The sequence below is a fragment of the Meles meles genome, chromosome 19, assembly GCF_922984935.1.
Source record: "Meles meles chromosome 19, mMelMel3.1 paternal haplotype, whole genome shotgun sequence".
Classification (NCBI taxonomy): Eukaryota; Metazoa; Chordata; class Mammalia; order Carnivora; family Mustelidae; genus Meles; species Meles meles.
Genome location: NC_060084.1, coordinates 45,491,399 through 45,611,424, shown reverse-complemented (window position 1 = coordinate 45,611,424; position 120,026 = coordinate 45,491,399). Strand labels below are relative to the sequence as shown.

The window sequence follows — 120,026 nt, the reverse complement described above, 5'->3', positions numbered from 1 at the left end:
CTTGTCCTCTAGGGGTGGGATTAGGTTAGAAGACACCTGTGCCATGCTGTGTCCCCTCCTCATAGAGGAGAGAGGAGGGAGTCTCTGAGAGGGAGAACAGGACCAGATGGGGGTCCCCACACCCTAGGAGGCCAGAGATTTCAGGCTTTAGATCTTATCTTCCTCCTTCTCTCCTCTTCCCCTTGGCTCCTTGGACTGCACATGAAGTCCTCTGGCCTAGAAAGAGAAGGCTTAGGACTAGAAGCTGGGGCTAGAGACCACGTCCTCTCCCCCTCTCTCCAACAAGCCTCTCCAGCAGCAGTACCAGGCAGTCTGTGTCCTCCCAGACTCATGCTGAGGGAGCACATGCCCCCTGTAATAACTCCAAGAGCTTGGCCAGAAAGAGAGGGACAGGTCTCTGGGGATGTCCTTCGCAGGGTGGACAAGGGCCCTGGCCAGTCACCCACAGCCGGGACCCCAGTGCATCCAGCAGACGCTGTAGCCGGAACACGGCAATCCCCAGGGATGGGCCCTCTTCAAACTGGATCACAGACAGCTCCAGACGGAAGCACCCTAGAGTCTCAGCAGGACACACCTGTGGGGACAGAGTGACTTGGTGTCTCTGGGCAAGGGTCTGATCCCAAATCCCCAGTTTTGAACTATGGCCTGGGATAATCAACCCCCTCATCTCTTTGGCCCTCAGTTTTCTCCTTTGTAAAAGGGAACTCTGAAGAATTCCTACCTTCAGGGCTGATGCCCGCCTATACCTAGGAAATGACACTTCTTTCTTAAAACACTTGGAAGTGCTGATTTTGTTAGAACAAGATAGATTACCGCTCCCTACCAGAAACTGACGAGCATATCCAGGGTATGGATACTGCTCTTGTGGACGCGCGACCCTTGTGCAGTGTGCACTCTTCGCATCCCTATGTGGTGTCCCTAATAAATAAGCTAATATACTTAGAGCATTTAGACCAGTACCTGGCAGAACCATCACTATCTAAATGTAGCTGTCATCATCACCACCATCACCATTGCTTGTTGCTATGTGCCAGTCGCTGTTCTAGTAGGTGTTGGGGACAGCATGGGCACCTAGTTGGCCGTCAGGCATCCAGCTCTTGGTTTTACCTCAGAGTCATGGGATCGAATCCTGCGTCGGGGCTCCCCACTGAGTGGGCAATCTGCTTGGGATACTCTCCCCACTGCTCAAGGGCATGCGTGCATGCTCTCTCTCTCCTTTTCTTTTTTTTTTTTTTTTTAAATATTTTATTTATTTATTTGACAGAGATCACGAGTAGGCAGAGAGGCAGGCAGAGAGAGAGAGAGGGAAGCAGGCTCCCCGCTGAGCAGAGAGCCCGATGTGGGGTTCGATCCCAGGACCCTGGGATCATGACCTGAGCTGAAGGCAGAGGCTTTAACCCACTGAGCCACCCAGGCACCCTCTCTTTCCTTTTCAAATAAATAAATCTTTAAAAAATAGGTGTTGGAGACAGCAGTGAACCAAATGTATCTGTGAAGGCTGGGAGTTGGGTCAGAGCAGCTGGACAGCCAGAACACCACACCCCTGCCTCCTGCCCCCAACATGTGTTCTGAGCCTAGTGGATTCTCCCTAAACTTCCAAGGTCCAGTAAGGAGCTAATGAGATACTCACCGAGAGGTCATCTGGTGTGTAGAGAGTGCCATCATTTTTGTTTCCCTATAATATGGGGTAGGGAGAAGAATCAGATCTTGGAGGGGGGAGCCTGACCCTTCCTCGAGCATGCCCCCCACGCCCTCCCTGCCTGTCTCCAGTCTTTCCCCTCCCTGCTCCTCACCAGCATCTTCATGATGGCAACAAGGAAGTAGAAAGGCTCCCGAGGACAGAGGGGTGATCCTAGGCCTCCCAAGGGTCGTACCAGCAGGAGGATGGTCCAGAGAGGCCACATGGGCACCCTGCCCACCGCCCAGGCTTTCTCTGGTCCCAGCCCAGCATCCTGGAAGCAAGAAGTACAGAGAGACAGAGCAAGTTAGAAGACTAAAATCCTGGAGGGTATCTGTGTGGCTCAGTGGGTTAAGCCTCTGCCTTCAACTCAGGTCATGATCTCAGGGTCCTGGGATCGAGCCCCACATGGGGCTCCCTGCTCACTGGGGAGCCTTCTTCCCCCTCTCTCTCTGCCTGCCTCATTGCCTACTTGTGATCTTTCTCTGTCAAATAAATAAATAAAATCTTTAAAAAAAAAAAAAAAGACTAAAATCCTGACTTCCTGCCCAGCTCCACTCTACCCAGATACTCAGGGAATGTTCTCCAACAGCCCCGCGGGAAGATGGTCATCCTATAGCAGGGAGGGTCCAGGTCAGAGGGTTCCCTGACACCTCTCCCCCAACCCCCACAGGAAGATACGAGACTCAGCAAAGGTGGAAGTTATCAGCCCAGAGAGACTGGAGGATTTGGGGAAGTCCCATCCCAACCCCCTCCCCAACAGGTCCATAAGGCAGTACCGAGTGTGTGAGAGTGCTTGAATCCTGCCGCCTGTCTTCTCATTGGAAAACACCCCTGCTAGGCTCTATCTGTGTTTGCAGGTGCATATTTGGAGGTCTTTGCTCTCCTTTCTAATTCTGTACCAAGTATTCCATATTTCAAATATCTTGGAATCTCCATGCTTCCATGTACCTGTCTGTCTTCTTTCTCTGAGAGCTGGCCTCTCTGCCTCCGAATCGCCGTCACTTGTGTTTTCTGGGTCATTCTGTAATTGACCCTGTGTCTATCTTCTTTCTCCTCTTCTCCACTGGCCCCTTCTTTGTCTTTTTCCTTCATGTGTGCCTGTCTCTCTTGTGCTGTGTATCTGTCTGTATGCTCCCCCCCCCCAAGTCAGCCTCTCGGGGCCCCCTCCCTCCACTTCTCCCCTCTCTTACCCTTTTGGAGCTAGACTCTGGGCTGGAGGATCCTCCCTCCTGCCACAGACTCACCCACCAACCTCCACCCCATCTCCACCTTCCAGGCACAAGGTGAGTCACCACGGCCCCTTGAACTTTGGACCTCTGACTCAGGGCTGCCCGAGAAGCTGAAGAAACTGTGGGCTCTCTACAGGTCTGAGAGAGAAACCTTTTGGCTGGGACCCTAAGGAGTATCCTGAGTGTGGGGGAGCAAAGGGGCAACTCAATCCTGAGGTTCCACAGATGGGATCGGGGGATGCTGGGGATGGAGAACTCTGTGGGGGAGAAGCCTCAAGAGTAGGATGATTTGCAGGGAGAGGGAATGAAGAAATGATTTTTTAAAGACCCTGGAGAAAGAGGGATTCTAGGGTAGGGACCCTCAAGGGGGGCATTCTGGAGGGTGGGATTCTAAGGAGTGGAAAATCCAGCTGCTGGCAAGAGGAGGCTCTGAAGGGAAAGGAATTCTTAGGAAATGTAGATTTTGAAGGAGGGGGCTCTGAAAGCGAGAGAGATTTTGTGAAAAGGGGATTCTAACGGGGCTGTTCTGGGAAAGGTGGATTGCGGGCAGAAGTAGATTCTGGGGCTCTTGAATGGAGAAAGATCCAGGGAAAGAGGAAGTCTGGGTGAGGGTTCTGAAGAGTGGGATTTTGGGAGAAGACTTAAAAGGAAGGAAATTCTGGTGAAAGGTGGATTGTGAGGGGCGCTAAAAGGAAAGATTCTGGGAGAGGATTCTGGGTGGAGTTGGTTCTGAATCCCGAATTTGTAAATCCTGACTTCCTGCTGTGGGTTCTGACAGAGAAGGACTTGGGGAGAAGGGTGTCCAGAGGGCAGGATGGGGTTCACAGGAGAATATGATAACCAGTGCTAGGGGGTAAAAGGAGCCTCTTTAGACGAGGGTGAGAATCGATTTTATGGCGGAAGGAGATTATCAAAGAGCCGGAATGCAAAAGAACCGGCGACGGCCAGCGAGGGCCGAGAATGTGAAGAACAGGCCGCCCTCACCCTTCGTCCGAGATTGCACCTCGCACACGTCAGGTCCCGCCTCCTCCGGTCCTGGGACCCACCTTGTCGCCACTATTCAGAAGTCCCGCCCTCTGGCCGCAATATGAACCGTAAAGCGCTCTCCCGTCGCGACACCGCCCACAGCGCCTGCGCAGACCCTGAAAAGCGGCCAGGGAGACCCCACATTTTCCTTTTCCGGTTGTGGCGCCTCGCGGTGAGGACCTGTGGCCTACGTTCCAGCCATGCCGTCCAAGGGTCCTCTGCAGTCCGTGCAGGTCTTCGGACGCAAGGTAGGCCGGGTGCCTGATAAGAGGGGCGGAGGGAGGCCGGGGTTGGCCGGGGCCTACGGGCAGGTTCTGGGGTCCACATAGGAGCTGGGGACCGAAGCTCACGTGGCTCCGCTGTTTCTCCCTCGCTTTCCGCAGAAGACGGCCACAGCCGTGGCGCACTGCAAACGGGGCAACGGCCTCATCAAGGTGAATGGGCGGCCCCTGGAGATGATCGAACCCCGCACGCTACAATACAAGGTGCTGGCACCGAGGGTGGGCTTTCGGGTTGAGTGGAGGGCTCTAGAGAGAGATCTTTAAATAAATGGGTTCTTGGAATTCATTGGTCTGGGAAGCTGAGGGATCTGGTATCAACAATGGGATGTTTAGAAGCTGGGGACAGAAAAATGGTCACTTGGGGGGGTGCCTGGGTGGCTCAGTCATTAAGTGTCTGCCTTCAGCTCAGGTCATGATCCCAGGCTCCTGGGATCAAGCCCCGCATGGGGCTGTCTGCTCGGCGGGAAGCCTGCTTCTCCCTCTCCCACTCCCCCTGCTTGTGTTCCCTCTCTCGCTGTGTCTCTCTCTGTCAAATAAAGTCTTTTTTAAATATTTTTATTTATTTATTTGGCAGAGAGAGAGATCACAAGTAGGCAGAGAGGCAGGCAGAGAGAGAGGAGGAAGCAGGCTCCCTGAGGAGCAGAGAGCCCCATGCGGGGCTCGATCCCAGGACCCTGAGATCATGACCTGAGCCGAAGGCAGCGGCTTAATCCACTGAGCCACCCAGGTGCCCCCAAATAAAGTCTTTAAAAAGGAAAAAGGGGGGCGCCTGGGTGGCTCAGTGGATTAACCCGCTGCCTTCGGCTCAGGTCATGATCTCAGCGTCCTGGGATAGAGCCCCGCGTCGGGCTCTCTGCTCCGCAGGGAGCCTGCTTCTTTCTCTCTCTCTGCCTGCCTCTCTGCCTACTTGTGATCTCTTTGTCTGTCTGCCAAATAAATAAATAAAATCTTTAAAAGAAAGAAAAAGGGGGGCATTTGGAGATGGAGTTGGATTTTCGGGGGGTTCAGATATTGTGATTAAACTGAACAGTGAAAACTTGGAGATTAAAAGGGTGACTTCAAAAATGGGACATTTGGGGTGCCTGGGTGGCTCAGTGGGTTAAGCCTCTGCTCAGGACTTGATCTCAGGGTCCTGGGGTCGACCCCCGTCCCCGACCCCCGTCCCCCGCTCTCTGCTCAGCAGGGAGCCTGCTTCCCTCTCTTTCTGCCTGCTTCTGCCTACTTTTGATCTCTGTCAAATAAATCAGTCTTTAGAAGAAAAAAAAAACTGGGATATTTGGAATCCCACTCATTTGAGGACTGCAGGGTAAGGGGTTTGTGCGGTCTGGTTTCGTATAGTATATAGTAAATTAATGGCGGATGTATGTCGTGTTTACAATCTAACGTCTCTTTTCCCTGTTAGAGCACATACTCAGGACGGAAATCGGTTGCTTTCTTAAGACATTTTGTTTTTATTCATTTATTTTTTTTTAAGATTTTATTTATTTATTTGACACAGATCACAAGTAGGCAGAGAGGCAGGCAGAGAGAGAGGGGGGAAGCAGGCTCCCCACTGAACAGAGAGCCCGATGTGGGGCTCGATCCCAGGACCCTGACCTGAGCTGAAGGCAGAGGCTTAACCCACTGAGCCACCCAGGCACCCAAGACATTTTGTTTTTAAAAGTAGAGTTTGGTAGTAGTTAAGTATTGGAAGAACAGGAGGAGAATTTGGGTTTGTTGTTCTTTGCTGTGAAAAGGGTTCCTCCCTTGCCTATTTTGGCTTTAGTTTCTTGAGCTCAGAATGGAAAGAGCAGAATCTGTGGTTTTTTTTTTTTTTTTGGTTTTTTTTTTTTTTGCGTCTTTTAACCTGTGTTGTTATTTGAGTCGATTAACTTTCTCTCTCGGGTTCATTTATAAAAGGGATAATTTCTACCTCCAAGGACTGTTGTGAAGATAGAGTAGTTTGTCGGTATAAGCTTCTTGGTGTGTGTGAGAACTCATATGTTTTTTCAGAGTGTGTTGCTTTTACTTTATTAGTTCTGATTATTTTTTAATTTTAGTGATGTTGAAATGCAACGTTAGTTTCTGGTGTGCAAGGTAGTAATAAAAGTCCACGTCATTTCTTTCTTTCTTTTTTTTTTTTTAAAGATTTTATTTATTTATTTGACAGACAGATCACAGGTAGGCAGAGGCAGGCAGAGAGAGAGGAGGAAGCAGGCTCCCCACTGAGCAGGAAGCCTGATGCGGGGCTCGATCCCAGGACCTTGGGATCATGACCTGAGCCGAAGGCAGAGGCTTAACCCACTGAGCCACCCAGGCACCCCAGTCCGTCATTTCTTCTTTTTTTTTTTTTTTTTTTTTTTTTTGAAGATTTTATTTATTTATTTGTCAGAGAGAGAGAGAGTGAGAGAGCAAGCACAGGCAGACAGAGTGGCAGGCAGAGGCAGAGGGAGAAGCAGGCTCCCTGCCGAGCAAGGAGCCCAATGCGGAACTCGATCCCAGGACGCTGGGATCATGACCTGAGCTGAAGGCAGCTGCCTAACCAACTGAGCCACCCAGGCGTCCCCAGTCCGTCATTTCTAATTCTGAAAAATAACATTTGTGTTGCAGGTTTAGTTAGAATTTAATATGCTGAGATCCCTTTGTATTGTGGTTTGCTCTTAACCAATTGCTGGTTATACAAAGGTTTTGTTTGTGTGGCCTGTGTTGAGTGCTGGGGACACAGCCTTGATCAGGTAGCCCCAGGCACTGCCCTCACAGAGCTCCTAGTCCAGTGGAGGAGGAAGACTGGACTCTGTACTAGACCCTGCTCCAACATAGTCTGGTTGAGATGGGGGAGCCCAGAGAGGGGTTCTGCCTGGGTAGAAGGATTGGGACAGGCTTGGGGAAGATGAAGGTGGGGATCTGTGAGCTGAGACCTAAAGCAGGTAAAACAAAAGCATTCAGGCACCTACAAAAATCTAGAGCTGGAAGGGGAGAGCGTGGCACAGGTTGTTGTAGTACTGTAGTAATTTGGGAATGGGATGCTCGGAGGGCTGGGTGGAGTGCTCAAGGGGGGAAATCAGAAAAAACACTGGACGGGGGGGCTTTTCATGGTTTCCGGCAGCCTTGGTGGCTGGAGAGGTTGGCCTTGTTGAACCAAAGTACCAGCACTCTTAAGAACCAGTGCTAGAGATGGGGATTCTGAGGCCCCAGAGGGACACAGATGGGAGGGCCCAGCTCAGGTTGCCTTCAGCAGTCTCTCCTTAGGCTTCAAATCCTCCCTGCTCCCCTGCCTATGCAGAGGGGTCTGCAGTGACAGCCTCCTCCTCGTCCACAAATGCTCTTACATCAGCCGTGGTAGAAGTTAACTTGGAGAGAGAGGAGTTGGGTGCTCAGTGAGGTGGCACTCAGCTGTCCCAGTTGTCATCTAAAATCCTGTCATGTCCCTTGCCCCTCTAGCTGCTGGAACCTGTTCTGCTTCTGGGCAAGGAGCGATTTGCTGGGGTGGACATCCGAGTCCGAGTGAAGGGTGGTGGTCACGTGGCCCAGATTTATGGTGAGTTCCAGGAACTGCAGGCACGGTGGTGGAGAGGTGGCTCTGAGAGCAAGGCCCTATTCTTGGGCCTTTGCAAAGCTGACAACACTCTCTCGTGCATGTATTTCCCTCACAGCTATCCGCCAATCCATCTCCAAAGCCCTGGTGGCCTATTACCAGAAATGTGAGTGAGCATGGCTCCTTCCCAACGGTTGGGTGGGTGGCAAGTAGGGGACCAGCTCCCCCTCCCCCCTGCCCAATCTTTAGCCCCAGAGACTTGGAGGGCACTTCCATGGCTATCTCAGTCCTCACTCTCTTTTCCAGACGTGGATGAGGCTTCCAAGAAGGAGATCAAAGACATCCTCATCCAGTATGACCGGACCCTGTTGGTAGCTGATCCCCGGCGCTGCGAATCCAAAAAGTTTGGTGGTCCTGGTGCCCGTGCTCGCTACCAGAAATCCTACCGATAAGCCTGTCGTGAGGATGATGGTTCATCTTTATAATAAACAATTGTTACGGGACTTAAGGTTTCAAAGACTGCTTTGGTTGTTTTTGGTGGGTCTTGGACTATAAGAAATGCAAAAACTCCCCAGCCTGGATTGTAAACTTTTCTAGAAGACAGCACTCTAGGGTCAGTGTGAATGGGTGGGAGAGGCAGGTGGGCCCAGTCTCCCTGTACCTCCAGCAGAGTCCAGTGTGGGGAGTTCTAGGCTATTGGTTGTGTGGGGTGTCCTTGTGAGTTTGTCCTTTTTCAGTCCATTTGCCACTGTCAAAACGGCATGTCAAGGAGGAGTGGTAGAAAGTGTAAGATCAGTGAACTAGAATACGGAGACAGGAGAAACCTGGGTGCATTCTGAAGTCAACCACTAAGGGCCAAGCCGGATTAGAAAGCAATTTACCCTCACGCCAACCTGGTAGGGAGACAGGCTTGGGATGGGGGGGTGGATTTCCCCCTGACTGGGTTCATGTTTCAGGATGGCAATACTCACTCCTGGGGAAAGCTTCCCAGTTAAATTCATTGTGGTGATTGTCTTTACAGGGCTCAGAACGTGTCTGAGAACTTAGCTGTAGTACTCGCCAGGTAGTAAGAGTCAACACCCAATGGACTCTCGGTTGCCACTCCTGGGCTACACAGGACATTTCCATTGTCAAAGTTCTGTGGGACAGTACTGGTGTATGTATAGGGAAGTGAAATGTTGCTTGTGGATTCAGTTACTTTGTGCGCCCCCCCCCCCCATCTTTGCAGGAAGCCAGTGACTGTCATTGAGGGGAGTGGAACGTGCATCTCCACCCACATTAGCCTTGAGCCAACCTAGCTACCTCAGCCATCTGTCCCCAGGCGAGGGCCCACCTCTCCTCCCCCTGCTGCCGGGGTCCTGGCAAGAATACTGGATATGGACGGAGGAAGGAAAACCTTATAAATTTTTTTTTTGTAAAAGATGGAACTTGAAATTTACTGTCCAGTTGCCCCTTTTGTCTCTGCCCAGTCAGTATAGTAGGCCTGTGTGGCTGCCATGGCTGGGCTGCAGACAAAAGAACGTGTCCATCGTGAGGCCAGTTCTGTAGGACGGCACGGATCTACGGGGAGCGTACAGGGATAGTGCTGCTTACAGATGGACAGTGGGCTTGATTAGCTGGGCTGGCACCAACTAGGTGCCCAGTAAGCATTGTACTTGTGAAGTTGGTGGCAGGCAGATGTTAGCTAAGAAAGTTAGCCTAGTGGCCACGTAACTACAGCTCACCAGGCTTTTCATGGGCGATGTTGGTTAATGGGTTAATGGTTTGGCTGGCATTAACTTAAATGTCCCAAAGAGGGCAGCAGGGCACTACCCCCCCCCCCCACTTTTGAGCTGATTGAACTGTGGCTCTAAGGACAGCTAGGCTGACGTAACAGTGGGCAGACTAGTGGACCAGCAAGGAGTGCACCCCAAGGTGCTGTCAGCTAGGACTGTGAAGGGGAAAGCTAGGAGCCTGGCAGGTGTCAGGAGTCCAGGGGTAGGGAACTGGAGGGGCCAAAGCAAGCCTGGTGTCCCTGGTTTTCCTCCAGGGTTTGGAGACCCCCTTCCGAGGCTCCTGGCTCCCTGCCAGAGGCACAGCTGGGATGCATCTTGTATCTGGAAAGGCGGAGGGGGCTCACCTCTCCTTCCCCACTTGAGGCTTTGGAGTAGACTGCCCCTTTCTCTCCCAGCCGCCTCCTCAAATACCGGGAATTCCGGCGCCACTGGGAGCCGAGGCCAGGCTGAGAACTTTCCTTCAGCTGGGAATGTGCAGCTGGGGGCGGAGGAGGGGAGGGCGGCTGCTGGGCCCAGGCTGAGGAGGCCAGCTCAGCCCTAGCCCTGCCGTATAGACCAGTAACCATCCAATAAGTGACTAGAAGCCAGCAGCTGACATTTACTGAACCAGGCCTTGTTTCTGCTGCCTTACTCAGCTAAGGATCACTTAGGGCCCTTCAGGCACTAGGCTGTAAGCCTTATCCCAGAGGGAAGTGGTTCCTTGAATCCTGTAGGGCATAAGATAGACAGTTAACAGTAGGGACTCAAGCTAGGCTGTGTGGATCTGAGTTCCAGCTCTGCCTCTGCCTAGCTATGTGACAGGGCAGACCCCCTTACTCTATTCTGTTTGCTCATCTCTTGAGGATCAGAAACCATCCTCGTGTCTTTTAGGGACACTGAGAGGATTCAAAGTGAGTGAGTTCACATAAAGTGACTAATGCTGTTGCTATGCAGTTAGTACTCAATAAATCGCCACTTTTTTTTCTTTCCGTTCACTGTTCAAACTTCAGATTCCTAGGCTCCCACCCTGGAGGTTCTGACTCCATAAGATGGAACCGGATCCTGGACCCTGGGGGATCTCTGGTAGTCAAACAGTGCCCCGGGAAGTGAGGCCATGCTCACTGAATTTACCATGATCTTACAAGGCAGGTACTGCTCTAGTTTCTCGGCTGGCCCAGTTGAGAAAACCAGACTCGGAGGTTGTACACCAACTAAAAAAGTCAGGATTTGAACTCAGCTTTGACACTGGTACCTCAGGGAATTCCAGGGAAAATGAAATAAAACAAGGTGCTAAGTACAAGAGGTTTAGCATTCAATGAATGAAGCTAGTATTACCAAAGAAACTGCTTAAGTTACGCTGCTTGCCCCGCATAACACTGCTGGGAGGGGGCAGAATGATTCTAACATAAAAGCCTTTGTCTCCGACCTGAATTTCTCTTAGGGGTGGGGGCACTTGAGAGGTCCCAAACTCAAGTGAGGGGGTAAAAAGATCCAGTGTGTGTAGGTGGGCACAAGAATTAGAACATTCATGTGTTGGGGAGTGAGAAATCAGATGTGGAACGGACTTTGCAGAATCCCAAACCCAGTTCACTCTGGTGTCAGTATAATAGAATCTCTGAAATTTTGTAGTACCAAGACTCAGAAGAATCTGATTAAAGAGGGATGGATGAGGAGAGATCAGAAGGGTTGGATGCGTGGTAGGGAACGTAAGGACGGCACTGATGGATTAGATGGTCGCACGAGAGGTAGGGATGGGTAAAGGGGGAGTATGGAGGAACAGAGGGATGAATGGAGAGGGCCGGCTGGACAAAATGGGCAGGTGAGATAATGGAGGAATGGGTACGAGAAAGGGGGTAGGATGATGGATGAATAGGGCAGAGTTGACTAAATCATGGCATCGGGACTGGAAGGTGGGACAGGGAGGTGGGGAGGAGATGGGACAGCCAGCGGATGGATATACACAGAGATGGCTGAACAGATAAGATGCTAGCAGACGTGAACTGGGTAAACTTCTAAGTCAACCTGGACCCAAGCTGCTTAACTGAGTTTTCCTGGATGGCATCAAGCAGTCCATAAACTATCTAAACGCAAGCACCAAACTAATGGGCGGTCGTCAGTAATTCTCCAACAAGTTTGAGATGCCTCCTGTTTTCAGAACCACTGATTCATGCTGTGTCAGACCTTCACATTCATTGTCTTGTTATCCACCCACTGCCTCCATAATGGGAAAATATACATAACTTCATAATATTAACAAAATATTAATGACATCCCCCCTTCCCCATCCCTGCTGAGTTAGTCAAGGTAAGTAAAAAGGACCATTCGCCAGAGCAGCTCCCAGGAGTTGGAAAGCTGCAGCAATTTCTAGACCTGTGCTCAGTGTCTGGACTTCTGGGTGAAGTTCTGAGGGTCTGTGGCATCCAGCTGAAGTCCTTGCTTTTCAAAAAGCCCGATATCTGGGCTCACATGTGGTAAGGGGCATCAGGAGCTCCCTGGGCCCTGCGAAGGCCCACAGATTCCTGGGTGGGGGCCAAGAGAGCAGGGTGGTTCAACCTGACCTGGGCCTTGGCTGGCCGGAGCCGCCCGCCACCCCCAACCTGGATGTTGACCGTGGTGGCATAGCTGAGCCTCCGGGCTGGGGGCGGCGCGGGCTGGGGCTGGGGTGGGGGTGAAGGGGCCCGCGATGCGGGGGCAGAGGAGGACCAGGGACCCCGGGAGGCCGAGGGGGCTTCTCCTCCAGACCCTTGCCGCCGAGCCAGGCTCTGGCTGATGTATGAGGCTGCCAAGTACCTTGAGAGAGCAGCTGCGTTGGGGCCCAGGAGCTGCCGGGTTGGAGGAGGGGGGCTATGGGGTGGGGTCAACTCTGAAGACTCTGACCTGGTGACAGGAGAGGCCAAGTAGTGTCCTGGTTTGGACAGAACCATGGTGGTCTGAGCCGGGGTGGAAAACAGGCCCTGAGAGTCCCGAGAGCCTCTCTGCTCAGGCAAGAGTGTTAGGGCCGGGCCATGGACGTCGGGGAGGCTCCTCTGCTCCAACAACGGCGAACGTTTTTGGACCTGAAGGTCTGTGAAGCTTTGTTCCTGAAGCAAAGGTGCAGCAGATGGACCCTGGGTGTCAGGGAGGCCTCCCTGCTTGGGCAGAGGTGGGAGGACCTGGACTTGGGTGTCCGGGAGACCTGGTCGCTGGGGCAGAGGTGCAGCAGCGGGAACATTCGAGTTCTGGGGCAAAGACAGTGGGGTGCTGGCTGGGAACTGATGGTCTAGGCAGCTTTCGTGTGCAGGCAAGGATGAGGTGCCCAGAAGCTGAATGTCTGAGGGGTCTTGGGGCAAAGACAGCGCAGCGCTGGCTGGGATCTCATGGCTTGGGGAGCCTTCCCAGGCAGCTAGAGGTGAAGCACCCAGAACCGGAATGTCTGGGAGGTCGTGTTGCAAGGGCAGTGCAGCGTTGCCTGCGATCGGACGGTCCAGGCTGCTTCCAAGTGTAAGCGAGGCGTTGACAGCTTGGTCGCCAACACCGGCCGGAAATGGAACATCCCTGGGACCTCCTTGTCTGGTTAACGGGGTATTGCTCGGGCTCTGGCTATGAAGAGGGCCTTCTTGCTTGGGCACAGTGGCAGTGGCTAAAACCGTGACGTCAGAACGGCATCTCTGCCCAGGCAGGGCCGGGCTGGTTGGAACTTGGGTGTCCATATGGCCTCTATGCTGAGGCAGAGGGGTGGTAGTTGGACACTGGACTTCCAGGTGGCCTCCTGGGTCAGGCAGAGCTGTAGCCGGCACCTGCGCATCTGGGGGGTCTTCCTGCGGGGGCAAGGCTGTTGTGGCTGCAGCCATGCTCTGTGTGTTCTGGGGGCCTCCTTGCTCAGGCAGATGGCTAGCAGCTGGTACCCGGATGCCCAGATGGTCTTGCTCAGGCAAACTGGAAACACAGAGACCCCGGCCACCCAGGCAGCCTCCCTGCTTAGACAAAGGTGTGGCAGCTTGAACCCGGGTGGCAGGACCCAGAGGGACAGACTCCTGGGCACAGGTCAGCGGGAAGGCCAGTTCACACACCAGCACGTGTCCAAAGGCAGGCAGAGACCCTGTGTGCACAGAAAGAATGGAGTCAGGACTGAGGTCTCCATGGGGACCATCTCTGCCAACCACACACCTGGACCTCACCTGGCTCAGCATGCTCTTGGGGCAGGCAGGGGGACAACTGGGGCTGGGCCAGAGCGCGAGGCCGGCGGCGGGGGGCGTTGGCCGACGCCCGTGTCTCGGCCCGCTGCATCTGCTGGATCCGCTCGCTGTAGAGCCGGGCTAACTCTCGCACCCGGGAAGCTGCCCTCTCCGAACTTGGGGCTCCTGCCTTCCCGCTCCCGCTGCCTCCGCCCAGATCCGAATCTTCCAGGATCAGCAGTGGCTCCGGGAAACCCGGCCGGGCCAGCTGCCCCTGCTCCAGGGCCCGCCAGGCGCTGCGGATTTCTGAACAAGAACGGAATTCCAGCTCATCTGGGAATCCCTGATCTTGGGGGACATCCTGGGGCTGGAAGTCTGGGAACGATTCCCCTTCTTCAGCCTCCTCCTGCCCTGCCCTGCCATCTGAGGAGGGTTCCCCCAGTTTTGCCGAGCTGCCTCCGGGGAACAGTTCTCTCCTGATGGCTACAGCCTCATCGGGCCCTTGCAGAGGTCCCTGGAGCCATGAGTCACAGGGAAGGGCGGGAGCACTGGCGAGACTAGGAATGTCCGGGACATTAGGTATGGCTGGAAGGCAGGGCATTTCAAAAACACTGGAAATGTCAGAGAGGCTGGGAAGGTGGGGAATCTTGGGAATTTCAGACAGGCCGGGAATTTCAGGGAGGCCGGGTGCGTCTGGACTTTTGCTAAGGCCGGAAACGTCGGGAGTTTCAGCTGCAGTGGAACTTTCGAGCCCTTCCAGGACGTGGAGTGGGGAAGGCCCCCGTTCGTCCATCTCTAGCTCCTCCTCCTCCTCCTCTTCTGAAGAGTCCCGGCTCGGCAGGGCTTGGAATGTCAGGGTTTCACTGTCGCCTGGCACCTGGGAGTCTCCAGGGAACTTGGGAATGTCGTGGGGGGATGGCGGCAGTGGGCACTGGGGAAGAGGCCAAAGATGTCAGGGCAGGCTGGGCCCGCTGACCCCATGGGGCTATTCCCCTCCCAGCTGAGAGCCCCAAGGACACCAGGATGTGATGCCCAGCTCACCCCTGGATCCCGGAGGCCTCTTTGGTTCAACAGTTCCAGAATCTCTTCAGTGATGGAGGTCCCAGAGGGCTCCAGCGTGGGGGGTCCAGTGTCCTCCAGGTCCTCAGGGGGTCCGGAAGTTGGAACTGGTGGCTGAGGCTCTAAGGGGGGGTAGAGCTCCCCCTCACTGCCAGCATGCTGCGAGCAAGGAGAGAGGATGGAGGGCTGGAGTGGAGGGCCCCATCCCTTTCTCCCAGGCCCAGGAGTACAGGTCCTCAGACCCTGTCCTAGGGTGTTTCTTACCTTGAGTCTAGGCTTAGCTGGGGATGGAGAGATGATAAAGAGAAAAGAATGAGATGCAGGAACAAGGTCATTCCTTATAGCTGATGAGCTGCCCATCACCCCGCACCCATGCCCAGGGGACATCCCCTGGAAAGAGACAGATAGATAGACAGATGGGGCTGGACCCAGCTGGGCTGGGGTGGTCACTTACCGTTTGGTGGAAACATAACATACGGGTCCTTTACTGGCTCTGGGGAGAGAACACAGTGATGTCAAGGGCTCAGCTCCCACCGCATTCTCTAGTCAACTTTTAGGTGGAGGACACTCACCAGACTGTCTGCGGCCACGGCGGGTAGCAGAGGGTCCTGGAGATGGAGCTGGGGGACAGGGAGATTAGAAGCCCATGAGGGGCCCAGCTCCAGGCTCCCGAAGGAGAAGAAGGCTGGGGGTACAGTTCCTGGGGGAGAAGTGGGGGGGGGAGCTCAGGGTTCCATCTTTACCTGTGTTCCTTCGTCCAGGGGTGAAACTTCTAGCATCTCGAGGTCGGGGAGACCCAAGTGGGGGTGTCAGGGGCTCTGGGATAGGCTTACTTTTAGGAGCACCTATGGGGAGAAATTTGGAACCTGATAATTGCCTTTTCGTCGGGAGTCATGCCTCTACTCCCACATAATCCCAAGACCCCAACTCACAGTGCAGGCTGTTTTCAAGGAGAACCTGTTTGGCCTGAAAGAGACAAGGGTGGGAGTTGCATGGCAGAGCACCTGTCTCTGAGCGCCCCGGTCACAGTCTCTTTCATGGGTGCTGTACGCATGAGCCACCTCACATGACTTATGACTGTCAGTAATCCCCCCAACTCTGTGGGGTTGGTGCTGATTCCTCCAGGTGAGGAAACAGGGATCAGAGAGGTTGCCCTACTTGCCCAAAGTCACACAGCAGAGACATGGTGGAGCTGGGCTTTAAACCCAGGCAACCTAACTCTGCAATTTATGGGTCATGGTCTAAGAGAGTCCCCCTGCCCTCAGGGTTTTGTGGAGCTATGGTCGGGGGAGGTCCTCCAGCGCGCTCAAGGCCCACGGACATAGCAGGAGCTGTACCTTGGCAGGGATGGAGGCAGGGTGGTTTTCAAAGAAGAGACGCTGGAGACAGTGAATCCACAGCCTCTTCTCTTCTTGGTTCTTGGCCTGGGGGTGGGACGGGCGGAGTCAGGAGCCGGGTGTAAGGTCTAGAGGCAGAGGGGAGCCCTGACCGCCCAGCCTCACCTTGAACCCACCTGGAGAAGGTGCCTGTGTTTGGGAATGGTCAGATCGGACACCTTGAACCCTAGAGGGTCTCGAGGACTCTCGCTCACACTCAAGTTGCAGCACTAGATGTGGTGGGACAGAAAGGGGCAGTAAGCTCAAATCCAGGCCTCCCTGCTCCCCAGGCCCTCACCGGCATCCTGCTGGCCTCGCCCCTCATTAAACCTCACCCCTATCCTCAGACTCAAGAAAACGTGGTCATTTTAAGCTGGGTGGTCCCTCCTTTGCAGACCCTGCCACCGGCCCTCCCTGTAGGTACGCAGCTACAGGTATAGGTGATAAACCTTGCCGGGGACATTCTGGCCTTGCCCCCAACCCTGAACTCACGAAGATATGGCCCTTGTAGGTGTACTCCGGGCCCCGGCGCTTGGCCACGAGCAGCATCCGTGAGAATAGAAAAAGCAGCCTCTCGCCCCCTCGAAGTCGGGGGCCACCCCCTCCGCCACCTCGGAATGCGCCCTCCAGCACCAGCTCCCCGAAAGCGCTGAGCTCCGGGCCAGTCCAGCCGCCCAGCCGCCGTTGCACTTCCTGCTGGGACCCCGTCAGGTGCAAAAGGCACAGAAGTGCACATGCACCGAGACAGGAAGTGTACACACAACAAGACGGGGGCGTCAGCCACAGGGCTGTGCTGTCCCAGCCGGCGCTCGGAGGCCGCTCACCCCCACCAGAGGCCCTCCTACCCGCTGCCCCCATCCAGCAGCCCCGGCACCCCCCCACCCCCGTCCTCCGGGGCTCACCTGGAGGCGCGCCGCATGCTCCTGCTTCCGTTTCATGTCATTGATGTACCAGGCAACCGCGGTCATGGACACAATGGCCTCTTCCACCATCTCGCGGCCCCCGGCGCCTGGGCCCTCCGCCCAGTGCTTGCCTAGCTCCTGCCAGGCAGTCCCCAGGCACCCAGGGAGGGGACAGAGATGAGAGAGAACGGTAACGACAAAGAGGGACAGAAACAGAAAGATAGGGGCAGAGACGGTGACCCAGTGAAGGACAGAGAGACACAGGCAGAGACAGAAAGTGGGATCAGCTGGCACCAGTCCCCACCAGCCATGAGGCCCTGCCCCAACTGCTGTCCCAGCTTCTAGGGACTTGTCCTGGGTCCACCCTCCAGATGTCCCACCAGGGGGTCGCCGGACAGGACCTTGCCCTTGCCCTCCCCGGGCAGCCCCCCGGGGCCACAGCCCACCTGCAGCAACAGATGGTACTTGAGGATCCGCTGAACAGGCTTTAGCAGGAAGCTCTGCAGGGGCAGTGAGTGGCGGAGCTGGGCCTGGCGCTCCTGCAGCCACAGGGCTGCGGGCGGGGACAGCGACAGCTCCCGGAGCAGGGCTAGGGAGCTGGGGGCACAGCACAGGTCATGGTGGTGGGGGGGCTTGCAGCCCCGGGTGGGGGGTGCTGGGAGGGGGTGGGGAGTGGCCAGGGTTTCAGGGGCTGGCAGGTGGGGCTGGGGGCGGTCAAGGGCAGCTTAGGGAGAGGTCAGTTACTGTCCTGGTCTGGTAGGGGTTGGAGCTGGATGGGTCGAGGTGGAGGGAGGCCGGCTGACACAGCAACTCAGGGGGCAAGGCCTGGGGCCTGGCAGGAGCTCCTCACCCCTCACCTTGGATAGTTCATGCAGTACAATGTGTAGATGTCAAAATCCTCACTCTGCAGGTGACACAAGAATCAGGGAGACCCAAGGTCCCAAATCCTGAGGGCCTCCCTCCTGCCTAGCCCAGGCCTGCTCCCTCCGTCCCCCGCCTCCCGCCCCGCCCCATCCCAGGCCCCATCCCAGACTGAGCGTCCTGACCCCGACTCACCCTCTGCACAAAGCACTCAGCAATGCCCCCGGCGCTGCTGCTGCCCTCCAGGTCCTCCAGGAGCTCACTGTGAGGGAGAGAGGGCGGTGAGGAGCTGCCCCATCCCCGACCCCCTCTGTGGGAGGACTCCAAGAGGCTGGGGCCGTGGCGGTGGCCAGGGTCTCTCAAGGGGCCACCACGCCCAAAGGAAGTCTTCTTGCTGTGACCTGGGAGATTCCAAGCTGCTCAGACTTTGTCCACGGACAGCATCCTATTCCTCTGCTCGAAACGTTGTCACAGCTGGCATGAGCCTGGGGTGAGGGTGGGGATCTTGTGATATGACCCAGGGAGAGGGGTGTCATGACCCTCAGGGCTGTGATGAGCTTAAGATCCTGTTGCGATCCTGAGATCTTGGCATGCCTTCTCAGATCTCCTGCAATCATCCGCAGATCTCACGAAGACACTCAGAGGGGTCAGGATCCTTGGACCCCAGCATCCTCCTTCCTGGGTCCCGGCCAACCATCTGGTTTATCTGGGGCCGAGGGGGTTCCCAGGCTGAGACGGTCGCACGAATGCTCACACTGGCATGATCTTCGGGCTCCACGTGAACCCTGGATTCATCGCGATCCCACATCTGACACAGCACTGAGACACATCCCAGGACTGAGCATCTACCTCACCCGCCATCACTCTGGTTCCTTGCTCCCCATCATGATTCCTGCCCCAAGTCACCACACCCCAGGTACCAGCCTGGACAAGGCATTATGGGGCTCCAAGGTCTGGGTTAGGATACAGCCCACCATCCCTGACCCTACCCGCTGGTACCCCGGCCCATCCCTCCCGCCTCTGACCTGCTGAACTCGTAGATGTCCTCGATGTTGGCAAATAGCATGCCCACCTGCTCCGTACTCAGCCCTAGGACCCCACCATCCAGCAGAGGGGCCAGGTAGTCCTGCGGGGATGACTGGGGTTATGGGTGCGGAGGGCTGGCCTGGGTTCCCACTGTGCTCAGGTGCCAGCTGGCCTCACCTCCACAATGCTACGAAGGTCCCGGACATAGGCCCGTTCTGTCTCCACGATCTCTCGCACCACTCGCTCCAGCCTTGAGGGTTTGGCCGAACCCGGGGTTCCCATGGGTGACAGATGCAGGCGGATGGGGGGCCCTGGAAGGGGCTCTGGCCTGGATGCTGAGCAGACTGGGGTGGGCCCTGGAGCCGGGTCTCCCTCAGAGCCCACCGTGCTCAGGGATGTGGAGCTCCCAGAACCTCGGGGGGAGGCCATGGCAGGAGTTGCAGGGCCTGCTGGGGGTGTGGAGCAGGAGATCAGGGGGTGTCCCCACCTGAGTGAGTACTCTCAGCCCTACACTCATCCACACCACATCACAATCTTTCCCCGGGGCTCCGGTCTCCTCTCCCCATTGCGCTGCCCTAGTCCTGGCCAGTCCTCTCCCATGAGGGTCTCCTCAGGGCTTCGGCTTTCACTCTTCTAATCCACCTCCATGTATCAGCCTGGGAGATCTTTATTAATCTGCCCATTTGACCCTGTCACTCCAAGTGCTCGTCCTTCACGTCCTCGGGATAAAAGTCCAAACTCCTCGGATCCACAGGGCCCTATGCAACGTGGCCATTTGAGACCTTTCCATTCTGCTTTCTTCCCATAGCCATACACTTCTCACACTCCGGACTCCAGTCCTATTTGCCTACTTTCAGTTTCTTAAGAAAAACCAGCCCCTCTTGCCTCTGCACACACTGTCCCCTCAGCATGGAATACTCTTCCTTGCTTTTTCCAACTCATTTCTCCTCATCTTTCAGTTCTGTTTAGATGTCCCCTCCTCCATGAAGCCTGTCCCCTCCTCCATGAAGCTGAACCAGACTGGGCTTCCACATTGAGGGGATGGGGCTTTTCCACTGCTCCCCACAACCCTATCCCAGCCCTGACCATTCTACCGCAGGTTTCCCCCTCTGGACTATCAGCATCTGGGGATGGTTCCATCTGCCCTAGGCGACCTGGAGCTCTGTGTAGGCAGGGCTGGGACTGTCTTGATCACTTGTGTTGCCAGCACTGCCCAGCACCGAGGCCAGCCATAGAGGCCCTCACAGTGCCTGGACTAAAGGACCCAATGCCCAGCAGACCCCACCCTCCCTTGCACGCTCACCTGTCTGGCTCTCACACACAGCTGCGCAGTCACACACTTCACCTGTGGGGACACGGCCAAGGCTAGGGCTGGGTTTGGACAGGCTCGGTCCACGGGCTCCCTCCGGCATGGCTGAGTGGCTCAGCGGCTGCTGCAGAGAGATCCCCTTCTTGGCTATCAGGACCCCATCAGCCTCCCCCCACTGGCCACACTCACAGATTAGGCCAGAGAATTGGGAACCCGGTCTAAACCCAGGAGGGACCCCCTAAGAGTAACTACGGAGGCAGACGGAAGCACGGCGATAGAAACAGGGGCACAAGGGGTGATAACACAGAGAAAAAGATGGAAAGGTTGAGACAAAGAAGACTGAAGCTGGGAGTCTGGTCTGTCTGGGGTTGGAGGCTCAGGGATCCTGGGAACGTTTGTCTGGAGCCGAGGGCGAGGGGCAGGGCTGGGAAAAGCCGTGGGCGGGAGGCCGCGGGGTCCCAGGGGAGGGCGGAGGAGGCTGGGGGACCGGATGCCAGGGTCCTGCAGACGGCTCCCTCCCCCGCCCAGGGCTGCGAGTTGGGGCGCTGGCCCTGAGCCTTCAACACACCTCCCCTCAACCCCCCAGCCAGTTCCCTCCGCGATCCGCTTACTGTCCCCACCGCCGCGCCGGGTCCCCAGCGCCTTCCCACACCCCTCCAGACCCAAACTCCCGCCGGCGCCTCCGCTCGCCCCCCGCGGGCACGCCCCCTCATTGTTCAGCGGCTGCGGCGCCGCCCCCTCCCCCAGCCCGTCGGGGCCCCTCGCCTCCCTCCCTCACCTCCCAGGGAGTCTCCAGCCCAGAACCGAGGTTGCTCGATTCTTATTCGACCCTAGTACGGTCCTCGGGGAGGCGCAAGGCCGGACTCCTGGGTCTCTGCAAGTCAGGGGCGTGAACTTCGGGTTCTCAGGCTCCGGGAACCACAATCCGGGGTCTCTCGGAGAAAGGGATGTAGCAGTCCAAATTTCTTGGTCCTCTAAATGAGGGATGCTGGGAGTCCCGACACTTGGATCTCAGATGGGGCGCTGGAGACCCAAACTCCTGAGTCTTCTAGATAGGGCCGTGGGGCGACCGGATTCCTGAGTTCCCCTAACTCTTGGAGCAGATATTAAACCATCTCCAGGCGGGAGCGCAGGGGAGTCCCAAATTCCTGGGTCCCCTTGAAGTGGTGGCGTTTCAGCCCCAAACAAACTGGCTGGGGCGCTAGGAGTCCGTATGCCAAGTTCGGATATCTGGGCTCGAATATCTGGGAACGCTTGGAGGTAATCACCAGTCTGGGATCCTAAGTTCTTTAAACCGGGGTGCAGGAAGCTCGGCCTCAAGGATCGCGCGGAGTGATGTCCCGGACTCCCGGCTCCTCCAGGAGGGGGCGCTGGGCACCTGGATATTTGGGTTCCTTTAGCCTGCGCTTTGGGGTCTCTCAGGGCGCGGTGCAGACTCGCGACTCCGGAGTCCACGACTTTGGACCCCTCAAGGCTCTGGGATGAGTACCGCTGGGCTCTGGCGACGGTGGTGCCACATCTGTGGCGGGAGAGTCCGGTACCAGCTGTGAGGCGGGGGGCGGTCGCCTGGGCCTTCCCCTCCCCCTCCCCCTCCCCCTCCCAGCCGCCCGGGCTCATATCCTGTTCCCGCCCGCGGGGGGGAGGGGCTGCCTTCCGGCCAGGCAGCCGTTAAAGGGTTAAGCCCCCCCCCCTTCCCTCATATCTGAATATTCATGAGAAGGCGAGTCCCGGGTTGGCTACGCCTCCACATTCCAAACGTCTCTGAGACTTTTCCCTTTTACAGCAAGGGCCTTCGGGCCGTGAGAATCCGGAACTGGAAGCGCACTCTCTCCCATTGGTCAACCAAAAGACTCTTATTTGCATATGCAGCAAAAGGCGGGGCTGTCCAGCTAGGTCACGTGGCCAAGAGCAACTGAAGGACCTCACAACGCGAGGGTGCGGCCGAAGCTCCAGTGGCGCAATCGGTTAGCGCGCGGTACTTATACGACAGTGCGAGCGGAGCGATGCCGAGGTTGTGAGTTCGATCCTCACCTGGAGCATCTTTTTCCTCTTAACCTCTTTTTACGAATTTATACATCTTATATATCAACCAAAACATCTACATCACCACTTAGAAGAATGAACGTTTCGATATTAGGAGTTTTCGGGTATGAACTCCTGGAACTCTCACAACCTCCCAGGAGTGTTGTGTGGAGGTGCCGTTTTCATCCTGGCCACCAGAGGGTGGTATCGCCTCTTAAATGCGTGAGCTTTTACTTGGGTTGCAAATCTCAGTTTAAGACTTTCTTAGATGTGTCGGGTCCTCCGCAAACTGGCACTGCCTCTTTCTCCATCTTCCTGTATTGGACTTTTTTCCAGCTATAACCGCCATAGAACACCGTACTAGTCCAAGACATACAACATGGTTCGATATATGTATAAATTGTGAAATGATTATTATAAGTTAACATCAATCACATCACATAGTTAACCGTTTTTTTCTCCAGTGTTTTGAGGCTTTTTACTCTTTTCCTCCCTTTTTCTGAATTGATTTGTTTGTTTGTTTTTAAACAAATGCTAAACAGCACTATGTGACTGACTCCTGTTTAGGGTTTAGGAATGAGTGATACAGCAAAGACAAGACAAAGTCCTGGCCCCTGAGGATTTGACACTCTAGTGGGACAGGCAGGTTTCTATAAGCATGAAAACTACATATTATATGCCTGGTAGTGGTGAATGTCACAGAGAAAGTAGAGTTGGGAGGATGAGGGTGTCAGAGCTTCAGTGTGGATTGTAATAATAGTAGTCAAATACCATTTCACTGAGGAGACATCTGAGCAGAGACCTAAAGGAGGGGAGTAAGCCATGAGGATACCTGGGGGAATATTCCAGGCAGAGATAGAAGCCAGTGCAAAGGCCCTGGGGCTGAAGCAGCAGGTCAGGTATATTGGTGAGCAGCCAGGAAGCCAGTGTGACTAGAGCAATAGTGGCCAAAGAGCCAGGCCATGTAAGCTGGTGAGGACTTAGGACTTTGCCTTTTATGTGATGCTACGGACTCAAGTGTTAGGACCAGTTCCTTGTGGTTGTCTTGTTGGGGAGTGGGGAGAGACTGAGTATAGGTCCTGAGCCAGTAAAACCGGGAAGGGGGTGTTAGGAAGGTGCAGGTGGAAGATGGTGCTGGGTAGGACCAGGGTGGCAACCGCAGGAGGCAGGTAGATCTATGGAGAGGGTGAATCAGACAGAATTGCTGCTGGGCTGGGGTGTGGGTTTGACAAGGAGGAGTCAAGGGGACTCCGGGTGTTTGGCACTGATAGCTGGGGGTAGGGGTCATTTTCTCAAATGAGGTTTTTGTTCTTAGAAGGGGCAGAAAATCTCTTTTTGCTAAGGGAAGGACCAGAGATGTCAGTTTCTTGTTCTTTCAGTGTCTGTCAATGTCTCTGCATGGCATGTTCTTGCTTTCTGCCTCCCCAATGTCTTTGGGTCTCCGTGTTTCTTTTACTCCAACCCTTTCCCCTAAGTCTGGGGATCTGAAACCTTTCCCCAAAGTGAGGGGAGGAAGGGCAGTTTCCGGGAAGAGGAGATCAATGGTCAGGGCCTGCCAGTGGGCAAGGAGAGAGAGCCAAAGAAGAGAGGGCAAGGAGGCAGGAGGAAGCAAGGGGAGAAGGCAGAGGAGGGGAAGGGGTTGGAGAGGAAGAACACCAACAGGAGGGAGCAGAGGGGTGGGGAGGAGAGGTGGAACCGAGGAGACAATGACTGAGCGAGAGGCAGGGAGGAAAAGGGTGGAGAGGGGAGGAAGAGGGAGGAGAAGGGAGAGGAAGAGGGGAACTGAAGAAAAGAGAGGAGGGGGTAAGAGACAGGGTGGTGGAGGCTGGAAAGGGAACATGTTAAAAAGGGGAAAGGGAGAGGACTACTGGGGGAAGGGAAGAGTTAAGAGATGGTGAGGGGAAGACCGGCGCAGGAGGGTAGGGGAGGAGGAACTGGCAGGGGGGAGGGTGGGGAGAGGAGAGGGAAGTGGGGGAGAGAAGAAAAAGAAGGGGGGGAAAGGGGTAGAGGGGGGCGGAGGCGGCGGAAGGGGGGCGGGGCGCCAGCGCTGACGCGGGGCGGCTTCCGGGCGCGGGGCGGCTGGCTCCCCCGCCCCAGGGTGGTTCCCGCCGCCTGTTGCCTTGTATGGTCCGAGGACGCCGCAGTACCCGGAGCCCCGCCCGACGCGGCCCCAACCCACAGTCGGACCAGGCGGGCCCGACCCCCACCCCGGCCCCTCCTTGGGGCGCGAGCGCTCTAGCTTCCAAGACCCCCAAAGGCCGAGATCCCGCAATGCCGGACTTCTCGAGTCCCGATGGGCCAAGACTCTGCAGTTCCGAGGTTCTGGGGGCCCGGCAAGCCAGAATGCTGCGTTTTGCTGCCCCTGTAAGTTTTCGGAGACACCGAGGAGCTAGAATTCTAGGTCGCCGAGACTACCTCGAGATTCTGGAATCAGGCTTTCAAGCCGCCTCCCGGGGTTCCAAAAGCCTGAGTCCCCCGGGCTTTCACGTCCTGGAACGCCGGGTGGTAGGACCCCGGGACGCCCCGACTTTCGGGATGCCCCCTCCCCCACCCGCCGCGCCGCCCCCGTCTGTCCTGGGCTCGCGCCCCGGCACATTCCGTCCTCTCCGCCCCGCCCCGCCCTCCTCCCTCGGGCCCGTGGGGACGGAAACATGCCGTCCCCGCCCGCGCCCGGCCGCGAGCTGGGTCAAGGAGCGCGGCTGGACGGGAGCGCCCGCGCCCCCACGCCCCGGGAACTGGCTCTCCGAGTTCCTAGGGTGACCTCACCTGGGCCCCGCCCTCTCAGGTGAACGGTCGGGCCGGGTGACGTCACTTCCTGCCAGGTAAGGGCCGCGGGCGGCTCTGTCTGCGCGGAGGGTTTGGAAGAGAGATCGGTCTTCCGCACCTATCCCGCTTCTGAGAGCCCACGCCACCCTCCCCGCTCTTCACTGCTTCTAGACCGCGGAAAACCCGGGATTCCAGTTTACACAGATTCCTTTTATTTAAAAATTCCAAAACCACAAAAATAAACTTTGAACAATATATTACTTAATATATTATTATAGTATACTTATAACAATAATTATTCCATCGTTTCCAATATTACAAAAAGGAGGAAGAAAAATACAAGGGAAGCAGACGACCCATATATATAAATACTATAAAATCTAATAGAATAAATAAAGTCGTCATAAATAAGGGGCCCAATGGGTGGGGTGGGGGCGTTTGGCAATGGCTTTGGCTACTTGCTTTTGGAGGGAAATTTGAGCACCAGGATTCCCCCTCAGGGGGAGGCTCCAGTCACCACCAGGCACCGGAACCTCAGGGTCTAGGAGAAATTGGAAGGGGGCAGTGGGAGCCTACTATTCACAGCATTGGGAAAGGGACGGTGGGTAGAGAGCTCACTGCCTTCCTCAAATCTGCTACATTTTTTTTTTTTTAAAAACAAGACCCCAGAAAACACTCCTTCCCCCAACACCATGAACACAGAGCTTGCACACTGGGGACCTGCCCCAGCGTGGGGTCAGGGGAGTAGGTTAATGCACTTCGGAAGGTGGGGGGAGGTTATTTGAGTCCCCCGGTTCCCCGGAACCCCCAGCAAAAGAGAAATGGCCCCCTTGAGATCCAGCTGATCTGTACCGGGTGGGGCACTTGTCACTCAGACACCGAAATACGGTTGAAGATGGGAAGTCGCCGGGGGGCTGCAGCTGCAGGCAGCTGGGGGGGCCCAAAAACCCCAGCCTCGAAGACAGGTGAGTCGGATCCCCCCAGGCTGCTGCCACTGCTGGCGTATTCATCAGGATCAGATCCCAGGGAGTGTGCAGAGGGGCTCCGAGCCAGGCCACCCAAGGGCCCCCAGACGCTACTAGTGGTAGCCCTTCGACAGGAGGGGCAACAGGCTGGGGTGGGGTCCCTTCGGGCCACTGGGGTCCCAGGGGCAGCAGAGAAGGCAGAGGGTGAAAGTGGAAGGTCCCCAGGTGGTGGTGGTGGGGAGCTGGAGGGAGAGAAGGAGCAGGAGGACAGGGAAGGGCCTGCCAGGCCTGCCGGTGGTGGTGATGTCCGGCGGCCCGAGGGCAGGCCTGAGAAGCTGATGCTTTGGCGCAGCACAGGGGGGTGGCCCGGGGCAGCCAGATCTTCATTGAGGTTGTGGATGAAGTGGCAGCGGGAGCCGTAGGGGCAGCGGCCCTGGAGGTAGAACTTGTGGCAGAGTTCGGTCTTGTACTTGGGGTGGCGGCTGGCCTGGCGCAGCTCCCCCAGACCATGGGCAAACTGGCACTTGGCCCCATAGCGGCAGCGCCCGCTCTCCGAGAAGGTCCGACAGAGTTCAGTCTTGTACCGGGATGAGGTGGTGGGGGTTGCAGTAGGTGAGGTGGGTGAGGGCGACAGTTCAGGGCCCGGGCGGGGAGCCAGGGGGGCGAAACCCGGGGGTGGCGGCACCCAGCCACAGCTTCGACCCTCCACAAGGCTGGTGGAGCGGCCAGGCAGGCGGGCACCCACCCCAGCCGGGTTGTTGTCGGATGAGCTGAGGCTCCAGAGTCCGGAGGAGGCCCAGCTTGGGCTGGACTCGTTCTCTCCGTGGTCAGATAGCAGGTCAGTGCTCACCGACAGGAGGCTCTGTGGGAACAGGGATTGGTTAAGACACCGAAAATGCTGGGTGACGCCCCACCACAGCTGCAGGGCACCTAAGAGCTTGCCAGTCCGGTTTGTGGGCTCCCGGCCTGAGCCCCACCTGCGCACATTAAAATACGGGTGCCGAATGGCAGGGATCCCGATTTGGACGTTAGAGTTTACTCGCGACAGAAGCCTATCCCGAGGGACCCAGGCACCCCGGCTCCCCGACTTGATCCCTGACTGGATCAAGAGGAGAACCCCAGAGTCAGGCAACACCACTGTCCTCCCAGTTTCGAGCCTCTGAGCCCCTCGGGATCTGACCCCGCGCATGGGGTTCTCCAGTTTCACAACCCGAGAAGCAGACAAACTTAACTCCGGAATCGGGATCTCTTCGGTTTTAGAGTTCCCACAGTTCCCCGCTGGGTCAAGGGGTGGAGAGACAGAAGTCGGCTTCCCCTTACCCCGAGACTCCAACCCCAGAAACGCCTCCGCGCAAAACCGCGCCCTGAGCAACTACTAGGGGGTAAGCCAGGTGTGGGGCCATTTCCGCCTCCAGACAGCCCGGGTGTGAAAAAAGTCCTCCAGCTTCCTATCTCCAAGGCCACCCCACCAGTGCTGGGGCGGAGACCCGAAAGTCGCGAGCTCCGACTGCACGTCCCGAGACGCGAACTGGTCTGAGAAGGGAGGCAGGGACCCCGGGCCGGAGCGTGCGACTCTCCCGAGCTGCAGTTTGAGAAGGGAGCCAGAGGTCCCGGTCCGGGACTTTTCTGCGCTAGCGAGCCCTAGTTTAAGAAGGGAGTCAGGCCAGAGGGCCCCAGGGATGTCGGTCGGCGGAGGCTCACCTCATAGATGGCGGAGAGATCCATGGCGGCGCGAACGGCCGATAGGCTGAGGTTTCGGCCCAAAGTGGGAGCGCTGAAGTCAGGCTGCGGTTGGCCGGCGGAGCGGTGTTTTTATAGAGGCGGTGGGAGGAGGCGTGGCCACCGGGGCTGGCCCGGGTGGGTGGAGCCAGCAGGGGCGCTTCCCGGACGCGCGCCCCAGCAAGGCCCGCCCGGCCCCCCGGCCCCGGGCCGAGACGTACCCGAGCCTGGCCCGCGCGCGGCCCCGACCCAGCGGGGAGTGTCCAGGGGTGGGGAGGGTGGTGGTGGTGTCGGCCCAGTTTTCAGGGCTGGAGACCGAGGCGCGGAGAATCGAACTGCGCCGTGTTGGGGGGCAGGGCTCCCGGGGGAATTGACACGGGCAGAGGCCAAGAGGGCGTGCGCCGGAGAGGCGGACGGGGGCGGAGAGAGAAAGAGACAGAAATGGAGAGACCCAAAGAGAAAAACACAGAGAGACAGAGGTGGCGAGAGAGAGACACGCAGGGAGATGTAGACACGGAGGGTGAGACAGGGCAGGGGGAGGAGAAGTTGGGAGACAGAAAGGACATACTAGAGATAGTTCCCGAGAGACAAACCCGAAGCGGGAAGCGAGAAGCGAGAAGGACCTTCACATCAACAGAAAGTGGGCGGGGGAGGGACAAACACCTACAAACAAATCCTTAGGAGCCGCACGGAGAGGAGACTAACAGGCCAGGTGGAGAATTCTGAGCGCTGCCTGCCTGGCCCGGTCTCAGCCCCAAACAACCCGGATCCGGAGAACTTTGATCGCCATCGCCCTTCCCTGATTCGCGGGGGGACTCTTGGGGACGGGGGACGGGGGGGGGGGTCCCAGATACCTGCGAGGCAGGAAAGGAGCCTCTCCTGCTCACGCGGATAATAATCGTTTGCTCTGGGCTAAGCACTGTTCTTTGAAAGTGCTTTACAGACGTTAACTCTAGGAGGTATTATGCCCATTTTACAAACCCGGAAGCCCAGGCACAGAAAGGCCAAGTTACTGTGCTGGTGCCTGTTACTAAGAGTTGGCCCTCTGAGAAAACTCAAGATTGGAAAGGGGGAAGTCTTATTGTGGTGGAGGGTTGCCTTGATGGAAAGTCGTTTGGAGGTGGAAGAAATGGGTCATGCCCCCAACTGATGGTCGCATGGGTGTCTTTTGAAGGGGTGAACCTCGAGAGAACTCTTTAACTTGCCGGGGTGGCTCCCCACGCTGGCAAGTCTGTTACTGTCAAGGGGTGCCCTGAGTGACACTCTGTTACAGGGACCTGGGAAGAAAGTTTACTTTTAAGGGGATCTTGGTGAGCTGGCTGCCCTGAGTGAAAACCCGGGGGTAGAAGTCATTGCCACAAAGTGCAGTTACAAAGGTGGAAAGTTTGTTTTTGCAAGCTGCGACAGCGGGCTCATATTGAGGTGGGAAGAGTCCGCCAGGCACACCGAGTTGCCTCGTCGGACAGAATTCGGGGGAATCCCTGGTGCGGCGCTTTCTGGGGCTCAGGGGCCTTCCCGGCTAGTCCCGTGAGCTGGGCGGCTGCAGGCGGCTTTGGCACGGTTGCAGCCTCCCGCTCGCCTGTGACTCATTCGCAAGGGGCGGGGGAGGGGGGCTTCCTGGAAGCCGTGACGAGGAGATTCGACCCGGACGCCCGGGTTCCTCTCCTGTAACCAGGGCTTGTGTCGCCTGTAAACAACAGCCTCGAGGACAACGGGGGGAAAAAGGGAAAAGGGAGGTGCCGGGTACCCGCCTCCCGGCTGGGCTCCAAATCCTTGTGCCGCTAGTAGGACTAAGGCGGCGGGAAAACCAGAGGTGGGGGGACACCCCGGGGTCTCCGGGGTCTGGCTCGGCTCCGGCTGCGATGCTGGGGGACTTTCGATTCCCTAAAGACTGGGAGCATTTCCCATCCCTGAGTCAGGGTGACCCCCTCCCCTGTCCTATCTGCTTAGTCATCTGCCCCAGAGCCAGGACGCTTGGGATTGGGCGACGCTCGAAGAGGTTGGAGAGGGAGCTTTGCGGGGGGAAGGGCCGACCCTCCACCGAAACGCAGACGGGTGGGGCCCCGGGCCCTGGCCCCTTTTAGTATATCGACGGGTCCGGGTCTCCAAACCACCTCTCTGCTCAGATCCAGGAGACCGAGCCTCCAGTCCCTCCTACGTCAGATCCCCCCAAGTCCGGGCGCCCAGCCCCCTTTCTCTCTCTCTAGTCCAAGTCCGAGCCCCCAGCCTCTCCCCAGTCCCGTCTAGGAGCCTAGCTCCCATCCCCCTGCCCACCTCGTCCAGGCCCCAGACGCCTGCCCCGGGAGGAAGTTCAGGGCAGGACTCCTCCCCGCTCCCCACGTAGCCAGCGGGAAAATCCGTGGCCCAAGTGGCGGCCGGGAATCCCCTCTGGAATGACGGTGGGGAAGGGGATGGCCGGGGTCCCCCGCGGGGTGCGGCTGCGGGGAAGGGGGGGTAGCTCCTGGGCGGGCCGAGCGAGGAGGAAAGGGGCGGAAACCCGAGCGGCTAAAAATACGGCGGGCACTTCCGGCCTAGGGGGAGGGGAACGGAGAGCAGAGTTTCCAGAAAAACAAGAGGGGACGGGAAACGCGGGGGTGTGAGAGTCGGTGCGAGTGCGCGGGCGAGCGGGGGAGCGTGTACTCGCGGCACGTGTGCGCGCCTGGCGTGCCTGGGCGCGAGCGGGCGCGGCCGGGTGTGCAACTGCGGGGCCAGCCTGGGGGGGGGGGGTGGCGTGCCAGACGTTGTGTGGCGGGTGTGTGTGTGTGTATGTGTACTGCAGGTGCGAACGTGTGGGGGGGGCGTGCCCGACGGTTATGTGGCGTGTGTGTGTGTGTGTGTGTGTGTGTGTGTGTGTACCGTAGGTGCGAACGTGTGTGCCCTGGTGTGGCTGGGTGCAATTGGGACAAGTAGGTGAGGGACACCAGGATGCGTGCCCCGTTTCCGGTGTGAGGGCTGTGTCCTTACAGTCCTGCCCGCCATGGCTGTGTGAACACGTGTGAAACCACCTGCGCCTATGTGGTTGACTCTAGTGTTTACTTTAGCCATCTCCGGGTGTGGGAGCGTGTACTCAACTGCAGCTGTCTTCCGGGTGGCCATCGCTTGTGACTTACATATCTAGTTGCACATCTGTGGCACTCAGAGCCACTATGGGATCTGGAGAGACTAAGAGTAGGGAACTCCTTGAGGAGCCCCCCCCACCCGTGCGGGTCTGGCCGGCCCGGGCCTTCTGGCCTGAGGAGGAGCTGTGTGCAAGCATCTCTGTGGCTGTAGCAAGCAGTGGCTGCGTGTGTAGCGAAGTGTTTCCAAGTGTCTGTGTCCTTATTTGGGGTGAGGCTGAGAACACCAGAGGCCAGAATCTGGATGCAGTTCCTTGGAGGCCCAGTCACACGGCAGTGAAACTGGTGAACTTCGGTTCCTGACGTCTGCGATGCACATGATGGGGAGGGCGGTGGGTCACCGTTCGCCGCCACCATAAGCAGAGCCAAGGCACACACGCACACACTTGTACCTAAGAAACATTATCTGTCCCCAGCTAAGGCTGCTTTCAGTAATGTTGAGCTGTGGGTTAGGGCTGAGTCAGCCTGTGATGGGCAAAGTCTGCGATGGGGTGAAAGATAGTGGGTTAAGTGGTGATTAGAGAGTTGTTTGTATATTCATGCGGTTGGATTGTTCCTTTTAGAGTCTGTGGGACTGTCTGTCACTGGGCCAGAGAACCTGGGGACACCATGATTGTAGGGTGGTGGGCTATGCTATTCTCTGCTGAGGAAGTGGGGGCATGTGCACCTGTGTCCCCATGGTCTATTGTGCCCCCTGTGGCTGTGGTTCTCATGTACACCTTTTCCTGGAGTGTGTGGTTATGCACTAGGCCGTATAATCCCCCTCTGGGTCTAATAATTTGGTAAAAATCTCACTAAGGACCTTCATGACATGCATCAATTCTTCTAACCCTGTCCCTGCACTGTGGTCCAGGCCTCCACATTGTCCCATAAACACATCAGCACATTCCTGCCTCAGGGCCTTTGCACTTGCCACTCTTTTTTCTGGGATGCTTTCTCCAAATGCCCGCATGCCTATTTCCTCTCCTTCGAGTCTGTTCCAGTACTCCCTTCGTGACCTCTGCCAAAGACTTTTTCCCCCCAAAAATAAATCTTAACCACCTATTTAACAAGTAATTAGACCATGATAATAATGAATCCCCACAGACCACTACCCAACTTAAGCTCCCAGACTTTTTTTTTTTTTAACAAAGTAACATAATTCTTCAACTACACCTGCATTTGTGTCAGACTTACTCCTGTGGACAGCATCTTCAGCTAGTGCCTGAGAGTGGTCTGTTGCCCTTCCTGGGGGCCTGCCCTATATGCCTGGTTCTTTAGGAAAGAAAATTCCTGGGATGTGTGTACACACACACACACACACACAGGGCTGGCCATTTCCCAGGACTCCAGTGTGGGGACTTGAGCTCTGGGTGAGTCACAGATCTCTGTAGTTCCAGGCTTTCCTTGCAGATGTGGGGTCCAGGACAGGACGCCTCTGGGTGGTAAGATGGCAACCAGGGCAGAGAAGGTGTTGGGTGGGGCAGTCCCCGCAACCAGGCTGACTCACTAGAGCCTTTCATACCCCAACAGCTGGGCCTGGGCTGGTAGCTCCGCCTTACACTTGCCCAGGCCTGAAAGCCATGGCGGAGCTCCCGAAGCTTGCTCTCAGGGAAGAGGGGAGCCTGGTGGGCCATTCCTTCCCTGAAGCCCCCTCCCCAAAGCCTGCTTCCTGGAGCTGGGGCCCAGGCGCCTGGGTTCTTCCCCAGGACTGATGATTCACCCCTGCTAGGATCTTTTCACTTCTCCTTTAGGGCTAAAAATACAGGGACCCAGGCATCCAGCTGGGCTAGGCTTTACCACGGATTGCACAATGCCCCTCGTTTGAGTGCTGCTGACGCAGACTCTGGGTTCGGGTGGGGGAGTGAGTTGCTCTCAGACCAGGCATGCTGAGGTCAGGGCCTAGAACCCCTTCACTTCCCCTTTCCTAGGCTGAGGACCTGGGGGCTGGGCTGACATGGGAGGTGCTGGGGATCCGTGGACTTGGCTGTGGACCCTGGAAATGAAACTTCTTCCCCGGGCCCCAGGTAACCGAGAGGTCTGGCTCCCAGAATCCAGCCCCCTTCAGAACAGAGGCCCAGCTAGGAACCGGGGGCAGAAGGGAACAAAAGAGGACTAAAACAGAGATGGTCAGAGACAGGACCACAGAGGCAGAGAGACAGAGACAAAAAGAGATCAAATGACAGATAACTGACCCATGCCTTAGAAATACACTAGAGACAGCTAGAAAAAGCAGCAAACACAGAGACCCCACCCCCAACGGACAAAATCAGGAAGGACTGAAGGAGAGAGGCAGGTCTGGGCTCTCTGCCCAGGCCAGGCTCGGGGAGAGCCCTAGTAAGAGGTCATCCACAGACAGTCCAAAGTGCATCCTGGGCTAGGCAGGAGAGCAGGCTGCCTGGAGGCCGCGAGGCCCCGCCCTGCATGCTCCCTGCTGGCCTCTGCTGCCCCCTGCTGGCTTGGGCCACAGGGCTCAGGCGGGAAGAAAAGGCAGAGACTGAGGCTGCTTTCAGGTCACTCTTCATTTCCTCCAGGTCCCCTTCCCCCCACCGCGGCCCGCCCCACCCCCAGCCCTGCCAGCTCACAGGGTGCCCCCAGGGCCAGTAGGTGGTGCAGGCGTCTTGCCTGTAACCTTGTTGGCGCAGTCCAGCAGAGCGGTGTGAATATCCTTGGCACAGGCAATCTGGGCTTTGATGACTGCCAGGTACTGCGGGTAGGGCAGGCTGTCAGGCTGCACTGCATCCGGTTTGGTGGCCGTGGGCACCAGAGTGGGAGAGTGCTTGGCGCTGTCGCAACTCTGGGACAGGCACTCGTGGGCCAGGCGCTGTGGACGGGTAGGCAAGGTGCGGCTTCAGTGTCACTCCTGGTGCTGCCACCCCCACCCCAAGGGCCAGCCTGGGGTAGCCTGCTTGGTCCTCTGGACTCCCCCGGGCTTGGGAGTCAGAGCCTGGCCCTGTCGACCACATGCTCGGTGACCCTGAGGCACGCAGCTGCTTCTGAGTCTGTTTCCTCCTTTGCAAAACAGAATGGGTTTAACAACTGCCTTTGCTACCTTGTCAGGTGAGAACAGGGAGACCAGTGTGTGAGACAGCCACAGTCCCAGCACATCATGCAGCTGCCATTACTGGGGCTGTCCTGACTCCAGCCTGGACACTGGCAGTGGCTTCTCTGATGGCACCTGCCCCTGGTTTTCCTCCTCCTTCTCTGGCTGCGCTGTCTAGGTATGGCTTACTCAGCCCAAGCCCTAAGTGGGGCAGTTCTCAGGTCCCAGCTGCTCTTGTTCTCATGCCTCTCACGGCTGTCCCATCCACATGCACTACTCAGTTGCCACCTCCGCGGTGACACCGCCACACCTGTGTCCCCGGTCTCCCCTGAAATTCCAGAGTTCTCCTACCCTTCCCACCAAACTGTTCCTCTTCCTGGGTGCCTGTCTCAGGAAGGCCACTGCCATTCCAGCTTGAGCTCTGGACCTCATCCTGGAGACAGCTCCTCCTACAGTCCGGGGCAGCCCTATGGCTGTACGCAGAGCCTTCGGAGTAGCTTTCCCATCTGCTCTTCCTGGATTCCTCAGGGTGGTGGTGTAGCCTAGCCCACCTGAGTTCTGTCATGGTTGCCTCCTTGGGCTCCCAGCCTCTACTCTTGGCTCCTCTGACCCATCCTTCACTTGGCAGCCACAGGTATATTCCTAATAAAGCCAGCAGGTCCACGTTCTTCCTCCATGGCTCCCCAGCACCCTCGGGGCTATATTCAAAATCCAACAAGCTTGGGGCACCTGGGGGGCTCAGTCGCTTAAGCATCTGACTTCTGCTCAGGGGATGATTTCATCAGGGTGCTGGGATGGAGCCCCACGTCGGACTTCGTGCTCAGCAGGGAGCCTGCTTCTCTCTCTCCCCCTCTGCCCCTCCCCCCTGCTCCTGCATGCAATCTCACTCTCAAATAAATACATCTTTTTTTTTTAAAATTTATTTATTTGACAGAGAGAGAGAGAGAGAGCGAGCTAGAGAGGGAACACAAGCAGGAGGAGTGGGAGAGGGAGAAGCAGGCTCCCTGCAGAGCAGGGAGTCGGTTGCAGGACTCGATCCCAGGACCCTGGGATCATGACCTGAGCCAAAGGCAGATGCTTAATCGACTGATCCAACCAGGTGCCCATAAGTAAGAAATCTTAAAAAAAAAAATTCCAACAAGCCCTGATGCTTACTATACCTCAGCTAAACTGAATCTGTGACATTCTAAAAGGGAAATTAAAGCAGAAGCTATTCCTTCTGGTTGGAACACCTTTCTACTACCACCAGGCATCTCAAATTCTGACTTTGGCTTCAAACCCCAGTTTACAATGATGATGATGATGATGATACTACAGGGAATGTTTGTCATGTGCTTAGTACCGTGTTACGCTTTCTACATACATGATCTTGCCATCTTTCCCTAAAATCTACTTCTCAAAGGAAAAACCTGAAACTTGCAGGTAGAGATTGGTGGTCCATGCAGATTCCAGAGGCCTGTGCTCTTGGCCACCCGCCCTCCTCAAAACTCCTGCCCATCTTCCATTTTTGTTCCAGCCTCAGCTCAGATGCACTCTCTACCAGTAAACTTCCCTGAGTCACCGTCCCCCTCCCTGACCCACGCTAGGCAGAGTCAGGTGCCTTTTCTGAGCTTCAACAATCCCCAAGCTTCCCTCATTTTAATCCTGACCTCCCCACCACCCAGCGCCTCCCCCATCACAACCCCGACTTCTGTGGCCTGGGCTTTTCCTATCACAGCCCTGACCACTCGGAGCTATCACTATTTGGGGATGTATGTCACCCCCACTGAACTGGAAACTTAGTGAAGGCAAGGACTGGAGCAACACTGTGTCCCCAGCCTCAAGTGCAAAGCGTAAGTGTGGCCCCTAGGAGGTGTGCCCAGTGTGTCGACTGACTGAATGAAGGTTCCTGAAGACCTGAGGGCAGAGGCAGGGCTGTGATCACCCGCTATCTAGGAGGCCACTTACCAGGCACAGCTCCAGCTGGTCACAGAGTGCGTAGAACTCTTCCAGACACTTGTCAAAGCGCTGTATGGGTCCATCACTGCTCTTTCTATAGCCCAGGGGAAGAAGGTGACTGGGGAATGGATTTCCAATCTCTGGAACTTCAGTGGCTACCCAACCAAGTATCCATCAGGAAACCAAGTTTAGGCCCAGAAGCCCCCAAGGCAGGGCCTAAGGGACTGTTTTAAGAGGCAAAAGAGCAAGGCGGGTCACTAAGGAGTGGAGCTGGGAAATAGAAGGAAGGGGCATAGGTGGGTGGGGATCTGGGTATGAGGTTCTAAGACGAGGGGAAGGGGACTATACTCACTGTCCGTTGTCAATGTTAGTGTTCTGAATCAAGTTCTGGGCTGCAACCTTCATCAAGGTCTATTTTTAAAAAAATGCAGGAAATAGAGAAACAGAAGGGGCACTTTTGGTAGATCTACACTCTTAAGATCTATTCAATTTCTCGACGCCTGGGTGGCTCTGTCGGTTGAGGGTCTGCCTTTGGCTTGGGTCATGATCCCGGGGTCCTGGGATCCCACCTCCGCCGCGCTCCCTCGGTAGGGAGTCTGCTTCTCTCTCTGCCCCTCCCCCACTCCCCCTCATGCTTGCTCTCTCTGAAATAAATATATTTTTAAAAAATCTACTCAATTTTAAGCCTCCTCTTCACTTGGCATCTCTCCTCCTGTCAATCCAGATTAGCAGCCGTATTTCCGCAGAGGCCCGCTCTCACCTAGGGTTCTCCGGGTAATCTCTTCGACAGATCTTACAGTCCTCCCTCACCCACCAATCACAGGCAGAATCTCTGTACAGGCCAGACCTTTACTCAGGCTTTAACAACCAGGGCCTTGTTTTTCCTTTAAACTCCCTCCCACTCAAGTTGCGGCCATTCCCAGGCCCAACATTCGTGCCGATCCCGCTCACAGGGCAATCCGCAGTCCTTCGCTCTGGCCTCATCAAGAGGACCAAACGCCATTCCACTTCCCTGCCTAACGCCCCTCTGCCTTCCCGCTTGGAACAAGAGAGCCAAATCCCGCTAGCTTCTCGCAGCTCTCGGCCAATCACCTGTAGACTCTCCTTCAACTGCGGGATGAGCATCTTATAACGCTGCACCGGATCGAAGTCCTGTTGCTGTTGCTGCAAAAGCCCGCTCTGGGCAGGCCCCACCAGCTGTGCTGGTGGTTGAGGCTGCTGTTGCGGACCCGGGCCGCCAGACGAACCTGGACCCGATACGCCCGCAGCAGACGAAGCAGCTGCAGCCTGCTGCTGGGACGCAGCCATCTTCCTCAGTTTAGCGCGCCGGAAGTGCGTCACAAGCTGTTTTCTCCCTGTTTCTTTTGAGCGTCTCGGTCTCCAGGCCCCGCTTGCTAGTTAGCCCCGCCTCCCAAACAACTCGGCCAATGGGAGGAAAGAATGACCGCCTCCCGCACTTGACTCTCAAATAAGACGTCCAGACTGAGACCCCGATTCGCCAATCACAAGAGGCTCTTTCTCCCTCGCTCCGCCCTGTACCCAGCCGTTTGCCAATCCGGGTGTGGGTGTAATCCGGACTCTATTTCCCAGAAGGCCTCGCGGCCTGAGGCGCCCTGTCGGGTCCTTAGCGTCTTGGCGGCAGTTGGTGGAGCCGGAGCTGCGAGGCCGTCTTTGGCGCTGCCTGCGCGTTTAGCTGAGTCTCCACTGGAAGTCTTCACCAGCCCACCTCATTCCGACCCTACCCCGGCGGAGAGCGGCGCCAACCTGAGCCCTCCCTCGGATTAGGCGTCCGCCAACGTCGGTGCACCCCTCCGCGTCTCCCCGCGGCTCAGCAAGGACCCCGTCCGGGCTTCCTTCGCCTTGTCGCCATGGCGCCCACCATCCAGACCCAGGCCCAGCGGGAGGATGGCCACAGGTAGGCGCCACGCCGCCTGGCTGTATCGTTTTCGTTTAGGTCTGTCCAGGTTTCGGCGAGGCGGGGGGTCGGGCGCGGGTGTCTTCCTACGACGTCACCAGCCCCCCAGTGATGTCAGACCTTTGCCGCGAACGCCGTGGCGTCACGGAGCGCTCACTTTGACAGACAGGGGTGGGTTTCTTCAAGGATGGGGTGTTGCCCCCACCTTCCTGCCATGGAATTCAGGGATTAAGCTCTTGGAAGACTATCTAGACGGACTGTGCGTTTATTACTCCAGTCAAGCATTTGGAGAATTCCTTTGCTAAAAGCAGTTGAGCACGTTGTTCTATTAGAGTACTTGAAGACGTCCCCTCCAAAAGGGATTGAGCAGTTGATTTCATTCATGAAAGCGTTTGGAGACACTTTCTCTAAAAGGAGTTGAATCTTAGGCTCTTTCCGTTAAAGTACTTGGAGCACCCTCCCACAGGGATTACCATTTGCCACTCCCTCCTTCCCTTTTTTAAAAGCTTGGAGAAACCCCCCTCACTCTTCTGTCAATCGCGTTCTCCATCTTTCCTTCAATGTCTCGCTCTCTCTTACCTACCAGGCCCAATTCTCACCGGACTCTGCCTGAGAGGTGAGCCCCATTGGGTTTTCCCAGAAGGGGTGGGCCAGTGGGGACTGGGAGCAGAGTGGGGGGGCAGCAGGGGACCGGTTTTGAACCACTGTATTCCCAGGTCTGGAGTGGTCTGCCGAGTCAAGTACTGCAATAGCCTCCCTGACATCCCCTTCGACCCCAAATTCATCACCTACCCCTTTGACCAGAACAGGTGAGACTGAGTTGGAGGAGGGCAAAACAACTCACTTAGATCATGAGTTCCGTAAGGGCAAGGATTGCTTCTCTTGTTGACTGCTTTCTTTCTAGAGCCTAGAACAGTACCTAGCAATATGGTAGTAGGTGCTCCATAAATATTTGTTGATGAATGAAACAAGCAGTGTTCCATTCTTTTCCCACTGAAGAGCCAGCCTTGTAACTCCAACATGGGGGATACTCCCATTTTGAGTTCCTCCCTGGAAAAGCTTAGGCTCTGGGAAGCAGGAATATGAGGGTAAAGCTGGAAATCAGGAAACCATAATGGGTATGTTTCCCCACCCAGGTTTGTCCAGTACAAAGCCACTTCCTTGGAAAAACAGCACAAACACGACCTCCTCACTGAGCCAGACCTGGGGGTCACCATTGACCTCATCAACCCGGATACCTACCGCATCGACCCCAATGGTGTGTGGGAAGGCAGGGAGGGTCTGCTCTAGGCCAGAAAAGGCCAGGCCCTCCCTCACAGCCCTCCTGCCCCCTTGTTCTCCTCTAGTACTTCTAGATCCAGCTGACGAGAAGCTTTTGGAAGAGGAGATTCAGGCCCCTACAAGCTCCAAGAGGTGTGTGTGTGTGCTGAGGACTGGATATGTGGAGGGAATCTAATGGGAGGAGGGTGGTGGATCCTAGGTGCCTAACACTCTACCCCCAGATCCCAGCAGCATGCGAAAGTGGTGCCATGGATGCGGAAGACTGAGTACATCTCCACTGAGTTCAATCGTTATGGCATCTCTAATGAGAAGCCTGAGGTCAAGTAAGTTGTGGCGGGTAGAGAGGGAAGGTGATTTCAGGTGTGTCCAGTGACCCCTAAAGTCTTCTCTCTCTACTCCTAGGATTGGAGTTTCTGTGAAGCAGCAGTTCACAGAGGAAGAAATATACAAAGACAGGGATAGCCAGATCACAGCCATTGAGAAAACTTTTGAGGATGCCCAGAAATCGGTAATTGAGGGATGGGGATGGGGTGGGATAGGGGTTGAGGGCGGACCAACGAGCAGCTCCAGAGCTCCATATCCTCCTCACCTACCCTGTTTTTGCGCCCACCAGATCTCCCAGCATTACAGCAAGCCCCGAGTGACACCGGTGGAGGTCATGCCTGTCTTCCCAGACTTTAAGGTCAGATCCAGGGCAGGAGGCAGTGAGGCAGAGCCTGGTGTCTCTGCTTGTCCCAGTCTAATACCAGTGCTCTTGCCCCTAGATGTGGATCAACCCGTGTGCTCAGGTAATTTTTGACTCAGACCCAGCCCCCAAGGACACGAGTGGTGCAGCTGCTTTGGAGATGATGTCTCAGGCCATGATCAGGTAAGTGGCCCCACTGCCCACTTTGGCCTGTTCCTCATTGCCCCTTTGTCCTTACTCTTCTCTCTTCTCCCATCCAGAGGCATGATGGATGAGGAAGGGAACCAGTTTGTGGCCTATTTCCTGCCTGTGGAAGAGACGCTGAAGAAGCGAAAGCGGGACCAGGAGGAGGAGATGGACTATGCACCAGATGACGTGTGCGTGGGTCGGGTTAGGTTTGGGGAGTGGAGGACCGGGTCTCTCCCTTTTATCCCTTGTAAGAAAGAAGTGGGGCTGCTGACCTTGTTCCTCTCATCCTCATCAGATACGACTACAAGATTGCTCGGGAGTACAACTGGAACGTGAAGAACAAAGCCAGCAAGGGCTATGAGGAGAACTACTTCTTCATCTTCCGGGAGGGCGATGGGGTTTACTACAACGAACTGGAGACCAGGTACTTGGTATACTCCTACCTCAGACTAGTCTGGGGCTGTGCTTCAGAATCCTGATCTGGGGTATGTGGGAGCTAGCTTGGAGGTCATTTGTACATATGGATTCATGTTTCAAACAAGAGTAGCAGAAGATTGCTTGACCATGTGAGCTGGACCTAGTTCTAACACACGAACCCAGGAAAAAAATCTCGAGATTGAGGTTTCTTGTAGTGTAGATAGCCAGGTTCTCTCTGACGTAGTAAGAGATTTCATGTGAAAGTCAGCACAGGCAAAATACGGAGTAATAACATCAAATTAGCATCAGTATTTTAAATGAAATCCTGGATACCCACAAACCTCCTGAGAGCTACAAGTTTATTCCTGTGCTAGGGACCTTGGTGTAATGTAAGGGTTGGGAAAGAAAGTGGGACCTTGAGTCTGTTTAAAGCAGAGATCACAACCTCTGATCCCATGTAAAAGGCAGCACAGTGGCCTTGTGGGCTCTGGGTGACCTGGAGCTCTTGGCAGCCTCCAAGGGGCACCATGACCTCGCCTAGCAAAGGGCTCCTTCAACCTTTTGTTGCTATGCTTTGCGAAGGTAAAGTCCCAGTGGGGCCACAGATTAACACTTTCCAAAAGCCAGTGATCTAGATTCTGTGCTTTTAAGTGTTGCTAATTTACCTTAAAATCTCTTACGTGTATACACACTTTATAAATACAGGGGACTCATGGAGCTATTATCCTTCCCCTTCCCTTATCCAACCTCTGAGTTTAGTCTCCTTCATTCACCTTGCATTTATTCTGGTCTCTTCTGGACTAAGCGCTGGTGAGGAAGTAAGAACCAAGTCAAACTGGATCCCCCACTGGGGTCTTTAAATGCATCTTCCACACACCCCACCCCACCTACTTGCCCACTGCAGGGTCCGTCTGAGTAAACGCCGAGCAAAGGCTGGGGTTCAGTCCGGTACCAATGCCCTGCTGGTGGTCAAACACCGGGACATGAATGAGAAGGAATTAGAAGCCCAGGTAATAAGCATCACTGGCCCAGGGCAGCCATGGAGAGGGTGGTGGGTAAGCAGAGACAGAAGCCTGACAGGACAGTCTCCTTCCCCTCAACCCTGCTACTTCTAGGAGGCACGGAAGGCCCAGCTGGAGAACCACGAACCCGAGGAAGAAGAGGAGGAAGAGATGGAGACAGAAGAGAAAGAAGCTGGGGGCTCAGGTAAAGCTGGACAGGCAAAACCCCGGAGCCCTGGAAGGGTGGGAAACTGGGTTTCACTTCTCCCTGCTCCCTTACAGATGAGGAGCGAGAGAAAGGCAGCAGCAGTGAGAAGGAAGGCAGTGAGGACGAGCGTTCAGGCAGCGAGAGTGAACGTGAAGAGGTTGACAGGGATGAGGCCAGTGACAAGAGTGGTAGCGGCGAGGATGAGAGCAGTGAGGACGAGGCCCGGGCCGCTCGGGACAAAGAGGAGATCTTTGGCAGTGATGCGGACTCGGAAGACGATGCAGATTCTGATGATGAGGACAGAGGCCCGGCCCGTGGCAGTGACAATGATTCGGACAGCGGCAGTGATGGCGGTGGCCAGCGCAGCCGGAGCCGCAGTGCCAGTCCCTTCCCCAGTGGCAGTGAGCACTCTGCCCAAGAGGATGGCAGTGAAGCTGCAGCTTCTGATTCCAGTGAAGCCGACAGTGACAGTGACTGATTCCCAGGTCTTTCAGGGTTGGTGCAGACATGATTATAATGCAATTATTATGCGCAGGAAGGCACTTTTTGAGTGGTTTGCGAGCCCTTTGCTTTGTTCGTTTCCCTCCTCTCCTCCAAGCCTTGCTGTTAATAAAGCCGACTTTTTTCCCTTTATGCCCGTTCCCAACCCTATGGTCTCATTCTGCTTATACTTCTCCTCCCCCCCCATCCCAGGAGCGCAGTGGCCTCAGCTTAAGGCCACTAGGTTTTCCATGAAGTATAGTATAGCATAACAAAGGTCAGAATCCTTTTTGTGTTTTTGTTTCTTGTTTTTTTTTTTTTTTTTTTTCCAAAATAAGCCCAGACCATTAAACAAGTGAAACTCCAACAAGTAAGTCTTCTCCAACAGCGAGAAAAACTGTACAGTTACTCAAAGCTGATTCTGCCAGTGGGGCTGGGGATAGGAGGGAGGGTGAAATCATGGTGGCAGGGGAGGGGGCTGGGGAGGGACTGGGGTAGAAGAGGGTCAGGGTCCTGCCCATCAGAGTGGGGCCGCCTGCGTCCTGCACACTCTGCTGTCAGGTTGGGGGAGGGGGGCAGCTCTTGCCTCCCATTGTGTGTGTGTGTGGGGGGGTGTCCCTCACCACCTCCCAATGCCAGGCAGAGCCAGCTCACACTGATGGGTAGTGAAGAAGACAGGACTGGCTGGGAGGTGGTGAGGGTCCTGTAAGAGGGACACCCTGCTGATTCCAAACGAGGTGGCCCCTGTCCATCCCACTTCCCGGGGCTATTGGGAGAGGGGGACTGGAGAAGCCCTGGGAACTTGAGGGGAATGACCAAAGGCACAGAAACATGGAGGGGCCGGGGTGGGGGACTTGCATAGGTTGATGAGTGTGCAAGAGGTACATAAATAAACCTGACACCCCACCCAGCCCGGCACTGGGAGAGGAGGTGGGGACCTTAGCAGATCCCCAGGGCCACCCCACCCCCTGGCTTCCTCCCCTTCCCTGGGCTCAGAGCTGAGGAAGGTCCAGACCAGGAGGGCAGAGGCAAGAAGGTCTGGGGAATGGGCTGAGAGTGCAGGGAGGGCGGTGGTTTTAAAATTTTTTTTTTTTTTTTTGGTTTTTTGTTTTTTCCCAACATTTTGTATCTTTAATAACATACACAATGGTTACCAGCCATATTCATAACAAAAGTTATTCATAAAATGTATCTAAAAATAACATTTTTTTTTTCCTTTTCGGTGTGAAAAGCTTGAGAATGTCCCAGTGGGGGGTGGGGTGGGTTGAGTGGGAAGAGGGGGTTGTAATAGGGGACCCTGGCTCCCCCACAGCCTGAACCCCCAAGTCCCCTCCCTCCACCTGGGCCCCAGCACAACCCCTCAGCAGGAACAGAGACCAGAGGGTCTGTATGACTCCACGGCTGGGACAAATCTCTGGGTTATGATATAGTGTTCCACTTAAGTGAGGTCATGACAAAATGGGGGGCGGGGAAGGATGAAAGAAAAAAGGGGTGGGGAAAGAAACCAAAAACCAAACAATCCCCTTTCCCTTATTCCTTACCCCAAGTCTTTCAGCTACCAGACCTGGGAGTGGACAAGGGTGTGTGTTGGTTGCGGGAAGGGGATGTTAAGGCAACAGACTTCCTGACCTCACTGGCTTCCCTGGCTCCTGGCCTTCTACCTCTGCATCTGGGGAGCCAGGACTGGGGGGAAGCGGGGGAAGGACTAGGGGGTCTGGAGGAAGGGGCTCTGCCCCCTCCCCTCATAAAATTCGGCTCCCCCTGCCACTTTCTTGGCTCAGAGAGAGGCCTGGGGATTCTAAAAATGAGAGGGAATGATCAGAGAGAAAAACCGTTAAGAACTATATAAATATGCATCTTAAATAGGCCTAAGAAATTAATTGTAGAGAACCTCTGATAAACAGGGCAAAAGGAGGTGAGTGAAAGGAGGGTGGCTCCTGTCCTTGGGGGTGATGGGAATGGGGAAGGAGAAGAAGGTGGCAAGGAGAGAGAGAGGGGATCCTCTCAACTACCAGCTTCTCCTTAGCTCCTCTCAAATAACATCCAGGAGAGCAGGTTATCAACCCCGCTTCTTTCTCCCCAAATGTCAGATGGTTCTGAGCAGGCCCCACAAGATAGGGGTAAGCTGCTCCCTTAGGAGAGGCAGGTGGCCGGCAGTCTGGAAGAGGCAGGGGTGGGACTGGGCCAGGCAGGGGATGAGGGAGGGAAGGAGGGGCAGTCAGGCTGGCCAGTCCCTGCCTCCTTTATCCTGGCTGCCCCCTACCTCCCTAAAACTCAGCAGAGATCCCTCGACGGGCCTGGGAGTGAGCAAGGCGCGTGCCAATGTTAAACAAAAGTTAAAAGGGTGAGAAAGTAGAAAAATACTAGAATGTATAGCTGAGCCAGCCCACCCTCTCGCTGTCGCAGAGAAGCCCGTTGGGGGTTGGCCCCCGCCCGCCGCCCAGGGAGCCTATGGGTGCGCTGGGCTGTGGGTCCCGTCAGATGGTGGAGGTTTTGTCTGTCCCATCTGTGGTGAGAAAGGGAGGAAGGGAGGAAGATCAGGAACTGGCGGGAGGCCCAGGAAAAGGCGCTCGGGTAGCCTGTCATCCCAGTCAGGCCCTCCCTGGAGGCTGGCCTCCCCTAGGGACCCCTCAGGATGCTCTGAGTTGCTCAGTTCAGAGGCGGAGACGCTGCTGGGTAGGTGGGAGCTGGGTCAGGGAAAGAGGAAATGCTCACCACCCAAGGCGTGTTCTGTCATGCTCAGACACAGAGACTCCAGAGTGGGATTGATCTCCAGGTCAGGCCCAGGGACCGGGCAGTCTGTGGGGAGAGAGAACAGAGGTGAGGGCTGAACTGACCACGGAAGGCAGAACCTGGGAGACAAAGGAGTGCAGGGGCTGAGCGGGGTAAGAGGAAAAGAAGGGAGAGAGGGGCAAAAGACAGAGAAACCATATGTAAGACGTGGCACACGCTCTGATGGGAAGTATGACCAGGCAGGGATGAAGGACACAGACGGGCATGGGTGTATCACAGAGCAGGCAGAGGCAACAATGGCAAGGGCAGAGGCTTAGCAATGAACAGAAAGCCTGACCAGCAGGCTGAGGAAGTGATGGGAAGCTGAGGGAGAGTCCTGGAGGCCACACACTGCATGTTGCCTTAGATGCAGTCTAGCCATCAGCCCCAGGCACTGGGCAGCCCTGCACTCCATGACTGATGACCTGCTCTGTACATGGGTGCAGAAGCTTAATTAGAACAATTCCCATCCCCACTTCGACTTGCTCCATTGGGCAGGATGTCATCTGGGTAGGCCCGACAGATGGGGCAAATCAGGACAACAGCCATGGGGCTTGTCCTCAAACCATCTCTAAAGGGCCTCTTGCTCCAGTGCCTGGGAAACAGCCCACCTCCCTGAGCAGACCTGACCCTACCCCACACTGCTATGGGGAGAAACCCTGTGCTTTCTACCTGATTTCAGAAGATGCTGCTCCCACCTCCAGTCTCTCTGATCATCACATCCCCAATGAACTCGGAGCTAAGGCCGTGTCGGGACACCTGTCTCTTCTTTTTTTTTTTTTTAAAGATTTTATTTATTCATTTGACACAGAGAGAGAGAGCACAAGTAGGCAGAGAGGCAGGCAGAGAGAGAGGAGGAAGCAGGCTCCCTGCGGAGCAGAGAGCCCGATGTGGGGCTCGATCCCAGAACCCTGAGATCATGACCCGAGCCGAAGGCAGCGGCTTAATCCACTGAGCCACCCAGGTGCCCCCTAACTGTCTCTTCTTAGCCAATATTTTTTTTTGACTTTGGGCAAGTGACCTGAGTCTCACATTCATGACTGATATGATGGGAATAAACCAGCACCCTCATGTGTGCAGCCGGGAGGATCTGATTTGACGGCATGGAAAGCCGCTGGATCCATAGTCCAGCGCGCAGCACGCAGGTAAAAAGAACTACTCCAATTGTTTGCTCGTGCAGTTCATCCATCCAGTCACCTGCATCTGCGACTGATGTAAAGCAGATGCCCACCACGTTAGGATGAACACAAACAATGGACAGGGTCCTCTGGCTCTCACTGGTTCACATAATCTCATAAGTGAAGAAACCCACTGACTGGTATTTATGTCACGAAGAGCTCAGGATCACCCGCAAATTTTTTTTTTTAAAGATTTTCTTCATTTATTTGACAGAGATCACAAGTAGGCAGAGAGGCAGGCAGAGAGAGAGGAGGAAGCAGGCTCCCTGCTGAACAGAGAGCTCGATGCGGGGCTCGATCCCAGAACCCCGGGATCATGACCTGAGCCAAAGGCAGAGGCTTTAACCCACTGAGCCACCCAAGTGCCCCTGCAAATCTTTTCAAAAAAAATTTTTTTAAAGTAAAACTCTACCTCCAACATGGGGGTTGAACTCATAAGCCTTAGACAGGAGCTGCATGCTCTACTGACGAGCCAGTCAGCGTCCCCTCGCCCCCTTCCTCACCTCTTCCAGACCAGCCTTCTCTGCCTTTATAGCCTGAGTGGCCAGCAGCAGGCCTGGCCCAGGGCAGGAGACTCCCCCACTCGATAACCAAGGCAGGGCTAGCATTTCTCTAACCTCCCTTTTGCTCACTTCACCCTCATTCTGATCTCTCATCTCTCATCTCTAGACTGATCTGTGAGCAGAGGGCAAACAGCCATCTCACCTCACAGACCCGTTAGTGTGGAACCTGATCTACAAACTGAAGTCTGCTGCTTCCTGCCTGAAAGAATCCCAGGGGACGGACAGGCAGGACTCCCCTCCATAGAAACCTCCATGCTCTGACGGTCTCATCCCTTCCACCCCTTCCAAACTGAGTACTTAATGATCCTCTAAGGAGATGATGATGGAGACCAACAGGGACACTAAGACTGTGAACACAGGGAGGAAGAGGTGTGGAGAGGTAAGGCTGGGAGTAAGGGAGAGAAAAGACAGAGAAAGCAGGTAGGATCTGAGAAAGGAAACTGAAGTGGGGGATGGGGGTACAAGAAAACTCAGGACGTGGGAAGACGGGTGCAGAGTGGTGAGAGGTAGGAGGAGAGGATAGTGGGAATGGGACTGAGAGAAGGGCCACCTAAGGGTATTGCCGAGGCGGAGCCCCAAGGGTGGGGGCAGCTTACCTGGAGGGAACATGAGAATGGCCTGGGGTGATGAATGGACCGGGAGGGAGTGGGTGCGCTGCACAGAGCTACGGCTCTGGCTGGGCATGCTGTTGCTGCCTCCAGGGTTGGCAAACCACAGGTTCTGCACAGGGAATGGGAAAAAAAAGTGGTGAGCTGAGTGGGAAGAGGCTGAGGCTGAGATCTAAGCCCAGGTTCGGAAGAGCTGGCAAAGGAGCCTCTTCCCTCTGAGCCGGGCCCAGCTACAAACACATGGAAACGCTCAGCCCAGGCACAACCACCCCAATCCCAGAAGTACCAGGCCCTCCGCTTCCCACTGGCTCACCTGTCGGCCCTGGCCCCCAAGGCTGGGGCTAGTGAGGGCATGTCGTGGGGAGATGCCCCCGATGCCTGAAGGGCTCAGAAGGCCCATCCTGCCGGGTGGGAGGGCCCGGGGAGGCATGGGGAACTGCCGCTGGGTCCGTCGGGCCACCCCCATCCCCACAGAGCCAGCTATGGGAAGTGAGTTGGAGCCGAACGCCCAGCTGTGAGAGAGCAGAAGGCATGGTGTCAGTTGAGGTGGTCGGGGCCCCTCTGTCTGCCCCTTCCTCACCTCCCCCACCAGAATCCCCATGGAAAGGACAGAACACAGACCTGCTCTGAACAAGGATTCCCTGCCCAAGTCCTTGCATCACACACTATTCTCCTGCCCCAAGGCACCCCCAGGATGGAGATGGGAGCGGATAAAGGTTTCCTCACATCCACTTATAGCAGTTCTCCTAACCTGAATTCTCAAATGCGGTATTTAGCAGAATAGAGGAGAAATAGGGGAGAATAGGGGACAAAAGGGACTTCACAGCACCTTGCACACAGGGGAAAACAAGGGGTAGGTGTTGCTTCTGCTAGCTCAGCACCTGTTCTAGTGCTCAGAACACCCATTTTTTTTCTGGTAAAGTCTTCACTGGGTGACTTGTGGAAGGTCACCCAGTGACTGAATGAGGACAACCAATTCCCAGCCCAGAATGTAATCAGCCCACTGAGCACCCCTGTCCACCACCAAGGGCCTCGGGAAGGAAGGCCCCCATACCCTGGCAGCCCGCTCACCCTTTCTGCTGCCGGTAGCTCTGCATTTCTAGAGCGGCTTTGCGTGGGAAGGTCCGGAGGAGCTTCAGCACTTGCTGTTTCCAGGACAGCAGCCGTTTCTTCTGCGTCTCCGTGAACGCCTGGAATGGGGAGCGTGAAGCGGGAGTATGCCTTCCATTCACCCACTCAAATTATTTACAGCCTGCCTGCTCTGTGCCAGGCAGTACTGGGAGGTAGAGGTAACCTGTGCACACAGAGCTCACGGTTCAGCAGGGCAGAGGACACGCAGGCCATCTGACCTGTGACGAGCACTGCGAAGGAGAAGCCTCATCTACTGGGGGGGCCAGTGAAGGCGTCCCTGAGGTGTACTCGTTTGAACTAAGTGCTGAGGGACCAGCAGAAGGGAGGGGAATCTCGCTGCCCAGAGAAGGAACACGTAAGAAGGCTCTGAGAAGGAGAGCTCACAGCAGCCACTAAAGCCAACACTAGTGAGATAAGGGCTGGAGACACTGGGTGGGTGCCAGCCGGGCGGGACCCTGAGGGCCACATCAGGAATACGGATACTGAGAACGAGGGGGAAGCCTTTCCTTTCTTGGGACCCTAGAGAAGGCCTCACCTCATGAGTCAGGCACTTTTCAATAAGCTGGAGGTAACTGGTGATGTTCTCCTCGTCCGGTCGGGACACCAGCAGCTGGGTGCACACTGAGGGACAACGGAAAGGGAGGGAAGTTAGCCCCAACATGTCCTCTGCCATGCTCTAGCTCCCTCTGCCCTCCTGGCCAGCACAAAAATTGGAAGAGGACACTCAGGCTGGATGAGTTCTAGGTATGTGCGAAGCATGGTACCTAGTTATCATGAACATATATAAACCCACCATAGTAGCTCAGAGAGGTGGAATCACTTGGCCCAGGTCACACAGCTAAAAGGATATGGATCCAATTGTAAAGTCGGCTACGCCATGCTGCCTTAGGAAAGGCCAAGCCCACTATGAGTTACACCATCCCCATCCTGTGGACTTTAATACCCCGTGAAAGAACCAATGGATTTGTCTCATACTATACACAGTATCTACTGACACATCGTTCCGCCTTTTGTTCAGGCTGGAGACACTGTGTGGGTAAATAAGGGTTGTCTCCTACCACCAACCTAGACATACCTGAGGGTGGGGCCTTACTACTCTCAGTCTCAGCCACTCTCTGATATAGTCACTAGGGTCCTTTAAAAAGCTTGCTCCCATCATTTAACTTGGATTTGATCCCTGATGACTGGGTTCAATTGGCTGTCCCAGAACTTCCTGCTGGGCCTTGCGTGGTCTCTCACCTTTGCCCATCACCCGTGTAAACTGGCTGGGGATGTCTCCGTCGGCAACGGGAGCCGGGGCTGGCTCACTGCCATCAGTGGGAGCCGGAGCTGGTGGAGGGGGGTAGCTCTCTGCAGCTGGAGGGTCCTTGGCCTCAGTGCCCTTGTCTGTGCCAGGGTGAACCAGGGGAGGCTCAGCACCTGGCAGTGGTGGCTCCCCCCGGCTCCCATCCTTGGCAGTAGGGGTGGCGGCAGCGGCAGCAGCCACAGTGGCCTGGAGGATGCTGTAGGCCTTGATGGGGGTGATGATTATCTGCTGCAGCTCCTGCAGAGCGTTGCGCAGATTCCCGCCTTCCAGCACATCCTGAGTAGGGAGGACACATCCGGGGTCACATGCTGACCCCCAAAGCTACACAGAACGACTACACAAGCGGGGTCAGACAGAGCCAGGAGAGCGCCGGTGGAACCCTGAGTCCTAGCACTTAGAGAAAACAGGTAAGGACAATACAAGCTCACATATATACACAGATATGTACACATTTGTATTATGTAATCCCTCTTCTCCACTTCAAAGTGGAGTTCCAAGGGGGTCTGGAGAAGGTGGTCTGATGCTGGGCCTGAGGGTTCCACCAAGGATGGAACCAGAAAGCAAGTGGCAGGGAAGGGGAAAAGGAATGCAAATCAAGGCAGATATGGAAGAGGAGTGAGAGAGAAATAACCAAATGGAAAGAGATCATGCACACCAGGAGACATTCTGCTCCATCAGGAACACTAGTTAGGACCGGAAAAGTGAAAGGAGCAGGGATTGAGTTAACAGAGACAAAGTCTGGAGACACAGACCAGGACAGAAAGAGAGGGGAGCCTCTCGGCCAAAGGCCCATGAACCCTGTGATCTGACTTGCTCCTGGCCTCCCAAGGGCTGGGTTCTCTGGAGGTCAGACCTGAGGGCTGGGGAAACCCCCAGGGGAGGCCACCCAGAGCCACCACGCAGTTAGCTGGACTTGGAGATGGGGATATCAGATCCTCACCTTCTCCAGGGACTTGAGGACACTCTGCCTCTCGCGCAGCTTCTGGATGCTCAATGCTATCTTGTGGCGGGCACCTTTGGTCACATTCTGTGGTAGAGGCAGAAGGGGATAGGAAGCTGGAAGTGTGAGGCTGAGGTACCTGGGGTGCCCCCTGGGCCTGAAGAGACACCAGAGGCTTGGGCCGCAAGAGTAACGTCAAAATGGTGCTGCCCCCACCACCTCCCGATGGTCCCACTGGCTTCACCTGAGACTCCAGATGCTGCTCAGTCAGTGTCATCATCTCCTCGTAGCTCATCTGTGAGAAGAGGGCCGCATACTTGTGCAAGCGGAGGCTTTTCAGCCATGAGGGCACATCTATGGAAAAGGAGAGCAAAAGGTCAGGAATGGCAGAGGAAGAGTTGTGGGGAGGGAGCAGTTTTCTGCAGTTTTTAATGTTCCAACCTTGGGGGGACTCTGAGGCCCCAGCATCAACCACCTTCTCCAGGAGCCCCATGGAACTCCACCTTGAAGGGGGTAAGAGAGAATACATGTATACAACCAGAGGTAACACCAGAAACTGCAGAAAACCAGGAGTAGGGGGAAGCCAAAGGTCCATAAACCACTTTTTTTTCCCCTAAGATTTTATTTATTTGACAGAGAGAGAGAGCACAAGCAGGGGGAGTGGCAGGCAGAAGGAGAGGGAGAAGCAGGCTCTCTGCTCAGCAGGGAGCCTGACGTGGGGCTCGATCCTGGGACCCTGGGATCATGACCTGAGCTTAACCAATGGAGCCACCCAGATGACCCCATAAGCCACTTCCTCTCCTGACCAGTCACACCATTCTAGGTGGTCTTCCCTGGTATTAGGACATCTGAGCCTTCTGCTCTGCCTGACTGGGTATGTACTAGGATGACCTCATTGGTGTCCCTGGAACATCAGCTACTGCTCTGTCCTGGCTTCCTTGTCAGGCTGGGGTGTCTGAAGGCAGGGGTTTCTGGGCTTTCAGACCAGGGCCTAGAGGGATCTCTCTGCTCAATCTTGAGCCCTAAGGGCAGGGACTTACTCCTTCCCTCAGACCTGTCCCTGGCTAGGGTAGGGTAGAGGGTGATGGGACAGGAAGCTGGAAGCTACCACGGTTCCCTTCTGTCCTCTAAGCTATGCAGAAGCCTCTCTTCAGAGGGTCATAGTACTACCCTCCCGTCATACCTTTCATGCCACTGCCGTCCTCCTGGAAAGTGTTCCGGCTGGAGCCCTGCTCCTCCGTCTGCTCACTGCCAGAGGAGGCCACGCTGCTCTGGGGTGAGAGGGGTGCGTGGTCGGGCGTGGTGAAAGCAGCCCGGGCCCCAAGCTCCTCCGGACTCGGCCACTCACCAGGGGCCTGGGGGCTCGTGGGGATGAGCGACATGGAGCGCTTCAGCGGGCTGGGGTGAATTTGGCAGGGGAGACCTGGCCAGAAGGGGAGAGGCAAGAGGTCAGGTTTGGAGATCTGACCACAGGAGATCATGCCCCCTGGTTGGTGCCATGGACAGCAGCTCAGCCCCAGAATCCAACAACGGGAAGGGACCGTGGGATCTGAGAGGAACCACCTATGAGATACTGCTCGTTCCCTCATTCCCCATACCTAACCCATCAGTAAACTCTCAGCCACATCTCTCTATCTTCCCACTTTCTCTTCCAGCACCCTGGTCTGTAACTGGTGTCCCTTGTTGGAATTACTGCTACCGCCTCTTCACTGGTTTCTTGCCTTCATTCGTGCCTCCTACAGCCCGTTAACCTCAGAGAAGCCATGGTGATTCTTCCAAAAATGCAAATCTGACCAAGTTAGTCCCTGCTTTAAATCCCACCTATGACTTTCCTTCACACGGAGGATAAAATTCAAACTTTTCCACATACCTACAAGGCCCTGTGGGACCTGGGCCCTGCTCATCTCTGACTCTCACCTCCACCAGCTCACTCTTCAGTTCAAGCCTTTTTAGCTTTGTTTTCCCCACCAAGCTTCACTTGTTCCTGGAACACTCAAGCTGTCCAACCTCAGGACTTCTGCACTTGCTCTTTCTTCTTGTCTTCCTGATCTTAGCAGCTGGCTCCCTAAAGTCTGATTTCCAGCAAGCATCATCTCTTCCAAGGTCTTCCCTGAGTGGCTGCCCCCCAGCAATCTTGGTTACTCTATTGTATGACTCTTACTTGTCTTCCTTACAGCACCTACCACAACCCGGAGTGACTTCACCTAGTTATTTGTTTACATGCTTATTAACTGTACACCCTGCTACAATATGAGATCTGTGACAACAGGGACTTGTCCTATCTTAAAGATCATTGCAGCCTCAGTAATTATAGTGGGGCGTGGCCCGGAGGAGCTGCTTCATTAGTATTTGTAAAGCAAATGAATGAATGGAATATATAAACTGCTTCTTCAACATCCCTGTCATTGGACCTCACCACCTCCCAAAGATTTTTCCTGTACTGAGCTAAAATCAGCTACCCATAAGGCCCAGTAACTCAGGGTGAATCCAGGCTGTCTTCCACGAGGTGTTTCATATTCTCCATCTGTCCCATTCCTGAGGTAAGAAAAGGGCTCCTACTTGATTTTAACCATCCTCAGGAGAGTGCAGGTTCTGAGTGCCAGACCTTTCCATGTAACTACTCCCTCTGCCTAACTCACTGCTCTTCCACCTTTTCCTGCCAGCCACCTCATCTTCACTCCTCACTCAAATGTTAGCTCTTCTGTGACTTCTCCCTCTGCACTCGTGGGGGCCCTGTGTTACTGGCTCAAGACTAGCAGTAGCCTCCGCCACCAGCCTGTCTCTTGCACTGGACTCTGGGCTCATGCGTATTAGGGCCACATTCTGGGAGGCCTTGAAGGTAGGGTGAAGCTTTTCAATTTCAAGCAGTTGCAGGAATAACCACCCCGCTCAATCATTTCTGCATCACCAGGATCAGGTGCAGGGTGTGATACACAAGAACCCTCGGTTTCATAAAAGCCTAAAGGAGGGCACCCATGGTCCATCCTAAGGGTGCTAAGGGTGCCTCTGAGCTTGACACAGGGAATTCAAAAGTACCCAAAGTCAAATAAAAAGACAAGGACACAAAGCCAAAAAGCCTCACCCTGGGTATGTGAGAACATCAATGCTCAGAGAACAGAAGTACTTTGCCCCAGTTGCCAGAGGGAGTTGGGAGGCAGCTACAGAAAAACCCTAGCCTTGTTTCTGATGGAAAGGCTAGGATTCCTGCCAGTGCTCCATTGAAACGCAACCCAGGAAGAACCACCAGTCTGGTATAGGCCCCAGACCCCCTTCCTTCATCTGCGACAGTCTATGCTCCTAGCCAGGAAATCACCTGAAGGAGAGGGCAGGGCACTGATTCATACCCTCAGGCCAGCCTCCACCTCTGCCTCTGACCTCTGGGGTCCTCTTTTCATGGCTTCTTCCAAGGGTCTGAATTTCCCAGAAATGGCACCTTTTGGGCCCCATGGTTCTCGGTATAGGCTTTTTTCCCCTTTTTCCTGTCTTGGTGCCCATGGCTTCCTTCTCTTCCCTTCTCAGTGAAGGAGGAGGCAGGAAATTATCCTGATTAGAATGATCGTACAGTTCCTGAGGAGCCCTGCTTGGCCAGGCACTGGGGTGGAGGCCGGCCACAGCATGTATAAAAACAGGAATGCTGGCTGGAGATCCAGGGCCTCACACTCTCTCCAAGAAACCCTGGTCTGTCCTTGGCAGCACCCCAAACCCACCCTGCTTGCCTTTACAGGCCAATCCTTGCTCCCCACTCAAAAATATTTTAATGGTTTCCTGTTTCCCGCAACTGCTTGAAATTGAAAAGCTTCATCCTATCCTTCAAGGCCCCCCAGAATGTGGCCCTAATATACTGAGATCTGGGAGTCAAGACAGACCTGCACTAAAATTCTGGCTCTGCCACCTATTAATTTTATGATCCTGGGAAAGTCACTGCCTCCATTTCCAAGTAGTGTCTTTGGCACAGAGATAGGCACACAGTAAACATGAATGTCTGCTACTGCTATTATTCATTTAAATTCTTGTATCTCTCCATCCCAGCCAGATGTCCGCACACTCCAATTTGCCACCCCTGTGTCTTCATTTCATGCTGTGTCCTCTACCTGGAATGCCCAATTCCTTTCTCTCTTCTGGTTCAACCCCTCTATCTGACGTTGTTCCAGCTTAGTTAGTCCTTTAATAGCTGCTGTGCCCCACTGGGACATTGTGGGGAGGAATAAATGTATGGGTACCCCCTCCCCTCGATGAGGTCTAAGTGTCTATGGGACGGTCACTTTTACATGGAAGCAATGTAGCATAGTAGTTACAAGTATGAGCTGTGGAGCCAGACTGCCTGGATTTAAATTCTGGCTATACCACCTGGGGCAGGTGACCCTTCTGTGACTCAGCCCAAGAATTTATTTGTGTAAATTTCTCAGAACACCTTTTGAAAAGGACTAAATGTTCAATAATCTGAGTTAGAATTATCTTTATTAATGTATTTTCCCAATTTGGACCCAGAAACTATGATGCTCTGAGACTATAAAACAGGGTCTAACACACTTTGTGTTGCCAGAGGTGCCAGAAATGCTTTCCTATCCCTCTATTTCCTGTGATCCTTACCAGCACCTGGGAGGGAGACAAGTAGCTAGGACATCCATATGAAACTGGGGGAAGAAAGAGGCTCAGAGCACCAAGGGCATGTACCAGGTGCCACCAGGAGACCCAGGTTCACTTCACCTACTGGCATGGATGACATTTCACTGCCACTCTCTCTTGGCTTGCTTTAAGCACTACCAGCCAGCCAAAGGGGGACCAGCAATGCTGAGGTTAAATCTTGAAACCTCTCACACCTGGAGTCAGGTCATATTACCTCACCACACCTTGGAAATGCCACCTTCCCCTTATCCTGTTCATTTCAACTATTATTTCAAAAACTCACCAGCTCCTCCTGCTCACTCTAGCCTCTGGGGTGCTTACCAACACAGCCCTTCCAGACCATTTAGCTGGAGGACAGAGTAGTCGCCAGGGGCGGACTCTGGTGTCAGACTGCTGGGTCTAAACTTCGGACCATTCTACTACTTGCTCTGTGTATAACCTTGAATATGTGACTTCACTTGAGTCTCAGTGTCATTTCTAGAATGAGGCTGATGATAAAGTTGTGACAAGGATTAAATGAGATACCATGTCAGTAAAGCGCTTACAACACAGTCAACACTCAACAATGTTACCTACTATTACTAATTACTAATATTACAGTGTGACTTTCATCTTACGTAAACAGGCTTACGAACACAGATTTCTCAGAAACAATGCTGTTAGCTGAAGCCATAAACACAAATCCACAATGTCTAAGCTGGAAGGGACCTTAGATTACATCTAGTAACTCAATGCTTTCAGAGGCCTGGCAGGTATCAGACATGCCCCAAAGAAGTCATTAGGGGCACAGGCCAACTGGGGCACATGTGCAGGGTCTTAAAGTGGGGGGAACACAATATTCGGCCATCTTATTGTTGCTACAGGATTACAGGACTTGAGTTGCCGGACTTTTTAAAAATTTTTAAGAGAAACTGAAATCTGGATTTTTAGGGGAAAATTACCAATTTCTGATGTCACCAAATTTATTTTAAAACATAATAAGACAAAAGCAAAGATTCACTGAGTCTGAGCTCAACCAGACATGTCTGTAGGTCAGACACGGCTCCCGGAATGGCAGTTCACAAGCTCTGCATAGCCTCATTAAAGCTGAGGTCCAGAGAGATTATATGACTTGCTCAAGGCCAAAGAACGAGTGAAGAGCCCAGTTTGACCTTTTTCAAGTAGGCATGGCCTCCTGGAACCCTCACTCCCTCACCTGCATTTGCGTTGCTCCCAATACTGTTGATGGCTGGCGGCACTGAGCTGGATGGGTGGAAGGGCACGTGTCCATTTTCCCGGGGTGGCTTGTCCTGCCAGCCTGGCCCTGCCTCCCCAGGGCCCAGCTCTGCAGGGCTCCCCCACTCATCTGAGCCTTGGCGTGAGTGGTAGGTGGGCTCAGGCCGGGTGCGGAAGCCACTAGCCAGCCGTTCTTCCAGGTGGCTCAGCCAGAGGGCCAGTGCATTGCGGTCCTCCAGTGTGGTGGCCGGGTGGATGAGGGCGTAAGAGAGCAGCTGGCGGCTCTCCTCGATGAAGGCATTGCTCTCGATCGAGTAGGCCAGCACTTTCTGCAGCAGCCTCATGTACTCCGACTTGGCCTCTGTGTTGCCTGGCTGAAGTAGGGGCAGGTGGGACAGCAGGAGGGATACCACCTTCTCTTTGGACTCCTGCTGCCACTGGCTGACGATGGCTGCAGAGGGGACAAAAAGGAATGTCAGGGAAGACAGGGTGGGGGACTCTCTATAAATCCAGGAGTGCTACCTACAGTGGGCTCCCTCAGCTCCAATCTCCTCTCCCTTCCCCCTTCATGACCCCTGAGCTTGTCCTTCATATTGATGAGACTCAAAGCACTCACCCTATTGCCAGAGTAATTTTTCCTGGTTCCACCACTCCTACTCTCCAACACCTGCTGTGGCTCCCCATCAGCCAAACTTGCTACTCTGGAATCTGAGCTCCTCCTGCTGTCCCCAGGCTGCCCTTCTTCCTGTATCCCTGTTTGTTATCTTCATGGCCTTTACCCACACCCCCTTTCCCCCAGCAAAAGAGCCTCCTTCCTGATAGGGGAATGACACTGGAATATGATGGTTAACAGTTTGGGCTCTGGAATCAGACAGTCTAGACTCTCCAACTTACTAGCTAGACTCTGGGAAAGTCACCTTGAACCTCACTGAGCAGTGATCTCCTCACTGAAAAGTTTTGAGATAATTACAGTACTCAGTTCACAATGCTGTTCTGAGATCCACTGAGCTAATAAAGAATGGAAATGGCCAGGCACATAGAAAGAATGTATTTAATAAATGCTTGCTGTTTATTTCTATTTTAAAGATATATTTATTTATTTGAGAGAGAGAGAGAGAGAGAGAGAGAGAAGGAGCAGAGAGTCTGACGTGGGGCTTGATCCCAGGACTCTGGGATCATGACCTGAGCAGAAGGCAGATGCTTAACCAGCTGAGCCACTCAGGCACCCCGGCTTGCTGTTTTTTTTAACTGGTCTCTTTGCCTCCAGATTTTCCCCTCTAATCGGTCCCATTCACCAAGATGGATTTCTCTTCCTAGAAGTACAGCAAGGTGTCATGTTCCTGACCAGGAGCTCACAATGCAGGGCTTGATCCCCAGACTCCAGGATCATGACATGAGCCGAAGGCAGATACTTAACCAACTGAGCCACCCAGGCGTCCAAATTCTGGACTGCCTAAACCTGCTCTCTTCCAGGAAGTGTGACTGGCTGCTCCATGCCACAGTGATCTGGTGACATCGTTTTCTCATCCCACAGTGTGACAGCCTAATAAGTCTGTCTGTGGAGATGAGCCAGGTTTCCCCTCTTGACCCAAAAGGGGACTCCTGAGGAGTAAGACCACTGCCTGGCCACATAAAGGAGGCCTTGGGAAGGAACTGTTTGTTATAGGTCTGTCCTCTGTGAAGACCTTGTTACCCCTGCGTTAACTTTAACTCTCCACTGGAGTAGAGGATAGGAGAAAATGCTGACAGGGCAAAGAAAAGGGACAAAGAATACCAACCAATACCTGAGAAAAGAGATAATGATCAAGGACTAGGGCCAACTATTTCCTTCTTCTTGGGCAACTGAGCTCAGACCTGCAGCCACAGTGATGATTTGCAAATACCTAACACGGGCGTTTTGAGAGATGACCTACTGGGCTATTGGTAAGGTCCCGGGAAGGTGTGAAGGAACTGGGTCTAACCTGGCAAAGAGAGGACCTTAGAGGGGTGAGTGATGAAAAAGAACAGGCAGAGATATGGCTTATGTCCTCCTCTCCCAGTTACTGACTATGTTACTCTGGGCAAACGTAGAACTTCACTGAGCTTTACTTTATCTCTAAAGTGGGGGTCAGAATCATTCCTACCTGGCACAGCTACTACTAACTACTATGAATTAAAGTGAGACCATAGCACAAAGTAGAGCATAAAGTAAGTCCTCAGCAAATATTAGCTACCCTATCATCACAGTTATTATATCTTACTGTGGCTCCTTCTTTTCAAATACCCACAGAGATTCTAAAGCCACATGCCCACTCCTGGTCCTGGAAACGGAGAGGCTGGGAATGGGCATATACTACGTGAGGAGAGCCTCAGAATTCTAGGCATCTGGATTTCAAGTGGGCCCTGATCTGGATCGCTGGATCTGCATCTGACGGTGTCTCAACCCAACTTCCTAAAGGCTTAAGATTCCGGGGACCACTGGTCTCTGCAAAGGAAGCCTTGCATAAAAACATGAGAAACAACCCCTCACATTTCTCTCTGTCTTAATGACCTGTGTGGAACTATGGTTTAGGAATTCACATATATTTCTAGTTCTGGGGGTGCCCAGGTGGCTCAGTCATTAAGTGTCTGCCTTCGGCTCAGGTCATGATCTCAGGGTCCTGGGATGGAGCCTCACAGCGGGTTTCCTGCTCAGCTAGTGGCGGCGGGGTCTGCTTCTCTCTCTCCCTCTGTCTCTCCCTGAGTCTCCCCTCTGCTCGTGCTCTTGCTCTCTCTCAAATAAATAAAATCTTTAGAAAAAAAAAAAAAAAATTTCTAATTCTGCTTAAATCTGTAGCTCTACGAAAATGAAACACACAACTCCCAAGGCCTGGCCATATAACTAACTACTCATTCTCTTGGCCTGCGACTCTCTGCTCTAAGCTTCCTAGAGAACCCCAGGGATTCATACATTTAAGCAGAGTTATCAATTCCTGTTATGCCCGTAGGACTGGCCAAAATAGAACAGTAATACTACACAATAACAGTAATAACGGATAGCACTTACTGAGCATTTACTATATGCCATACACTATGCTATGAACCTCACCTCAACCCTCCTTTAACATCCCACCTTATAGATGAGGGACGAGATTTCAGTGACGGAACCATGATCTGAACCCAGATCTGTCAGCCTCTAGAACTGGGAGGAACTTTTACATGTAACACCGTACTAGTTCTCCAATGCCAAGTCTCTTGTTCTCCACCCCTTCGTCGTCCCTGGCTTTCTAGATCTCATGCATGACTTACCACTCAAGGCTAGGAAAACTCATCTCCTCTGTCTTCTCTTGAGCCAGCACCCCATGACTACAAGGCTGATTCTTAGGTCATCTCTAACATCTAAGGATGTTTCCAAGGTGGGACAGGCCTTCCTGATTGCAGGAAGCCTTCACCTTTCCCACCCTTCTACCTCCTCCACCTGGCACTTGATCACATATGAACAAATACCCTGGCACCCCATTTCCCTGACTTAATAATCCTTGAATTTTTTGCTCTTGATGAGAAGGAAGGAGAAATACAGTGAGGAAGATTAGGGACAGAAAGTCAAAGACTTACATCCCAGCCGTGTTACACAGTTGCCTGGCCAATGTGCTTCCTCCTCTGGAAAGGGGGAATTAACAGGGCCACTGAGAGGATTTAGGGAGCCAATGCGTGTAAAGCACCTGACAGGAGTCTACCCACAGTAAGCACTTAGTATGTGACTCAGTGATTGGTGTTTTTCTCCCTTTTCCTGCAGTCAGCCTACCCTTCCAGCCCTACCCTGATGTTCTCAATCGCTGTTGTTTAGGCCTTACAGGGTAGCCAGAGGCATCTGGGACAGAGAGAAGCCTTGTCTAGCTCCTCCCCCACCCCAGAATACTGCCAGGACCCCAGGGCTGTGGGACACAGCTTCTCCTCTGGTACTGCCAGGGGACATGACAGAACAGCCCCAGGGGTTGCGTTGGGCTCAATGAAGGACCTTGTTCTACTACGGAGAAAGGAGAGAGAGGTTTTGGACAACTGGAGGCTGACCCTGGGGAAATGTGTGTTCCTGTGTCTATGCAGCGGTGCGGTGGGGAGGGCGGGCCTCCCATGACTGGGAAGCATCAGTGAGCACTGGAATGGGTCCAAGGAATTTGCGCAGCCTCAGGCCCCTTGGGGTGAGCCCAGCTGGGGCTGCAGATGACGGGTGGGGATGAAATTTCGTTTCCTGCTCTGATCAGAGAAGTCTGGCTCAGAGCTGAGGCACAGCAGGGGCCTAATGAATATCTGCACACCCGAACCCAGACGGCCTCCTGGAAGGTAGTGGGGTCTATGTGTGGGTCATGTGCCTCTCGAGGACCCCTGACCTCACATCACCCTATCTCATGTCCCAGCAGATATACTGAGTAAGAGCACAGGTTCAAATGCAAACCTGCCTGGATTCCAAATCTACCTCTGCTTCTATGACCCAGGTCAACATAATTGTGGGCCAGTCCTTTAACTTCTCTGAGCCTGGTCTCCTCTTCTGTACAGCAGGGGCAATAAAAACCCTATGTCACAGGGCTGGTGTAAAGATTCAATGAGACAATCGTGCAAAGCACCTGACGTGTGTTAAGCACTCCATGGATTTTAACTATTATTGTCATTGATCCTGGTTGAAGATTGAGAGCCCACACTGTTTTGGGGTTGTCTGGAACAATTAACATAGGAGGGCACATCTGGGACTCCCCCTTAAGATTCCCGACAGGGGTGGGGAATTTCATACAGTTATTTACCAAAAACAGACATGTCTCTGGCTCCTCTGAGCTAGAGGCACAATAAGCAATGATGAAATTCTGGAGGTGGGCGGATGGGGGAGGGGGCTGGGGAATGCCATGATGCCAGTGACTGCTTCTTCCCAAGTGGCAAACCTGGATTCTGCAGGCATGGAGAGGACCAGAGAGACTGTGCATGAGTACCCTCCTTGGCCAGGTGACCAGAGCTAAGTAGGTCATGACCCTGGGTCCTGGCAAACCATAGGAGCCAAATATATCTTGGAGACTGCCATAAAAGCAAATCCATTTTTATGTGCTGGGTTGTTGCAACAATCCTGGCAGCCTCAGGCACTCGTCACAGGGGCTGGGGATCAGCTGCAAACACGCCCTACTCTACCTCACCCCAGCTCGCACAAACATGGGGGAGGGCCAGGGGGCTCACATTTTTGTTTGATGAACTGTGTCAGTAGAGCTTGAAAGGGGAGGGTGGAGGCATGAGAGCTGAGCTCTGGTGACTCATTCAGCCTCGGCCCCTTCCTGACCTCAGTTTCCCCACCCAGATTCAGTGAGCCTGAGAGGGAGGAGTTTAAACCTGCTGGATACAGAGACTCTGACTCAGGAACAGGAGGAGGAAAGAAAATGCAGGAAATGCGGCCCAGGAAGCTGAAGGACCAGGGAGGGAAGGGGATTTCAGTTTCCCTGGCTCTAACCTTTTGGTCCAAGTCAGCATCAGGGGTAAAGAGAGGGCCAGGATTACTGTTACAGCTCCAAAAAGGCAGGGAAGACCACTGGGAAAAGGAACAGGGATGATGGGGGGGGGGGGGGGGAAGCTGGCCCTCTCTCCTTTCCTGTTCCAGAGACCCTTAGGGTACTACTCCTTTTCTTTTCCTGGGTATTGTTTCAGATTCTGCTTCCATGAAACGAACACTGGCTGCCTGGGCTGGGGGACTTCCTTAAACCCTCTCAGCTGCTTGAGAGGAAGAACAGCTCAGACTAGATCCCCCTTCCACAGCCCCAACTCCTCACTCCCAGCGGGCTGCATACCCTCACTACCTTCCTGGGCCCACCTGGAATCAGCACCAGTATTAAGACGAGAGGTTCTTCACTGGATGCACACAAGAGCCAACTAGGGAGCTTAAAAAATACCAGACTTGCTGGGGATAGGACCCAGGCCTCAGATTATTATTATTACTTTCTAAAGATTTTATTTGACAGAAAAGAGAGTGCACACACCAGGGGAACAGAAGGCAGAGGGAGAGGGAGAGGGAAAAGCAGGCTCACCAAGCAGGGAACCGGATGCGGGGCTCAATCCCAGGACCCTGGGATCATGAACTGAGCTGAAGGGAGATGCTTAACGACTGAGCCACCCAGGCACCCTGTCAGATTATTTTTATAAAGTCCTTGAGTGATTCTGACATGAAGCCATGGTACCCACTTGCCTAGATCAAGCCCTCTGCACTCCCTGCCCTTTCTGGTAGCTCTGCCCCAAACCCAAACCTGAACCCAGGGCCTCCTTGGGAGAACTTAAAGAAAGGGCAGAGTTGGGTGGCTGGGACACAGAGTACAGACCCAAAAATGGCAGAGGATCTGCCTCACTGTTCAGCCACCCAGGTCTGAAGGGATCTAAAAAGCTGAGGAGTTTCAGACCCTATAAGAGGCAGCTCTTCCCTGGGAATTGGTGTACCAACTGAATTCATGATTTGATCTGCGGGGTAAGTGTGCATCTTGGTGGTGGTGGGGGGCGGGGAGGCAGGGAAGAGAGTCTCTGAAAAGTCCACCTCCTAAAATATTAAGAACTATTCTTTTAGAAGAATGTGCTGGGCTCCCAAACAAGAACGTAATATGCTTGGCTGCGGCTTTGGAGAGTTACTACACAGCTAACTTCAGAGTAACTTCAGAGTTACTTCAGAGTCCAACACTTGGACAGTATATCTAGAACAACCTTCTTACGGTTCAGATACAGTTCCTCGGGCTGGAGAGGGGTGGTGCTGGTCCAACGCATGAGAGTTGTTAGTGACAGAGATGGAACTAGAACTCCTGGATGTCCTGATTCCTATTCTCAAGTCCCATGACAAATGATTCATCCAACAGGGCATCATTTCTCAAGACTGCCTGGTCAGCAGAACCTGGGTATGTGCTCCCAGGCCCATACCCTCAGGATTCTGATTTGGTGGGTCTGGGTTGGTGGGGAGGAGCTGGATTTTAATAGTCACAACCCTTCACCAGGTGAGATGGATGATGATGCAAGTTTGGGAAACAGAGGGAATGGGAAGGCCATAATGAACACTGGGAGAGAAAAAGGCAGAGTGTGCACAGTTCCTCCCATAAGGCAGGCCTCTGGGCCTAGCTCCTTCCCTCACAAATACCTCAAGGAGGGTGTTCTACTTGAGGGTGGGCCAAGACAGGAGACACAAGCCTCTATGGAACCACCATGCCTATTAAGAAAGAGGTACACAAGGGTCTACAGAATTTACCTCTGTGATCACTTCTCTCTCCGGTCATGCTCTGCTCTAATCCTGGCAGGCTGCCTGCCAACTCTGATATACACCATAGCCCTCCTTCTCTTTTCTCATTCGAAGTTTTCCCTACCTTTGTATGCAAGTACCAGCTTGTTATACTCTCACCATCTGACATGGGACTGTGGCTGAAGACCTAGATTGCTATTTTCATTCACCAGTGAATTCACTCCTCATCAGTTCTCAACCCATAACCCTGCCAAATCCCAGTGCAAACCATCTGGGAAGGGCCTCGGTTCTTGGTGTAAAGTGTACCAAGTCTTTCAAGGCAATGTGGTAAGAGGGAATATTTAACTTATTTATTAAGTTTTAGATTTTATTTATGTGACAGAGAGTAAGTGAGCACACAAACAGGGGGAGGAGCAGAGGGGACAGGCAGACTCCACACTGAGCATGGAGCCTGACCTGGGATTCAATCCCACAACCCTGAGATCATGACCTGAGTCGAAATCAAGAGTTTAAGGCTTAACCAACTAAGCCACCCAGGTGCCCCTAGGGAATATTTTAAATGCACATGACTTCAAACTAGCAGCTCCACAGAATTCTAGGAATTTATCCTAGAGATGCTTAAAGGGTACTCATTACAACACTGTTAGAGCAAGACCAAACATACCATATGGTAAAGCCTAGAGGTCAAGAGCCAAGAGGTCTAAAGTCAAATTCCAGTTCCACCTCTGACCAGTTGTGTGACCCAGGGCAAGTCACTAAACCTCTCCAGACCTTAATCTCCTCATCTATAAAATCAGGGAACAGTAAGACCTACCTTACAGAACTGTTGTGAGGGTTAAATGAGTAATAAAGGTAAAGTATTGCTTGATACCCAGGTAGGGCTCCATAAATTTACCTAGTCTACGTATTCTTGCTATGATGCAGCCATCAATAATGAAGGATATATATATATATATACACACACACACATACACACATATATATACATACACAACTGGAATATGAGATCTTCAAGTTATACTGTTAAATGAAATTGGTTAATATGCACGGTGTTCCACTCTATGTATTAAAATGATCAAAACAGGGTGCCTGGGTGGCTCAGTGGGTTAAAGCCTCTGCCTTCAGCTCAGGTCATGATCCTGAGGTCCTGGGATCGAGCCCATCAGGCTCTCTGTTCAGCAGGGAGCCTGCCTCCCTCTCTCTCCCTCTCTCTCTGCCTGCCTCTCTGCCTACTTGTGATCTCTGTCTGTCAAATAAATAAATAAAATCTTTAAAAAATAAAATAAAATAAAATGATCAAAACAATGAACAAGCTGAAGGGAGAGTATGAACGTATTCATACATGCACAGAATATCTCACAAAACATATACCAACTGGGAATGTGGAAGTATGAAAGGGAGAAGACCTCACTTTTTACCTTTCATATGCTTTGATTTTACAAGTTTTGAAAACACAGAAATTAAACATGCTCTAATAAGAAAACAGAAGAAACACCACTGATGGTTCTGATATACAGACAAGATGGGCACCCAGGGCTCATGCAACTGCCTGGTCAGGATGGGGTGGGAGGGATGTGTGACAAAGCCGCAAAAGAAAATGGCCTGCCCCAAAGGAGCCCTCCTCTGGGGGCAGAGCCATACGGCAACCAAGAACTCCTACTACAACCAAGAACTCCTACTACGGAGCAGAGAGGAGCCTTCTTGGTGGGGAGGGAGGAGGGGTTGAGCTCTGAGCCTGCTGCAGCCTTGCTAGGTTCTTGCTCTCACTCATACTGGATTTAAGCCAGTATGACTCCTGGCCTAGGAGCCCCCTCACCCTATAACCATGGTGCTTCTGTGACTTGGTACACAAAAATTCAGAAAAATAAACGTGACTGTTACCAAGGCAGATGGGTTTGGGGAGATGAGGGAAGCCAGGCAACTCTGGCTCCCCAGTCCCAATCTTAGCAGTCCACTGTGGATTTCCTCACCTATAAAATGAGGATAATAACAGCACCTATTTCATGGGTTTGTTGTTAGGACTAAATGAGTTACTGACAATAAAAACCATTTACATTTATTAAGCGTTTACCAACATGCCAGATACTGTTTTCAGAGTTCACAACTACCCTAGAAGGTAAGCAGTTATTGTCTTGATTTTAAAGATGAAGAAACCAAGGCTCAGAAAGATTAAGTTACTTCGTTATATCGCAAATGACAGAACTGGGACTTAAACCCAGACAGTCTGACTCTAGAGCCACCAAAGAAGACTGCTTTCAAAGTTAGTATACAAGGCAGTATTTGGCTTGTTTTAAGGGCTTGACATGAACCATTATCATGGGGAAGAAGGTGGGAACTGACACAGAGCCCCTAGGTGTCCTCCCCAGTTAGCTTTCAGGTAGTACGACTTGCCCTCTTCTCTGGCCTCTATCTCTCTCTCACCCATCGCTGAGGTCAACAGCTCTCCAACTAGCCCTGTGGAGGCCCAGAGGCCAGAATGGCTTCAGGAGTGTCCCCTGAGAGGGTTCTCTGGCCCAACTCTTGTCTACAACTGGGGGTCTTGGGACAGACAGTTCTACAGACACCTGGCTCAGCCATCCCAACGCCAACCTCACGGGACACAGAGTATCTCTCTACTGAGTGCAGAGGGACCAAATCTAAACTCAAAAGTCTCTTGAAGCTGTTTATGCCTTAAGTCCATCTTACCTTTGGGAGTAAAGAGAAGTTTAAGATGACTAGTAAATTTTGGAAGAATTCTAAAATTCCCTCCTAACTCTGCATCCTGAAGCTTAAGAATTATTTGCTCAGCTTCCAACCCCCTTCACAGTAATGACTTTAGTCTCTTCCTCTGTCACCTAGACAGGCCACCTATGTAACTCTTCCTCTGCTATGGGATGTTTCCGGTTTGCACTGTCCTCCCCAGGAACCCCCACATCTCAGTACATCTGGCAACAACATAACCCTGAGAAGAGACATATAATGATAACTTGGGAGGTCAGGGACTCCCCACCCACCAACAAGCTCAGAACCCACATTCCTCAGCACCATTGTGGGGGTGGGCCTCCTCGGCCCTCTGACATCAGCTCTTGTTCCAGGTCTCCCTTCCACTGCGCTTGTCTCTAGGGGTGGAGACTCACCAGCACTGTTGGCCTCCGACTCCAGCAGGTGGATGTCATTGCAGTCCGCTAGCGAGTGCTCCAGGCAGAGCTGCAGGAAGCGGGCCTGGGTGCGAGTGACCCGCTTCAGAAGTGAGAGCAGGGCCACCGTCTGCTCACACTCATTCCAGCCCTTGAACCAGCCAGCGAGGATGCCCACCTGGTCTCGGAACATCATGGTGCCGGGCCTGGGGCCAGGGTGGGGGGGACGGCGGTGGCGAGGGCCAGCGCCGTCACATGGTCTCGGCTCGGGGCTCCTGTTACCTCTCCCCTGAGGGCCAGGGCTTGAGGATGTTCCCTGGCGTGGTGGCAACGGGCAGTGGGGGGAGGAGGAAACCTGCTCACATCGGGGGAGGTCTTGGTCCAGTCACAACTCTCCAGGCTCCTAGAAAAGGAAGTAAGGGGGTCAGACAGAATGAAAGGGCTGAACTGGTGTGGTCAGTGCTGGCTGAGGGGGTAAGGAGGCTTCATGCCTTCCTCTCTCAGGGTATCTGCTCTGCTGAGTCCCTGGGGAGAGATGGAAGCCAATTACCAGATAAGAAACCAATTTTCCTTCCAATCTACAGATTCAGAGAAAAAGTTTGATTGGGATTCAGAGAGACTAAGGAGAAGATGTTGCCCAGCAAGCCTCACTGTCATAGGACCAAAGGAAGCAGAATAAGTTGGTAGGATTTTCCAGAGATGGGAAATAGGAGAGGCTGCACACTATAGGGTAAGATCTGAATTAATGGAGACCTGGTCCCAGGTGACACATGACCCCCAGTACATGCCTTGACCTTGCTGGTCTCTGGCCACCTCTTCTGAGAGTGGGAAAGAGTGACAGCTCACCTGGTAAGAGGACTACATGCAGTTTATATTATTTCAATCTAAGCCTCACAAAGCGAAGATGTGAATGGACGATGTGAGTGGTGATCCCAGTGGAGATCTCGAGTATGCAGATAGCTAACTCATCAGTAACTGCCTCAGTGTCCATGGGTACAGGGACGGACAAAGTCTTTTTCAAAGATTTCCAACAGGCTGGGGGATCTCACCTCCTTCAATCCAGCTCTGTCACTCTGAGAAAGGTGCACCTCTGATCTCTAAGCTCTCACTCATCTCTGCTCTGAGGTGAGTCTCCCCCAGACCTCTTCTTCATTCCCCTGAAGGTTACTCCTGACCCAAGTTCTCTGGGTTGGTAAGTCCCCTTGGTTCCCAAAGACTCCAGACTGTCATCCAGACTCCTAAGAGCACAGAGGATGCCAACCTGAGAGGGGTCACATCCAAAGTTAAAAAACTCCCAAGAGGGGAGGCTGGGTGGCTCAGTGCGTTAAAGCCTCTGCCTTTGGCTCAGGTCATGATCCCAGGGCCTGGGATGGAGCCCCACATCGGGCTCTCTGCTTAGCGGGGAGCCTGCTTCCTCCTCTCTCTCTGCGTGCGCCTCTGCCTACTTGAGATCTCTCTCTGTGAAATAAATAAATAAAATCTTAAAAAACAAAACAAAACAAAACAAAAAAACCAAACAACTTCCAAGCAAGAAAGTGTCCAAATTCCTCTCTCAGACAGGAACTACACAGGAGCTGTGTTAACTGGGCAGACAACAGGCCTATCCTTCAGTTGACTGATTTCTGGACACTACTCTGAAGCCTTTTTCTAAGTGTCTTGAGCTCCAGGTCTCCACTCACATTTCCCTGTCTCTCCTGCTACCAGTGCCTTGGCTCTATCCCCAAACCACATTTGGCTCCATCTCCTTCTGGCTGCCAAAGGACTGAGAACTCCACACAAAGACCCACTGAACCTACTGGGCTCAGATCTTAGAGAGCTACTGCCATCTCCCTGAACTTCCATGCTCCTGCTGAAGAGGGCTGTGAGGTCCATCTGAAAATGGCCGTGATTCACCTGGCAAATCCTCTGTGGGACACCTGAACAGAGCAAACTGGCTCAGATGTCAATCCATTTGGCTATAAGGAAAAGCGCAGGGGAAATGAAACATGTTCCAAGTTAAACAGATCTCCCAGATATCCTTTTATTTATCTCTACACTCAATGTGGGGATTGAACTCATGACCTCAAGATTGAGATTTGTACACTCTTCTGACTGAGCCAGCCACGTGCCCCCAGAAATCTTTTTTTAAAAGGAAATCAATCGTTGCCTCCTGGCTTAAATCCTCCGACTTCCCACTGCACTTAAATGAAACCTAAACTAAACCTGACCATATCTTGGCCTACAGGGCCCTGCAAGACTCCTGTGGCCTCTCCAGCCTCATCCTGTACCAAGATTTGTTATTCACTGGAATTCTCCTCCTCCAGACCTACTTATGGCTGGCCCCTACTTGTCACTCAGGTTTCAGCTCAATTGTTACTTCCTGAGAGAGCTTCCCTGACCACCCAATCTAAGGAGTCTGTCATATTAATACTATTTCTTCTATATAATTTGACATCCTCAGGTATCATCATCTTATTTTTGTTGTTTCTCTTTCCACCAAAAAGCTAGCTATAGGGTCACTTGGTGCCCAGAACAGTGACTGGCACATAGATGGTGCTCAATATGTATTTGCTGAAAGAATGAATAAAGATGGTAAGCATGGAAGTCACACTTGAGATTTCTTACAGCCTCAGGGCGAGAAGATGATAGAAGGAATGGCCCACCGAATGGTAAATAGATTTAGAAACCTGTCCCAAGAGAAAAATTTGAAGGCACTGGGGAAATTTCTCCAGGGGAAGAAAAGACTCAGAAAGAATGACATAACGGACTTCGAATATCTGAAGGGGTAGCACACAGAAGAGGAATTAGATTTGTTCTTTTACTCCAGAGGAGAACCAGGGAAAATGGCTGGAAGTGAGAGGTGACATGGGAAATGTAGAGAGTCAAGAAAATTCAGTTCTAGTCTTGCCCCAGACACCGATTCACTTTGATCTTTAAACTAGTCTGCTTCCCTTCCCTGCAATGTGTAAGGAGCCAGACCAGATCAGACACAACAAATGGGTTTTACCTCACAGGCTAACTCCAAACGACTGGTAGTGGCTGCCTGGAGCACTGTGGTGAGAAGGATCCCGAAGAAATGAAGCAACAGGAACAGCCATCAAAGGGCAATGATTAATAAACTGGGGACACACCTCACATGATGGGATACTGTGTAGCTTTTAAAAACATGCTTGATCCTGATAGCAGAATACAAAAAACACAACAGAACTATACAGTGTTTGATCTTTAACCACCAACCTGCAGGGATGATCATAAGCTCCGTAGTAATACATGCCATACAATCACATTTTTATAAAAAGATAAAAAGCCATACAAAAACCCTTATATATCTTACAGTATCTATATACGCATGTGTATAAAGAAATGTGTACAAGGACACACCCTGGGCTGTTCACACTGGTTACCTAGGAGAGAAGGAATTATTAACTTTCTTCATATAACTTTGTAGCATTTCACTAGTTGCAAGTAAACATATATTACTTTCGTAATTTTCAAAGAATTTTATTTGAAAAAGTTTTATGGTTGCATTCTACTTTCCGGTTCAGTGAGAAAGAACACGGTGATTGATTATCAATGTTTGCCCTGGATGCAGGATGGATGAGCGGTAGTTCACATGCCTGAAATAATCATTTCCCCTTCCCAGCTCCAGCATTTTGTGGATTTCTGCCCCAAGGAGACAGCAGCTGCCTCAACATAAGGAAGAATTTTAAAATAATATATCTGTCCAAGAAGGGAACTGGCTGCCATGTGAGGAGGTAATAAGCTCCTTGGCTGCTGGAAGTGGTCAAGTGGAGGCTAGATGAACATCCCTTGGGAGTGGGAGGGATTCCTTCACTGGGTAGCAACTCATAAGATAGAAGGACATGTTACTATTTCAGAGGGAACATTTGTGACGAGACGTTTGATATGCCAACAGCATTTACGGCAAAAAGATGAACAAATCCATGAACAAGACCAAAGATATACACTCTCTTTCCCATAAACTTTTACTGGGTTGTTACTTTTGCTAAGCAACATCACTGTGCCCCTCAAATAAGCTGCTGACCAGCTTCTTTCCCCAAATAAGTAAAGCTGTGGGACAGGGCAGGGTCTCAAACATGACACTTAATATTAAGGCCAGGTTTTGAATGAAGCACGCTGGTGAGGACTACAGTGAGTTGAAAGCACTCACCCTGTCTAAAGGCAGAAGTCACTTATTTTAGCTCTAATCAACTGCTGCCATAGGGGAACGTGGGCCCAGTATTGTTAGGTTTAGTAAATTAGTTTTTTTTTTTTTCCAGTTTTTTGTTTGTTTTTTAAAGAGGAGGGGCGCCTGGGTGGCTCAGTGGATTAAGCCGCTGCTTTCGGCTCGGGTCATGATCTCAGGGTCCTGAGATCGAGCCCCGCATCAGGCTCTCTGCTCTGCAGGGAGCCTGCTTCCTCCTCTCTCTCTGCCTGCCTCTCTGCCTACTTGTGATCTCTCTGTCAAATAAATAAATAAAATCTTAAAAAAAAAAAAATTTAAAGAGGAACCAGAAATCAGGATTTTTAAATAAAATTCAGCTATTTTTAAATATTGGAAGCACGGGTGCCTGGGTGGCTCAGTGGGTTAAAGCCTTTGCCTTCAGCTCAGGTCATGATCTTAGGGTCCTGCGATCGAGCCCCACATCGGGCTCTCTGTTCAGCAGGAAGCCTGCTTCTCCCTCTGTCTCTGCCTGCCTCTCTGCCTACTTGTGATCTCTGTCAAATAAATAAATAAATATCTAAAAAAAAATAAAAATAAAAAATAAATATTAGAAACAAATTAATATTAAAACAGCAAAAATGAACCATAATCTAAGAAACAAACAAAGCCTGTGGCCTGTAGTCCTCGGAAGAGATAGACACAAACTGGGAAAAGACCAAAAGTCTGCTAACTATCCTTCTCTCTCAAGCCACCCAGCTGCTCGGGAACATGACTGGCAGAGAGAATCTAATGCCCAGCCATGGCTCTGACAATCCTCAGTAAACACTAAGGGGTTTAGAGCAACAGTCACTTTTAGGACAGGAGAAGGATGCTGGGTGTTTGGTGTGGACAGTGACTGGAGAGGACTGTGTGGCCTTCTTCCATTGAAGGGCCAGAGGTCCCCAGCTACCTCCTGTCCTGGGTGCTTGGCAGCAACGAGAAGGGAAGGGCTGCGCTGGTATGATGGCCAGGAAAGAGGTATCAGCACCGGCTACTGCAAGGCACTTTACTGTGATGGATTCTGGTGGATCTGCTTGCCAAACAGCCATTCTCATCTTCTGGTACCTTTGGAAAATTAAAGGTCTTCCTTGGCTCCAGGAGTAGACACAGAAAACCTACTGGCCAAGAAAAGTCCTCACTGGATTCCTGCTGGAACTACTGGGGAGAATAAGTTCTCCATTAAAGCTGCTCACATTATGCAACATCTCCTGATGTTACCGGCTGCCACTTCTGCTACCTCACAGTGAGAGCCTGTCTCAGAACGAAGCTAACACAGATGAAAGCAGAGTCAAGAGGTAAGGGGACAAAGAGGGAGCCTTGTTCACATATGAAGCTCTGGATCAAATCCAGCTAGCGTGAAGCCTCCTCACCTCAAACTCTTCAGTTATATGGGCCAATAAATTCCTTTTGGGCGAAGGACACTTGGAGTTGTGTTTCTATCACTTGAAGTTGGAAGAACCTTGACTGCTCCCATACAAAAACAGAACTCACCACTGCTCTGGTCTTGTATTCATGTGACCAAAAATGACTCTCTCCTTTGAGGCAAGACACTAGAAGGGGACCCCTATGGCAAAATCCTCTTGGACAGTCCCAATATTACTGCTGCCATATTTGGTCTTCAATGGACCAAGTAACCTTCTTTGGAAGCATCTACCAACCCTGGAGGGTGGGAAATGAAGGCAAAATTGGCTAAGCGGTTCTAGGAAAAACCGTTCACTAGGCTCCCTTCTTTGGCTTCAAACAGCTAGAAGTGGCCCGCAGATAGGAGATACCTCCACAGGTCAGCTCTCCTCATTCAGAAGCCAGGCTGTGGAGTCAGATGTGGCTGAAACCTGGGGTCTCCTGCTGACACTTACTTGCTCTGTTGACCTTAGGCAAGTAACTCAGTTCTTCTTCAGTGAATCTTGTTGTAAGAATGAAATGAAACAATGTGTATAAAAATAACTATATGAATGCTTAGCATATCTCCCTATACCACCTATTGTGTCATATGCTAGACCTTATGCTAACAGCTTTTTGTGGATGAGTTCATTTGATTCTAAAAACAACATATATGCTATATTTCACATATATACATGAGGCACACATGTATTATACACCTATCTACAGATGTACACACACAATATTATCCTATTATAAAATTATAAAATAAATAAAAATATTATCCAATATTATAAAAAATCATTTTACAAAAGGAGAAACAGACACAGAACAGGTTAAGTCACCTAAGACTATACCCAGCTGAGCTGAGATTTTCAAGGACTGTCTGTCCGGCTTTAGAGTTCTTGCTTGTTCCCAAGAATGTTACAACCTCTTGTAAGTTCGCTTCCACTACCTAGAAAAGTTGGGCAGAAGATAAACCCTTTAATGCCAACATCTCTGGATAAATAAGGTGGCCTTGTTAGCCTTCTTACCCATTCTTAGGCCCTCTGTAGCACCCACCCAGGCCTCTGAGGAACTCATACAGGTACCAGACTAGTTACCTAAGGTTAACTCACTATCCTGACTTGAGAAGAACAGGAGAATGTCAGATGCCAAGGAAGCTCAACTTCTATTTTATAAAGATCAACCATTATTTTCAGAAACTCTTGAAATATGTACACAAAATATGTATACTATTGTCTCAGTCAAGAATGAGGCTTTTGTATGAATAGTTCTCGGGAACAGAGGGAGAGGAGGGGAGAAGCCAGACAGGGCCTCCTGGAAGATAAGGTCAGCCTGGAAAGCTGTGGGAAACCCTGAAGTAGAGAGGAAGCTGGTGTCCCGTCCCCCTTGTCCCCATGTATTGCTCTCTTTCACTCATCCCACGCTTAAATGGGTTGACCCTTCCCCCAATGTAACTCTATCTTTAGCTCTTTCCTTTCTCTATACTAGTATCCACTTGATAATCAACTCCCACAGGTTCAACTATCACCTTTTTGTGGACAACTCAGAATTTCTTTCTTTTTTTTTTTTTTTAAAGATTTTGTTTATTTATTTGACAGAGAGAGATCACAAGTAGGCAGAGAGGCAGGCAGAGAGAGAGGAGGGGAAACAGGCTCCCTGCTGAGCAGAGAGCCTGACATGGGGCTCGATCCCAGGACCCTGGGATCACGACCTGAGCCGAAGGCAGAGGCTTTAACCCACTGAGCCACCCAGGCGCCCCAACTCAGAATTTCTTAAAGTCATCTTGGACTCCTTTCTCTTCCATAAGATCTATTCATCTGGTCTTGATAATTCCTCTTTTTTTTTTTTTTAAAGATTTTGTTTATTTATTTGACAGAGAGATCACAAGTAGGCAGAGAGGCAGGCAGAGAGAGTGAGAGGGAAGCAGGCTCCCTTCAGAGCAGAGAGCCAGACGTGGGACTCGATCCCAGGACCCTGAGATCATGACCCGAGCCAAAGGCAGCGGCTTAAACCACTGAGCCACCCAGGCGCCCCAATTCCTTTTTTCTTAACATCAACTAAACATGCCCTCCTTTTTCTTTCCCAAAACTCAAGTGGCTCTGGGACCACACTGTCTGGGTTGGAAACAGAATCCTACCATTTACTACCTGTGTAACTTTGGGCAATAGATTTCACCTTGCTGTGACTGTTTTCTCATCTGTAAAATGGGTTTAAAATAGTACCTACTCTCATAGAGCTGTTAGCTATTATCATCCCGGATTCTTCTCTTTCTCTAATCCCATTATTTTAATTTTTTATTAACATATAATGTATTATTAGCCCTAGGGGTACAGGTCTGTGAATCGTCAGGCTTACACACTTTACAGCACTCACCATAGCACATACCCTCCCCAATGTCCTTAACCAACCACCCTCTCCCTACCCCTCACCCCCCGGCTCTCTAATCCCATTATTAAGTCCTATTTTCTCTATACCGAAAATACATCTATTTCTCTCATTTTTTACTGCCACCATCAAGTTACCATCTTTTTTCATCTGGACAAATGTAATGCCTCCTAATCTACCTCCTGCTTCCATTTTTACCTGTTTTCCTTGCAGAAACTAATGAACTTTTTTTTTTTTCTTTTAAGATTTTATTTGAGAGAGAGTGAGAGCTGAGAAGGTTAGAGGGAGAAGTGGGCTCCCCATGGAGCTGGGAACCCGATGCGGGGCTCGATCCTGAGATTCCGGGATCATGACTTGAGCCGAAGGCAGTTGCTTAACCAACTGAGCCACCCAGGCACCCACCAGTGAAAATCCTTAACAAAGAAAGAAGAAAAGAAAGTAACGAAGTCAGACCATGTCACTGTCTTGCTTTAAAAACCCTCTATAGCTTCCCAAGTCTCTTAAATGAACATGTAAACTCCTTACCAAGGCCCACAAGGCCCTTTGTGATCTAGACTTTGTCAACCTCTCCAATTCCTTGCCCCTTCTCCCTCACACTGGTTTCCCTGTCGTTCCTTGAACACATCTCAAGGCTTCTGTCGCTTTTGTTGACCCCTCCCCAGATCACCACATGGCTCGTTCTCTCCCATCAATCAGATCTGGGTTCATATGTGCCCCAGTCTTCCTCATCTCCCCAGGAAGGAGTTTTTGGTCTGATATCATTGAAAGGCATTTCTTTGAAGGCTGCAGCTCTTCCAGAAATGTCTAGACTGTAAGATCCATGAAGGAAGGAAAGACTGTAGCTGTATTATCCACTGCTATGCTTTCAGTTCCTAGCATAGCACCTGGCACACAGCAAGCACACCCTCAATATATCTGTGAAATATTCCTCCCCCGCCCCCCGCAACCCTTACAGCAGTCCTTTCTTCACATAAAACAATGCTTAGACTGGAATGCCCCACTCCAAGATCACCCCACAACTATGCCTTCTCATCTTTCAGGTTATCAGGTTCAACTGTCACCTCCTCAGAGGTCAATTCTGACCATCCTGAATATAGTGGCCACAGCGACCCTCTTTTTCACTCTACTGTTTTAATTTCTTCATAGCACATATCACTGATTTGTTTATGTATCTCTCCATTGCCCCATCAGAATGTAAGTGCCATGAGTTCCAATACCTCGACTGTTTCTTTAGTGCTGTATGTCCAGTACCTAGAAAAGTGCCTCCACAAATTGTTTAACTGCTAGAATTGAAACTTATACACTGCATACACTGTTGTTCTATAACCTGCCCTCAATCAGACTTTATTCAACAAATTTACACTAAAACAAAACAAAACTCTACTCAAAGTAATTTACCTAACTCTTCACAAAGTTCAGAGTCCAAAAAACCCAAAGCTGAGGTACAGAACTGAACGCCACTACTCCTGGATTCCACTACCCTACCCTGGAGCTACCATGAAACCTGGGCAGCCATCTCTTCCCTATCTCTGTTAGTGAGATCCCAAAGGAAAGTCTGGTTGGGTCAGACTAACCATTGACTCTCTCTGGATCTAAACAATCACAGAGTGGAGAATGACTAGGGCTGAAGAACGAGGGAGGAAGGAGACTGGCGCCAGTACTCAGAAAGGTTGTGGAATGGAATCACAGCAACCTCAGCAAGCAAGAGACAATTCCAATTCCAGGGTATAGAACCCCAAACATGTCCCTAAGGATCTTCAGTTATTTCACATTTATTCAGGGAAGAAACCGTTTTCAAACTGGGGCTCTCAGCAAAGAGTTCTCTTTCCACTAAGGCTGTTAAGGAGGTAGGATGTAAGCCTGGAGTTGCTGAAGGCCATCTTAGTCACCACAAAGTAGAAACCTGTTGAGGATGAAGCTAACTCTTTGGAGAAATGGGCAGAGATTACTGAGAAGATTGTTTGAACTCCTGGGTAAAGCTAGGTCTGAAGCCAATCCAGACCTGGACTTTTTAGTAACACAAGCCAATTAATTGTCTTTTTTGATTAAACCAGTTTGAACTAAGGTTCTGTCATTTTTGTCTCTGGAGTACAGGCTCACATAAGCCATTTATTTATGAGCCATTTATTTTTGATAACACTGAGCAGTTATACACAGGGCATTGTTCTAGGTACTTTATATGTATTAACTAGTTCAATCCTTACAATAATTTTATAATATAGAATATCATTATTAGTTTCATTTTTTAGATGTGGAAACTAAGAACCAGAGTAAAATTTAAGTAATTATTCTAGGTCACAAAACTGGTAAGTGACAATGTAGGATGAAAATCCTGTCTGGCCCCAGAATCTGCATACTTAACCATTATGCTACAATGCCTCACTGCACCCAACCCTATGGGAACAGAAAATCCAACTCTATGACTCATGGCACTATCATCTTGAGACGGACAGGGTCCAGAGACCTTCTATTTGTGCCACCTGTCTTCAATTTCACCATTCGTAAAATGAGATTAATTGTAGCTTACCTACCTCATAGGGTTCCTATGAGGAACATGAGATGAGAAGACATGTGAAGTGTTTAGACATTGACTGGCAAATAGTAATTACTCAATAAATAGTAGCCATTAATATTATCACTCTATGGGTCACAAAAGTGCAGCTGGGAAATACAACAGAGATGGAAGAGATCTGTTGTTTTCTTTCATCTCTGTCCTTTAAATGAAGAGAAGAGATGCCATGGGTGGGAGATGAGAAGCCTTTCTTGTCTTTGGCCCACTGCAAAGCTGTTAACTGCCTAGAAGGCTACTCACCACCATCCCAACTCCTGTGGAACATCACCAAGCCCCAAAACCACCTTTCCATGAAGTCTTTACAGATAAAAGGATCCCTCTTTCACTGCCAAATTTCCACAGCATATAATTTGTACCTCATGTTCTGCCCCATGTACCTGCCCAAACCCTCTAAAGTACTGTGAGCACACTGAAGGCAGGCCCCACTCTTTATCCTGTGATCTCTGTTTCCTCTTCTAGACCCTAGAGAGAAACAGAATCCCTCAGAGAAAGCTGAGAGCCCTGTGGAGGTCCCAGACTCACAAAGGCTGAGAAGCTAACCAGGATGGGGTGAGGCAGGTCACCAAGAACAGGACCTAAGGCAGCTCAGAATCAGGAGTGAGCACACAGAAAAGTCCCTCAAACAGAAGTAGGAGGGGCAAGACAGCCTCTTCTAGGAGGAGAGGCAATGGGAGCTGGGTAGAGAGAGAGGACAAGGCGGGTGGGGAAGGTGTATAGAACCTGAATGGGGAGTGAGATCTGAAAAACTTAGAGATTTCTTGCCAAATGCAGAAGGAGGAGTTGCCCATTCTCTAATAATTCCCAGTAACTTACAGAGGGCAGATCCCAGTGTGGGATTCAGAGACAAGTAAGACACATCCCAGTACTTTCCAAACTTGCTAGTCCAGTGAGGATGAGTACACAAGTACATGAAAAACTACAAGGGAGAAGGTGAGTAGTGCTCTAAGAAGTAAAAGAGAGGACTCTCAACAGTAAGACACAGAGAATGAAAAGACCTGAGGGTGTCTTAAAGGAGAGTGTCTACGTGGAGAGAAACAGATGAAGATTAGAAATGGACATGTGTTCAAGGAGATAGCAATTTAAAGCAGAAGTCCCAAAGGCTGGGGTATGGTGTGGAGAGGAAGCCAGCAGGTGAAGTGCTGAGGGAGACCTGGAAAGAAACCATTCGGGGCGCCTGGGTGGCTCAGTGGGTTGAGCCGCTGCCTTCAGCTCGGGTCGTGATCTCGGGGTCCTGGGATCGAGTCCCGCATCGGGCTCTCTGCTCCGCGGAGAGCCTGCTTCCCTTCCTCTCTCTCTGCCTGCCTCTCTTGTGATTTCTCTCTGTCAAATGGATAAATCTTTAAAAAAAAAAAAAAAAAAGAAAGAAACCATTCAAGGTAGAATATGAAGTAATTGCTCAGAGGGTGGGGTAACCTCTGAGAGAAGCCAGAATCCTTTCAAGGAGGCAGATATTTTTGGAGGATGGATATTTCACAAAGGGGACTCTCAGGAAAATGGGGGTGGGCAGGAGTCCAGAGGTATACCCTGAAGCATCTTTCAGGGGTCTTTCTGTGGCAAAAGGGAGTGTCCTCTTGGGGGACAATGGTTCTCAAACTCAAGCATGCAGCAGAATCACCAGGTGGGTCCCTAAAACAGACTGCTGGATCCTACTCTCAGGTCTTCGGATTCAATAGGTCTGGGCTGGACCCAAGAATGTGCATTTCTAACCAGTTCCCAGGTGATGTTGATGCTGCTGGCCCAAGGACCATGCTTTAAGGATCACTGGTATAGGGGAAGGGATTCTTTAGTGAGGAGGCCCTCAAACGGGAAAAGGAAGGAGAAGCCTGCTGAAAAGCAAATGGGGGAGTCCTCAGGAAGTCTCTAAGGAGGGGGTTGAGGGTCTCTCAATCTCCAAAGGGAGGAGTCGTCTTTGAGGATGAAACCTAAAAAAAAATAGCCTGGGAAGTTTCCGAAGGTTGAGATTTCAAGAGGTGAGGCTGTCTCTTAAGGATCTTTTCATTAAAAGGAGACAGTGGAGGCTCTAGAGGGTGAGGGGAACCTGGAAGATGCTGGGGACCTCTGAAGGTCTGAAGGGGAAGGAGGCTCAGAGCTGAGAAGGATCTCTAAGTTGATTTCAAAGAAAAAAGAGGTGGTGAGAGGATGTAAACAGGAATCCTAAAAGGGGTAAATCTGATAGGGTACTGATAGGGTCACAGGTGGAAATGAGGCAATGTTCCGAAGAAGTCTCAGAAAGTGCTGAGGATTAGGCTGTCAATGCAGGGCAATTTTGAAGAAAATTCTCTAAAGGGTGTCTGCGGGAGGTGTGGTCTCCAGAGAAAGGCTTTGGATGTGCTGGAGCAGGATGGCAGAGATCTTTTCAGGAACTCCTAAGAGCTCAGATGAGGAGAAACCTCTGAGTAAAGTCTTCAAAAGATAAAGTATGGGAAAAGTGGGTCTTCTGAATAGAATGTGGGAATGTAAGAGTAGAAGGTCTTTCAGAAAGAATTCTGGGACTTTCTAAGAGCAGGACCTCAGTTATTTTAAGGGAAGACTGAATAGGGAGGAGGTTCTAGAGGATGTGAGGGAACCTGTGAGGAACAGCTCAGGAAGGGAAGTCTCTAGGAAAAGTGTCTTAGTAAGGTAGGAGGTCTCTGAACAGTGATTCAGTGGGTTCTGGGGGGTGTCGGAAGGGGCTCTGGGAGGGATTTCAAGGGCTTATCCCAGAAGAGCTCGAGGGGTTGCGAGGTCTCCAAGAAGATGTGAGAACGTCTTGGAAAAACTGCATCTCACAGAAATCATGAAGAGTCTTAAAATTTAACAGGTTTTGAAACTTCAACTAAAAGCCAGTCTAGAAAAGGGGATTTTTCAAGGGTCATCTAAAGAGGATTCTAGAGGATATGAGAGACTACAAGGGACCTTTTTGGAATCCTGAAGAAATCTGTGGAACATGTGGTGTAAGTTACCGGGAAAGAGATGGGATAGGTAATAGGACTTGTGGAAAAGGCTTTTGGAATATGGGATATGAGTTCTCCAGAGATCTCAGCGACTCTCTGGAGGAGGTATTTGGGAGAAGTGAGGGCGGTCTTGGGGGAAGATTCTTGAGGTATGTGAGGGTGATCTCTAAGGCATTCCAGGATGGTTAGACTTGGGGGACCCAAAATCTGTGGAAGGGTCCTAAGGGATGACTTTGCGAAGGTGGAGTGTGTATGGGAGATGGCTGGCGCTTGGGTGGAGGGAGGGTCCTCCAGGTGAATTTTGGGGATGTGAGGACATTTCAGAAAGTCTCTGAGGAAGACTTTTGGGGTCTATCAGGGACATTCCAAAGGACATGGTGGCAGGGGGGCGGTTTGGAGATTTGGGGGCCATGAGTGAAACATCTCCCAGGTGATTTCTGGTGTGGGGGTAGGTAGGAGGGAAAATGCTTGGGACCTGTGAGGGGGAAGACCTGGGGAGATGGTGGAGATATGCGAAATAGGTCTCTGGGGGAGATTTCTGGAATGTGCCGGGTCTGGAGGGGATCTCAGGGAGACTGCAGGAGATTTTTAGGGCTTATGAGGGAGGCTCGGGGAGGAGATATGACACACATTGTTGGAATAGATGAGGAGTGGCCTCCGGGGAATATTTCTGGACGGAGGAGGAGGATGGGGGATCTGGGGCCAGAGGAGGGGTTCGCTGAGGAAGATTTCCGAGACCTAAGCCGGCGTCTGGACAAGATTCTGGGGACGTAATGCCGGGGGGGTGTCTTTCGGAAAGACTTCGGGCCGGAGGAGGGGTGCGGGTTTTCAGGGGGCTCTGGGGCGGCTTTGGCGGGGCTGTGGGAACGCCCTCCAGGGAGGTGTCTGAGGCAGACCTGCGGGAGGGGGGCGTTCGGGGAGGGTCCCACGGCCCCTCGCGGTCCCCAGAGTGTGAGGAGGGTTTCGGAGAAAAGCTTCCCAGGCGGCCTGGGCAGGCGACTCGGGGGTCGGGGGTGGGGGATTCTCTCGAGGGCCGGGACCCCCGAGGCCCGCGCTCGCCGCCGCCCGCGGCTCGGGGTCCCTGAGGGGGCGGGGCCGCCCGCGCGGCCTGGGGCGCCCTGAGGTGAGCCCCGCGCGCCCCGACCCGCCGCCGCCCTGCCGCCGCCCGGCCCTGTTCGCGACTCACCGCCTCGGCCTCCGCCGCCGCCGCCGCCGCTCTGGCCTCCTCAGGCCCCCGCCGCCGCCGTCGCCCCCTCTCCGGCCCGCGAGCTCCCCTCCCTCCTCCCGCACCGACCACCGCCGCCGCCGCCGCCGCCGCCGCCGCCGCCGCCGCCGTCGCGCTGCGTCACCGCGCCGTGCGTCACCGCCCCTGGCCCCGCCCCTCCGGGGCCGCTGCGCTTCGGCATTAGCTCACGCCGCGATGACGAACGGCGCGCCAGCCAACGGGCGGCGAGGGCAGCCCGAAGGGCGGGAGGTGTACGCGGAGAAAGGCGGGGTCCTGGCGGAGAGGGGAGCGCTGGGGGTTGAGCGAGGCCCAAGAGGCCCGCCCCCCACGCGCTGGGATTGGTTGGCCGCGGGGCTGACGGACAGTCGGCCCCACAGGGACCTGGGGGCGGGCGGGAGGGGCGGGGGCGGGGCGCGCGCGGCGTTGCCATGGGCGACGGGCGCGGGGGAGCCGGGGATTGGGCCTCCCCGCCCGCAGGGGGCAGTCTCGCGCGCGTCTACCTCAGCGGCCTTGAGCTAGGTCACAATTCCTGAATCTGGTGTTCAAGGCCTGCCTCCCCGCCCCTCTTACACCGTCCGCCTAAGTTCTGGGCCCAGGTGGGCCCGAGCGGCCAGGTTACAGTTTGGCGCTCAGGCTTCCGGAGTCTCAGCTCTATCACCGCAACTCTGCCTGAACCTGCTGCTTCGTGTCCCAAGTGGGGCCGATGAAAGAGCCGATGCTAGAAAGCGCTTGGCACAATGGAGGCCGTCAACAAATGGGAGTTGTTGCTTTGACTACTGTAATCTGTTATCTGTTCATTCCACAAACTTCCCTGGATCTGGTGACTAAGCGGAGCGGGGGCCCTCACCCAGAAGGTGACCGAAACATGGCGTCTTAGAGGAACTCAAAGAAAATGCAGTCGGGGTGGATGGAGTGTAGAGTTCCGGGCAAGGAGTGGTAGGAAATGAGCTGTGGCCAGATGTTTGGCCACTTGAGGGAGTTTGGGCTTGTCTTGAGGACGCCAGGGAGCCATGGAAGGGCTTAAAGTCGGGGAGAGTTATGGTGAGTTGGGGATTTGGAAAGATGGCTCTGGCTTTCATATGGAGTGTGGATTGGAGGGAATAAAACTGGGGTCTTCAGTAAAGGGAGGCCGTTGGGGTGGAACAGGGGCGTTTGCAACGGGGTGGGACTGTGGGAGAGGGAGGAGGTGTGGGCGGGAGAGACTCCCAGGAGGTCTGGTGAACCTGTCTTGGGACTGGCTGGCTGCAGAGCCGGGAGAGAGGTTGAAATCCTAGACAAGGCCTCTGGGTGGGGGGTTAGGGGTTGGTGGTTTCTCCCTGAAAAGGAGACCCAGAGGAGAAGCAAGTTTGGAAGATGCTGAGTCCAGTGTGGGCTACCCAGCAGCGGGACGGGGGGGGGGGGGGGGGGGGGGGGGCCGAGGGCGGAGGCTGCACAGCACCGGGTCTGGAGCTTAAGGGAACTTGGGGCCGGAAACCAAGATTTGAGGTTCATCAAAGATGGTAATTGAAGGTGTGGGTGATCTAGCCTTGGAGGATACGAAGGACGAATGGAGACAAGGACTCAACAGAACCCTAAGAAAGGAGGACACCTAAGGTTTGAGCAAAGGAATGGGCATCTGTCCAAGACTGAGAAGGGACAGCAAGACAGGAAAATGCAGTGAGAAAAGTTCATTTCAAGCCAGGGTGGCAGAGGGTATCAAATCCCATCCACTATCCCCTCCGTTTAAGCAAAAACCTTCGCTGCATGTAGAGTAGTTCAATAGATACCTATTCATTTATTCACTCAGTGATACTCAAGTACCTAAGATGTGTCAGGGGTTTCAAGGTTCACTAGAACCTTGTTTCTAGAAATTCAACAATGGAACAAAGCTTACATTCATGCCTGAAGCTTACATTCTGGTTGAGGGGACACAATAAATAGATCTTATTTATTTATTTTGACAGAGAGATCAAAAGTAGGCAGAGAGGCAGGCAAAGAGAGAGGAGGAAGCAGGCTCCCCGCTGAGCAGAGAGGCCGATGTGGGGCTCGATCCCAGGACCCTGAGATCATGACCTGAGCTGAAGACAGAGGCTTAACCCACTGAGCCACCCAGGCACCCCTAGGGGACACAATAAGTAAATAAATACACAATAAGTAAATAAATGTAAATAAATACGTGACTACAGGGAAAAATAAAGCAAGCTGAGGGGATGGAGTGATAAGGTCAGCAGTGTTTTAGCTGGGGGAAAGGTGTCTGTGATCAGGTGAGGTTTGAGCAGAAATCTGAAGAAAGGGGGTAAACCATAAAGGAAAGTAGGTTCCTAAAAGAGGGAACAGCAAGTGCAAAGGTCCAGTGGCAGGCTTATTCACAGAACCACGAAGAGAATAATGTGGCTGCAATGGAGTGATCAAAGAGGGTAGGGTAGGAGGAGACAAGGTCCAGGTGGTAATGGAGGAGGGATGGTGGCAGATAAAGGCCAGTGTAAGGACTCTAGCTTTTACAATTAGCTTTTACCCAAATAACATGGAAGCTGTAGGAGGGTTTGAGAGAGGAAGTGTGTCATCTGCCTTGGGTTTTATTAGGATCCCTATGGCAGTCCTGTGAAAAATAGTGTGTGTGGGGGGGTGGTGCACAAGGGGACAGTGAGGAGGTTGCTGCAAGAGTTCAGGCAGGAGATGAAGGTGTGGGGAACCAGAGTATGGGCCGTGCATGGATGGGGGAGGTGGGTAGGTTCTGGTTACATATCCAAGTTCAGAACTGACAAGTCTGATGTACAATAACAGGAATGAGACAGGTTAAGGATGACAGACATCCACGTGGAGATACCAGCTCAGCAGCTGGATATAGGAGTCTACCTAGAGTTCTCAGAGAAATGTAGGCTGGAGAAATAATTGGGGTATGCCCTTTGTTTTTGTTTGTTTTGTTTTAAAAGATTTTATTTATTTATCTGACAGACAGAGATCACAAGCGGGCAGAGCAGCAGGCAGAGAGAGAGAGGAGGAAGCAGGCTCCCTGTCGAGCAGAGAGCCCAATGCGGGCCCGATCCCAGGACCCCGGGATCATGACCTGAGCTGAAGGCAGCGGCTTTAACCCACTGAGCCACCCAGGCGCGCCTAGGGGTATGCCCTTTGAAAGCCAAGAGACTTGATGAGATCAGGAGAGGACAGTAGGCGAAAAAGAGAAGGAGACGAAGGACTGAGCCCTGGGACACCCTACTGTTAAAAGGAAGAATCAGCAAGAGAGGCCAAGAAGGAGCACTGCCAGAACACTCGGAGGAAACCCACGCCAGGGTGTTGTCCTGAGAGCCAAGTGAAGAAAGTGTTTCTTCAGGGCACAGAGAGGTGACGGTGACACATGCAGCTGACGGGGCACAACAGACGAAGACTGAGAATTGACCAGTAGGTCCAACACCACAGAGGTCATTGGTGGCCCGGACAAGGCTATGTCAGGGTATGGGAACAGGAGTGACAATCTGCTGGGAGAGAGTTGAAGAGAAAATCAGGAGGAGACATTGGAGGCAGCAAGTGTAGAGGATTCTTTAGAGAAGTTTTGCTGAAAAGGGAAGGAAATGAATGGGCAATGCTGGACGGAAGTTAGGGTTCTTTGTTTGTAAGAAGGAAGACAACCTAGGGCGCCTGGGTGGCTGAGTTGGTTGAGCGACTGCCTTCAGCTCCGGTCATGATCCGTGAGTCCCAGGATCGAGTCCCACATCAGGCTCCCAGCTCCCTGGGGAGTCTGCTTCTCCCTCTGACCTCCCCTCTCATGCGCTCTCTCTCTCTCTCTCTCTCAAATAAATAAATAAAATCTAAAAAAAAATAAAAATAAAAAAGAAGAAGGAAGACAACCCCACGTGTAGGCTGAGAGGAAAGATCTAGTAGGGATGGGAACATTGATGATGCAGGGAAAGGGAGAATAGTTCCAGTGACGCCTGTCAGTCAGGGGATGGGGTGGGGTCTGGTGCCTGTGGAGGAATTCAGGAAGGTGGTGGTGGGGGAGGAGGCAATATGGTGGGCCAGCCACTGGGGGGCTGGAACCTGTGAAGAGTCTCTCTCCTTTTTTTTAAGATTTTATTTATTTATTTGACAGAGATCACAAGTAGACAGGGAGTCAGGCGGGTGGAGGGGGAACAGGCTCCCTGCTGAGCAGAGAGCCTGATGCGGGGCTTGATCCCATCCTGAGATCATGACCTGAGTTGAAGGCAGAGGCTTAACCCACTGAGCCACCCAGGCGCCCCTTGTAAAGAGTGTCTTTTTGGCTTTTATTTTCTCACTGAAATACAGGGAATTTTCCCATAAATTACTTCCCTTTTATTTCTCCTTTTTATGACAGGACACTGTATTGATTTGGGGGCAGGAGTTTGTGGTATAAGTAGGTTACATTATCTAGGACTTTGATTTTAATGGTGGGAAATGGGGCAACACAAAATGCACTTAATAAAAAAGGAGGTGCTGGTCTGACACAATTGGACACCATTGTTGTAGGGCCCATTATTAGGCCCCTGAAGCTGAATAAGTGCAGGAAAAAATCCAGCATTACCTGGGATAATGGAGTGGAGTCTTGATATCCCCATCAACATGGTGGGAGGCAGTTTGGCTAGCAAACATCCCTAAGCTCCCCTTTTTCTACTCTGGAATTAAAATATTCCAGAGTGGGGACGATCCAGGAGAACTTCCTGGAGGAGGGGAGGAGCTAAAGAGCTCTCTCTCTCTCTCTTTTTTAAAAATTTTTATTTATTTATTTGACAGACAGAGATCACAAGTAAGCAGAGAGGCAGGCAGAGAGAGAGAGGAGGAAGCAGGCCCCCCGCCGAGCAGAGAGCCCGCCATGGCTGATCCCAGGAACTTGAGATCATGACCCGAGCCGAAGGCAGAGGCCCTAACCCATTGAGCCACCCAGGCGCTCCAGAGCTCTTTCTTATCTACTGTGTATTGAGCATGTCCACCATGCCAGGAGGTATGTAAGGCTGTTTTATCTTTACAGGAATCCTGAATCAGAGGGGTGAAGCTACCTAGCTAGGGTCACACAGCAAGGCAGCATTTGAACCCGGGTCTGGGTGATTGCAAAGCCTGGGAGGTCCTGGCAGATGAGGGGAAGGAAGGAAGGGGAGGAGCCCTCTGAGACAGTTGTCCCAGAATGGGCATAAACAGGATGTGGTGTTGGATGAAACCTTTCCCCTGCCCCACAGCCCGCCCCCTGCAGCCCTGGTCCCTACCTCTAGAAGACAGCGGAACTGAGAAAAGAAGAGGCCTGTGGACAGAAAAGTCATGGTTAGGGGGCTGAGGGGTGTATGGGAAGGGTTGGGGGCTGGGGTGGGGCTGGGGTTGGGAGAGTGCCTGGGTGAAGGTGAGCTTGGGGGCTAGTCAGAGGCTGGGAGGGTGACCCCATTGCAGCAAAGGGAGCCTGGCTGGGGGAAGAGAGATGCTGGCTCCGGGTTTAGCCCGGAGCAAGCAGATCCTCAAGTGTTCCCTGAGGGCACCTGCCTAGAGGGCTGGAGCCCAGCCTCTTCCCTGCTCCCCAAATGCGTGCACTGGTAAGGTGCGCCACTGACCTGTAGGAAGCACCCTTTCCCTAATTGTACCCGGGGCGTCCTACGAGCCGTCAGGCCTACCTCTTCATTAGTAGTTGGAGAAACTGAGGTTTAGGGAAGGGGACGGGGTGGGGTGGGGGGCTTAAGCTCTCCCTGGGCTTCTCTGGCAGTCGGATTCCCTGGTGGTGTGCGAGGTGGACCCTGAACTAAAGGAAAAGCTGAGAAAATTTCGCTTCAGAAAAGAGACAGACAATGCAGCCATAATCAGTGAGTGTCATCTCGTCCCCTGGAAGGTTTGCGGAGGGGGTGGGGACAAACAAGGAAGTCTGGCTAGTGTCCCCACTGGATGGAAGGGGCGACTAACCCCCATATGCCATCCCTCCTCAGTGAAGGTGGACAAGGACCGGCAGATGGTCGTGCTCGAGGAAGAATTTCAGGTGAGGGTCTGGGATGGATGGGGCCACCGAGAAGGGCAGGGTGGCACTGGGAGAAGCAGGGGGCTGGAGCTGATGCTAAGAGCCTGACTTTGGGGGCTAGAAAGGACTGGAGGTCAAATTCCAGCTCAGTTGTGACTCCACCTATATGGGTCTCTTTCCTCATCTGTGAAATGGGGATACCTGTACCTACCTCTTAGGGTCTATGATTCAGTGCTTTAATCCTTGTCATGGGCTTAGAAGTGGGCCTGGCACATAGAATATGCTCAATAAAATGATAATGGTGATGACAACGATGATGATATTTTATTGGCATGTAAATGAAAGTTTCCAGATAAATCAACAAAAAGCTAGTGGAAATCCTGCATAAAAGGATAGACCTCCCCTTTTCTTGCCTCGCTGTCTTTATCAGTCACACGGGGATGCTAATAAGGCTTACTTCATAGTGTTGTGGTAAAGATTTGAGGGGGTGGCCCATGGAGGCTGAGGCTGTTTGACGGGGCAGTGGGGGGGATCGACTAGGAGCTGGGCCCTCTCAGGTCCTCTGAAAGACAGTGTAGCAAAATGGTTACGATTTGAACCCAGATTCAAATCTGAATCCTGCGGCTCGCTCTCCACAACCTTGGACCGGCGTTTTAACCACCCTGGGCCTCAGTTTGCTCACCTGTAAAGTGGGGCCAAGAGGAGAAGCTACTGCACAGAATTGTGGGAGAAGTCAGTGAGTTGATCTATGTGTGTTTCTTAGACCAGTGCCTAGGCACATAGGTCGAGCTTACTTAATGACGGTCTTTTCTTTTTCTCCCCCCTCACCCCCAGAACATTTCTCCAGAGGAACTAAAATCAGAGTTGCCAGAGAGACAGCCCAGGTATCTTGGGAGTAGTGAGGGGAGGATCAGGCCGGGGAGGGGTGGGGGTGATGACGAAGGAACAGACTGAGGGACCCCTTGGATTCCAGTATTAATCACGGGCTCTGGTCTCGGTTCAAGGCCACGAATTCACACCCTAGGATTTTTTGTTTGTATACTAATATTTTATTGCAGAATTTTACACTGGTAGTCATGTGATATTAGAGCTTGCTCTCTCTCTCTCTCTCTCTTTTTTTTTTTCCTGTACAAACATTGTCAGGTTTTGGTCTCGTGATTGCACTTCATTAAACAAAAAATGAAATTTTCCTTTTTCAATGCCTGAGAATACTTTGGGAAGTGGGGGAGTTGTTTGACCTTTAATGATTGGGGAGAATCCTGTGTGAAGCCTCCTAAACTAGTACAAAGAAGGTCTTCGACACTCCTGTGAAGCCCTAGTCATGTTTAGATTTTACATCTCCACTGGGGTGAATTTGGGGTGCACCAGGATTTTGACCCTCTATCTCAGGCTCTCCATCCCAGCCAGGACTGGCTCCCCAGGTGTCTGACAAGTGCGGTCATGCTGAGCCCCATGCACAGAAGGGAGTCTCAAACACAGACGGGGCTTAGTGCTCTGCGGCTGCCTGCCATCTGGAAATTTTTTATAGTTTTATCTTTGAGTTTGTGTTTTATGTAAAGTCTGGTGGGACAAGTGGAGCATGTGCTGGGGGCTTGGAGCCGCCTTCCGCGCACACGTGGTTCCTCCATCAGCCCTGGTCGGTCAGGTTCTCCCCTAGTCTCTGCCCTGCTCAGGGAGCACTGCTACCCTCTGTCCCAGGCAGGGGGCCTGAGTGCGCGGATGGGGGAGGGTCAGAGTCAGAGTCAGGGTTGGCACACACCGCCTGCATGATAATTTCCAGGGTCTGTCTACAAGGGAGCCAGCGGCTGTTCTTCCCCTGTGAGTGTCCCCATGCCCAAGAGAGCCTGACTTGAAGTAGTAAATTTAAAGAGCCCGTGACCAGTCTGGAGAGAGACTGCGGAGCAAAGGGAACAGCTTTTCTCCTGCCTTTTGAACAGCAGGCCCTACATTTCCATTTTGCCCTGGGCTTGGCAAATGATGGAGCTGGCCTTCATCTCAGAAGTCTAGAGCTCTGGATGGTCCCACGTAGTGCTTGAGCCTTTACACTCCGGCACGAATTCCCTGGGCTCAAATCTTTCCTGTATCCACAGAACCCCAGTTAAGTGACTCTGGGCCTTGGTTTTCCCATCTGTAGTATGGGGATAACAAGAGCATTTATGTCAGGGGGTTATTGTGAATCAAACAAGCAAATACAATGAGTATTTTTCATCCTTTAGTGTTCACGACCTGTATCCTGCGGTTTCATTTGTTAGCCCTAGGTTCTCAGACTTAGGCAAGATTTCAAGACTGTGGACTCCGGTAATGGGCATTGGGTCTGGGCTCCAGGCGGAAGTACTGAATTTGATTTCCCTTTGGCTGGTGTAGGTTTGTGGTTTACAGCTACAAGTACGTGCATGAGGATGGCCGAGTGTCCTACCCGTTGTGCTTCATCTTCTCCAGTCCTGTGGGTGAGGCACGGCTCTCCCTGTCCCCACAAGAGGGTCCTAGATTCTGTGCTTGGGGTGTGCAAGAGCGTGTCCGTGGGTGCAGGTGTGTGTGACTGGTGACTGTGTGAGTGTGCAGCATGTGTGGCGCATGGGTGCTGGGGTGGGGTGGGGGCTCAGATTCCTTAAGAGCCCACCTGTCCTCAGTCCCAAGGTGTGCGAGCCAGTTAACCTCTCCCTTTTACTTAGAAACTCCTGCCATCTCCTGGGACTCTCAGCATACCAAGCCCCTCCCCCAACCAGCCCCCAAACCCTGAGTATGGCTTAAAGAGACCACCTTAGAACAGCTCCCAGGACCCTTGAAAAACTTCAGGGCCTGCAGGACATAACTAGGGCCTTAGTGATAAGCGGGGTCCCCCAGTTACGCTCTTTTCTGTTCTTTTGCACGCAGGCTGCAAGCCTGAACAGCAGATGATGTATGCAGGGAGTAAAAACAGACTGGTGCAGACGGCAGAGCTCACAAAGGTCTGGGCCTGGGGCTGAGGCTCCCCAGGGCTAGGGAGGCCGAGGCTAGGGAGGGTCTGGGCTCCTGTTCTGAGCGGGGGAAGGGGCCAGAGGGCTCACTACTTCACTTCCTGAGTGGGTCTTAATGCGGAGAACTCTCCCTGCCCAGGTGTTTGAAATTCGCACCACTGATGACCTCACCGAGGCCTGGCTCCAAGAGAAGTTGTCATTCTTTCGTTGACCTCTGAGCTGGGGAACTGGATTCCTGATGTCGGAGTCTCTGAAGAAACTGGGGACTGGGACCCCCTAGGACCTGAACGTCTGAGACCCTAAGGAAATTAAAATGCAGGAATTCAAGAGATCTCAGTTCTGTTTCTGTTTCTCCTTGGGAGAGCTAGCGGAGGGTCCCTGCAGTACCGGCGCTCGGCCAGCAGAGGGCAGGCAGACCAAGTAGATGCCCGCTGAGTCCCAGAACAAAAGGGGCGGGAGGGATACCTGTTTCTTGGCATGAAAGGAAGAGGCCTGTAGGTTTTTCTGGGGAGGAGTTGGCGGGCTGAGGGAGGGTGGGGGAGGGGTTTCCAGGAAGAATTGGAAAAACTCTGAAAGCAGGAGGGGGCCTTTCTAGGGGCATATGGCCTCCTGGGTTCCTGAGAGTGAAGGAGGCGGAGTGCCTGTTCCCCTCCTCCCTACTTCTCACCACAGCTCTAGGAGCTAGCAGACAGCCCCCAGGCTGGAAGAATTTAAAGATTTTATTTATTTATTTGACAGACAGAGATCACAAGTAGGCAGAGAGAGAGAGAGAGGAGGAAGCGGACTCCCCGCTTAGCTGAGAGCCCAATGTGGGGCTCTGATCCCAGGACCCTGAGATCATGTCCTGAGCCGAAGGCAGAGGCTTTAACCCACTGAGCCACCCAGGTGCCCCCAGGCTGGAAGAATTTAAAGGCAGAAAAGTTGTTGAAGGATCAGACATAATTGCTTCAGGGAGTTGCTGTGGTGGGTGGTTTGTGGGGTTAGGGAGGCCTGAGGGCCCAAGGCTAGGGAAGGTGAGAGGATCTAGGGCTCTCAGTGGACCCCTGAGGGGTATGAAGTTGAAGGTCAGGGAAAGGACCCCTTACCCGCCCCAGTTGGGAGATTCTTTTTTCTTTCATGTGGCATGTCTGGGCTTTTGAGTCTCTTGGACCCTTCGTCTTTGTCTCTGAGGGACATTTATTGAGCACCCACAGTGTACCAGGCTCTGAGAATTCTGAGATGGGCAGGTCTTCACAGAGATAAATCACTCTTTTCTCTGTGCTTCTCCTCCTGGTCTCTGGTCCTTTCTCTGTCCCCAGATGCAGGGACCTGGGAGCTCCCTCCCCCCACCACCCCTTTTCAGGTTCCCTGTAGAGAGGTGTTCGTTGCCATGGTAACAATGACACAATGACCTTGGGCCTGGGCTGCCCCTCCCCCATCCCTGTCATTCCTGGGGATGGGTCCACAAGCCCAGCTCCAAACCCTCCCCAACCCTTCCAGCCAGAACACACCCATCCTCTCACCACCCGGCTCTGCCCATCCCTTTACCCTCGCGTCCCCTGTCAGGACAAGTCCTTTGCAGAAAGAAATCGCGCGAACACGCCCTCTCCTCCCCCACGCCAGTATTTGGGGGGAGGGATTTCAGTTTCTTTCTAACACCTGTCCTGGTGCCCTCCCCAGCCCATCGCTGCCAGGAACAGCTCTACTTCTCGCTGTGATCACAGCCTCAGTCTCTTATGGCTAGAGATGGAAGAAGAAGAGGGCTGGGGATGGGAGAGGTCGTTCAGTTAAGAGGTCAAGAAGGCAAAAGGACTTGTTCAGGGTCGTGAACTTACATGATCAAATTAATGATAATAGTTAGCTCTTTGATTAAGGGCTTCCTATGTGCCAAGTACTTCTGTTCTGTTAACTCATTTAATCCTTACAAAATCCCATGAGAATGGTATCATAGTTATCCCCAATTTACAGATGGATAAACTGAGGCACAGAAGCCAAAATTGTTGCCTGAAACCCCACTGCTAAGGGGTTTGCACAGTTAGAACTTTAACTCAAGGCCATCTGGTGGTCAAGGGTCACTCCCTCTCTTCCGCAGGGAATTTAGGGATTCATCCCTTCCTCTTCCTTCCCCTCCCCTCTCTCTCTCTCCCTTCCCACGTAGTTGAACTTCTGTCAGCCTCCAGGCTCATGATTGCAAACAATCCAATCAGGAAGAGGCATGTACGAGGAGTTGCCCAATCAGGAGCAGGGAATTTGGAACACAAGGACCAATCAGAGAGGGTGACTCTGGGGATTGCCCAATACAGAGGAGGTTTGGCTAAAGGGATTGAGGGGGGACCAATCAGAGAGGCAGAGCGGAATACACTATCCAATGGAGAGTCAGCACAATGGGGCGTGGCTCCAGGTTGGGGGCCACTCCTTCAAGGGTCCTCCCAGAACGAACGAGGGACTACCTCCTCTTTCCACCTGCTTTCACCTAGGCTTCACAGATCCAGGCTCCCTAATTTTTGAATCCAGGCTCTAGGGTTTCCCTGGGGGCGCTTCTCCCTGCTAACCTTAAAGGAAAGTAGGGCTTATGTTAGAGAGGAAGAAACAGGATTTAGGGCGGAACTGAGAATGGAGGATCTAAATTAGGCAAGTGGTGCCTGGATTGAAAGAAGCTTTTGGGGTGGAGTTTAAGGTGCAGGGGGCAGTGTTGGGGCTAAGAGGGTAGGACCTGGGCCGGAGGGCAACCTGATGTCAGAAAGGGGGAGGGAGCGGTTTGCTTTGGGCAGAGCCTTAGAGGGGAGTGGGGGTGGGATTGGGGATGTGAGGGGGTGTGTGTGAGTGTGTAACTAGGCTTGGGGGCGGGGCGTAATTGTGGAAGTATGAGAATGGTTGCCGGTCTCTATTAAAATGACTGGGGCAGGAATTAAGGCTGGAGGAAACTTCCACCTGTTGCCGTCTTTTTCAGGCCAACTCACAGCCTCCAGTCGCTGGGGGTTTCCCTCTTCCCTTCTAGTGACCCCAGGCTGGGACATTATGTATTGCTGAATGTGGCTCCTGCGGTGAGTCTGGGGTGGGCCTAGCTCCTTGGCCCTCTCCTGAGAGGCTACCAAGAACACGTGTTTGCTGAGCACCCACTGGGTGTCCTTCGTGGTTCTGGACACTGGAGAGAATTGGTGCCTGTGCCTCTCCTCTCAGGAGGCTTTTATTTCAATGACTAGACAACAAGCAAGAAACAAACAAATAAGTAAACAGTAAAGAGACAAACACTAACAAGCATGATAAATGCTAGGTAGGGGATAAAATGAGATGATGGGTTAGAAATAGTGGGACCTTTTGTTGCCTCTTTAGTCTCTAGAAGACTCCCCCTGCTCACCTGTATTTGGTGACTATGTATTAGGAAATATATATTAGGATATATTTCCAACATGCAGCAAAATTGAAATAATTTTACAGCGAACCCTCATAGACCCACCACCTAGATTCTACAATTAACGTTTTATTACTTTATCACCTCCCCATCCATCAACCCATCTTCTTTTTTACGGATTTCAGAGTAAGTGACAGACAGCTGGACAATTGGCGGGGGTGGAGGGGGAAACTGGGGATGGGGAAGGAAGGACTCTCTGAAGAGATTACATTTGAATTAAGACTTGAATGAAAAGGAAGGGGAAAGAGTGCAAAGACCCCAGGGGCTGGACTGAGCTGGTGTGTTGCAGGAGTAGGAAGGCCATTGTGGGGGGCTAGGAAACGAGAGTGGCAAAGGATGAGGTCAACAGGTGGGTAGGGCCAGAGATACTTGGGCTCAAGCTCTTTGTTTCCCCATCTCCGTGGATCTCCCTTTTCCACGGCTCTCCATCCCAGGCCGGCCATGGCCTTCTTTTCCTTTCACCTCCTGCCACTTGTTACCTGTGTGACCTGAGGTGAATTACCTAACCTCTCTGTGGTTAAATTTTCCTCATCTGTAAAATAGGGGTGTGATGGGACCTCCTCATCTGGCACCTGGGAGGAGTCAATGGAGTCATGTAGGAACCATTCCTGGCACACAGTAGCACTGGATTTTTGTCCACTTTTGTGGTTGTTAGCTATTCTCTCTCTCCATCTTCCCAGCCCAGGACCTCCACACCCCATCAGGGAGCATCAGGAACCAGGGTGGGGGTGGGGGTGCCTGGCTGGAGGTGGTGATAACGGTGATGATGTTGGAATCGGGAGACTGGTGGGGAGGATCATGGGTGTCCCCAGGGGGCATCTAATGGTGGTGAGTGGGGTCAGGGTTCACTAAAGGGGAGGTTTTGCAGAGGTGCCCTTGATCTGGGGGACAGGGCAGCTACAAGTGATAATGATGTGACTAGGAAGAATTTAGGGAAGGGGTTTGACAGAGGACCTTGATACAGTGGGATCCAAAATGGGAAGGGTTTGAGCTGCCAGGGAGCTGGGGGTCTGCAGTAAGACGGATTTGGAGGGGAGGCCTTGTTGGTTTCTGAGTATCTCAGAAGAAGGTGGGGAGTGGCCTGAGATACTCAGTGGGATTTGGGGGAGGGACTGGGAGGTCAGCTATTGGGTAGGAGTTGGGCAAGAAAGGAGTCTAACCAAGGAAGGAGCAAAGAATCCTGGGATCCATGAAAGTTACAGGGACAGGTAATGAATCTGGCGCAAGTCAGGGGTTCTGGAAACCAAGGGAGTCTTTAGAGGGTAGGATGATCTGGGGTCTGATGGGAGGTAGTGAGGAAAGGTAGGGGGAAGAAGAGACATCTTGGGGTCCCCCTAGAAACTGGACATGGTCTGGAGTCCCTACTGGGGGGTCAGGGAATGGTTTGTGGTCCTAGAGGGTGGAAGGACATGGCTGGGGGGCCCCCAAGATGCAGAAGGACATGGTTTGGGTCCCCAAAGGAAGTAAGACATGATCTGGTATCTCCCTGGATGTTGAAATATGGTTTGGGTCCTCTCTGGAAGCTGGGGCATGGTCTGGGGTCTACCTGAATGTTATAGTGTGATTTAGGGTCCCTGCGGGGGGGTGCCTGGATCCCCCTTGGGTGCTGGGATATGGCCTGGGGTCCCCACTGAAGTATGGGGCAGAGTCTGAGGTCACCAAGGAGAGTAGGACATGGTTTGTGGTCCTGGGTGGCTGTAGAACATGATTTGGATCCTCAGAGGAGGTAAGGCATGGTCTGAGGTTCCCCTGGGTATTGGGACAGGATCCCAGGTCTCGGCTGCAAGATCCGAGTCCCCACGCCAGTTGGGGCGTGGTCTGGGGGGGGTCTCGGGGGAAGCCGGCAGGGCTGGAGGTGGGGCTGGGGAGGGGTCGGGGGCGGGCCGGTGGCTCCGCAGTGGAGAGGGGTCTGCGGCGCGCCCCCGGGCGGGGGTCTGGGCGGTGCGGCCGCCCCGCCCGCCCCTCCGGTCGGCGCCCCCTCCCCCCTTGCGGCGGTGGTGGCGGCGGGGCTCTGGCGGCTGGCGGCGCGGAGGGCGGAGCTCGGCGGCGGCTCGGGAGGGAGGGCGGGAGGCGGGAGGGAGGCGGCCCCGCGGCACCGCGCCCCCTCCCCCGGCCCTCCCCCCACCATGGCGCGGAGCGAGGCGGCGGCGGCGGGGCCGGGCCCGGGGCCCCCCCGGGCTGGGTGAGCACGGCCCGCAGCGGCCCGGGAGGCGGCGGGCGTGGGCGCCGGTGGGAGCGCGGGTGTGAGCGTGCGAGCGTGAGTGTGTGTCCGCGGCGCTGCGGCGGGCCCGGCGTGCGCTCGCGCGGCCCTGTGTGTGCCCGGCGCCGGCGTGTGCGGCGCCCTGCTTGTGTGGCCATCCGGGTGTGTGCGGGGTGTCGAGCCGAGGTGCTGTGTCCGGCCGCGCGCGTGTGTCCCCCTGAGCGGCTGCCCCTCCGGCTGTGTGTCTGGGGGGCTGTCGCGCGCCCATCGGAGGGGCTGTGTGCAGGTGTGTGTGCGTGGGTTGTGTGCCCAGGTGTGGGTGCCCCCCCCCCCCCAGCGAGTGTGCGCGGGGCTGGCCGCGTTGGGTGTTTGGGTCCAGGTTGGATGTCCATCCTAGGGTTTGTGTAGCCGGGTGTGCCCGTTTGAGTGTCCATTTGTGGTGTGTGTGTGTGTGTGTGTGTGTGTGTGTGTGTGTGTGTGCGGGTTGCATGTCTCTGAGGGTGTGTGTCTGTGCGTCCACCTCAGGTTCCCGGCTAGGGGCTGGGGCTCGGGCTCGCTCCTTGTGGGTCCAGGCCTCTGTGTGGGTTTGGGGGAGGGGAGTTTGCCGCTCCCTCGGTCCATGTCAACTGGGGGGTCCTCGGCGGTCCTTGGGGGAGACGGCCATGTCTTCCCCTTCCCGGTGCCTGGGAGGTGGGGGGGGGGGGATGGGCGGCCGGTAGGTGGACAGATGGAGGGATGAGAGGCCGAGGGATGGACAGATGGGCCGGAGGGGAGGGGCACAGACCCGGCCCTTCTCCACCCACCCCACCCCAATCCCCCCACCCCCCAGATCTCCGCAGATAGGGCCTGAGTTGCCGGCATACAGATGGCCAGGCCGGGGGATCTTTGGGCGGCTGGAGGGAGGATTGCCTTGCAGCGGAGCTCTAGGACTCAGCCCCCCAACCCTTTGAGACTCCACCTGCTGAACTCTGACCTCAGGCCCTGGCTGGTGCCTTGGTTGGGGGTGGGCGGGATGTGCTGGGAGGGAAGGATGTTAGGATTTCTTTGGGCTGGGATGTAGGTGGGGTGGGGGTACCTCAGGGCTGGGAGGGATGCGTGTTCATGACTGTGTGTGTGAATGTATGCCTATCTGTTGACTATGCCGCTGTGGTTCAGTATTTTATGTGCATTTTGGAAGTGTGTAAAATCCCTCCCAGGGCTGTTGTGTGAGCATGTGTCTGTCATGAGTGAACATCTCAGAATGTGTGTGCAAGGTGGATCTTTTTGTGCCGGTGGGCTTGTTTGAGTCAGTTTTTGTGTTGCCTGTGTGTGCTTGTAGTTCTGTGTATGTGTGTGAGGTGTGTATCTGCTGGTGTGTGCGTTTGTGCATCTGGCGGTGGGGATGGAGCAGTTTTGGGACCATGCACCTTGGGGATATGTGAAGTTGAGTGAGTATGTAGGAGTGTATCTGGGCATTTAAGAGCCTGCACCTGTGTGTCACCTGTATGTGCAAGTGAGTATATGTTGTATGTATGGGCCCCTGTGTGTTGGCGAGCATGCACGTGTGTGTCTGTTATAGAAGCATGGATCTGGTTGTCTGCAAGGGGGCACACGGGCTTCTCTGCTGTGTGTGTCTGTGGGTATGTATGAATGTGCAAAGGAAAGTCAGTGCTGTACATACGTGCTTGTGTGCGGGTGTGTCCACCTTGAGGGTGTGTGTCTTGCTGTGAGTCCATTTATGTGTCAGTGTTGGTCTTTGGGGATTGGGGGTGTATCCGTTCATAAGTGCAGGGCAATCTGCATGCACGTGCTTGTCTCCCTGGCACGAGGCTGACCTCACTTCTTGGCCCAGTGAGACTGGAGCCTGTGTGGTGTGACCTGTGGTATGCTGGGGTCCCTCGTGGAGGGGGGTGTCCAAAGACCCAAGTGTGTCCTCATGCCGGCCCAAGAGCCCACAGAGAGTGGGGGCACACATCTGGCTGGTGTGTTCCTGGAAATCCAGATGTGGAGACTTGGACTGTGGGTCCATGTGGGTTTTGGCGTGTCTGCACATGTTAGTATGGCAGTGGTATGATGGCGAGGATGGGGGCCTCTGGTTCTTTCCTACAAAGTTGGGGGACTGGGATGTGAACTCTGGAACATGCTGGGAGCCTGAAATCCTGGATCTACAAGAGAAGGTGCTTGGGAGGCCGGATTCCTGGATCTTGAGAAAGGAAGAAACCTAGACTCTGGAGTTTGAAGAAGGAAGAGACTGGGGTTGCAGGCGCCAGGTCTTGAGGGAAGAGGGGGCTGGGTTCTCTGGCCTGGTGAGCCCACAGAGGACAAAGGGTTAAAGTCCTGGACTCCTGGGTTTGGAGGGTGAACAGTACTGAGGCCCAGACTCCCTGGATTCCAGAAATGACTTGCTGGGTCCGTCTGAGATCATGTAGAGTCTGCAGCAGGAGGGCAGAGAGAATGATCCTCCCAGAGACTTCCTTGGCTGGGATGGTCTCTGAGGCAGGTCTTCAGAGAGGAGCCTGAAGGATGCTAATAGGGTCATTTTGTTCCTTTGCAGGTACCGGCCCAGGCCCTGACTCCCTGCAGAGAGGTGAGTGGGGTCCTCCAGGCTGGGGAGAGAGATGCGGAGTGATTGGGCCTGCTCTGAGCCAGCTGGAGGCCTGAAGCCCTGCCTGGTATGGATTTCAGGACAGGGTACAGCAGTGTCCAAGGGGTGGGGGTGAGGGTGACAACAAGGTCAGGAGCATCGTGTTTGGGTCAGGGCGCATGGTAGAGCCCGGACATGGGTGGTAGGTGGGGGTTTTAGGCCTGGAGGCATCCCCTCTCTGGATGGGTGAGTTGGTGGGGACAGGGAAGTCTCCTGGTGATATGGGAAAAGGGCACAGAGAGTTTCACAACATGAAGTGATCCCTTGTATTTGGAGAGTGGCATGGACATGGTTTACCATTTGTGTGTGTGCGTGTGTGCGTGTGGGAAGATCCGGTCATCTGACCTGCTGGTGGCTGAGAGAGAGTCCGAGAAAAATGATATGTCAATAATTATTATTAGTAATAGTAATAATATTTAGTAATAATAGTAAAAATATTTAGTAATAACTAGTAATAGTAATAATAATAATAATGATGATGATGATGATGATGATGGCTGCTAATATTTATACAGGGTTTACTCTGTCAGGAACTGTCCTAAACATGTTACACTGTATTATCTCTGAATACTTAAAATAACCCCATGAGGTAGCTGATACCATTATCCCCCATTTTGCAGATGAGCACACTGAGGCACAAAGAGAGGAAGTCACTCGATTAAAGTCACGCAGCTGGGGCCTGGGGTATGAGCCGCAGCAGCCAGGTCCCGGTTCTTCCTTGCGATGCCACACTGCCTCTCAATAAACATTAGCTATTTCCATTGCTGTTATTATTCCTTTCACTTGAGTCCCACCCCAGCTGTGGGGGGCAAAACTGTGTACTTGTGCTTCACAGACTGGGGCTCTGAGCCTTAGAGACCCACAGCCGAGCAGATGCAGAGCCGGGCCTCCGAACTCGGGAGCTCTGCCTGACAGGCCAGGGTTTTCTATCTGAGACCAATCAGTCTCCCGGGCGCAGAGCGCAAGACCAATTAATGGGGGGCGCTCAGAGACTTGGTGGGATGCCCCAACTCTGCCCCTCGTCCTCTGTACAGCCCAGGCACTGGCTCTCCGTCTCTGTCTCTTTCTGCCTCCCTCTTGGTCTCTCACTATAGTGTCTTCAGATCGCCTCCTGCCTCTTCTGGCTCACTCTCCCCTCTTCATCTTTTGATCTTAATGCCCTTCTCTGTGTCTTCTTCTCTGTTCTTCAGTCTCTCTTGGCTTCAGGCTGGCTCCTTGCCTCTGTACCTTTCTTTCAGATTCTTTCTTGTTTCCTTTCCTTTTATTTATTTACTTACTTGCTTATTTCCTCATTTATCTATGTAAGCTCCTGGCACAATGTGGGGCTCGAACTCACCACGCTAAGATCTAGAGTCATTGCTCCGCCTGCCAGGCACACCTCAAGTTCTCTTTTTGCCCCTTTCTCTCTCTCTCTCTTCTTGCCAGTCCACACCCCCCCCCCCCACTTGTCTCCCTGTCTCTTCACCTCTCTCTCTCTCTCCGACTGTCTTGGTCCCCCTCCCCACAGCCCGGAAGACCTAGGGCCACAGCAGGCCGCAGCCCCAAACTGCAGATTCCTGGGAGGTGGGCAGGCAGGGACCGGGTGCAGGGTGGGGTGAAAGCAGTTTCAGGGACGCCCCCTTCCCATCCTTTCCTCTTCACCCCCCACCCACCCCGTGTTGTGATGGGAGCTGACACGTCGTGGGCTGCAGGCACCGCAGGGAAATCCCTGCCGGGAGGTTTTGCCTGGAGCAGAGGCATAGCGTGAGTGTGTGAGAGTGTGTGTGAGTGTGGGCACGTATGGGGCCTTGTAAGTGCCCGCTGATGTGAGCATGAAAGCCTGCCTGCTGCCTGGGAGCTCACCAGGGCCCAGGATGAAACCTGGCTCAGAGAAGGACTTCCGAAGGCTGAGCCGGAAGACATGTGTTTTTCTCAGCCCCTCCTACCTTCAGATTCCCTCTGCTACTCCCAAGGGGGGGGGGGGGTTTGGGGGGAGGTTACCCTTAGCATTCACTGAATATTTACTGTACGGCAGATCCGGTGCTCAGTGGCTCCCACTGAATGAGCTCACAGAACCCTTGCAACAACCCAGGGAAGATGGTATGATCATCATCTCATTTTGCAAATCAGGAAATTATGGCCTAGGTTAGGGGAAACATTCATTTGGGGTCACCGAGCGAACAAGTGGGGGAGCCAGGACTTGAAGTCTGAGTCTGTGTGATTTCAGAGTGCTTACTTTTAATGACAGTGCACACTTCTACGCCTGGTACATAGCGGGCACTCCGTGGTCATGGTGATAATAATCACCAACATGAGTTGAACAGATTTCGTGGGCCAGGCGTGGTTCTAAGTACATAATGCTCATTAACCCATTTAATCCTCACAGAGGTAAGGCCTGTTCTTATCTCCATTTTACAGATGAAGAAACCGAGATTCAGAGAGGTTCAGACACTTGCCCGAGGTCACACAGCTAGTAAGTGTCAGAGCTGGAATTTGAACCCAGGGGCTGTGGCTTTGAAATTCATGACCCCTAGTCAGCCATGAGTTTTCCGAATATTAAGTGGGTACTGGAAGGCCCAGGCTTAGGCAGGTGTCACCCCTCTGGTTGGGAAATCATGAGAAGTCTGGGCCTTCTGGAGGAGAGTCAGAGTTGGGATTGGGACACTCAGGGGTGGGGTAGTGAAATTTAACAACCAGTGTGGAAATATTGTCTGTTAAGGATGAAACGCATGGCCGCTGTTGAGCAGTCCTGCCACTGTTCTGCCGCAGGTGTCGGGAAGGGAGGGACACGGTGGGCGGCCGGGCTGGTGGTCAAGCCCTGCGCCTGCGTAACAACCCCCGTCTCCTTCCCTCGCAGGTCTCACGCCCCACTGCTCCCGCCTTCCCCCTGCACCATGGCTCCGGGCCCCTTCGCCTCGGCGCTCCTCTCGCCACCGCCTGCTGCCCTGCCCTTTCTGCTGCTGCTCTGGGCTGGGGCATCCCGTGGTCAGCCCTGCCCCGGCCGCTGCATCTGCCAGAACGTGGCGCCCACGCTGACCATGCTGTGCGCCAAGACCGGCCTGCTCTTCGTGCCGCCGGCCATCGACCGGCGCGTGGTGGAGCTGCGGCTCACGGACAACTTCATCGCGGCCGTCCGCCGCAGGGACTTCGCCAACATGACCAGTCTGGTGCACCTCACCCTGTCCCGCAACACCATCGGCCAGGTGGCCGCCGGCGCCTTCGCCGACCTCCGCGCGCTCCGCGCCCTGCACCTGGACAGCAACCGCCTGGCCGAAGTGCGCGGCGACCAGCTCCGCGGCCTGGGCAACCTCCGCCACCTGATCCTTGGCAACAACCAGATCCGCCGGGTGGAGTCTGCCGCATTCGATGCCTTCCTCTCCACCGTGGAGGACCTGGATCTGTCCTACAACAACCTAGAGGCCCTGCCGTGGGAGGCTGTGGGCCAGATGGTGAACCTGAACACCCTTACGCTGGACCACAATCTCATCGACCACATCGCTGAAGGGACCTTCGTGCAGCTGCACAAACTGGTTCGCCTGGACATGACCTCCAACCGCCTCCATAAACTGCCCCCCGATGGCCTCTTCCTGCGTTCACAGGGCGCGGGGCCGAAGCCGCCCACGCCGCTCACGGTCAGCTTTGGCGGCAACCCGCTGCACTGCAACTGCGAGCTGCTCTGGCTGCGGCGGCTGACCCGGGAAGACGACCTGGAGACATGTGCCACCCCCGAGCACCTCACCGACCGCTACTTCTGGTCCATCCCAGAGGAGGAGTTCCTGTGCGAACCGCCGCTCATCACACGGCAGGCGGGGGGCCGGGCCCTGGTGGTGGAGGGCCAGGCGGTCAGCCTGCGGTGCCGCGCCGTAGGGGACCCCGAGCCCGTGGTGCACTGGGTCGCGCCCGACGGGCGGCTGCTGGGGAACTCAAGCCGGACCCGGGTGCGGGGGGACGGGACCCTGGATGTAACCATCACCACCTTACGGGACAGCGGCACCTTCACCTGCATCGCCTCCAACGCCGCCGGGGAAGCCACGGCACCCGTGGAGGTGTGCGTGGTGCCCCTGCCTCTGATGGCGCCCCCGCCAGCCGCCCCGCCGCCCCTCACCGAGCCTGGCTCCTCCGACATCGCAACACCCGGCCGCCCTGGTGCCAATGAGTCCGCTGCTGAGCGCCGGCTCGTGGCGGCGGAGCTGACCTCAAACTCGGTGCTCATCCGCTGGCCGGCCCAGAGGCCCGTGCCCGGAATCCGCATGTACCAGGTCCAGTACAACAGCTCCGTGGATGACTCCCTTGTCTACAGGTGGGTGCTGCAGTCCCAGGACACCCAGCCCACTAACTCCCGGGGCCCTCCCTCTCATCTGCGCACCCCCTTGGCCTTGCTCAGCCGCGGTTCTCTAGATGGCTGTGCAGAGTTGTCTTGGGTTCTCATTTGCCCTGTCCCCTCCTCTCTCTACTTCTGTCTCATGATCTCTTTCTGCTTTTCAGGCATTTAGTAAATCTTCGTTAAGACCCCACATGAGCCAGACATAAATATGCCCAGCACAATCCCTACTCTCTGGGGTTCCTGGTCTGTATCACTGCTGCCAAAGGTGTCTGGTCATTCACCTTGTCAGTTAAACATTTCGGAACATGAAATATATTCGCACACTTACATATGTATAGTTACATTTATGTTTACAGATTACATACCAGTGTTACTGTATCAACCCACTGGCTGCATTACAGAACAGAAAAGGAAAAGTATGAGAAAAATATATAAATGATCCTTTGATCTTCCCCACTTTGTTGCAAAGTGGTGATGATACCCCCTCCCATTTTATAAACACCCATAAGTTATTTCCACCATCCACTAGGCTAGAAGCCCTTGTTCTGGTGTAGACAAATCTGTTCAGTATAGACAGACATTAAAAGGCTATTTTCTCCCATCATCTCTGTGATTCTCTTGCTTTTGCCACTGTCTGCCTGTACCCTCACTCCCTCCTGCTCTTCTAAGGCACTGAGCCCTTGCTCTGCGCTAGGCCCTGCGCCACCTCATTCGATCTTTCCAGCTCTGCTGTGAAGCAGTGATGATCCCCCCTCCCATTTTATAGATAGGGAAACTGAGACTCAGTGGGAGGAAATCACTTGCTCAAGGTCACAGAGGAAAGTGGCAGAGCCAGGATTCCAGGCCTTACCCTTCTAACTGCTAATCTTGCCCTTTTGACATTGAACACACATTTAGTGAGCACCTGCTGTTTGCCACGCAGGGATTAAGGGAGAAGGAGAATACATTTCTGTAAATGACTCTTGGTTTCTGTGACTCTCCACCTCTCTGTTTCCCCTTTCATTATTTAACCCTTGGCCACTGTGTGGTGGGGTGGTGGGGATCCTCAGACAGTGCATGCACGCAGATGTTGGTGGCCCTCTGTCCCCAGCAGGGCAGCAAACCCCCGGTCTCTTCCTTTCCCCTTAAGGCCACAGTTCCAGTCCCCTGTCCCCCATTGCAGATGCCTGCGCTCTGGTGCTGTAGGGGTTAACCTCCTCACTGCTGCCATGGGCGGAGGTGACGACCAACCAGAAACCTGATCTGCTGCCTGCTCAGGTCTTGCAGCCAATTAGAGACACACCAGCTGAAGCTTTCTTAAGGAGCCAGCCTCTGTCCTTGAAAAGTGGGGAGCCCCTAGCAACTGGCTACTTTGGGAAAAGGAGCAAGAGGAATCCAAGCCTCTTGAGAAGGGGAAAGGAGAGGATGAGGAAGACATACAGCTAGGGGTCCGAGGTTGGATGGGTTGGGGACAGTGTGTGAAATGGCAAGAAGGGGGGTCCACCGGAAATGTGGGTAGGCCTTTTGGGGGGGGGGCTTATTTGAAATCTTCTGATTGAAGGGTGGTCCTTGGTGGTAACAGAGCTAAGGTGGGCTTCAGGACCAGAGCTGGCCTGGTTGGAGGGAATGTGAAGTTTCCCAAAGAGGCCCATGGAGATGGGGGCGTGGCCTCTCTCAGGAGACAGGGCTCCTGCAGCAGGGCTCAGGAGGCAGGGCTCCTGGTCCCAGGCAGAGGAGGCCCCAGTCCTTATCTCTGGGGACCCACTAAGAGTTTTGGAGGTGAGGAAGGCTTGTGAGATTGAGTCCCAGGCATGCAAATTCATGTGGACGTGGCAGTCCTGGCTTAGCCAACAGCCCGGATGTGGCCAACAGTCCAGAAGGGACGTGCCCAATAGAAGAGGGTCAAGGCCTAGTGGGAATGGTCTTACAGATGGGGAAGAGTGCAGTTGGCAGTAAAGTGTGAGCCACAGCAAGGGTTACTGGCCAACACAGGGTGGGATGTGAACTAATCATGATGAAATTATTGGGTGCCAGGCATTAGGTGTGTTAACTCATTCACACATCACACTATCTTTATGATGATAGGTGCTCGGGGGTGGCACATGTCTCCAGGTCGTCTTCCCAGGTCATTCTGGGGAAGCAAGGCACAGAGGATTTAAGAAACTTGCCTAAGTTCACAGAGCTAGCAAGTGGCAGAGAGACTCAAACACGGGCTCCAAGACTTTGTCAGCATAATGGTTCCTTTACAATGATCCTCATTGGAGGGCAGGGGCCGATAGCAAGAAAGGGGAATGTTGCTTGGTTACATTTGACCCAATTATGGATGCAATTTATCTGGGCAGGGGGCATGATTTCATGACCTCTGGTGGTATGGGGCAGAGTGTGCACACAGAGTGACTGATCGCAGGACATGCAGAGTGGACATGGCCCTAAGCACAGTAGGGAAACCATCCCTAGGAGGCCTTGGGAATGTGGCTTGGAAGCCACTGGTCATCAAAAGGGGAGTGGCTTATAGATGGCCCCTTAGTGGGTGGGAATAGGTACTTGAAGGGTTTGGTAGTTGTCCCGGAAGACAGATACAGCTTGATGTATCTACCCAGAGGTGGGACATGCAGGTGAGGGCCGTGGCCTCTATCAGTTTCCCCAGAAAGGATGGGAATACGTAGAAAAGAGAAACTGGAAGAGCATCCATTGTCCCAATTGAAGTAAGACAGAGTGGGTGAGCTGACCTGAGCGTCCGCTTGAGTGAGGATGGGACATACAGGAAACTGAGACATGGCCTGTTGTATGGGGGGTCCTTAAAGGGTGGAAATATGTAGACCTTAAATGGCGGTTGTCCCAATGAAAGTGAGACACTGCCAGGAGGTGTGTTCCTTGAGGGCAGGCCTTAAAAGCTGTAGCACCCCCTCCCTTGCGGGGGGGGGGGGGGTATGTGTGTGTCAGGATATGCAGATGAGGGAACAGGAATGGCAAATATTACCTAATAGGTGACAAGACACCCAAGGAGTGGGTCTGAGGGCAGGGCACGCAGAGGAGGGCCGTGGCCCACAGCAGGGGTCCTGACAGGATGGGAATTTGTCGCTTGAATGGCTGCTACTGTCCCACAGATGGTGAAATACCAGTAGGGACACATGGTTTGGTCCCCATGGTGAAATATCAGTAGGGACACATGGTCCCCACTGGTCACCACGGGTGGGGCATGAAAACGAAGTGATGCTAACCCAGTGCTGATGCCCTCCTGTCCTGCAGGATGATCCCATCCACCAGCCAGACCTTCCTGGTGAATGATCTGGCAGCGGGCCGCGCCTACGACCTGTGCGTGCTGGCTGTCTACGACGATGGGGCCACGGCACTGCCCGCCACGCGAGTGGTGGGCTGTGTGCAGTTTACCACCGCGGGGGATCCCGCGCCCTGCCGCCCACTGAGGGCCCACTTCTTGGGTGGTACCATGATCATCGCCATCGGGGGCGTCATCGTCGCATCGGTCCTCGTCTTTATCGTTCTGCTCATGATCCGCTATAAGGTCTACGGCGACGGAGACGGCCGCCGCGTCAAGGGGACCTCTAGGTCGCCGCCGAGAGTCAGCCACGTTTGCTCGCAGACCAACGGCGCAGGCGCAGGCGCATCGCAGGCCCCGCCCCCGCCGGCGCAAGACCGTTACGAGGCGCTGCGCGAGGTGGCGTCCCCAGCTGCTGCTGCCGTGGCGGTCGAGGCCAAGGCCACCGCGGCCGAGACGGCTTCCGCGGAGCCAGAGACCGTGCTTGGACGCTCCCTGGGCGGCTCGGCCACCTCGCTGTGCTTGCTGCCGTCTGAGGAAACCTCAGGGGAGGAGTCTCGGGCCGCGGCGGGCCCTCGGAGGAGCCGTTCCGGGGCCCTGGGGCCGCCAGCTTCAGCGCCTCCCACTCTAGCTCTGGTTCCTGGGGGAGCCCCGGCTCGGCCGAGGCCGCAGCAGCGCTATTCGTTCGACGGGGACTACGGGGCGCTCTTCCAGAGCCACAGTTACCCGCGCCGCGCCCGGCGGACAAAGCGCCACCGGTCCACACCGCACCTGGACGGGGCCGGAGGGGGCGCGGCCGGGGAGGACGGAGACCTGGGGCTGGGCTCCGCCAGGGCACGCCTGGCCTTTACCAGCACCGAGTGGATGCTGGAGAGTACCGTGTGAGCGACGGGCGGGCGCCGGGGCGCCTGGGTGCCGCGGACAAACGCCCAGCCGCCCGGACGCTGGGGCCGGACTCCGGGAGAAAGCGCGGCGCCTAGTTGTCGGACTAGAGGCGGAGACTCGCCCTTCTCGTCCCCGGGGGGGCGGGGCTCCCTCGTCTGCCGCTCTTGGTCACACCCCCGGGCCCAGGGGTTTAGAGGGCGGGCAGCCGGGCCCCCCTTCTCCACGGACTCCTCGCCCCCCTCCTGCCCCTCCCCCCGCGCGCTCGCGGACCTCGCTGGAGCCGGTGCCTTACACAGCGAAGCGCGGGGAGGGGCAGGGCCCCCCCGACACTGCAGCACTGAGACACGAGCCCCCTCCCCCCGCCCGGGACCCAGAGCAGGGGCGAGGGGCCCATTTCTTGTATCTGGCTGGACTAGATCCTATTCTGTCCCGCGGCGGCCTCCAAAGCCCCCACCACCACCTCACTCACCTCCCTGGTCCCGTCGGGTCTGGCTTGGGGTCCCCCTTTCTCTGTTCCCTTCGTCTCTGTCCTGCCCCCTGTCGTCTTTGTCTTACGTGTCTGTCTCGTGTCTGTCCTTCCCTATTTGTGTCCCCTTTCTCTGTCCCGTCATCTCTTCTCCCTCCGCCCTCCCATTTCTTGTCCAGTCGTTTCCCTATCTCTCCTGATTACCTCTTCCCCCTACACATTCTCCCGGGCAGGTCCCACTGGAAGGACCAGACTCTCCCCTATTCCTTCCTCTTTTCCCAAATAAATCCCCACATGAACAAAGTCCAAAACCAAATTCCCCTCCCTGCCGGAGCCGGGACCCTCCGCCGCAGCAGAATTAAACTTTTTTCTGTGTCTGAGGCCGCTTGCTGATGTGTGTGTGTGTCTGTGTGTCTGTGTGTGTGTGTGTGTGTGTGTGTGTGTGTGTGTGACCTGGATTACAGCATGAGGACTCAAGTGAGACTGAAGGAGGGATGGCTAGTTGGGACCAAGGAGACTCCAGGATAGTTTCCTGTTCCCTGAGAGACTTAGAGGTGGGGAATAATAAAAATAATACTAGCTAACATTTAGTGAGTGCCTACTATGTGCCAAGCCCTCATTTAACCCTCTAAATCCTAGATATCAGTGCTGTTATCCCGTTTTGCAGATGAGGAAATTGAGGCCCAGGAAAGTTAAGACTCTTGCCCAAGGTCACCGAACCCGCACAGAAAGTAGCAAAATTGGGATTTAAAAAGGCAGGCAGCCTTACTTCTGATTCTGTATTCCTAACCACAGAATTGTGCTGAATAGCTGTTGGACGTCCATTCCACATTGTGCTCAGCACAGCTCCTCTGAGGTGGGTCAGCTAACTGAAGTAGGTATGTTTGGTCCCATTTAACAGGAATCTGAATCAAGGAGAAATGAAAGTCACTTGCCCAAGGCCCCCAAATGAAATAGGGGAGCTGGCAGGTTCCCCTCTGTCTGTCCTTCACTGCTGCACTGTATTGCCTCTGGTGTCTGTCTGGAAGCTAAGGAATGGCCCCAAAGACCTTAGCTGAGCATAGATACCCAAAGTCAGCCTTGGGGAGGGGATGAGGGAAAATGCTCATTGGCCGGGGTCTGGAATCTGAGGGATCCTAGGTGCAGGAATCTGCTGGGAACACAAAGGATGGTGTGGGGAGAGGAGTTTCCCAGGTGAGGCTGAGGGCTGTGGCTGGGGAAGGAACGTAGGTTAATGGTCGGGTGGGATGCCCCAGCCCTTGGGGAGGGGGAGGCCTGCAGTGGAAACTGCTTCCCTATCCTGGAGAAGGAGGAGGAAGGCTTCTTGCCAGCCAGGGGCCCCCTGAGGCCTGGGGAGGAGGAGAGGAAGACAGAAATAGAAACAGAGCAGGAGGGAGGGGGATGGATCTGGGCAGACAGGGTGGGAGGCAGCAAGGACAGAAGCACCAGCGACTCACAGGCCATGAGGCTCCCTCACCCAGTGGCCCAGCCACACATCCATCTCCATCATCACGACTCCTGGATACTGAGGGCTTCCCACATGCCAGGCACTGTGCTCACGAACCCTCCCTGATGCAAGTAGAGAGTATGCAGCCCAGAGCCCAGCAAAATGGAGTTACTCAGTAAACATGATTGCATTTATACACTGCAGCAGATCTGTGTAGCGTGTGCAATCACTTTTCTAGAGCAGGAATCTGAAGTTGAGAGGTTAAGGAGTTTGCCCAAGATCATACAGCCACAAAATGGCAGAGCTACGATTGGAAATTTCATTGCCTCCAAATCCTGCACACCTAACCATCTGACTATATTGTCTCTGATTCGCCCAGTAAAGCTTTATTGAACATGTACTGTGTACTGGGCCCTGTGCAGGGGATACAACAGTGAAAAAAATAAACAAGAAACCCCTGCCCCATGGAGCTTATATTCTAGGCATGGGGATGAGAGTAAAGGAGGGATGAGAGTAAACAAGCACATAAATGATGTGTCTGGGGGTAAATAAATGCCATGGAAAGAATGAGAATGGGAAGGGACAGGGACCGACCAGGAGGCCTACTTTAGGTTGGGGGCTCAAGGTGTATGATGCTGGAACTGAAGAAATCCCTTGTAGGAAGAGCCAGGATAAAAGCATTCCAGGCAAAGTGAATAGCACATGCAAAGGCCCTGAGGAAAGAGTGTTCTTAGTGTTTGGAGGTAGTATGTCTGGACTGGAACGAGTGAGAGAGTGGGAGGGGAGGAGGTAGAGAGGCAAGCAGGGAACAGATTCTGCAGAACCTTGTGGGCTAGGGTCAAGAGTCCAGATTTTATTCTCCAAGCTATGAGAAGCCAGTGGAGGGTTTTCTGTAGAGGTGATATATGATGTCTGATTTCCATGGAGACCCCAGCTGTGGGGTGGGATGTATGTATCTTCAAAACAGAACCAGAAACTGCCATCTCAGGTTATGGCATCCATCTGACATGTTTGGGTGGTCCCCAACATGGTCCCCAGTTCAGCTCTTTGAATAACACTCCACCCTCCTTCCTTCACCTGTAACCCCTTCATTTGGTAGAGAGTTATCTGTCAATGCCAAAGCCATGCTTGTTTTTCAAAATTGAGAGATCTAAACCCAAGAAACAGGTACACTAGGTGAGAGAAGGCATAGTATCATTCAAGAGAAATGTCTGAATAGCTCTTCTGTGCCTGGCCCTGGGCTGGGCACTGAATACCCAGGAGTGACCAAGACAGACTCGGTCCCTGCCCTCCCAGAGCTGAGGGCAATCACAGCCCTATTGCTGTAGGAAGAACAGGAGCCTGGGAGCCCAACAGAGCCGTCTGACCCTGCCCCAAGATTCAGGAACATGCATTAGTCAGTCTTTAGGTAGCAAGTGACAGGAATGCAGCTTCCCTGGATTAGACCTAAAAAGTAGGTGTTGTTATCTCATAAATCTGGGAAGCAGACTGTCAAGGGTAAAGCTACAAGGAACTTGGCCTTAGAGCCTGAAACTCGGACTCAATTCACCCAGACAATTTATTCACTCATTTCTCTTCTCTGTTTCTCTCAACTCAGATTCATCCTCTTCAAGAACATGTGGGGAAAATGGCCATTTATTTACAGACACAGATTTGATGCTTCTAGCACCATAGCCCCAAAGGTAAAATGACAAAATCTCCTCCAATCCTAAACGAGGAAAAAAAAAAAAAGAAACAGGGCAGGGCTCTGATTGGCCTGACTGGAGTCACATGACATTCTTGCTCTGACTGTAGTATTCAATGTAATGCTTTGATTGGCCAGGTAGGGGTCAAGTGTCTGGGTTGTGTGTTGGGGGAGGGGAGGTTACTAAAATAATATGAGATTGAACCAAATGAAATCGCCAGTTTTGTAGGTTAGAAATGGCAGAACATTGGCAATTTCATATGATTGACCCTAGATAGTCACCAGAAAAGTAGGATGGGAAAGTTTTTAGGCATATGAAAGCAGTAAGAACCCTGGTACACCATGCAGAAGGTGTATGGTTTTGAGGGAGACGGTGGTATTAGCTAAGACATAAGGGCTGAATGGGAACAGACCAGGTGAAGACTTCGCAGTGGCAGGAGAGCGATAGGACATGTCCCAGGCACAGGGAACAGCAGATACAGAGGCCGTCATGCCGGGGGACAAGGGAGGGCTTGCCACCGTGCTCTGGAGATGGAGTGCTCTGACTAAGCTAACCTGAGTCACGTGCTCAACTAAATGAAGAAGTAGGAAAATGGGAGTTAGTCCCCAAAGGAAAGTTGAAGAGCTTTACCAGGAGAAATGAATGCTGAACAGGCCAAACCAAAATATATGCTGTTCAAAATTTTGTGTTAGGCCTTGGCATCTCCAAGAAGGGATTTGCAACTGTAATTCTGGCATGCCTATTGAAAAGGGTCATGTGCCAGAATTCAGATATGTCCTTTATGATTCAAATGTTTATTAGCAAATATATATATATATTTGATAACATAAGCTCTACGCCCAACATGGGGCTTGAACTCAAGACCCTGAGATCAAGAGTCGCATGCCTGCTGTACCAGCTGAGCCAGCCAAGCACCCCATATTATCAATTAATTGACTACCTTCTCTAGGCTTTATGCTGGGTGTACAGAGATGGATTTGTGAGAATACATCTGGCTGCAATTAACATGACTGAAGACATTTGTTTAATCTCATTTTTTTAAAGATTTTTTATTTATTTATTTGACAGATAGAGATCACAAGTAGGCAGAGAGGCAAGCAGAGAGAGAGAGGAGGAAGCAGGCTCCCCACTGAGCAGAGAGCCTGATGTGGGGCTCAATCCCAGGACTCTGGGATCATGACCAGAGCAAAAGGCAGAGGCTTTAACCCACTGAGTCACCCAAGCGCCCCTTATCTCATTTTTTAAAAAAGATTTTGTTTATTTATTTGACAGAGAGCACAAATAGGCAGAGAGGCAGGCAGAGACAGAGAGAGGAGGAAGCAGGCTCCCCGCCGAGCAGAGAGCCTGATGAGGGGCTCAATCCCAGGACCCTGGGATCATGACCTGAGCCTTAACCCACTGAGCTACCCAGGTGCCCTGTTTATCTCATTTAACAAGAAGTCTGGAGTTAGGAGGTTTGGGGTTTTGGTGCAATGCCTCACTGATATCACCAAGGACCCAATTTCCTAGTATTTAGTTCTACCTTCCTTAGAAGAATAGCTTCATACTCTTGGCTCATTGCCTCCTGGTCACAAAATGGGCACCACAGCTCCAGAACTCACATCCTCATACTAGTGAAGTATGCAGGAAAGAAGGGAACACACGGAAGAGTTTTCTTTGCATCAAGAAAAAAAATTCTAAAATAAGAGTAAGAGCAATAAATACATATGTGGGGCTTAACCTGTGCCAAGAACTGTTTAAAATTCCTTACATATGTTAATGAATTTAAGAAGCCCTTCAGTTGGATGGCCATCCCAAGCTGCAAGGGAATCCCGAAAGCAAGTGTCAGGCAAAGGGAAAGAAATTCGTGCCATGGGCTGAGCAACTTATATCTTCCTTGCCGCTGATTGCTTTAGGCTTAAGCATGTGACTAAATTCTGGCCAATGAGACAAGCATGCACATCCAATAGGGAGTTTCTCTGGAAGGTTTTCTTTGATTTTATTTATTTTTAAAAAGTACTTTATCTATTGGGGCGCCTGGGTGTCTCAGTTGGTTAAGCATCTGCCTCACGCTCAGGTCATGATCTCGGGGTCCTGGGATTGAGCCCCCACGTTGCGGGGGCTGCTCAGCAGGGAGTCTGCAGTTCCCTCTCCCCTTTTCCCTCCCCCCACCCATGAGCTCTCTTAAATAAATAAATTAAACCTTTTATTTATTTATTTGAGGTGCCCCAGTTTTCCTCGCTTTTAAGAACTGTGGAAGAAGGGTGCCTTGGTGGCTCAGTCAGTTAAATGTCCAACTCTTTTTTTTTTTTAAAAGATTTTATTTATTCGACAGAGAGAGAGATCACAAGTAGGCAGAGAGGCAGGCATAGAGAGAGGGGGAAGCAGGCTCCCTGCTGAGCAGAAAGCCCAATGTGGGGCTTGATCCCAGGACCCTGAGATCATGACCTGAACCAAAGGCTGATGCTTAACAACTGAGCCATCCAGGTGCCCCAAGTGTCTGACTCTTGATTTCAGCTCATGTTGTGATCTTGGGGGTTGTCGGAGTGAACTCCACATCAGGTTCCCCACTCAGCCAGGAGTCTGCTTCTCTCCTCTCTCTGCCCCTCCCCCCATGATCTCTCCCCCCCACCAAAATAAATAAATAAACCTTAAAAAAAAAAAAAAAAACTATGGAAAGTGAGTCAGGGCCCCAGACATTGTGCAGCAGAGGCAAGCTATCCACACTGAGCCTTGTCCAAATTTGCGACCCACAGAATCTGTGAGTAGGATCAAATGGTTGTCATTTTACTCCATTAAGTTTGAGGTGGTTGGTTGTGACAGCCAGAGCTGTGGCTGCCACCTTGAGACCAGGAGGTAGCCAGAGTGAGAATCAGCCAACAGAAATGGAAAGAATTTGGTTCTCAAAGACATTACTGAATAATGAATTAACCCATCCTAGACCAGCCCTTTGAGCTGACTTTTTGTTATGTGTGATAATAAACTCACTTTTGCTTTCCCCACTTGAGTTGGGTTTCTGACACTCATTACAGGATAAACCATCTTGATTGGACCTCTCTGTGTCCTAGGTACCCATGGAACTGAGAGATATCCAGTTCACAGATGGGGACAGACAGAGAGACATATAAATGTGTGTGTTACATGTTCACAGAACGGCATACATGTGGGCGCAAACTTGCTGTTAGGCACGTGCACTCAGACCCAGGTTCAGGCAGATACTCACTTAAATCCATACATGCACACGGTCACAGAAATCAGGCACACACAAATATACACAGCCAGTTACACGTTTTACCTCCACCTCCCAGACACCCACACTCAGTCGCAGACTCACAATCATACACGTACCCAAGGACTCACTTATCACAGAAGGTTCCAATTCCTTCCTGTTTACTTGTGCATATTGTATAAAAGTAGAAAAACAAGCATTTCTTTTGGGTCTAGGTCAGCACTCCAGTTTCATAAATAAGGGGGGGGAGAGGAAATAACTTAAGGCAGGGCTGGGACTTAGTGTATCAATTAAGGTCTGGGGTCCCCCATGGGCTGGGGGTGGGTCCCGGTCCTCAGACACACAGGTCTCCACTGGCAACACATTCCAGGTCCTTTTTGAGGAGGCGGAAGAGGTTGAACAGGACAGAGGCCTCGAGGCAGCCTTGAGACTCCTGAGAAAGAGAGACATGTTTGCCATTTCCCAAGTGTCCGCCTCCTCCCTCACTCCGGGCCTGGGCATCCATCCCCTTCTTGAGTCACTCACCTTCTTTGAGGCCTCATGAAGCCGGTGCAGCCAGTGGTGGAGGCGGCCTCGGGGATGGGGGCCTACTGTGGGCTGAGCCTTGACCTGTGGGCAAAGGAGGGTGGTTTGTGAGGTGGGGCCTGGGGCAGAGGGGTGATGTCCCCTATGCCCAGATCCCACAGAGAGGACCTAGGTGCCCCGAGCACTCACACAGGCCTGGAGCTCAGAGTGGATGTAGCGCAGAGTGTGAAGGGGCTGGTCCAGGATGCCCCCCTGGGACCTATCAGCCATGGTCTCCAGGACCTTTAAGGTCAAGGTCAGCTCAGCCTCCAAGGCCAGGGGGCGCTCCCACACCTAAGGAGAGGTGAGAAAGAACAGATAAGGTGGGAAGGTGAGGAAGCGGAGGCAAGAAGACCCAGTTACGTGGGGGCAGGTCAGGAGGGAAAGAGGGCTGGTGATAGGTGACAGAGGATGGGGGCAGGATGGGTCAGGTGAGAAGGAGGCAGGAGAAGGGAACACATGCAGAAGGATGCAGATGAAGGGTAGAGGTGAGGCAGAAACCTAAGCGAAGATACAGGAGAAAGAGTGAAGTGGGACAAGTGAAATGTGGCTCATGGGGGTCACAGAAGTTCGGAGAGACAGGAAGGGGATGGGTGAACAGAGACAGGTTAGGGAAGCGAGGGGAGGGGGTGCTGCTGGCTGCACAGGGGACCAAGGTGAAGGAAGGAGGCGAAGACTCTGGGAAAGGGCAGTGGAAGAAAGATGATGGGGGACACAAGGGAGAATCAGTGGTGGGAAAGACAGGTGAGAGGGGCAGAGGGAATCAGGATTGAGACTAGACAGTGACAAGCTGGCCAGGGCAAGGGGCTTGGGTGGGAGATAGAACCCGGAGAGAGAAGAAGGGAGAAATGAGAAGGAATTAGGTAAGAGTGATGGGGACAGGTGAAAGAGATAGGGATGTGGAGAGAGGCAAAGAGGTGATAGAAAGGGACCTAAGGGTCTACGGCCATACCACCCTGAACATGCCTGATCTTGTCTGATCTCGGAAGCTAAGCAGGGTTGGGCCTGGTTAGTACTTGGATGGGAAAGGGACCCAAGGGAGGGTTAGGGTCAAGGTAGCAGTTGAGGAAGGACGGGGGTGGGGGGCGGGGGTGTGGCAGGGTTGTGGGGGGATGGCACAGGACAGGTGAGGGGAGACCAGACAGAGGGGAGGACAGGTGAGATAAAGGAGGCAAGGGGCCACTTAAAGAATGAGGGAGAGGGGCCAGGTGAGGACAAATGTGGCCCCACTTCCAACTCACCTGCAGCTGTCTCAGGTCCCAGTTTCTAGGGAAGAGGCGGGAGCTGCAACTCCAGTTTTTTAGTGAATTTTCCTAGAGAGTAAGAGCAGAGGTTTAGCCCACAGTAGGAGGGCTGGAGGCTAGCTCATAGCAGCAAGGATGGAGGTTGACCTCGAAGGAGGGCTTGAGTTTAATCTGCAGCAGAAAGGACAGAGGCTAGCCCATTGCAGGAAGATAGAGGTTAGCCCACTGTAGCCAGTTGGCACCTGGGCCAAAGCAGGAGGAGTAGAGGTTAATCCACAATCATAGGGACTCACCAAGGCATCCTTGGCCATCTTGAAGGCCTCCAGCTCCCGTGGAGACAGAGATTTGAACCTGCCAATGTCACAGCCCTTCCAGGTTGTGGTGGGCTTAGAAGTGGGGACGGGGCCAGCTGTGGCCATGCTCAGCCCAGCAGTTACCAGCAGCAGGACCCACGCCATGGCCATGGTCATATCGCAACTGCTTCCCTGGCTGCATGGCTCCGTTTTTTAGGCAGGCTAAGTGAGCAGTCCTGGCTGATGTGTGTAAAGTGAAAAGGCAAATGGAAATTGTGATTTTCACAACGACTTGAAAGGAAAGAGTGGGTGGGGCCAGGTACGGAGTCAGGTGTGCCGCTTTCTGACAGCTCATGGGAGGAGAATGAGGCATGAAAAAGTCAGCTGCAGGAGAAAGGCAGCAGGGGGTGACAGACTTTTCTGGAAGCCAAGGTGAGCTCACAGGTGTGGGTGGGGCCGGATGAGCCCAGAACGGAAGGAAAGAGAAACTGAAATTCGATCCCAGGGTGAAGCCTAAGGAGTTCCTGACCTAGTTCAGGAGTTCCTGGAATTTTGGGAATCTACCGATTGAGGCCAAGGCAGGTAGAAGGATAGGAAGCGGTCCCGGTAGGGCAGGGACTGGGGCAGAGGATGAGTGGTGAGGCTGCGTGGATGTAAGAGAGGGAGCTTCCCCCACCGGTTTAAGCTAGTTCTGGGAACTCATTTTATGCTCTGAACATTCCTGTGAGTTGTTACTTTTATGCTTGTTCCCATTTTACCAGCTAGAAAACGGAGGCACAGGAAGAAAAAATGACTTGCCTAAGGTCCCACAGCTGGCTAGTGGCAGAGCTGGGGTTTGAACGGAGTCTCGTGCGCTTACCCCCTATTCTACATACACCCAGAGAAGAAGATGAGAACCTGTGGGAGTCATAGCCAGCCAGTTCTCCTGTCTCTCCCTCTGGGTAGCCGGAAAGGGTAGGGAGCTTCTCCTTCGATGGGGGCAAGAGAACTTGCTGGGGACTGGAGGGGCTGCCTGGGGAGAAGGCAGTGAGGAGGGCTTCCAGAAGGCAGGTGGAGTCTGGTTGCTTTGTTATCATCACCCCCCGTGATAATAATAATTGTGTAGCAGGTAGGGAATTGCTTTGATGTGTGGGCACTTTATATTTTTCATTCCTTTATTATTTTTTTTCTTGGCCCTTAGGTGCAGAGAGTTATTAATCATACTCTTCAGATCATAACACAGAATTGCAATTGGCCCATGAAAGACTCTCTAAGGCTTTCCCCCCACTTCCTGTACCCGATCCCCACTCCCACCCCACCTGCCCGCAGGCACCCACTTTAAGGCACTTGATATATAGCTGGGAAGATGTGTCTTTATCATTTGTGATTTTGTGTGTGTATATGCACTTCCAATCTGCATAAATGGATTGTGCTATAAATTTCATTCTATCTCTTCCTTTTTTTTTTTTTTTACTTATGTTCTGGAGATCTCTCCATATAGTGGCATACACCAAGTTCTCCTAACTGCTGCACTGTAGCCCATGGTGGGCCCACAGCACGTTCACCTATCTACTCCCCCAGTGATGGGCGCTTCGGCTCCCCATCACCCGAAGGCTTGTACACATCCCCTCCGTGGGAGGTCTTCTAGGACATGCCATAGCACCGACCACCATATCCCCTCAGCTTTTTTCATTCACTGGTAGATCTGGTGGGCAGTTCACGAACACCCTGACAGCTTTCTACCTCATATGCCTATATCTTTCTTCTCCATCTGAGGTCTTTCTCCCGTCTGCCTGCAGAACAGACTGGAAGCGCCTGGATTACTTCCCCAGGGGCAATCTTCCACCAGAAAGGGGTGGGAGCCAGGGAATAAATAATTTTGCTTCTCTTTTCCTCAGCGGGTTGATTCGAAGGCGTGTTCTGCATGACTCCTCGAGTCCTTAGAGGGTCCCTGCCTGGTGGGCATGAGCCCTAGTGGCCCACAGCAGTTGCCCTTCAGGGGCTGGGACAAGGGTGGCGGGGGTGTAAACTTCAAGGAGGCACTCCCTCTCAGGTTCAGGCAAGTGCCCTGGTGCCTCACTTGCCTCTGTGTGGTCCAGACTCTGTGCCATTTTTGGCTTTTTTTCTCCTCTGGTCCCAATTTCTCTGCTCACCTGTGTTTCTTGGGGATATCTCCCAAATAAACCACCTGTCCCCTTGGCTCAGGGCATGCTTTTGGGAGACTCCAGATTAAGATATATATTCAGAGTGGATTTATGGGGCACAGAGTATACCTGAACTTCTATTGTCTAGTTAGCACTACTCGGTAGAACTTTCTGCAAGGTTGGAAGGGTTCTATGTCCGTGCTGTCCAGTACAGTAACCACCGGTCACATGGACCGATTGAGTGCTTAAAATTTAGCTAGTGCAATGGAGAAATTGAATTTTCAGGTTTTCCCATTTTTGTTTAATTAATTAAAGGGTTTATTTGTTTATTTATTTATTTGAGAGAGTGTGTGCATGTGAGCATGGGGAGGGGCAGATGGAGAGGGAGAAAGAATCTCAAGCCGACTGGAGGGCAGAGCCCAAGGCAGGGGTCCATCCCGCAGCCTGGAGATATTGTCCCAAGCCCAAGTCAATAGTCTGATACCCAACTGATTGAGTCAACCAGGTACTCCTCATTTTTCTTTAATTGAAATTTAATTGGTGTATGTGGCTGATGGCTACCATAACAGGCAGTGCAGTCCTAAATAATTCATCTACCGGTTTCCCAAATAGTTGAAACCACTTCCCTCGCTCCAGAAGTGCTTCAGAGTTCTAGTTTTCCGGCAATCATGGCACCTCCGCAACACCTGGCTCTGGTCTAGATGACGAGGCTTGTGGACCTTGACTATGAGTCTGCTGCAAAATAGATGAGAATTCCGAGGTTGTAGGAAGAGTGAATTCTGCATGTGGAAAGAATGTAAATACTTTGCAGCTGGAAGGAAGGCTGTGGTAGCTTTAAAACATGTCTTCAAAGCCTTTGAAGTGATTCTGTGCCCTTCCCTTGGATCTGGGCTGGCCTTAGTAGCTCATGTGTAACCATAGGTGCTGTATGACCTCTGAGGCTAAGTCAGAAAAGAGCAGCTTAGTTGGTTCTCTTGAGACTCTCACGCAGAGGGAAGGGTAGCCGCCATGTGAGAAGGATGACCACCATGCTCACATCCTCACTAGGCATCAACTGTCAGCCACGTGGATGAGCCATCTCAGACGTCCAGCCCAGCTCTCCATTCTCCCAAACTGTGGTTGGGGTCCTGTCATCATCAATCCCCACCCCACCAAGAGCCTCAAAGCCATTTTACTCCATTGCTCGCATACCTCTAGGGCCCAGAGCATAAAATAACTATATATGCACACATATATTCATACATAGACAATCTCCTCTTCTATATACAAGTGGATCTCTCTGTCTCTGTCTCTTTCTCTCTCTTCTTACAATAACTGTACAACAAATTATCCAAAACTCCAAAAATTGTGATTCAGCCACTGTGCAAGATGACTGGTATTGGGGATGTGCAAACAGAGCTCTGATTATTGCCTTGGCAGTAACACTTTTAAAATGGAATTATAGTCTCATAATATCCTAAACATCCAGGGTATAATAGAAAATAATTCATTATACTCAATATTTCAAGAATCAAGAAAATCTTAAATAGAACGGGAAAAGCCAGTAAGTAGATGCCAACACCAAGACGACACAGATACTGGAATTATCTGACAAGAATTTTAAAGGAACTTGTAAAAATGTTTCAAGGAGCACTTATGAACCCTATTGAAACAAATTAAAAAATAGAGAGTCTCAGGGGCACCTGGGTGGCTCATTTGGTTAAGCATCCAACTCTTGATTTTGGCTCAGGTCATGATCTCAGGGTTGTGAGATCAAGCCCCTTGTCAGGCTCCATGCTGAGCATGGAGCCAGCTTAAGAGTCTCTCTCTCTCTCTCCCCCTCTGCCCCTCCGCCCTCAAAAATATATATCATCTCAGAAAGAATTAGAAAACATAGAGAACCAGGTGAAAAACTAAGAACTGAAAGTACAGTAACTGAAATAAAATTCATTGGAAGAAACTCATTCTTCTCCATGGAAGAATGGAGGTGAGAGAGGAAAGAGTTGGTGATCTTGATAATAGGCCAATAGAAATTATCCACTCTGGGAGCCTGGGTGGCTCAGTTGGTTAAGTGGCTGCCTTTAGCTCAGGTCATGATTTCAGGGTTGTGAAATCCAGCCCTGCCTAGGGCTGCCTGCTCAGTGGGGAGTCTGCTTGAGATTCTCTCTTCTTCTACCCCTCCCCCACTCATGTTCTTTCTCACTCTCAAATAAATAAATAAATAAATATCTTAAAAAAGAAAAGAA

General features: G+C 53.0%; 9 protein-coding genes and 1 non-coding gene across 26 annotated transcripts; 5 read left to right on the top strand and 5 right to left on the bottom strand.

Moving 5' to 3' along the window:
• The first annotated feature begins 4,023 nt into the window (after positions 1 to 4,023).
• RPS16 (ribosomal protein S16) lies at positions 4,024 to 8,234 on the top strand. Its single transcript, XM_045988117.1, has 5 exons — positions 4,024 to 4,184; positions 4,320 to 4,421; positions 7,638 to 7,734; positions 7,850 to 7,897; positions 8,038 to 8,234. Exons 1-5 carry the CDS (start codon positions 4,137 to 4,139, stop codon positions 8,181 to 8,183), a joined length of 441 nt encoding a protein of 146 aa, XP_045844073.1. The 5' UTR covers positions 4,024 to 4,136; the 3' UTR covers positions 8,184 to 8,234.
• A 1,337-nt stretch (positions 8,235 to 9,571) lies between these two features.
• Positions 9,572 to 21,851, bottom strand: PLEKHG2 (pleckstrin homology and RhoGEF domain containing G2). Of its 5 annotated transcripts, none has more exons than XM_045988114.1 (19): positions 20,951 to 21,851; positions 20,167 to 20,296; positions 19,041 to 19,312; positions 18,863 to 18,963; positions 18,033 to 18,099; positions 17,834 to 17,880; positions 17,423 to 17,573; positions 16,977 to 17,114; positions 16,567 to 16,767; positions 16,212 to 16,304; positions 16,036 to 16,122; positions 15,631 to 15,664; positions 15,442 to 15,543; positions 15,271 to 15,318; positions 15,153 to 15,191; positions 14,963 to 14,979; positions 14,681 to 14,857; positions 13,643 to 14,570; positions 9,572 to 13,563 (listed from the first exon to the last, which is right to left on the bottom strand). In XM_045988114.1, the coding sequence occupies exons 2-19, from the start codon at positions 20,273 to 20,275 to the stop codon at positions 11,948 to 11,950; spliced, it is 4,227 nt and encodes a 1,408-aa protein (XP_045844070.1). In that variant the 5' UTR covers positions 20,276 to 20,296; positions 20,951 to 21,851; the 3' UTR covers positions 9,572 to 11,947. The 5 variants fall into 5 exon arrangements, with proteins under 5 accessions (XP_045844070.1, XP_045844071.1, XP_045844072.1 ...); XM_045988115.1 differs by having other exon boundaries at positions 19,041 to 19,309; XM_045988116.1 differs by having other exon boundaries at positions 19,041 to 19,309; positions 20,209 to 20,296.
• A 267-nt stretch (positions 21,852 to 22,118) lies between these two features.
• On the top strand, positions 22,119 to 22,211 carry TRNAI-UAU. Its single transcript is given in 2 exon segments — positions 22,119 to 22,156; positions 22,176 to 22,211. It is a non-coding gene; the product is annotated as a tRNA-Ile (tRNA).
• Positions 22,212 to 25,615: 3,404 nt separating this feature from the next.
• On the bottom strand, positions 25,616 to 27,741 carry ZFP36 (ZFP36 ring finger protein). The gene is made up of 2 exons (XM_045986701.1): positions 27,627 to 27,741; positions 25,616 to 26,787 (listed from the first exon to the last, which is right to left on the bottom strand). The coding sequence occupies exons 1-2, from the start codon at positions 27,648 to 27,650 to the stop codon at positions 25,828 to 25,830; spliced, it is 984 nt and encodes a 327-aa protein (XP_045842657.1). The 5' UTR covers positions 27,651 to 27,741; the 3' UTR covers positions 25,616 to 25,827.
• A 5,502-nt stretch (positions 27,742 to 33,243) lies between these two features.
• Positions 33,244 to 37,067, bottom strand: MED29 (mediator complex subunit 29). The gene is made up of 4 exons (XM_045987573.1): positions 36,813 to 37,067; positions 36,073 to 36,131; positions 35,730 to 35,814; positions 33,244 to 33,563 (listed from the first exon to the last, which is right to left on the bottom strand). Exons 1-4 carry the CDS (start codon positions 37,026 to 37,028, stop codon positions 33,321 to 33,323), a joined length of 603 nt encoding a protein of 200 aa, XP_045843529.1. The 5' UTR covers positions 37,029 to 37,067; the 3' UTR covers positions 33,244 to 33,320.
• Positions 37,068 to 37,306: 239 nt separating this feature from the next.
• On the top strand, positions 37,307 to 42,049 carry PAF1 (PAF1 homolog, Paf1/RNA polymerase II complex component). The gene is made up of 14 exons (XM_045987572.1): positions 37,307 to 37,635; positions 38,222 to 38,251; positions 38,352 to 38,444; positions 38,772 to 38,893; positions 38,982 to 39,048; positions 39,138 to 39,239; positions 39,319 to 39,424; positions 39,530 to 39,598; positions 39,681 to 39,784; positions 39,862 to 39,978; positions 40,086 to 40,214; positions 41,112 to 41,217; positions 41,323 to 41,413; positions 41,491 to 42,049. The coding sequence occupies exons 1-14, from the start codon at positions 37,589 to 37,591 to the stop codon at positions 41,892 to 41,894; spliced, it is 1,587 nt and encodes a 528-aa protein (XP_045843528.1). The 5' UTR covers positions 37,307 to 37,588; the 3' UTR covers positions 41,895 to 42,049.
• Positions 42,050 to 43,004: 955 nt separating this feature from the next.
• On the bottom strand, positions 43,005 to 81,277 carry SAMD4B (sterile alpha motif domain containing 4B). The gene is made up of 13 exons (XM_045987571.1): positions 81,195 to 81,277; positions 66,550 to 66,952; positions 56,216 to 56,686; positions 51,578 to 51,817; positions 50,639 to 50,748; positions 50,395 to 50,481; positions 49,388 to 49,730; positions 48,684 to 48,769; positions 48,089 to 48,207; positions 47,331 to 47,529; positions 47,006 to 47,129; positions 44,612 to 44,695; positions 43,005 to 44,402 (listed from the first exon to the last, which is right to left on the bottom strand). Exons 2-13 carry the CDS (start codon positions 66,743 to 66,745, stop codon positions 44,374 to 44,376), a joined length of 2,088 nt encoding a protein of 695 aa, XP_045843527.1. The 5' UTR covers positions 66,746 to 66,952; positions 81,195 to 81,277; the 3' UTR covers positions 43,005 to 44,373.
• Positions 81,278 to 86,030: 4,753 nt separating this feature from the next.
• GMFG (glia maturation factor gamma) lies at positions 86,031 to 90,457 on the top strand. Of its 2 annotated transcripts, XM_045988513.1 has the most exons (8): positions 86,036 to 86,166; positions 86,399 to 86,480; positions 86,911 to 87,007; positions 87,128 to 87,177; positions 87,991 to 88,040; positions 89,521 to 89,603; positions 90,031 to 90,104; positions 90,253 to 90,457. In XM_045988513.1, exons 2-8 carry the CDS (start codon positions 86,478 to 86,480, stop codon positions 90,322 to 90,324), a joined length of 429 nt encoding a protein of 142 aa, XP_045844469.1. In that variant the 5' UTR covers positions 86,036 to 86,166; positions 86,399 to 86,477; the 3' UTR covers positions 90,325 to 90,457. The 2 variants fall into 2 exon arrangements, with proteins under 2 accessions (XP_045844470.1, XP_045844469.1); XM_045988514.1 differs by lacking the exon at positions 86,399 to 86,480 and having other exon boundaries at positions 86,031 to 86,166.
• LRFN1 (leucine rich repeat and fibronectin type III domain containing 1) lies at positions 86,083 to 108,207 on the top strand. 12 transcript variants are annotated; one of them, XM_045988500.1, is made up of 5 exons: positions 86,083 to 86,166; positions 98,238 to 98,355; positions 100,725 to 100,779; positions 101,164 to 102,606; positions 105,859 to 108,207. In XM_045988500.1, the coding sequence occupies exons 4-5, from the start codon at positions 101,201 to 101,203 to the stop codon at positions 106,769 to 106,771; spliced, it is 2,319 nt and encodes a 772-aa protein (XP_045844456.1). In that variant the 5' UTR covers positions 86,083 to 86,166; positions 98,238 to 98,355; positions 100,725 to 100,779; positions 101,164 to 101,200; the 3' UTR covers positions 106,772 to 108,207. The 12 variants fall into 12 exon arrangements, with proteins under 12 accessions (XP_045844456.1, XP_045844457.1, XP_045844466.1 ...); XM_045988501.1 differs by having other exon boundaries at positions 86,087 to 86,166; positions 98,238 to 98,270; XM_045988510.1 differs by lacking the exon at positions 86,083 to 86,166 and adding an exon at positions 93,078 to 93,136 and having other exon boundaries at positions 98,238 to 98,270.
• A 5,704-nt stretch (positions 108,208 to 113,911) lies between these two features.
• Positions 113,912 to 115,849, bottom strand: IFNL1 (interferon lambda 1). Its single transcript, XM_045989269.1, has 5 exons — positions 115,679 to 115,849; positions 115,383 to 115,454; positions 114,292 to 114,435; positions 114,103 to 114,186; positions 113,912 to 114,010 (listed from the first exon to the last, which is right to left on the bottom strand). Exons 1-5 carry the CDS (start codon positions 115,847 to 115,849, stop codon positions 113,912 to 113,914), a joined length of 570 nt encoding a protein of 189 aa, XP_045845225.1.
• Positions 115,850 to 120,026: the final 4,177 nt, after the last annotated feature.

What these genes read in the sequence shown, in the direction of transcription:
- RPS16 (XM_045988117.1), top strand. Translation starts at nt 4,137, where the DNA reads ATGCCGTCCAAGGGTCCTCTGCAGTCCGTGCAGGTCTTCGGACGCAAG. An exon ending in TCACGTGGCCCAGATTTATG is followed by an intron (nt 7,735 to 7,849) that starts GTGAGTTCCAGG and finishes TTTCCCTCACAG; the next exon opens with CTATCCGCCAATCCATCTCC. An exon ending in GGTGGCCTATTACCAGAAAT is followed by an intron (nt 7,898 to 8,037) that starts GTGAGTGAGCAT and finishes TCTCTTTTCCAG; the next exon opens with ACGTGGATGAGGCTTCCAAG.
- PLEKHG2 (XM_045988112.1), bottom strand. Translation starts at nt 20,275, where the DNA reads ATGCCGGAGGGAGCCCGTGGACCGAGCCTGTCCAAACCCAGCCCTAGC. An exon ending in TGTGTGTGAGAGCCAGACAG is followed by an intron (nt 19,313 to 20,166) that starts GTGAGCGTGCAA and finishes CCACACCCCCAG; the next exon opens with CAGGCCCTGCAACTCCTGCC. An exon ending in ACCTTCGTAGCATTGTGGAG is followed by an intron (nt 18,964 to 19,040) that starts GTGAGGCCAGCT and finishes TCATCCCCGCAG; the next exon opens with GACTACCTGGCCCCTCTGCT.
- ZFP36 (XM_045986701.1), bottom strand. Translation starts at nt 27,650, where the DNA reads ATGGATCTCTCCGCCATCTATGAG. An exon ending in ATCTCTCCGCCATCTATGAG is followed by an intron (nt 26,788 to 27,626) that starts GTGAGCCTCCGC and finishes CTGTTCCCACAG; the next exon opens with AGCCTCCTGTCGGTGAGCAC.
- MED29 (XM_045987573.1), bottom strand. Translation starts at nt 37,028, where the DNA reads ATGGCTGCGTCCCAGCAGCAGGCTGCAGCTGCTTCGTCTGCTGCGGGC. An exon ending in AGTTGAAGGAGAGTCTACAG is followed by an intron (nt 36,132 to 36,812) that starts GTGATTGGCCGA and finishes TTTTAAAAATAG; the next exon opens with ACCTTGATGAAGGTTGCAGC. An exon ending in ACTAACATTGACAACGGACA is followed by an intron (nt 35,815 to 36,072) that starts GTGAGTATAGTC and finishes CCTGGGCTATAG; the next exon opens with AAAGAGCAGTGATGGACCCA.
- PAF1 (XM_045987572.1), top strand. Translation starts at nt 37,589, where the DNA reads ATGGCGCCCACCATCCAGACCCAGGCCCAGCGGGAGGATGGCCACAG. An exon ending in GCCCCTACAAGCTCCAAGAG is followed by an intron (nt 39,049 to 39,137) that starts GTGTGTGTGTGT and finishes CTCTACCCCCAG; the next exon opens with ATCCCAGCAGCATGCGAAAG. An exon ending in CTGTCTTCCCAGACTTTAAG is followed by an intron (nt 39,599 to 39,680) that starts GTCAGATCCAGG and finishes TCTTGCCCCTAG; the next exon opens with ATGTGGATCAACCCGTGTGC.
- SAMD4B (XM_045987571.1), bottom strand. Translation starts at nt 66,745, where the DNA reads ATGATGTTCCGAGACCAGGTGGGCATCCTCGCTGGCTGGTTCAAGGGC. An exon ending in TGGGAGCAACGCAAATGCAG is followed by an intron (nt 51,818 to 56,215) that starts GTGAGGGAGTGA and finishes CCTTCTGGCCAG; the next exon opens with GTCTCCCCTGCCAAATTCAC. An exon ending in AAAAGTGCCTGACTCATGAG is followed by an intron (nt 48,208 to 48,683) that starts GTGAGGCCTTCT and finishes TCCCCATTCCAG; the next exon opens with GCGTTCACGGAGACGCAGAA.
- GMFG (XM_045988513.1), top strand. An exon ending in AGACAATGCAGCCATAATCA is followed by an intron (nt 87,008 to 87,127) that starts GTGAGTGTCATC and finishes ATCCCTCCTCAG; the next exon opens with TGAAGGTGGACAAGGACCGG. An exon ending in TTGCCAGAGAGACAGCCCAG is followed by an intron (nt 88,041 to 89,520) that starts GTATCTTGGGAG and finishes TGGCTGGTGTAG; the next exon opens with GTTTGTGGTTTACAGCTACA.
- LRFN1 (XM_045988500.1), top strand. Translation starts at nt 101,201, where the DNA reads ATGGCTCCGGGCCCCTTCGCCTCGGCGCTCCTCTCGCCACCGCCTGCT. An exon ending in GATGACTCCCTTGTCTACAG is followed by an intron (nt 102,607 to 105,858) that starts GTGGGTGCTGCA and finishes CCTGTCCTGCAG; the next exon opens with GATGATCCCATCCACCAGCC.
- IFNL1 (XM_045989269.1), bottom strand. Translation starts at nt 115,849, where the DNA reads ATGGCCATGGCGTGGGTCCTGCTGCTGGTAACTGCTGGGCTGAGCATG. An exon ending in AGATGGCCAAGGATGCCTTG is followed by an intron (nt 115,455 to 115,678) that starts GTGAGTCCCTAT and finishes CTTACTCTCTAG; the next exon opens with GAAAATTCACTAAAAAACTG. An exon ending in TTCATGAGGCCTCAAAGAAG is followed by an intron (nt 114,011 to 114,102) that starts GTGAGTGACTCA and finishes TCTCTTTCTCAG; the next exon opens with GAGTCTCAAGGCTGCCTCGA.